General features: G+C 46.7%; 5 protein-coding genes across 8 annotated transcripts in view; 2 read left to right on the plus strand and 3 right to left on the minus strand.

Annotated features, from left to right (window-relative positions):
- Positions 1-3,962, plus strand: part of LOC119464511 (uncharacterized) — a 22,444-nt gene extending 18,482 nt beyond the window's left edge. Inside the window, exon 4 of the transcript XR_007463411.1 lies at positions 3,447-3,962. The gene's annotated coding sequence lies outside the window, so the exon portion shown is untranslated. The remainder of the gene's footprint in view (positions 1-3,446) is intronic.
- Positions 3,963-20,267: 16,305 nt separating this feature from the next.
- Positions 20,268-39,071, minus strand: LOC119464512 (zinc finger matrin-type protein 3). Its single transcript, XM_037725517.2, has 3 exons — positions 38,758-39,071; positions 27,034-27,294; positions 20,268-21,174 (listed from the first exon to the last, which is right to left on the minus strand). The coding sequence occupies exons 2-3, from the start codon at positions 27,292-27,294 to the stop codon at positions 20,728-20,730; spliced, it is 708 nt and encodes a 235-aa protein (XP_037581445.1). The 5' UTR covers positions 38,758-39,071; the 3' UTR covers positions 20,268-20,727.
- A 6,988-nt stretch (positions 39,072-46,059) lies between these two features.
- LOC119463968 (endothelin-converting enzyme 1) lies at positions 46,060-51,837 on the plus strand. The gene is made up of 2 exons (XM_037724792.2): positions 46,060-47,167; positions 50,160-51,837. Exons 1-2 carry the CDS (start codon positions 46,089-46,091, stop codon positions 51,604-51,606), a joined length of 2,526 nt encoding a protein of 841 aa, XP_037580720.1. The 5' UTR covers positions 46,060-46,088; the 3' UTR covers positions 51,607-51,837.
- Positions 51,838-51,938: 101 nt separating this feature from the next.
- Positions 51,939-103,736, minus strand: LOC119464514 (mucin-5AC-like). Of its 2 annotated transcripts, XR_007463604.1 has the most exons (4): positions 103,094-103,736; positions 62,251-62,509; positions 52,299-58,517; positions 51,939-52,237 (listed from the first exon to the last, which is right to left on the minus strand). XR_007463604.1 is itself a non-coding variant. In XM_037725518.2 (3 exons), the coding sequence occupies exons 2-3, from the start codon at positions 62,504-62,506 to the stop codon at positions 57,385-57,387; spliced, it is 1,389 nt and encodes a 462-aa protein (XP_037581446.1). In that variant the 5' UTR covers positions 62,507-62,509; positions 103,094-103,736; the 3' UTR covers positions 51,939-57,384. The 2 variants fall into 2 exon arrangements, 1 of the variants encoding a protein (XP_037581446.1); XM_037725518.2 differs by having other exon boundaries at positions 51,939-58,517.
- A 4,269-nt stretch (positions 103,737-108,005) lies between these two features.
- LOC119465047 (uncharacterized) lies at positions 108,006-123,231 on the minus strand. Of its 3 annotated transcripts, none has more exons than XM_049655882.1 (6): positions 123,003-123,231; positions 119,276-119,314; positions 117,240-117,335; positions 113,796-113,907; positions 112,133-112,175; positions 108,014-108,101 (listed from the first exon to the last, which is right to left on the minus strand). In XM_049655882.1, the coding sequence occupies exons 1-5, from the start codon at positions 123,082-123,084 to the stop codon at positions 112,166-112,168; spliced, it is 339 nt and encodes a 112-aa protein (XP_049511839.1). In that variant the 5' UTR covers positions 123,085-123,231; the 3' UTR covers positions 108,014-108,101; positions 112,133-112,165. The 3 variants fall into 3 exon arrangements, with proteins under 3 accessions (XP_037581805.1, XP_049511839.1, XP_049511838.1); XM_049655881.1 differs by having other exon boundaries at positions 117,240-117,452; positions 123,003-123,222; XM_037725877.2 differs by lacking the exon at positions 112,133-112,175 and having other exon boundaries at positions 108,006-108,101; positions 117,240-117,452; positions 123,003-123,218.
- Between the last annotated feature and the right edge of the window lie 20,948 nt (positions 123,232-144,179).

Here is a 144,179-nt window from a genome sequence, read left to right on the forward strand (position 1 = left end):
GCATAGAGGTCATGAATGAAATTGTAACTAGGCTGATCTCAGAAGCAGCAATTGAAGTGGAAGGTAAGGCATCAAGGCAACCAGTAGGTAAGAGAGAGAGAGGGATAAATGAGATGGGAAAGGCAGGGAGGTTAACCGGAAGGTAGATATCCAGTGTGCTACCCTGCACTGGGGAAGGGGTAAGGGGAGACAGAAAGATAAAGAAAAATGCACACACATTGCAAGCTCTCCGATGTAACAAAGGACCTAATAATGAAACGGCAAAACATGAAAGTGTCAAACTCGAGCGATCAGACAGAATTCACTCAACTGTCGAAACTGATCAACAAGAAGAAAGTAAGGGTTATCCGAAATTATAATGTGGAAAAGATTGAGGAAGCAGTAAAATATGGACGCAGCATGAAATCAGTGAGAACAAACTTGGCATAGGGTGAGGCAAAACGTACTCACTGAAAGATAAGCAGGGTAATATTATCAGCAATTTCGATAACATAGTAAAAGCAGCAGAAGAATTCTATACTGACCCGTACAGTCCCAGAGCAGCCAAGCTACTTTCACTAGAAGTAATGATGAACAGGATACAGGGGCACCTTCTATAAATAGTGATGAAGTTAGAAGGGCCTTGAAAGACATGACCAGGAGAAAAGCTGATGGAGAAGGTGGAATAACAGTCGACTTAATCAAAAATGGAGGAGATATCATGCTTGAAAAGCTTGCGGCCCTTTATACGCAATGCCTCACGACTTCAAGTGTACTAGAAAGCTAGAAGAACGCCAACATTATACTCATCCATAAGAAGGGAGACGTTAAAGAATTGAAGAATTATAGACCCATTAGCTTGCATTCAGTATTGTATAAAATATTCACCAAGATAATTTCCAATAAAATCAGGGCAACACTCGACTTCAGTCTACCAAAAGAACAGGCTGGCTTCAGGAAGGGATATTCTACGATGGATCATATCCATGTCATCAATCAGGTAATAGACAAATCTGCAGAGTACAATCAACCTCTCTATATGGCTTTCATAGATTATGAAAAAGCATTTGATTCGGTAGAGATACCAGCAGTCATAGAGGCATTGCATAATCAAGGAGTACAGGAGGCATACGTCAATATCTTGGCAAATATCTGCAAGGATTGCACAGCAACTTTGGTTCTGCACAAGAAAAGTAGAAAGATACCTATCAAGAAAAGGGTCAGGCAAAGAGACACAATCTCTCCAATGCTATTCACTGCATGCTTAGAAGAAGTATTCAAGCCCTTAGACTGGGAAGGCTTAGGAGTGAGGATGAACGGCGAATATATCAGCAACGATCAGTTTGCAGATGACATTGCCCTATTCAGCAACAATGGGAACAAATTACAGCAAATGATTGAGGGCCTTAACCCAGAAAGTGTAAGAGTGGGGTTGAAGATAAATATGCAGAAGACAAACATAATGTTCAATAGCCTGGCAAGAACCCGTCGTGGTTGCTCAGTGGCTATGGTGTTGGGCTGCCGAGCACGAGGTTGCGGGATTGAATCCCGGCCATGGCGGCCGCATTTCGATGGGGGCGAAATGCGAAAACACCTGTGTACTTAGATTTAGGTGCACGTTAAAGAACCCCAGGTGGTCCAAATTTCTGGAGTCCCCCACTATGGCGTGCCTCATAATCGGATTGTGGTTTTGGCATGTAAAACCCTATAATTTTAATAGCCTGGCAAGAGAACAAGAAGTCAGGATCGCCAGTCAGCCTCTATAGTCTGTAAAAGAGTGCCTTTATCTAGGTCAATTGCTCAGAGGGGACCCTGATCATGAGAAAGAAATTTAGAGAAGAATAAAATTGGGTTGCAGTGCATACGGCAGGCATTGCCAAATCTTGACTGGGAGCTTACCACTGTCGTTGAAAAGAAAAGTGTACAATCATTGCATTCTACCGGTGCTAACATATGGGGCAGAAACTTGGAGATTAAAAAGGAGCTCGAGAACAAGTTAAAGACCGCACAGAGTGATGGAACGAAAAATGTTAGGCCTAACATTAAGAGACGGGAAGAGAGCGGCATGGATCAGAGAACAAACAGGGATAGCCGATATTCTAGTTGACATTAGGTGGAAAAAATGAAGCTGGGCAGGACAGATAGCCGGCGGACTATTAGAGTTACATAATGAATACCAAGAGAAGGGAAGGGCGGTCGAGAACGGCAGAAAACAATGTGGGGCGATGAAGTTAGAAAATTTGCAGGCGCAAGTTGGAATCAGCTAGCGCATGACAGGGGTAATTGGAGATCACAGGGGGAGGCCTACGTCCTGCAGTAGACATAAATAAAGGCTGATGATGATGATGATGAAGCTCGCATCAAACGGCCGGCGTAGAAATAGTGACATGTGCCACCATACGATCTACTTCAATGTGGTCTTCATCGTGCTGCTCTCATCAGACACGTATACTCATGACCCACACACACTAGGTACTCGATTTACAAAAACACTTGGTCCACCTGGTATCGCTTTGCGGTCCCACAAGCAGTGCTGGATAGCCAAGTACCTGCAAAATGCTTTGCATAACATCAATTCCCACAGTGCGTAGGATCTGCGCAACTTTTTTGTTACTACTTATGGTTGAATTTTCAAGGGGATAAAAACCAATGTCCACGGGGACTATGAGACAGGGTCTGTGCATGCAAGCAAGTGTAACGAAATTCTGTGCCTTGCCTGTAGTTGTACAATGGTGGCATGAAGCAAGAGAAGGGCACTGAGCCCTTCAACGTGTGCTTTATGCGCTTCTTGAATGCATGTAAATTGCTCATCAATTTTCTACACTCCATGTCTTTCCATACTTTTCTAATCCCTTTTTCAAGTCCCAACCATGTTCACTGTTTACCATTCAAGCATCAACATAATGCTAGACAGAGCACATTAACATCAGCAATTGACAGAGGTTGCACGAGCGACCACAACTGACAACCAAGGTTCAACTCATATGGCCACTGATGTTCACACCGGCTGGCACGACCCGCCTGTCGTCAAACCGAAACGTCTCGCGATTGGTGCTGTCCACCTCTGCTCACACTGCCATCACCAAGCAAAATAAGTGTCAGAGTATGTACACGTTCTGCTCCTATGCCGCTGATTGCTTAAGCAGATTTGTGACTGCAGTCATGTTACTGAAAAACTGAGCAGTGCACAACTGACCAAAAACAGTTGCTTTTTGGCTAAAGTGACCATCTGCAACCGATCGCTTTGTAATCAACTTGGTCCCACGACCTCTGCGAGTCGCCAGTGCGAATGAGCACTTACAGCATGGCCCTCAGATCTTTATTTTTTTTTTCCCATACAACAATCACTTTAAAAAACAGAAAATTGTTGTGTATGCTATAGATGGACGATGCGCAGCACCTTCTATTACAGTCATATTTTCATACACTCTAGTAACGGGGGCACGAATTTGCTTCCACCCTGGCAGGATACGACACGGCCACACAATCCAATGCTACAACACCTGGATGGCATTGCATATGGAACTGGAACCAGCAACGTGCATTCACATGGACCACCGTCACTACTCACATTAACCCTAACTGCAGCGCCGCTAGTCGCAACACCATGGATGACGTCTGCAGTCGGCGAATGGAGAAACTTGAACCACCGGGACTCCCGAGGCAGGCTTTGAAGCTCATAGAGTTCCACCTCAGCAACTTCATGTTCGATGAACGCAAAAAGAAAAAAAAATGCCAGGGTGTCAGGCCAAAAGGAAAGCCGGTACATTAGAGACGGCTGTTGTAATGAAAAAGCTAGACAGTTTTCAGCCAGCAGTATTGATTTCATATCCACTGAGATGGAAATAGGCTGAAGGATGTTGGAGGCCAGTGGTGATGTGTATATGTATGTAGTTATGAACAGCCATTTGAAGCTTTCATTCTGCACTCCAAAATTAACAAAGTGTCTGCATTGTCTCTCTGCTTTGTTTTGTCATATACGCATGGCCGAAATGCTACTCAACATTCTGCATGCTTCTACCAAGGAAATCGCTATGACTATTCAGTCTTGTTGAAGCAGCTTGAATAGTGCCAGAAGCGAATTGAATACCTTTTGAATAGTTTTTTTAATAATGAGTAGCCGTTATCACAAGTAATATAAAACGATGTTCCCATCCCAGTATTCTTAAAGTTAGCAAGTTTCTGCATGGTATGTTACGAAGCGTTGTTTATTAAAAGCGCAAATGGAGCATTAGGAGCAAACAAGTAGTTTCTACACATGCACAGGGCTCTTCAAAGAGCGCAAATGAGCGCTGTACAGCCTGTAAAGTATGGCTTCAATTTTATGTTTACTTTGGCCCAGTTGGCATTTCGAAATATTTGAAAAGTATTCAAAAAATATTCGCATTTATGAATAGTGACTAAATGATAGGACACCATTCAATCTGTTATTCAAAAGGTTAGAATATTTGCACACTCCTAATTAAAGTGCACATATGAGAATGCAATAGGTGAGAACATACCCCTCTGGAAATTCTAGGCCTACTTGTCAATATGCTGTCAAGAAGGGCATGAGTTTCTTACAGACATAGGGAAGTCTAGCACTAATGTCTACAGGACCTGCAAGTACGGCAGTTCATTCAGCATGGGAATGATGGTCAGTGCATGAATTTGCCTGAACTTTGTCATCGTGGCTTCAAATGACTTGGCTACTTTGCAAACTGATCATGTTCAAAAACATATTGCATTACAAGTGCCCCGATTCACAACAATTATGCATGCTTACAGAGACTAACTTCCTTGCTTTGTTTAGAAAACTGCGAGTCCTTGTAATTTTAGAAAGAAGAAACATAACCATGCAAGAACGTTTGAAGCAACCAGCATGTAGATTAGACAAATCGTATACTAACCGCATAGAGAAGCCTTTCATTACGACTAACTTACATAATTCCCATGGCAGTTGACCGATCGCAGTGCCACAGTTCCCTCTAGTAATTTTTGCAGGAACTCTATGGCAATGGAGGAAGGCAAGAATAGGAGGGAGCTTTGCGTAACACGAAGCCAGTAAGTCAGCCCAACACATAATCATGTCGTGGTAATATTTAGTGTCTTCTACCACTGCGCTACCTGCGCTCAGAGCACGCTCTTCTAAAAAGACCACGGGCACTACAGCAACGTGCAGCTGCCGTACTTGCACCCTGCAATGATGAACATATACATTGACTTAAGTTGCAAGAACATATAGGGAGAAAATGTGCACAGAGCGGTTGGCAAGGCACTCGAACAAGTACAAATCGATTAAAACATACTGCGAACCAAGCACATTGGTTCACTGTGTTAAGTGATGTGTTCATTATGGGATGGATCTGCATGAAGAAGGAAACAAGCAAGTAAAAAATGATGTACAAGGAAAGTTGGGAGGGGGGAAAACAGTAACGCTGCCACATTTTAAATGCGATTGACTTCGCATTGTCACTAATTTTAGAAATGTCGCAGTTTTGCCCAAAAGGTGAAGCATGGATTGCCATAGCAAATTAGTAGACAACTATACGAAGTAAGAATAGTAGTTTTATCGGCTGTATAAACCTTGCAAAGATATGCATACTAACTAAAATAACAAGCACGGTGTCACGCGCGCATTAGCAAACATGAACGCATCTCACTCAATGACCGCGAAAACTCGCTGTCAAAACGCTGGAGTGAGTAAGCGTGGCAGCAGCATCGAGCGAACTTACCTTTGTCCCACCGCTCCCATCAACGGTAAGTAAGCCGCGAAAACAGCGCAGGATGGACTATGTCCCGCCGTAGATGGCTTTCAAGGTACAGTGGCCCGGTCAGGCGCACACGGTGCTGAACGTGCCCCCTCGCCCCCCTCCCTACTATACACTCTGCCACATGCGGTACCCTGACGCAGATGTGGTCGGTCAGAGTCGTCAGGGTGCATGTTAGGGCGGTGAAGTTCAAACATGGAAAGGGAAGGGTCGGGCGTCGTCAAAGTCAGCCGTTGAATAAGGTATTGTAAGGAGGCATCCCAGCATTGTTTTGCTCCGATATTGCGAAAAGCACTTAAAAACAGAGTGGCAACAGGCATGCCAGCTGCAGAAACGTCAGGTGGGTTGACAGGATGGCACGACAAGCAGTCCGCATCTTGATGTAACCAGCCGGTCTTGTATACAACTGAGTAGTTGGATTCTTGAAGGTGCAGAGCCAATCAGCCAAGGTGCCCAGAAGGATCTTTCGGGAAGAAAGCCAACACAGAGCGTGGTTGTCAGTGATGACTGTGAATTGCCAGCCATACAATTAGGGGCGGAATTTAGCCACTGTCCAAACGATAGCCAGACGCTCGCATTCAGTGATAGAATATTTGTGCTCAGTAAGGGGAAAGATGGCTGGCATGGGCAATAACACGTTCTTGCCCTCGTTGCTGGACCAGTATAGCTCCAATACTGTGGCCACTGGCATCGCTACGGGCTTCCGTTGGAGCTGACACATCAAAGTGAGCGAGAATGGGAGAGGAGGCAAGCAGCCGGATCAGCTGGGTGAAAGCACCAGCTTTCCCACGGCCCCAAATGAAGGCAGCGTCTTTCTTGAGGAGCTGAGTAAGAGGGCATGCAACGTCCGCAAAATTTCGGACAAACAACACAAGTAGGAGCAGTGACCCAAGAAGCTGCGAACGTCCTTGACACACATTGGCGTGGGAAAGTCATTCACTGCCCGTATTTTATCTTGATCAGGGCGTACACCAAAGAATCAACGAGATGTCCAAGCACAGAAATTTTACGACGACCGAAGTGGCATTTGGATGAATTGAGTTGCAGCCCCACCTGACGGAAAACAGATAGCGTTCAAGGTGTATCGCAAAACTCGGAGAAAAAAACAATCACATCGTCGAGGTAGCAGAGGCAGATGGACCCCTTGAAACTGTGTAGGAGGGCATCCATCATTCGTTCAAATGTGGCCGGGACATTACATAACCTGAAAGGCATCACTTTTGAACTGATAAAAGCCGTCAGGAGTAATAAAAGCCGTGTTTTCATGCTCCATGCCATCGACAGAAATTTGCCAGTACCCGGAGTGAAGGTCTATATAAAAAAATATTCTCCTCCAGGGAGGCAATCAAGGGCATCATCAATGCGGGGTAGCAAATAGACGTCCTTCGTTGTTACCTTGTTGAGGTGCCAATAATCCATGCAATATCACCCCTTCTTAACTTGTACATCAGGTGGGATGCCCATGGGCTGCAAGAAGGTTCAGTGATGTTACGAGAAAGCATCTTATCAACTTCGTGTTAGATGATGTCGCGCTCAGTAGGCGACACGCAGTAGGGTCGCCGATGGATCAGGCGCGCATCCTCTGTGTTAATTCGATACTTGAAAACAGATGTTTGTCCTGGAGGACAGTCTCCAAAGTCGAATATGTCCCAGTATGAGGCAAGGAGGCAACGTAGTTCATGGGCACGCTGGGGCAGAAGGTCGGGAGCAATCATTTTCATTACGGCAATCCAGTCTGAAGGGGCAAGAGGCAAAGCAAGCGCTGCACACTAGGAGCTGTCAGAAATTAAAGCCAAAATGTGGTAGTATCGGGCCGGCGTGATTGCGCAACTTGTGCACAAAGTCCAAAGCTCACAAGCGAAAAACAGGACGTGTTGTCCGTAATGGTAATGACGGTGTGAGGAAACGCGACGTTATGAGAGAGCAGGACATCCAGATTAGGGGATACGATGTAGTCACCGTCTGATATAGGCGGAAAGGGTGAAACACCTCTGTAGGCAACGGCAAGGTGAGGGAGGCGAATATGCTCCGTGAAACATAGCCGGATTGGAGCACTACCAGGAGGATTAATAGCAACAGGTAGAGCAAGTTGCACAACACCAGCAGAACAGTCTATCAAGGTGGAATGTGCTGAAAGAAAGTCAAGTCCGAGGATTAGGTCATGAGGGCAGTGTTCTAGAATGTAGAATAAAACAGAAGTATGATGTTCGGCGACTGTCACACGACCCGGACGCATGCCAATAACGGCTGGTGTTCCACCGTCGGTGACTCGGAGCACAGGCAACAGGTAAGAGTGAGGTCTTCCTTGAGACGACTGCAAAGCTTAGCCTTCATCACAGATATGTGCGCGCCATTGCCAATCAGAGCCGTAACAGGTACACTATCCACATTCACCTTGATGAGATTCCGATGTGTGGGCAGGGTCACAAGAGGATTTTGGCGTTGGGTCGGTATAGCAGCATCACCTCCAGGTGCTGCACCCGATAGTTTTCTGAAATCATGCACCTGAAGGAGCTAGGTGTCAGTGATTGACAAGATAGGGGCGATCGGGAGAAGTGGTGATGTGGTGAAGGAGAGCGGCTAGATCAGGTGGGTTGAGAAGTGTCGCCAGGAGTTACTGGTTACGTTTGCAGTGGGAAGTAAGAAACAGCATGATGCGGACGATGGAATGGGAGATAGGGCCAAGAGGTCGAATTCCATGAAGAGAGGCAGTGACATGAAATATGGCCGATACGGCCACAAGTGATGCATATAAGCCTGTCAACTGGAGTGTGCCATTCGGCCGGGTTGCGATACCACATAGGGGCATTCAGGAAGTTTCGGATGCATGTGATAGCAGTGGACGGAGTGTAGACAGGCCAATTAATTGAGCAGACGTTGGTCAAGCCAATGTTGGTCAATTCCTGGTGCACGACAGTCTGGGCCGCAATTTTGTAGTGATGCCTTATGACTTATTCCATACTAGTCTTATCATCCACCGCTCACGACCGGCTGATCCCGTTGATAATGCGAGCGGACCGTCGCTCTGACCACTGACAAAGCACAATAAGCACGAAAAGGCATTATTACCTGAAAGGCATTGCTACAAAATACCGGCCCTGGTCACCTAGCAATTGTCGGGGTCAAGGGTTGGGGTTGTGATAGGAAATGCGGCTTCGATTTCACGCCGGCTGATGTGTACGATGTCATAAGAGCGATAGGGCGTGGGCAGACTGCGGAGGTCTTCACAGGTGGATGTAGCAGCAGTGTTGGAAAGGCTGGGAAATGGGTGGGCAATGCAGCGGCTCTTGGCTTCTTGAAACCGCCGGCATTTGGTAATGATGGCTTGTACTATAGAAGTCTTAAACACAAGGAAGTGAAAGGCATCACCTGCTATGCCCTTAATGACATGCGCGACTTTATCAGCTACGGACATCCTCAGATCCACTTTGTGACACAGAGTGAGCATGTCTTGAATGTACGAGACAGGATTCAGTGCATGTCTGGACACGCGAAGCAAGGTCTTTTTGGGCGACGCACTGATGTCCGACAGGTTTGCCACACAAATTCATGAGCTTCTGTTTACAAATGTTACAGTTGGTAAGTTCCTCCTTGTGGGCCTCAAACCAGATGCATGCCGTTCCCTCGAGTTAGAATATCAAATTAGCTAGCATGATGGTCTGTCTGGTTCTAATGGTTGCTTGCGCTCACCCGCTCCTACAGTTGAAGCCAAGCTTCAACATCAGTGTTGTCAGTGCCGAAAAAGTTTCCTGGGTCATGCGGTTGTGCCAGAATGACGATTGGCATGGGGGGCCGATGTGCCCAAAGCATCCTTGCCTTCAGCTGGCATTGTAGATGCAGCCAAGAAGCACCCGCTGTGTAAAGCCGTCTTGTTCTTGAGCCCGCTACCTCCATCAAAAATGTTACGGGGCAAAAGAAGTAAGAAATACATTTTGTCATATGTAAGAGCCCGCCTGCGGCGCGAAAAGGAAGAGCACGAGAAGCACGGCGCAGTCCGAATGGCACGAGCCCTCAAGGCGTGTGACCCAAGCTATAATCAAGGAAAGAACGGTGCTGTCCCTGGATTATCGACGTGGCTCTGGGCCAGCAAGGTCACATCGTCAGCTACGCTCTGGTGACGGGAGACTTGGGGGTCCGGCTGAGTCCATGACGTTGGCCGTCCAAGGTGTGGCCGTCGACCTCGGCGAAGTTCGAGTGAGGCTCCTGGACTGGCTGCAGCCTCTCACGGCGGGACCGGGCACCCCAGAGAGGATCCCTCTTCTGCAGCCGACCTGCATGGTCGACAGTCCTCAGGATGCCACGTCGGCACTCGGAAGAAGTTGCGACACATCCTGACGTTAGGCCTATCCAGGTGTGCCTAGGCAATGCCATGCCACGCCACCGACGAAGTGCGAGATGCCGGCATCCAAGAGGAACAAGGCGACGGGACGACGGCAAGGCAACAACAATTGCAGTATTCACAAGAACACTGACTTCTTGGAAGAAGAGCCAACAAGCTTCAGACTGGGAAATACGTGCGACGACGAGCGCAGTAAGACGACTCTCCTTTGTAGCACCGCAGACGGCCAGGGTTGCCTGTCTTTTGAGGATTAGACGCCACAGACTAATGTAGGCGGAGAGTGGAAACACGTTTAGTGTTTGCTAAGTCTGTACAAGTGTTAGTATTTATTCACCGTGCTTTAGCGTGAGCGAGTTTTGCTTTTATCGGGTTATAATTAAAAATCTGTTTGCTGTGTCGCCATGCATCCTTCACCTTCATCTTTTATGACACCCGCACACCCCAAGGTCGGTGACACGCGACACATTTACGGAATATTTACAATAACTGTAGCGGCTGACAAGATGGTAATTAGCTCGCGAAGTTAAGAGCGTCGTTGTCTTCTTCAGAGTAATCTTAAAAAGTCTTCATCGGCCTGTCACAATATATGGAAACTAATTTATGCCCTACCAATGTGAACTACCCTGTTAGTTCCTCCAACCTCTTGGTCTGACTCCTCACCAAGCAAACAACTGTCACCATGAAAATATGGATAACGGTGTCGGCCAGCTTAACCGCCATGTGACGCCCCGGTAGCGTAGGACAGCTACCCGTTTTCAAGACGCACCAACAGTGTAGACAAGAGCGCGAGCCTCTATTTCGCGCCCGACGCCCAGACCACCAGCACACAACCTCGACACTACATATTACTAAAAAAAGAAGTGTTTAGTTGAACAGTAATCACAAATTACGCTTCTGCAACAGGCAGTCAGGCATCCTCATAGTGAGAGGGCACTTTTTAAGCCAGAAGAGACGCAAGAACAAAAGATGGGTGGCGATGCCACCTTTAGGGTTTCTACACAAACTTGCTCTAATTTCAGATTCTGACAGCATCTACTTGGGTGTATCTAATGCATCTACCTTGTCTTCTGTCCTCCTTTCTTTTCTCTAGTACTAATTGCCCTTTTCTCTCATATGAATAAATATATTGTCAAGGTGTTTATTGACAGGATTGAGAGGTCGAACTCGATGCGGCAGTCAGAACCCTGCGAGCAGTCAGAACAAGCCCCGTGCGTAAAAGCGCTGGTGATACGCCTGACTGACCGGCACTTCGTCGTATTTCATACACCGGAGATGCACCTGGCTAACCGGCACTTCTTCGTTACATTTGTCCCCCGAAGAAAAAGACGCCATCCTGGCGATCTAAACATACGGTAACATAGAGGGATCGTAGAAGGGCTTGAGCCAATCTACGTGAACAGTTTCGCGACTGCGACGGCGCTGATCAGAAGACAGTGACACAGGCTCGACGACATAATTCACGGTGGAAGTTTGTGCAATTACATGGTAAGGTCCATGATATTTTGGGAGCAGCTTAGAAGAAAGGCCGGGAGCTAAAGGTGGAACCCACAGCCAAACCAATGAATCGGAAGGGAAGCTTGGGGGGTCAGAGCCACCACGACGAAGCTTCCGTTGTGTCTGATCTGCGGTGGTAAGGCAACGGGCAAGTTGTCTGCATTCTTCAGCATGCTGCGCAGCTTGAGATACAGGAACACATTCCGATGAATCAGGCTGGTAGGGTAGCATGGTATCGATGGTGCAGGAAGGTTTGTAGAAATTAACGTGACGGCGGCGCATGAGCCGTGCCGTCGTTCCTACTCAGAAGGCGGTAAGCCGAGCAGAGGCTGCGACGACGAGCGTCTCAAGCTCCTGGAATAACACTGCGCATGCCGAGCTTGCGCTTCAAGCACGCACTGCGCTTCTTTGTTTTCTTCCTTGAGAGTCGGCGCCAAGGCGCCGGTTGGGAGCGCCGACTAAAGTGCCCCGCGTTGTAGCGTCGGTGGGCGCTTCAGGGCCCCCCACCCAGACGGAACGTCGGTGAAGGAAGTGACCGCGCAAGATACTGTCCATCATACGCTCGAGCGACGCGGGCGCATTACATAGGCCGAATGGCATGACATTAAATTCGTATAATCCGTCCGGTGTAACGAAGGCGGTTTTGGAGCGGTCAGCCTCTGCCATGGAGACTTGCCAATATCCAGACCGCAAGTCCAAAGAAGAAAAGAACTCGGCACCTTGCAAACAGTCAAGAGCATCGTCTATGCACGGTAGGGGATATACGTCTTTGCGCGTAATTTTGTTAAGACATCTGTAATCAACGCAGAAGCGAATAGAACCATCTTTCTTTTTCACGAGGACAATAGGCGATGCCCACGGGCTATGGGACGGCTGAATCATGCCACGTCGAAGCATATCGCTCACTTGTTCGTCGATGACGCGGCGTTCAGAAGCTGAGACACGGTAAGGACGCTGCCGGAGTGAGGCGTGCGAACCGGTGTCAATGCTGTGCGACACTGTGGTGGTGCGGCCGAGAGAATGTTGATGGCAGTCGAAGGAGGCGGTAAATTCGCGTAGCAGGCTGACAAGTTGTGCGCATTCTGTGGTTGTCAAATCACCGGAGATTGACGGATGGAAGCACTCCAACGGCCAGCGCAGCGAGGGATGTCGAATGTGCAGCGTGGGGAGCATCGAAGAGCATTGAAGAATCCACAATTTGAGCGTAACCGAGGCACTCTCCGCGATGCAAAGTAACCGGCAGGAAAAACACATTGCACACACACATCAAACCACGGCCAGCACTGATGGCGATGACGGCAAAGGGCAACAGAAGGGAACGACGACAGGCGAACAAGTCACATGGCTTGAATAAGACGGTTGCGTCATGTACAGATACGCAAGATACAGAGACGACAGCGGCGGACTGAGGAGGGATATCGGTAACTTTGGCCACAAGCATTTTTGTAGGCGTCACAGGATCTTGGTCCATGGCTGCAGTGGAAGGAAAAGACAACTCTACCTCGGCGCAGGCGCAGTCAATGATGGCATTGTTAGACGAAAGGAAATCCCAGCCTAGAATGACATCGTGGGAGCAGGACGGCAGGACAACGAACTCAATGACGTGAAGAGATTCCGCGATTACAACACGTGCAGTGCAGGCTCCCAAAGGTTCGACAGGCTGTGCGCTCACAGTACTCAAATACAGTCCGTAAACCGACGTCGTTACTTTCCCTATCCGCCGGCAAAGTCCTGCGCATAACACCGAGATTGCTACACCCGTATCGACCAGTGCGAATGTTGGAATCCCTTCGACGTATACCTCAATTACGTTGCAGGAGTGATTTCGAGGCCTTGGCTAAAGCGAAGGGGACGCAATTCTCGCCTTGGGAACTGCGACACTTAGTTTCCCTGAGGCAGAGGGCTTGGCCGGCGTCTCATCGGTGAGATGGAACGACGGCGTGGGGATGGCGAACGACGAGTAGTGTACGGAACAGGCGTTTCATCTGGCGGCGCAGGGGATTGTAGCTGTCGAGGGGCGTAACTGTTCATGGGTCGGCGGTAATCATAAGTAGGCTGCATAAGGCGTCGACAAAAGCGGGCAACGTGTCCCGGAATACCACAATGGTAGCAAATTGGGCGGTTGTCGGCTGTGCGCCAAGGATTTGGCTGGCGTGGTAGCTGTGGTGCAGGCGGCGAGAAGGGAATCGGGGGCGGTCGCGCAACAGCTTGGAGAGGTGGACGTGGAGCGAAGGGCGGCATTGCAGCGACGTCAGCGTATGTGAAGGGCGCCGCGACTGGAGGCGGTTGAATAGCAGCTGGCAGGCACTCAGCGACTTGCTCCTTGACGACGGTCTGTAACCCCTGTGTCAGTGGGGAGTATGGTTGCGCGTTCGTAAAGGGCACCAGGGAAAGCTGCCGAGCAACTTCTTCTCGCACGAACTCCTTTATCTGGTGCATTAGAGGCGACTCGTCAACACCTAGCATCAGACCTGAGACAGGGGCTAATTCTGAAGGCGGATGTCGTGTGACAACTCGCTGCCTTCGAAGTTCGTCGTAACTTTGACACAGCGCAATGACGACAGACCCTGTGGTCGGGTTCCGGGCGACCAACATCTGGAAGGCGTCGTCCTCAATTCCCTTGAGGATATGCCGGATCTTATCGACGTCTGGCATCGTTGCGTCGACTCTGTTGCACAGATTAACAACGTCTTCGATATAGCTGGTGAAATTCTCACCTGGTTGCTGGGCGCGTCCGCGCAGGCGTTGTTCGGCCTGAAGGATATGTACAGCAGGACGACCAAAGACTTCCATGAAGTTGGTCTTGAACGCCAACCATGTCGAGATGTCGGATTCGTGGTTACGATACCACAGATGTGCAATGTTGCTCAAGTAGAAAATTACGTTGTTGAGCTTTTCCCTATCCTCCCAGTGGTTGTGCCTGCTGACTCTATCGTACAAGGCGAGCCAGTCCTCGACGTCCTGATCACCGGTACCCGAAAAAATCGCAGGATCCCGCTGACGCTGCACGCCAGGACAGATGACAGTGCGGTGACTGCAGCTTGTTGGGCTGAATCGTCAGGCATGGTTCGAGAAGGCTGGGCTGGATCGTCCGGCATGGGCCGAGATAATTGAAGGGTTCGGCTTCGAAGTTCCAGCGTTGATGGAGTCGTACCCCGCACTCTCCACCAAATGTCAAGGTCTTTATTGACAGGATTGAGAGGTCGAACTCGGTGCGGCAGTCAGAACCCTGCGAGCAGTCAGGACAAGCCCCGTGCGTAAAAGCGCTGGTGATGCGCCTGACTGACAGGCACTTCTTCGTCGTATTTCATACACCGGAGATGCACCTGGCTAACCGGCACTTCTTCGTTACAATATAGCTTTTCTGTAATAATGTTCTCGCCGGAATAGATTTACTGTTGCTCTTTAGCCCTGAAATGCCCAACGTATCAATTCTGCGACGCAGAGTATAATACCTCAAACTTCTATTTAAGTGCGGGAAAGTTAGTGCACAGCCTGGAACAAATTTTAACTTGTGAATAGTGCAGTGCCAATGGCCCCAGAAGTGCGCCAGTCTCAGAAGCGCCGCCAGCGTCTCGGCAAAACGTATATAAGCGCGTGCCTTCTGGAATAAAGAGCACACCTTTGTTGGCTCCAGTGTGCATCTGCCTTGCTATATCATCTGGCAACGAGGATGGGACCGCATCTGTGAGCAGAGTCTGTCTGGCTACCATCGGCACCGAGCAAAGCGGGGCGTGCGGAGTAGAGGCTGAACATGTCAACGTTTCAAGAATTCAGTTCCTACGTCGAAGGCGGTGACAAAGACTTCAACTCGTATGTAATACGTTTGACCATTACTGGAAAGTAACGCAAATTGAAGACTGCAACTTGAAGAAATCCGCTTTCATCTCTGCCCTCGGGAAATGCCCGTACAAAACCCCGAAGGCCTTGTTGCCTGCTACACTGGAGGACAAGTCGTTCGAGGACGTGGTCAATGTCTTGAAGGAGTACTACGCACCGGGTAGCCAAGTAATTAGCTGAGAGGTTCAAGTTCAATCGCCGGCACCAGCTTGAAATGAAGTCCGTCTCAGCGTTTGTCATTAAACTAAGACACATGGCTGCTAAGTGCGTATTTGGGACTTTTCTCGACGACGTGCTACGTGACCATTTCGTTGTGGGGCTTGGAAACCCGGCCATTCAAGCGACGTAGCTCAAGAGGAAAAAGTTCCAACTTCGAAACGGCGTCCGACTTGGCGAAAGCAGCGGAACTCGCCGAAACAGAGTCGAAGAGCTTCCGAACATCCAATGGAGATCCGCAAATGGACGAAGCCACCCACGCTGTCAGTAAGAAAGGCTGCCCACAACCAAAACCCGGGTTAAGCACTCCACATGGTTTCTGTCTTGGCGAAAATTACTACAGATGCGGCGACAAGCACGACACAAATGATTGCAAATACAGTAAAATCTCGGTGATACAAATCTCGTGGGGTCACGTGAAATATTCATATCACCCAAAATTCGTATCATCACAACATCCACGAAATAAGAATTTATTTTTAGCATAAAAAATTCCTAATAGTGGAACCCAGTTGATCTATTCGTCGCTGCTGCATTTTCTGGGCTGCTACATCGTGTTTTTGCGGTACCGACCTAAATCCCATTAAGTTCCCCTTGATACATGCCAATCTGTAACATTCCTGCATCTTACGTTTCATTTGAATGTGGCAGTCATGTAAATTTAACAGGTGCAGACAGTTTATACGTTGCAACATGCGATCGGCCCATTTCAGATATGGCACGGCCGCCGTATCTTCAAAGCTATCTGTGACCTGCGCAGAGCGCTCTCGCACGGGCCTCATTATCAAAACTATCCGTGATTTTGACAAAGTGCGCTTAGTGCCGGTAGCTTTGTAGGTGCTGTGCTTTCGAAGTTTAGTTTGCGTTAAAGCGAGAGACAGTGCGAAAGTCAATTTGCTCGCCGCTGCTGTCGCACTTCCTTACTCCAGCGTTTTGACAGCTAGTTTCCGCGGTCATCGAGCGAGATGTGTTCGTGTTTACCTCGGCACGCGTGACACCGTGCTCGTTAATTCAGTTAGTAAGCGATTGTTTACAAGTTTATATGGCCGGTAAAACTATTATCCTTACTTCGTACAGCTGTCTACTAATTTGCTATCTGTGATGATGTGGATAGTGGCATGCGGCGGTGACAAGTGCTGATGGTGATTGCGAAGGAAGACGACGTGCCACGGACAAGGAAGCGGCGTGAGAGCAAACAGAGCGTGAGAGTGAACGGCACCCTCGAACGTCAGCTCGCAGAATGGCGGTTCAAGGCTAGGTGACCGGTGACCGGGTGTCCTGCTACAGTGCGGACCTGGTCGGAGATCCAGCTCGTGGCTGGGCTCTCCTGCGCACCAGTGGTCTGCTGTTACAGCAGCCGGGTGCAGTGCTTCATGCTGGGGACCGGGACGCCTGAGCTACCTGCCTGCTGAACGAGCCCGATGACTGGCGACCGGGTGTCCTGCTACCGTGCAGACTTGGTCAGAGATCCCGCTTGTGGCTAGCTCTCCTGTGCACCAGCGGCCTGCTGTAATAGCGGCCTGGTGCAGTGCTTCCTGCTGGGCACTGGGCGCCTGAGCTACCTGTCTGTCAACCGAGCCCGACGTTCTAGCTGCCGAGACGTTACCGGCCAGGCGTTACGGACCAGCTACAGGAGTGGCCTGGTGTTCTGCCAGCCTGTTGTTCCCCTGCTTCCACGTCGCGACAAGGTGCAGCGTGATGATGATGGCGTAAGACGTGGCCGTCGCAAGCAACACACCAGCTGTCTTCAAGTTTCAGACGATGCAGCGACACACTACACAACTGCCATGGTCACCGCAACGACGACACACACCGGCGAGTCGTGATGCGCGAGTGCTAGGCACATCTTTATATAGAAGGACAAACGACTTCGCGAACTCTAGTCCGTGTGTATGTAAAGCGTCTGTATCGTGTTAGCGTGTCTGTATAAAGTCTGTGTTTCGTGTAACAAGCTCCCATCTGCCGTGTCATTATTAAAGGATCCTGGGCCCAACGGAAACAGCGAGTTTGTTTCACATCACACTATCGCAATCGTTGCCTCACCTTTCAGAAGAAACTGCGACGTTTTTTTTTGTTTGTTTGTTTTTACCACGGTTCCTTGAAAAACGTATCATCGGGGTTCTACTAACCGTGTGCGTTTTCTTCTTGCCCAAATCATCAACGATCGCCTTCTGAAAGGCGTAAAAGCACACGTGATCTCACGAATGTTTGCGTACACCAAGTTTCCAATCAAGTCAAAATGCTGCGCCACGCCTGCCTATCACTTCATGGCATTAGCCAACACAACGGTGGCAGAGAATTCATCTCGACTTCGCATACTGCAAACCGCATTGGTTGCTTGTTCTTGTGGACACTTACTCGAGATGGGTAGAGGTAATCTGCATGTCTGTCACAACTGCAGCCAAAACGGTGGAAAAACTACGAACAATTTTCGTGGCTCTCGGCCTGCCAGAAGAAGTTGTCACCGACAACAGCCCGCAGTTTGTGTCATAAGAGTTGGCAGTTTTCCTCTCAACAAACGGAATCCGCCACAAGACGACACCACCTTTTCAATCGGTGCCCAATGGAGATGCTAAACGCCTTGTTCAGAAAGGAACCTGGAAAAACAGTTGAAGGATGAAGAACGAGTGGGAGTTTCCAAATCTATTCCACATCGTGTCAGGCCAGTTTCTTTTCCACTACACGAACACCCCTTGCGCAGCAACCGGGAAAACCCCAGCAGAATTGTTCCTATCATGGAGTCCAAGGACATGGCTCACCATGCTGCACCCTGAGCTTCACATCCGCCTAGAGATGAGTGACGGCAAGCCCAGCAGCCTGGTGCCTACTGGCGGGAGTTCAAAGAAGGTGACAAGGCATGGGTGAAGGGAACTAGACCAGGTGAACCGGCATAGACTACTGGTATCATCGTTAGACGACTCAGTGCAGTGACCTATGTTGTGAAGGTACAAAACCCGGCGCACTTCGTTCACGCAGATCATTTAGTAGAGGCAACATTTCCTGTTCCTGAGCAGCCGGTGATTCCCCATCCTGAGCCATTCCCTAGAACTCGGCAGACACTCTCCAACGCAATCGTACTCGCATGCATTGGCTCCATCTGTCGAAGAAAGACAGCAGGAGCCAGCAACGCCACAAGAAAAAGGCCCTACTTGTCACACGCCGAAGCGACCCCATCTCAATCTCCCGACCTCGGCCAACCAGGCGCTGACAACGCAGAATCACCGAGGCCCATCCCTCTCCGGAGAAGCACAAGAGAGCGTTGGCAGCCAGATCGTTGGAGTTATAAAAAAAAAGGAGAGGGGGGAAAAGAGTGCGATGTCAATGGCTGCAGAAGCGCACCACCATCTCGGAAATGCCGCCAGCGTTTCGGCAAAAGCTATACAAGCGCACACCTTCTGGCATAAAAGGCAGACCTTTGTTGGCTCCAGTGTGCATCTGCCTTGCTCTATCAAATAGTTTAGGAAAACCAATTACCAATAATCAAGAACTATACTTGAGTGTTTACTTAAGAAACATTTCATTGCTTCCTTTTCTACTACTCCTCACATCTAGAGATGAAGGTAAACATGCTGTTATAATTTCCTCGATGTGGAGCTGTGTTTGGGCTTTGTGCTGTATGGACAGCAGCACCAGCAAAGAGCCCTTTCCTTGCACAGTGGTTCTTGCAGTAAACATCAGTGATGTCATAAAAGACAGCGATATTTATTGAATCAGGTAAGGTTAACTCAATTTTCCTTTCATTTTTTAAAATTATATTTAAGCTTAGGATGCAGGGATATTTCTACAGTGTTGTGCAGCCTGTTTCACTAATCTGCCTGCCCAACCACAACATAAGCACAGTGTGCTTAGGTGTGGAAGTAAATGTGAACTGCCGTTGAGAATACACAGAACATCCCTCGTCTTTACCTTGTTTCCAAGCTAAGCTGTTTCGCACATTGGCATAAATATATGCAAATAGCAATTAAGATATCTCCAAAGACATTGTAGTAGATCCGTTGGAATGCATGTGCTGGAAGGATGTGGTTAACATTCACCAAATGCCTCAAAATGCCCAACTGTGCTAACCACATCAGTTTCCTTGCACTTGGTGGGCAGAACCACATATTACATGTCTCAGATATCCAAGTGCCTTGCAACATTGCCCTGTAACCATACAGGCACTGCCTGTGCTGCACTAGGATGCAATGAAGGAATGTGACACATGTGACACAGAACACATTTCTGATTAACATACTTCCTTGATTGGTAATTACTGTAGTTACAAAATGCTTGCCTAGAGAGTGGAAATGCAGTGGAGGACGGCAGAAAACTAAGTCATGTGATGAAAGTGAAAAATTTGCAGGCATTGGATGTAGTCATTGGACGTAAAACAGTAGTAATACGATATTGCTGGGAGAAGTCTTCATCCTGTAGTGGACATAAATAAACTAATGATGACGATGAATCCTTGCCTGCTTTACCCCTCCATCCCATAATAGTCTATGCTTCAGATAACAAATAATTGTGGACACCAGCTATAGCTATGCAGCACGGCACAGAGACCTGCTGTGCAGCAAAAACTTCAATGCCCATAGAAGGTGGCGTCAAGCTGCACCGGCCATTAACCACAATGCCAGCTGCACCCACCAGTGACAAGCGAACACCACAAGGACTTTTCAGCCACTCAGATGTATTTTACTGCAATACCAATGGCCATGATTACACACACACGCACACACAGAACAATCAGGATGTCACACAGAAGTTTTGTGATTTTGCCAGTCGTAACAAAGTGATGTTGCGTGCTTGCGCTTTGTGTCCTTACCACAGTTATCACCTTGCCCAAGTGAACATTATAAAGCCAATCCATTAAATTAATCACACACGGCTGCAGGTAATCCCCTAACGCAAGGATCACCTCACACAAGCTGAAATCGTGCACGCTAGGCTGAAAAAAAAAAATACAGTGAGTGCATTTAAGCTGAGGTGATGAGTGATTTTTATAGGTTTTCAGGTGCCAACATGTCACACTCATTAGGGGGCAATTTGGGTCATCAATCTGTCCAATTAGCAGCAATGCCCACACCGCCACCTGGACTAAACCAATCGTCGGTGCAGTGCGGAGAGGCTTCACTGGCCTCCGTACCCACCGTAGCCATCATTAGGCCCACCGTAATCATCATTAGGTCCTCCGTGCTCGTTATACTCATATGAGCCTCCGTACTCATCATACCCGCCGTTAGGACCTCCGGTAACTTCGCTTTCCTGGTGTTCTGTCTTCAGCTTTTTCAGCAACGGCTCCTCGCGTTCGCTCTTATACCCTTGCTGGGCCATAGCCCACTGCTTGTTTTTCCGGTGTGCGTCCGTCTCTAAGTGTAGCACCTTGTACTCGTTACTCTTGAAAAGCACAATGCCGCAGTATTCGCAGGAGAGGTCTTCGACTGTGGACTGCACTTGAGTTGGAGTGGCAAGTGATGACGTGGCCAGCGCAGAGCTTTCGAGTGGCTTTGCCGAGCACTCCTCAGTTGACTGCTGGATGGTGCCTTGACTTTTCAATGCCCGCTGGTGCCTTTTTCCCTGCAAGGCAGAAGTGCAAAATGTGAAGGTTGCTATTCAGTGATGCGGTTATGGCAAAGCATTAAGCGTTTCTTATCAAGGGCTTCAAAATAGTAACATATTTACATGGAGTACTATTTTGAAGAAACAAGCTTTCAATATCTAAGAGAGTACTGAATACTTTCCAGTTTCAAAATAGAAAGCAAGAACACAGCTAACGATGCAAACGTGGTGAAACCATTCCGCCTCCACGAAAGACAACAATATTCCCATAAACTAAGATCAACCTGCAACATGCCTGAGGAGGACATGTCCTTGATTAGAAGAGTGCAAACACATTATGAAAGAAAGCTGACTGCTCCACACATTAACTCAGAAACCGGTGCCCCTGCAAAGCACCAATGTTTCCTTAAAGTGTCGTTTGGAACGGTGGTTGCAGGAATGACTAAGTATATCTCGCTTTATTTGGACTAAGAATAAACAAATGAAGTGGCCTTGCAGAGATATTCTTTATTTATTTGTTTGTACATTTATTTATTTGTAATATGCCCAGGGCATACAGCATTATATATGAGGGCGAAACAGCGAGCACCTAAAGTCAAATGCATTTGAAGACCCTATTGAAGGGCATTTTTATGCTTATGCTTATGAAAACTAAAGGCAGCCACGCCTGACAGGGCCCTCTCATCTAGGACGACAGTTGCACACAAGCTATGGCAGCACACGAAATTTTAATCTGGTTCACTTGAACTAAATATACCCAATGAAGAAAAGACAAAACTACAAGCGTGCATACTCAAGAAGAAACAGGTTTATACACAATATGAACAGAAAAGAGCACTGCACATGTGCATCACTACATATAAAAAAAAAGAAACACTAAACACTAGAGTTTACTCAAATAAAGAGGATGGTTCTCCAAGAAACTTAGAGGTTAGAAATTAGGCAAGTAATCAATTTATTTCCCGCTTTCTATGAGTGGCAAGAGGTGGAAAATTAAACGAGCCCTGCAACACACCCTTGAAAGCTTGCTGCACGGCAGCAATAGCATCGTCATGATGCTACTGCATGATACTAATGCACCACCAAGGGTCGAAGCTTACATCGACTTTTCAAGTACTCAACCACCCGTTATAAAAACATCATTGTATTGCATTATAAGATGAAATAAAATGCTACTTGTCCAGTTCTACGTCATTTTTACAGAAAAAAAGAACTCATTGACATTACCCTTGACAACGACGTGGGCGGTCGAAAGGTTTCGTTTTCGCTCGAATGTACGCCGCCGCCCACGCTTTCGCATTTCCGTAGTTTCGTTATCACATAGCGCTACGCTGCTTTTGCTTGCTCGCCAAACTCGCACAAACTGCAAGTAGCAGAGAATTCCACTTCCATGTGATGTTGCGGGATGCTCAAACGGTCCAAGCCACTTGACCAGAAGCAACTGCAACGGCGAATCCACCGTTCTGTTTTGGCTCGGTTTGGTTTGTCTATGGCAGTGCGTTTGCATTTTATGCAAAAATCTGTACTGCCGTATGTCGGCTGCCATTTTACCCACCGACGGCAGCAAAAGGCAGTGATGGTGTATGCAATGTCACCCCTCCCCAGTTGGGCGGCGGTAGATTTGAATTGCGATAAAGGTTCTCAAAATTTTCTCATAAATTAAGTCTTTTCTTAACAAGTGTTACGAAGTTTCTGGAATGGCATTTAAACAGTCCACATCAACTTAGTATTTGGATTTAGTGTCCCTTTAACTGTACACAGTTGACGTATAGAACTATTCAAACACTATTAGAAAAATATTTGCATTTACCAATAGTAACCATTCAATTTGAAAGCCATTATTCAAAAGTTTCGAACATTCACATACCCCTACTTTCAACCCATAAACCTGAGCGTGAGTTAGATATAGGGACCTGTAAGAATAAGGCAAAGAGTACTAAATAAAGCAGCAGTGCATTTGGACATTTCTTTTGCTTCTTTATTTTGACCCAACAAATAATTTGATCAATTTGGTCAGTCCCATCAAGGTTGAATTAATCGAAGTCAACTGTAAAGCTCGGGATACATGGAGCGAACTTTCGCGGCAAAATTCGCCCGGCAGGAATAGACGCGGCGGCACGGCGCCGATGGTTCGCTGGCATCGCATACATGCAGCGGAAGAAAGGCGGATGCCGCTCCGCGCTCGCCGCATATCTGTCAGTGCTGCCAGACTCTACGAGTGCATTTTTTGAAAACAAAATAAATAGTAAATAAGCTTTTTATTGTATTATTTGGTGTTAATGGCTAAGCAACTTATCAAAAAGTTTTGTAGAGGCGCTTACAAACGATTTCCACACATTTCAGTGAGCTGTAAGGATTTTAGCGGGCTGGCTTTGCGTCGTCTGGCTACGTTGAGCGGTGGCACCGCAGAGCGAAGACATTGGAAAAGGTATTGTGGTTCTCCAACAGTGACAAGTTCACCTTTTTTGTGTAAAAACACATTGTGGTGATACATGTTTACCTCAGTTTCAGTTCCTGTTTTGAAGCCTCCTCCAACAACAAGCGTTTAGTACTGCAGCCGGAGAGGATAGAATATTAAAATTTGGGGTGAAATGGGCCTGTCAGCGGCTCTCGTTCTCGATCCCCCTGGCATTCCATGCGCCGTCTGGGCCCACACAGATGCAAAAAGCCAGAAGACCAGGCATGGTCGGCTTCTCACTATAATCTGCCATCCTTCTTTTCCCTCAAGGCATTCTAGCAGAAGGGACATTCGGCGGCTCCCAATGAGCTGCCGAAGCCGGAGGGAGATCGATCATCACGACGCCTGGTGAGCGTGCGAGCTGTATCTCGCCACTTCCAGTGGCGATTTTTCGGCGGGCAGAGTTTTTTCCATTAGACCGGGTCACCGGCAAGAGCCAAATTTTTGGACGCCGAGGGTTGAGCGTCCGCCGCAGGACAAATTTCGTCGCTTTGATGTCAGTTTTTCCGCTCCATGTATCCCAGCTTTAATGCCAAGATTCGCATGGGCACCCTGTGTGAATCCTTCTGCTTCATCCCAAAAGGAGATGTATCCAGTGTCACATTCGCCCTACCACTAAGGGAGTTTAATGGAGTTTTGGTAAAGGGAGTCTTGTGCTTACAGTGCTTTAGAAGTAACTGAAAAGTTCAGTTTTCCTTGCACTCTGCTATTACAGTCATACCACAACCACAGCAACAGTAAAAAATGAGCAGCCATGCCACCTCAAAAAAAATACGGGTAAGCACGACGTTGCCAGCCCTGCCATCCACATTACTATGTTTAGCGAGTGCACTTCACTTATATAGTACAGTTAAACCTTGATATAACGAACTCATATATAACAAAATTCTCAATATAACCAAGTATTTGGCTATATCGACTTCTTGTCCACAGAGCACCATGTATATACAGAGCACCTGAATATAACCACAGAGCACCTCAATATAACGAAGTGTGTTTATACACGATTTCAATATTACGAAATTTCACTGTCGCCGCGAAGGAATACCGAGACAATAAATAGAAACTCCCGCTGACACAGGTCAAATGGTTAACATATACAAGCAGCTGCTTACACATGCCCCTCACAAATCACGCACTGTATGCTTGGGTGCAAGTGAAAGCTTGCGAGGGCGAGCTGAGAGGAATGGTGGCTTTATGAGTGCCATCTTCCCGCATGAGCAAGGGGACTGCCTTCCAGCGCGTTTAGTACTGGAGGTCGCGTGATCTCGAGTTTCAGACACATTGAAGCGAGCAGCAGACAAAGCACTCACTCCGCGCCACCAGCGCTTTCCACGATAGTGTCGTGCCACTACGTGCAACACTATCAGCCGAGGGGATGGAGTGGATGAAAAGTGTAGTTAGATTCCCTTAATTCGTACCTGCCGATGTGAAAGTATCGTCAACAGGGCATGAAACCGTATCTTTACTCGCCGACTCTCAAATTTAACAAAATGAATGTTTTTCCCAAATTTTTTTTTTTTCGATTGGCTGATAATTCGAAAAATTTTGCAGCCCCTTCCGTGTCACAAAAAATCGATTGGCGACTGTACTTATTTGCATAAAAAGTAAAATTTCAATACAACAAAATTTCAATGAAGCAAACTGCTGATTTTACCAGCTTCGTTATATCGAGGTTTAACTGTAGTGAATTTTTTACAAAAAGTTTCTATATTTTCTTTCGTTGAAACAACATTACGTTTAATAGTTTCAGGGATAATTAGAGATGAAATTTCTGTGTACATACATAAACCGAACAGAGCCTAACGGGCACCGGGTGGCTTTTTTTAAGCTTTCTTAGCGGCTGTGTGACACAGTCACAACTCCCTTGAGGTTGAATTGTTTTAGTAACTCTCACACATCCTTATCTCAAAGGAGTTCATGGGTGCCCGTGTAACACTGGTAAAAAAAGATTACAGCACCTTTTAATTCAAAGACAAAAACAGTTTTCTCTAGAGTCTAATCTTTAATAGCCTACGTGAAGAAATAGATTAGTCTAACAAATTTTTTTATTTCCTCTATAGGCCTTGATTCTTGAAAATTAGTCATTGCAAGCAGGTTTCTCTTATCTGAAGTACCACCTTAACTTTACTGATACTCAGACCTTGAAAAAAAATTTAATTATATACTGGGGTTTTACATGCCATTATCAAGATGAGGCCCTGCATAGTGGGGGGACTCCGGATAAATTCTGAACCCCCTGGGGTTCTTTAACGTTACTGTGTTTCAGCCCATCAAAACGAAGCTGCCGCGGCCAGGATTGACCTCGCAAACCTCAAGCTGAGCAGTGTAACCTCATAGTTACTAAGCCACCGCGCAGTGGGTCTACTCAGACCCTGCAAATCTGTTTATCAAAAATCAGCCTCAATTGATGTGCCTGCGGTAAGCTAAGCAAACATCCCCTAACTGTTTAATTTAAACATGAAGTTCGCTTAACCGATTTTGCCTTAAGCCTAATGTCGTTCTTTTGTAAAGTGCTTCACTGACTCAATTTGAAAACGCAGGAGAAAATGTTAATTCTTAAAGAATGAATTCGTACTTCCCAAGTTCATTTTTATAAGCTTTTATGCTACACAAATTTTTCACTGGTCGATTCATTCGTTCGTTGGTTCTTGTGTCCCAAAGTAACACTGCAACAATGAGACACACTATAGTGGGGGCTTTAGATTAGTTTTGACCACTTGGGGTTCTGTGCACCTAAACCTAAGCACATGAGCGTTCTTGCATTTTGCCCAAATCGAGATGCCACCAGCATGGCCAGCACCTTTAGCTCAACAGCAGCACGCCATAGTCACTGAGCAACTGTGGTGGGTGCACAAATTTCTTCGTAGAAGCATTCATGCCATTTTATGAACTTCTAATTAAACAACATTCTGGGGTTTTACGTTCCCAAACCCCTATCCGAGTATGACAGGCCACAGCGGGAGCCTCCGGATTAATTTTGACTACCTCGGGTTCTTTAACCCCTTTATCCCAAATTCTGACCAGAACTGGCCAAATTATTTTTAAAGACTCTGCTTGCCAACATGTTTTACTTGCTCAGATGGAATAAATTCACTTCTGCTTGCGCTGTCCTATGGACTGAGCGCTGCCATCAACCAAAAGCATGACTAAGCACCGAGACGAAACTAAGCTCGTCCATGGCATTACTAGAAAATGCAAAGTACTGTTGGCGCTGCTGCTGAGCTCCTCCTTGGCTGTTATTACCAGAAATGTGTGGACGAACACAGCTCGTCCAAGGCACAGAAGGGGCTAACGTGCACCTAAGTGTAAATACAGCGTGTTTGCATTGTACCCCCATTGGAATGCAGCCGCCGCAGATGAGCTCAAAAACGTGTGCGACCTTTCAGCACCAGTAACGCAAGCTTCACATGACGCACCTTATTGTGGGCCATCAGGGCAGCTTCACAGTTCATCGAAACATTGCACAGCTTGCACACAAACGGCAGAGGATGCTTCAAAATGGAGCTTCCTTTGACGGCAGCCACTCCTTTGGAGTCCGAAGCCGGAGCCGACGCGTCGGTCTGATTCAGAGTCGCCATTTTCCTCTTGTGTTTGGCGCTTTGCATGTGATCCATGTAAGGCACAGGGCCGGTGAACTGCATGCAGCATTCCTTACAGGACAGTGGCATTGAAGGCATCTGCAAAGGTGGCACAAGTTGCAGAGACCTTTAAGCACACACTGACATTAGGGCTGGGGTTTAACTAAAAATTTCAACCCAAGTGATTGGAAACTTTTGTTTCATTTGTAGTAATAGATTAATCAGATTTGTAGATTCAGGCCTGCGAGGTATCAAAGGGGACAAAGAACTGTAATTTCTTTACCTGAACTTTACAACAATTATGAAGATACCATGCACCGTAGAAATCAATGTCATGCAAAGGATTTCACATGTTGCTGCCTATCCAGCATCATTTGGTGTTCTGCCAAAAGTTACTAGATGAACTAGCATGTTTATGTAAGCAAGCTATCTGTGTGCATGACGCGAGTGTGTGTGTGATCCCGGTAACAGCGATGTTGATGGCATGACGATTGACCTTCTGTACTCAAGCGAAGAAGCATCACAAGCTGCTTCGTTATTACCTAGGCCAATCTCGAAGGTGCTACCATGTCACACAGTGTCTACAAAGCGCCAACTGCTGCGTTAAAAGGACTGGAGAATGCGGGCCGATCTCGAAGGTGGTGCAGTCTAACAGCGTTTCAGAGTGCTAGCTGCAATGAGGGAAGATTGGGAGAAACTGGCAATCTCTTCCTTTCGTAACCAATATGTTAAAATTAAATTATATTCTGGGGTTTTACGTGCGAAAACCACGATTTGATTATGAGGCACTCCGTAGTGAGGGACCGCGGATTAACTTTAACCACCTTAAGTTCTTTAAAGGGGCCCTGAACCACCCCTCGGGCTTGGTGAAATAAACATAGTCCGCGGGTAGCATACACAGATGTGAACATCTCAGCGAAGTTTTGCTGTCGTACACGGTGTGTGGAGCCGGCAAGCAGAGCGCGAAGACACCTTTCTCTCAGATGCTCTCTTTTCAACAGAAGCCATGTTCCTCACTCTTTTCTGGACACTTTATTTCGTAATAAAGTAGATTCCCGTATGCGAATGCTATTGGTTGCTGCGGTTGGCTATGTAGCGTAGATAGCACGGCCGCCGCGGGATGCCGCCACGAGTCCACTGGGTAAGCACACTGCGGCTCACTCAGGATAATCGCGTTTGGCTTAAGTTTAGCACGTCGTAGGCACCAAAATCGGAAGTCGTGGCATCTACGTCAACATCCCAAATGAAATTTTAACTGCGTGCCACGGTGACATTGAGAAGGCGGAGCGTTGTGGCCCCGCCCCACTCGGCCGTAGCCTTTGCAGTGCAAGGCATTGAAGAAGGAATGGGAGCACAGTGGAGGCTGTGTCTGATTGCCAACTCCGCTTATGCTGAACAGATTGAAGTACTTTTTGCGGCAAAGTATTTCTGAAATAGCCTATTTTCACTTCAAATGCCTTGCTCCACTATGATAAAAAGTGGTTCAGCACCCCTTTAACACACACCGAATGAACGGTAAACAGGCATTTTTGCATTTAACGGCCAAGCTTCGATCCAACACCTTCAGGCTTAGAAGCGAAACACTACAGCCGCTACGCCACCACAGCAGCTAACATGATGCTATGCGACAGGGGCGTAGCCAGAAATTTTTTTCGGGGGGGGGGGGGCAATCAATTTCTGCTTGTGAAGAAATTAAGTAAAACGTAAAGAAAGCTTCTGCTTTCCTCTACGTCACGTGATCGATAATAAATATCGGTAGTTTAAGCAGACTCTATACATGTATATCAAAGACATGGGACCCCCCCTCGCGTGTGCGTGTGCTTGTGAAGAAATTAAGTAAAACAAAACGTAAGCTCAGTCATAGCCTCCTATATATTCTATGCCTGCCTGATTATCGGCGATCCCATTGATAGCGGCCATCGTCGGAACTGTGGCGGTGGCGCCACTTACGTAGGGTTGTCGCGTGCGAGCTTTTTACGTTTTTGGTGCTCATAGATGACAAAAAATACGTAAAAGTGAATAAAAATTGTGTAAATACATATATATCTTAGTGTTGTAATAATATAGCAATAAAAAGCGGTCATCGTCAAAACTTGTGATAGGGGCACCACTTACGTATGGGTCTAAGGTGCGCTTTTTTAAGTTTTTGAAAGTAAACTTCGCATTTTCGACGATATCGCTGCAAGGAAAAACTTAGAGAAAGCAGCGAAACATTCACAGCGACGTTTCCAATTCTGCGGCTTCCAAAAAAGAAATCGTCTGTTACCACCACAACCGCTGATTCTAACCTTTATTATGACAAGAGTGTGAACAACTTTCGTCGTCCACTACTGCTATCCATTGCTGCTATCATGGAGGTAAATTCCTTCCTCCATAGCTGCTATCATGTGGCAGTTGGGACATCCCCATGACGAGGTTTGCCGCTCCCTTCAATATGCTGACTCTTACCCTACGTAGGTGGCGCCACCATAGACGACGTCCTTTTCAGGCTAATCCGGCAGGCATAGATTATATAGGAGGCTATGGCTCAGTAAATACATTAAGTACGACAGGTACAGTGGGCGTTTGGAGCAACGGTCTCTCATCGCACCACTGAATGGACCAGTCTTCGAAAACGCATCATTGATACGACCCGTGCGATTGGAGAAGACATCATTAATTGTTAATTTCCGTTAAGCGTAGATGGCGTCGTCCTCGTTGGGGTGAGGTGCGTTTCACAAGTCAAGGACGGCTATACGCGTGAAAATGCACGTGTGACCAGGCTATACCTACTCCCATAGCAATAGCTTGTTCGCTGCGTCTTTCCACTAGAAAACTTATATATGCGCAAAAACGCGTAAGGCTTTTTTTTTTTCGAAGCTTTCGTCGGCCTGCTCCCTCATACGAGAGGGTTGCATTTCCTGCGGCAAGTGCATGGGCCGCTGTGTCTTTCGCTGTGTGCGAGCGTGCAGCCGTCATTTACCTTTACGTCAACAGATTCAGAATTGTACAGAATATTTCACCGCACAGCATAGATATGGCATGTGTACGCATTTTAGGTAGTGCGTGCAACTCATTTCTGCTTCACTTACGCCGGTGCAAACAGGAAGCGGCCTTGTAACTCACAGAATCTGGACTGATTGGTGTACTAGTGATGCAGGAATGAACTCCGGTCTTGTTCAGTGCATAGTGCACATAATCAATTTCTCAGGACGCGTGAACTCCGACGAGAACTGTCAGCGCCTGCAACAAGAGTTTACTTACGCTGTACTGCGCACAGCAGTAATTCATGCTTGTCGGCTGTCTGTTTCGTGCATTCTGTTGCGAGTCGGTGGAATTTCACTGCTGTCATCAACCCCTTCGTGTGTACATTGCTGGTTTGGGATTCCACAACAAAACAGCAACTACCAGCCTTCCGTAATTGCTGGTTTGGGATTCAACAACACAACAGTAATTACCAGCCTTCCGTAGGGGCGCAATCGCAAACAAGAGACGTTTCTCATGCAGACTAAGATCCTGCGCGAGCGCGGCCTAACCGGCACCTGAAGGGAAGCAGCGGAAATGTATACTGGAGATTTCGACCACCTGGGGTAAACGGGCCTCGAGCGTTTTCGCCATCATCTAAAATGCGGCTGCCGCATTTGTTGCTTCATTTGTTGCGCATTTGTTGCTTCAGAATGCAGCCGCCACATTCTCGCCCAAAACTTCACAGATAACAAACACCGTGACAGTTTTTTCCATATGCAGACATCATTCGCTGTAAATTACCAACCCAAACGGAAGCGCCCAGGAATGAAATTGTGATAGTAGCACCAGTTTCATGAATTACGTCAGCACGAAGCGACGAGAACAAAGGGTGGGTAAGTGGGCGGGGGGGGGGGGGGTTGCGGAAAAAAATTCGGGGGAGGGGGGGGTTGAACCCCCCCGGCTACGTGCGAAGTGATGCACGTGAAAGACAGTGGCAAGGTTGAGCATGTGCTCTCACACATACGTCGTTTTGTGCTCATGTTATGTGACATGATGCACACACTAGTCATCTTGAATAGCTAGTTGACATTAATACATGAGAAGTATGCACGCGACTGTGGCCTAATGGTTTGAGGGCAGAATTGTGCTATGAGACCGAGGTGCAATCCAACCTCTAGACGCATTTTTTGTTACGCCTAAGCAAGGCGAGACAACCTACTTACCGATAAGTGCCTGGGATGAGTCAAAGAATGCTTCGCACTAAAAGGATGTGCTATCTCAACTGACCATTAACGTCCCGTCAGTATAACGTTGGTTAAGTGGACATACCATGGATTGCAAAGTATTTTTTTGCATTTCTGCCATTGTGGTTCAGCAAAAGTTCTTGAAACTTGAAATGTAGTCCATTTTTACCAATAAAAGTTCAACCATGCCCGAACAGATGGCTTCAATATTCACAATGTCACAGTGGACTACAGAAATTTTAAACACCACCCGTTTTTCGTTCTTGAGTCTTTTTTGGTTTATCAAGCATTGTCTTTTGGTAAGGGTACTTACTTGGTATTGTGAAAGGGTTTTTACTAACACAGCTGAAATTATTTTTCTTTTTAGTGTATCTTTTTTTTAACAGTAGACTAGTTTGCTTGTAAGTCACGCCAGCCGCACTGCAGAGGTGCTCCATTTGGTGCTGAATTTTCCTTCCACTGGCTTGAGGTGCCACGTGCATGGTTGGCTTCTGCCCTGTAATACCTACGGGCACCATCTTAGTCACAAAATTGTAACTCCCCTGTCGTTCCCTTTCCTGTTGTTGAGCAAACAAAGCCGTGGCGTTGCCTGCCTTGCCTTATTTTGCTTTTGCAACCTCAGGCAATTATCCCAATTGAAAAAGTTAATCATGATTAAATCCTTAATCAATTATTTGGGAACAGAAGTTTATCAACTGCACAAGAATGTCAAATCGGGCGAGTTAGAGCTTATCCATGACAGCGGTGCGCAACAAGGAAACAGATGGCATTTCTTAACTGCTCGTAGCTTGTCTGTAATCTTCTTTTAACCGAACTGCACTGATATGCCACTGTGGTTCTTTTAGTTTTTGTTGTTGTTCCTTTTATGTGTCATGTTTCGATAGACAGCGTTTATCCCGCCGTTTTTTCTTTGTGCTTTCATTTTGCCGTACACTGCTATCATGGAGCAGATATAACCGAGGAAATGGGCTGATAGGCCTATTAAGTCACTTTGGTTTTGGCATGGAATGATGCAACAACAGATAAACATCACCAGACTCTAGTGACTAGTTATTTCCCTTAAATCAATTACTGCGAACAGCAATTATGAACCCCGATCTGGGTTATGTTTAGAGAAACCTATGTTATCTTCAGAAAAGCTCCTCAATAATCCAGGACCACACAGAATGGACTCAAGCGCCACAGGAAAAGTTCCTCGACAAGACTAAGAGGTTCGGCTGCAATGTGTCGAAGCACGCAATTTCCACATCAGCTAAATTTCATTGATGGAAAACAATTGGTTAAATAGAAAGGACAAAAAGCTAGCCCTGCTATCACACACCCCGAAGAGAGCAAATATAAGAAACTATAATGCAAGGTCAAAGAAGGGGTGAAAAATCGCACCAACTGACCCAATATTTTGTACATTAGAAGCATGCACATGCAGTGCACGTGGCATGCAGCAGCAAACGCATGGAAGGAGTTTCCATATGCCAATTCTGTACACATACTTCTCTAGGCCGATGTCAACCTTTGAAAAGGTATCTGCTGCTGACAGCTAAATTAAAGGCAAGACTTTTTCGTTATGTCTTTAGCAAGCAATAGAACCCTGCGCTTTTCCTCAACGGGGTTGATTTATTTAGCACTGGAGTAAAAGAATAGGTGAAGTTACCAGGCAGTCAGAATGTGGAATGTAGAGGGGAGAAGCAAGATGGGCGGATGGCCAGATGTAACATGATACTTTCTCTGCATGAGGTTCACAGAGGATGAGGAGGGTTGAGGAGGAGGATGAGGAGGGCTGCACAGATGGAGGAATCAGAAGGTGCACTCAACCAGCGTGAAATCTTTCATGAGGTGATGGCACTTTCTTTCCATCCTTCTTGTAACAGAAACTTTTGGCAAAATTTAGCAATGTGGAAAACACAACAGCCCACCCAAGAGGCCGCCCAGAAAACTGCGCCGCGGTAGCTCAAATAGCAAGAGCATCGCACATGTATTGCGAAGACCTGTATGTATCCCACCTGCGGTCAGTTGTTTTTCTGTCCACTTTCATTTTCATTTCTGCATAATTTCTACATTTCAATTAAATAAACAAGTAATTTCCCCTATGCTTCCCTTGTCGTCACTGTCTGTTGGCATTATGTGTTCCCTTTCTTCTCGCTAAGCATAAGTGCAGTTAAGATGTAGTTATCACACTGGTGAGCAGCTTTCTCTCTCATTTCGTTTCCACTAGCCCGCTGAAAGCTTACACAGGGGAGGGGGCAATGCGGCAAGGCTCCACCCAAAAGTTGAGCGTCTTACCAGCAAGATAGGACAACACCTTCTACACATGATAGGGTACCTCTATGACCTCCTTGCACACCGCTCCGAGAACATTTAGGGTACCGTAGCCCCCCCCCCCCCCTGGGACAGCTGTGGCATCTACGCTACGCAGAGTGTCACATGTAAGAGGCGCCGGTGGCACGAAAAAGAAGAGGAGCACGCGATGACCAGTGTTCGGAACGGCACGAGCGCGCGAGGCGCGTGAGCCGAGGCATAATCAGGTATCTGCCGCCTTTCTTGTTGCTCTCGGAGTCTAAATGAGTCATCGTATCTGGCGTCGTAAACAAAACGTGATCGTCTCTTACGGATCTTCGTCTTGAAGTTCTTGTCGCACCCGTGTCGGGCTCGTCCGAAGCGTTGAGAGTGCCGTAGGTGCCGACGCCTCGCGTTGTCTCCTTCGTCGGCGGTGAGCTAGCTCGTCGGCTCGTCGGCGATGAGCTCGTCAGCGATGGCGCTCGGTGTTGCTTAGGCCCACCTGGATAGGCCTAGCGTCGGGATGCGTCGCTACCTCTTCGTGAGTGCCGACGTGGCGTCCCGTGGAGAATCGAACGTGCCGGTCTGCCGCGGAAGGGGGATCCTCTCTGGGGTGCCCGGTCCTGCCATGAGAGGCTGCAGCCAGTCCAGGAGCCTCACTCGAACTTGCCGAGGTCGACGGCCACACCTTGGACGGCCAACGTCACAGTCTCCCGTCGCCAGAGCGTAGCTGGAGATGCGACCTTCCTGGCCCGGAGCCACGTCGATAATCAACGGACAGCGCCGTTCATCCCTCGATTATGCCTCGGCTCACGCGCCTCGCGCGCTCGTGCCGTTCCGAACACCGGGCATCGCGTGCTCCTCTTCTTTTTCGTGCCACCGGCGGCCTCTTACATGTGACACAGAGAGCCACTGCTAACTCGAAGGCCATGCAGCTGTGCACAACTGTATTCTATAGACCGGCAATGCAAGAATTACATGCTCTTTCTGTCTTTTAGAGCTCATAGACACATATTTTTCAGTTATTTCCCTAAAGATAAGTAATATCACTATTACTGGGAATGTTCACGCAATCACGAAATCAGCCAATAGCTGTTGGCGGGCTTCGCTGCTTGCGATGCCGACATCGCGAAGGTGAAAGCAGGCTATTTTTCCCCGTTTCTGACATGAGATTGTTAATTCCCTGCTCCATGCAGCACAATATTTGGCTCACATGTTCACAGGAGTCTTTTCTACAGAACAAAACGTATCCTTACTATTTTGTTCTTTTTGGGGTTTTAAGTGCCAAAAACCAGTTCTGATTATGAGGCACGCCGTAGCGGAGGGATCTGGATTAATTTTGGCCACCTGGGGTTCTTTAACGTGCACTACAACGCAAGCACATGGGCGTTTTTGCATTTCGCCTCCATCGAAATGCAGTCGCCACGGCCTGGATTTGATCCCGATTCTTACTATTTAAAGAGGTGTTTTAGGACCTCTGTAACTATATTATACCAAGTCTAGACATTCCTCAGTGCTAGCCTGCAGAGCCTTATATACCTCTTCGTCATTTTGGCTGGACATTGTCACATTAAGCCTGTACTACCTCAAGTTTATCCATCTTGTTTAGCTTTAGTGCAATGACTCCTACCCTCCCATTAAAGGGACACTAAAGGCAATCATATCCTTTAATTATCTCAATCCAGAAATTTAATCTCAATTTTTGGCACCACGTTTCGTGGGTTCTACACTTGTGTCCTGAAACAGGTGGATTAAAGTAAGCCTGCTCGTACCTCCCGCACTTCTGTCAATGTGAGGTGAACAGCCAAAGTTCTGGCAAGCTTTATTACAGTACATGCTACTAGAGCCATGGGAGCGCCTTTCACTTGCCTTGGATTGAATCCATTAACTTAGCTAGCTTGTTTCGCTGAAAATGGAGACGTACGAGGGAATGCCTGTGTGTAAAGTACTCAGCCCATGGATTTTATCTCGAGTGAGGTCTCTTCTAAGTGTGGACAGGAGACCTCAACCTAGGAGGCATGTCAACGTTTCTGTATGCCAAGGACACCAACTCAAGAACTGTTTCATTCTAGCACGTATAAATAATGCCCCTGTGTGTGCGTCCCTCCAAGTTGAGGCTCATCGCAATTTCGAATTCACCTCACAGCACGTAGTCGAAGCGTCCACTAGAGCCTGCATCATACACCACAGAAAACAGCTCTGACAGCAGCTGTAGCCAAGTTTCGCTTACAGCTGTTCATCAGCCTGCTCAGGCTAAAATTTGCTTACTTTGTATTTGCATTTTGAAGCATCGCAGAAACAAATAGAGCATAAGTAAGCTTTTTATTAAATTGCAATAAAACGCAATTGTACTGTATGTTGGTGTCATCAACAAAAGTAAGACAGTGTTGAATTGTGGCTCACAGCATTTCCATGCCAGTGCCCACAGAGTCAGTAGCTGCCTCCTCTTTTCACATGTTATCAAAGGGACTGGCAACCAATTTTCATGGTACCCATATTTTTTTTTTTTTTTTTTGCAATGGAAAGCTTACCGGTCAGAGTGTCTAATCATGAAGTGGTAACGCGGAACACGCCATGGAACATTTCTTATCAGAATTTTTCAGTCTGCAGTCAGGATGTAATGGTTCACTGGGAGCATGCTGAAAACGGTGATAGGCGAGTGCGATAGTGATTATACGCCGGCATTAGTGGTAGGAAGACGACAAGTGTGGCCGTAGGTGGAAGTATTATTTTGTTTATCAAGTCGATGTTTGTGCGATTCATGTTTTCCGAAGTGTTAAAGTGTTTCTGCGATAATAGCTACGTGTTTTCATGGTTTCCTGCCCCAACTGCTTTTGTATTAACCACTTAAAGCGAAACCAATCAGATCGAAAACGAAACGACGCTTTTACACGCGGCAAAAGGAAAAAACTAGGAAGGAGCATTACATCACGCAGCCAGCCTTGGCAAGCGAACGCTCTGTGATGCCAGCCCTTTGCTTAGTGTCGGCCCAACACGTGACCTCTTGCGTCGAGATCACGGAGCAAGAATTGAGATTTTCTGAGACGTTTGGTGCCCGTAGACTAAGTAATGCGCGCTTGTTCAGGAGAATTTCGGCGCCCTGCCGCAGCGATGCATGGAGAGCGGAAGCCCTAAAATTTACCGCGCGTGCTGACGGGACTATCACGTGTCAGGTCGACACGCTTGGCTTCAATCGCAGTGCACAATGCTCCGTCCTAACTTTTTTTCTTTCCTCGCATGCTTTACACGTGATACGCGGTTCAGTGTGTTGCCATAGCCACGCATGCGCTTTTGATTTCCAACTGTCTAATAACATACAAACCACAATTTTAAGCAATCATTATCCTGTACTTAACAGCAGACTTATGTACAGTAATATCAACAGCGTTGCTGGAACAACAGCATTGCTGAATTATATCACTATAAACCATGGTCGTTTCCTTTCCATCATCATCTCACAACACATTCTGGCCAGTTATCACTCCCTTTAAAGAATTGGAGCTCTAGACTCCAGTGAAGTGCTGCATTGCAGACTTTGAAAAGGGACAACTGAATTTTTTTTTTTTCTGTCTCTTTAATACCAAAGAGGTAATGTTGCCTGCTACATTCAAACGAATTCGGAATGTCACCCAGAATTCCCTCCTGTCAGGAGGGCCACTGTAGTATAAGACATGACTCATAACAGGCACTATATGTGGATGCCTCCCTCTTAACTTCACTAAAACCTGTAACATTAAGGCAATGATTGATAGTTCCTCAAAGAGTCTTGCTAGGCAAGCGTTACGTTACAGCATTACATTGTATATTGCCAGGTTTGGTTTCCAGTAGCAAGCCTGCTCTGATCCAGGGTTTTTGGCATCCTGTGTTATGCAGCATGTCCAACCACTGCCTTGGTCAAATGTTCTGCAGCCACTGGTAGATGATGCCAGAGGGTTGATTGTAATATTCAGGTTAAAGCCACATGAATACAAAATTAAGTTTTAAAGGCACAGCAGCGGCCTTTTCTGCCAGTTGGTTGGCACATGTTGAACCATCAAGAGTCAAAGAAAGGACAATTAGAGGCAGAATCATAGGCACATACCCTATATGATAATCTTAACCAGTTCCCTGCAACACCGCGACTAAAGATATCCCGTTCGCATGCTTCACATCGTTACATCTGATCAAATATTGTCAACTGAAATGTGGAAGCGTGATGCACTGTGGTTAAGAGGAAGACATTGTTCGCCTGGCACGAATTTGAATTTGGATGCCATTTTATTCTCAAGAAGTGTTCTCATTTACACTGGGAAATTATTGCGGAGATAACGTGTACCTGAATATTTATCAATAATACCAGTTAGGAAAAAGCACTCGCCGATGTTGATTCGCTCGGTGGTAAATGGCGAGCACGGGCATTCCAATTTCGGCAATACACACAGTCTAAGGACAACTCATGTATTAAATTTTTGCTTCATTTTCTTTAATCATTTTATCGAAACTAACGAATGTCCATGGACACCACCGCACTACGATTAATGCAAGAATGCAGCGAGTAAACGCGTTAACATGGGTCGTGCATGCTCAGCGGGCAACGAAAAATTCGGAGGCTGCTCAAGCTTCGCCTAACGCGATAGCATTCAAAGATTCCCCGCTGCTTACGAGGTTTCTCTCGCTCTCTCTCTCTCTTTACAATTCTGACACTATCACGTCTGTAGGTTGTGTTTAAGTTGTACTTTACGATTTTTCAGCCGAATTTTACTTTGAGAAATACAATTTTTGTTCACTAACGCCTTGCGCCGCGCGAATTAAGGGCCTGCCCGGTCGGGGTGGTTCGGGATGATGTGGTTATGAATATTTGCGCCAACGAAGCCGGCGAGCCCACGCCGACACAGACACCGGAATTCCTGCGACACGGGGCCCTTAACGGTATCGCGTTATGCAGGGATGAGCGTTGCGAGGCATGGGGCTTCCTTGAGAGCTTATTCACACAGCGAAGAGTTCGAACTCGCGAGCTCGTATCGGATAGTGAAGACAGCTTGCTCCAACCGAAATAGCAATGACCAAAAAAAGAAAAAAAAAACATGCTTGCGAAATTTCATGCAAGGTTAATACTCACCGTGCAGCTTTCAAGAATGTCAGAAAAATTGCGTTTTCTAACGCGCACACGGTAGGCTCTGCTCAGGCTCTTCCTGGAGAATGGCCCCGCCGGTACTGTTTACTCCGACGGCCACAGCTCTGACAGCCCGGACTCTGGAGTCGTTGAACCGCTGCAACACGCTGCAGTCGACCACGTCGGTGCTTTGCGAATTAAAACTGTTACGGAACAAAGTAATTACGAAACGATTAGCCGCTACGGCCGCGACATACAATACACGGCGAGCCGTGAGCCTCTCGGCGCTGAGCCGGCTGAGGAGGCGCTGGCTGTGGCCACGACGCTGTGGCTGCGTCCACAAACCTGCGACTAAAGTAGCTAGCGCAATCTCTCGGCGATCCACGCATTTAAGACTCTGCTTAACTATTGCCTCCGAGATAAAGCTACGTAGCGCACCGGGTGGCCGGCACCGGGTGCACCTAGAGTGTGCGCACCATACCGGTAGGCCTCTTCGATTATCCGCCCCTGAAAGTCCCAACAGCGCTGCTACAGTGCTTCTAGTACACTGTAGCGCTGCTCCGAGACGCTGAATGCGCAACGCTGATGGCAGGCAGTCCGGGGCTGGTCCGGGGCTGTCAGCACCACGACCTACTCAAATCAGCACTACGCATAGAGTTTCATATTTTTTATTTAGAAACTCTAAATAAAAAATATGAAACTCTATGGCACTACGGATATTCGAAGATGCCCAGTTAGAGCGGCAAGTCTGGCCCAACGGCTAGCTTAGACGTCTATGAGGTGTTTCCGCCTGTTGAAATCGCTACCGCCGCATTCAACCAGCGAAAGCATAGCCTTTAGGATCTACATTTTAAATCCAGAGGGCGTCATCATCTGGTACGTGCATTTGAACATCAACCATTTCGGAGGTCATGCTCTGACTGCCTGCACTCCCACTAGATAGAAAACTCCCAGCTTCAGCCTACGACTAAAAAATCGAGTGTAGTGCCTGGCAGAGGTTATGACGTCATGTGATGCACTTGCATGGAGAAAGGATGTTCCACATCCGCCGCCTAGGTTTGTGAGTGGTGGCGCTGGCTAACACTTCCAGGGTTCTAGTTTTAAGACATAAATACCACAGAAAGTGGATGGGAAAACGGCGCCGCGGTAGCTCAATGGTGAGAGATATTTTCCTTCCTCCATGTGCACTTGGTTCATTGAGCTGTAGCCAATCAGAGCATAATGCTCATCGTCTGCTACGAAAAGCGCCCTACTTCGCACTTACTGGCTGCGCTTATGCCCTTGCCTAAAACTAAACGCCAATGTAGGAGTTTCCTTTCATCAACACATCTAGACAAACTGTAGTGAAATACATCGCGAATGCGCGGTGCACGAAGACAGGTGCACACCTGTCAATGCGTATAAAACAGCGCGGAGTCTGAAACAGCCCGCACCATCCGTCTTCATCATCTTGGAAGATTAGCTCGCCTTTCTCGGTGACACTTGATCACGCCAGCACTTCGTTACCGTCCTTGCAGCGAATATTCACTATCAACGCCGACAGTCCCAGACAAAATGGCGCCACGCGTTTGCAACGCCAGCCTGCTCGTTTATCGTCTGCTGCCTACGCTCAACGAAACCAGAGTGCAGAAAGTGTAGTTTTCATGCTACACTACAGCCATAAAAATGTCTTCGTGTAGGTAGGCGGAGCTACACTTTTCTACGCCCAGTAAAAAAAAATGGCGACTTCCTATGCTAGCTACTCGTGTAGCCAGTGTGGGTATAAGAAATAGCCCTTGTAGGCCACTTATATGACACACAAATACCGGTAACTCTTACAGTGTTATTTAAAAATATCCTAGGCCACTTTATTTAAATGGTTTTTGTTGCTCAAGCAACCCCCTGCGGCTGGAGCACACCGGTAGGGAACCTACATGCAACGCTGTTTTAGGGTGGTGACAGCCTTTGTAAGGGTACGTGCCGCCGCCAGCTAAATTGGCGGGTTAAATGTGGGGACCAAAATGGCGGAAGAGCAGCCGACAGACCACGTTTCCACAACTCTTGGTGACGTGAAACTAATTAACTTCTTTTAATAAACTTTTACCTCAGCAGCCTGAGACATATAGCGTGTCTGAGCGCAGTACACGGCACGTCTACGTTTTAAACAGGCTAGTAAGCACATTCTTTATTACAGCACACTTCGAAAAACACCCTTTATATAATTACGTGTAAGTGGAAGGCAACGAAAATGCTTAATGCTGTTCACATTCTTGGCCTGAGATGATACTACCTCGCGCGAGCACGCCATTGTGCCTTATAACTTGTTGCTTTATGTGTCGCACGACATGCAAAAGAAAAATAAGTTTGATGTGTTAAAATAAAAGGTAAAGGCAACTAGTATATTAAAGATGTACGCAGGTTTTGTGTGCGCATTGGTGCAAAACTAAATTAAAGAAATTTAATGGATCGCGTGCCAACGTGGGTATACATCAGAGCGTGACAAAAAGCAGAAAGACTGGAGACCAAAATGGCTACCCACCAAATTTGGCGGTAAATCGCGGTCAAAATTTTGGTGTTGTTACCACCCTGAAACAGCGTTGCATGTAGGTGCCCTACACACCGGTCTAGTGCAGCGTCATCTGTTGCTGCAGCGGAGCCGTATTCAGCACATTAGTATGGCCTCCGAGGTTAATCAGTCCCGCGTGTACAGCGCGTGCCACTCAATCTCGGAGGACATATTAGCCTGTTATCCTTGAGCGCAGCCTATAGTTTCGGCCGCCGGAGCTCGTTCCAAAGTGTTGCAAACTAGGGAGCCTACATGCAAAGCAGCGTTGCATGTAGGCTCTCTATTGCAAACAATGAGGTTTAAACCTCCTTGGTTGCAAACATTTGTTGGGTGGGGTTAAACCACTTCGGCTTTTTGCTTGCGTGAAAACTGATAAAAGCAGCTCAACAACCTATTTCTCAAAACCAGCGTTTACAGTTCCGGCCGACGGAGCTCGGTCGAGAGCGTTGCAGACATTTAATGGGGAGGCAGTTCAGGTAGAGTGCACTAGAACTATTCTAGTACACTCTAGTTCAGGTGGTTAATCAAAGTGTAAACGTGAAAATTCCGATGGAACATGATATTAAGATACCAGAGGAATATTTGCTGTGGTGCAACATGCATGTAACGAGTGCTTGCCAATTAGTTTTTTTTCCCTAATTTTTTAGCTGCACCAAATTTTTTTAAATCTGAGGCAGGTAGCACAACTTTAACCAGTGATCTAAATTTCTCGATGAGACTGTCATTAGTACTCATTACTTCTACGAGAAATAAAAATGCTAAATTCAATAATTAAAGGGATACTAAAGGGAAACATTATTTCTTCTGTATCAGTAGATCACCCTTCCACGATACCGAAACACCACTCTTACCGCAAGAAGCCGCTTGGTAAGCCAGAAAGAAACGAAAAACAGAGAGGCGAGTGGCGACGCCACCTTGAAGTTCCCGCACAAGCTCACCGTGACGTCATGGATTTTGACAGCGTCTTCTAGGTCCCAGTTAATTTTTTAGCGGTAAAAATTGACTACATTGTGTTCTAAAGGAGCCCAAGGCTGAATGTGGCAAGTTTCGCGAACTTTTACTGAGCCAACGTGGCCCAAATACGAAAAATTACTGTAGAAGTCGTGACGTCACACTGAAGTGACGACGTCGGGGTTACCGCGCGAAATTAAAAAAAAATTAACTTTGAGCTTCATTTTCTCTTCTAATAATTGACCTACTGCAGTGTAATTAACGAGAGCAGAGTTTTCGAAGAATACTTTATCGGTCTAAGTTGATTTATTGTTTTGCTTTAGTGTCCCTTTAACGTAACTACGCTGATTAACTTTTGAATTAATTACTTCAGGGCACATATCTCAATCTACGAATTGCAGCTCTGAGTACGCATGTCACATCGACTTAGGACGAATTCTGAGGATGGCACCGGTTTCGAGATATGCGCCGTCAAACTTGCGCTAAAAATGCACAGTCTGTTGTTCCACTTTTTAGGAAAACGCCGTTTTGTGCATTGAAGCACAAACGTAACAGGAACGCCAATGCAGTTCGTCGGAAACTTTGAAAATGAATATCTCGAAACTGAAGTATAGTCCTGAGAGTTCGTCCTAAGTGGATATGCCTTGCATACTTGCTAGCTACAATTCGTAGATTGAAATGTCTGCCATAAAGTAATTAATTAAAATGTTAATAAGCGTAATAATGTTATTTCTCATTAGGCATTTTGATTTTTCGTAGAAGAAATGGCCGCTTTATCGAGTAATTTAGATCAGGGATTAGAATCGTGCTATCTGCCACAGGCAGCTATTTTTTTTTTTTTTTAACTTTGGTGCAGCTATACAAAACGCCCCTGTATAACTTCTACAACTTGATTTTAACACGTTCAAACTTGCTTTGTCGCTGCTCATGGTAACCTACCTAATTTTTGAATTTGTTGACTGAAACTTCCGGCATTAGCACGAGGACTGAACTACCACTGAAATCGAGATTGGGACGGCGCCTTGTTGACCAGAAGTACGTTGGACGCCGGTGATGAGGCATACAATGATTTAATGTGAAACGAGTTGAGACTGTCAGCTGCCAGTATGCGGAAAGGCAGTGACCAGTGCTTAATCATTGTTATGCTACGCGTTAAACTCAGGTCAGTGATTGACATATTTGTATTGCTTCAGAACAGTAGCGCACCCAGGATCTCTACCGGAGGGGGGGGGGGGGGGGGGATTTTGTGTGTGGGGCAGAGAGAGCAAAGCAGAGAAGTCCCCCAGTTCGTTTCTTTTTCTATTATCTTTGCGTTGTCCCAGTCTATTTCATGACGAGTCGCTTCTGCGTGTTCGGCCAGAGCATTTGAAGTTACGTGCTTCTTTATTACATCAAACATGTGCTGCTTGAGTCTTTGCTTAAAATTGCCTGTCTCGCCGACGTAACTTCGATCGCCGTCTGCGCATGGGATGCTGTCGACAACACCTGGGAATTTTTTCTTTTGGTAGCTTGTCTTTTATGTTTACAAGGGAGTGCCTCAACTTTTTTGTAGGAACATGCGCTACTTGTACACTGTAGGGGCATAGAGCACGCGCCAAGTGCTTGCTGATCCCGGGGACATACGGTATAGGAGCACGCTTCTTAGGACGCGTGCTATCGGTGCGTGCTGGAAGTGTTAGCTGAGGTTCCACGGAGCGCACAAACGAGTCAGGGTAGCCGCATTTAGAGAGTTCCCGATGCACGTGCTGTATGTCGGCAGACACGTCTTGTGCGTGTCTGCCGCAGATTTTGCGAAAGTGTTCACCCGCATCTGCAATGAAGGGACCCTAGCGCGATCTCGATGGCCTTGTGTAGGAAAGTGTTCACCCGCATCGGTGCGGGTGAACACTTTCCTACACAAGGCCATCGAGTTCGCGCTAGGGTCCCTTCATTGCACCTCAACACAACACCTATCCCTCGGCGCACACAACACCCTCGTCTAACTTCTCGAGGCACAGTGGGTCAGCCAACAGCAGCGGCTGCTGTTGAATCCCGCCGGCCGCCACCTCATAGGCAGGCAGGCAGACAGGCCCCGTCCCTGTAACTCCCTACAAGGAATTGCACAGCGTAGCATCCCCACACACATTTCAAATTGCTGGCTGTTCTTCCCATACCCAAGCGCATGCACACGGAGCGCGACGAAGGACGCCGTTGCGCATGAGTCAGGCTCCTCACATTTCTATTGGGCGCTCAACAAGAGAAAACAGAGTATTACACTGACGCTGCTCCATCCCTTCGCGGCCACTCGGCGGTGGTGGTCGATGACTCCCACCTACTCATGAGCGCGACCTCCCTCTCCTCTCCCACATCGACGGAAGGGGGAGATCCTTGCCACCGCCTTGACAATTAAGCAGGTATGCTCGCTCCCACCCCGCACGTACTTTGCCGTCGTCGATTCGCAGCAGGCATGCAGGCCATACCTGAGCGGCACAGGCATAGCCTTACAGCACACAACAGGTCCTCAACACAAACTCCTCTTCCACACAGACACTGGATACACCACGTCCGCCTAGTCTGGACGCCTGGTCATGCCTCATTGCCGGGCAATGAACGCGCTCACGCGGCTCGCGAACTCGCGCTCCGAGCTGGCCCGCCCAGTGAGGCGACCACAAGAGACGATGACACTCCCCCAATGACATACCGACACATTACACAACACTATGCCACAAACACAAACAAGCATACACAATGAGGGTCATTGACCAAACCCTTCGGCCTCTTGTTATATTTTTGACAGCTAACACTGAGTTATTCCTACTCCTCATTGCGCCCTGTTCTAGCTTCCCGGCATTTTCGTTTTCGAAATTTTAAAGCGAAGAGCTTTCTTTGGCTCTTTCACGCCTTTTCAAGGTGGTCGGACTTTTACCGTGGCGCCGATGCAAAGGCCGCGTGTTCTCGCGCAGTAGAGTTGCAGTGCGCGTTCATCAACACGTGCTGTCGCGGGAGTGGTTTGAGGCGCCTGAAGGTTTAAAACAGAGAGAGAGAGAGAGAGAGAGTGGTTGCACAGAGGGAAGAGGCGCTATTTCTGCTTCCCAACAGATAGCATGGCTCGGCGCCTCTAAGGTTGAGGACAAAGGGAGAGAATGGAATTGCCGAGGCGAAGCTCTCCTCTTCTCCCGCCACCCTCTCTCCCTGTGGCAGTGGTTGCAGGAGAGGAGGACGACAGTCATCCACGCCTGCGCTTGTGCCGCTGAAAATAACACATACTATTACGAATCGGCTTATATGTATAGCCACGTATACATTCTCGCTCAGATGTGATGGTTAGCGGCCCTGTTCTCCTCAGAAATACGCAGTTAAGCAACAAACGTTACCTAATCTGCAAAACGCATACGCCTTGAAGCGCATCATTCGTTTAACGAAGCGAATAGCTTTCAAGAAGCCTTCGGATATTCCCTTACATTGCCAATCATCGTCAATAGTTTATGCACAATTATTTTTATTGCAGTAATTGGTAGTCTAACGTTTCCCCCTACCACCCCGTTATTGGGCAACGTTATACATACAACGTTGTTCTTGGTCTGTTCTCCTGTAACGGGTACGTGCCAGAGTTGAGAATCATAACCACCAGTCTTCCTTTTCGTCGCAGTTAAGGCAGTCCTTTTGGTCACGTGCGGGCCTTTGATTCCTCTATTTCTTTAATCACCTGTTTACACTCATTTTGCTTCAAACAAGCTTAGCAATTAAGCTGCTTTCCGGGGATTTTCGCTCAGTTTTCTGTCGCTTCGCGGAGCGTTCGCATCTCCGCCATGACCATCGTCATCGCCGCGAACGCCGGACGGCGGGCGGCGGCGGCGGCAAGATGGTGGTCGACAGGCCGGCTAATACAATCTCGTTCGTCAAGCGGCCGCGGAGCGACAGTGCCTTCAAGACGACCGACGACAGCAATGTCGTCTACGTCAACCTGCGCTCGGTGCTCATCTTCATGGGCGGCATCACGGTCATCATCGTATTGAGCGTGGCGCTCTTCAACGTCGCGGTGTCACGATTCGCGACGCCCGGAAGCATGGAGGTCGACTCCCCGGCGCACGTCCCGCTCCGCGACCCGATGGCGTTGCCACACGTGGCGCCGGTTTCCTTCGCCGCGCCGCCGTCCCGCGCTCCCGCGGCCACTCACCGCAAGAAGGGCTCCTCGAAGCGTGGCGGCGTCGGCGTCGCCGAGAGGCCCAAGAAACGCAAGAAGCGGCGGCACAGCCGGCGACGTAGCCCGCACGCGAGCGGCAAGAAGGAAGGCGACCCCTCGGAGGCGGAGCTCGGTGTCATGCGGGCTCGGCAGGACGCCCCGGACTCGACGTTCGTCAACAACTACGACTCGTGGAGGGAGATCGCCGACGAAGGCAACGGGGAGCGACGCCGACGAAGCGAGTGCGGCAGGCCTCAGTGTCGGTGGCTGAGCCGGTACCTGACGTCCAAGCTGGACTGGACCATCAAGCCTTGCCACGACTTCTACTCGCACGTCTGTTCGGCCAAGTGGTTCACGCCGTCGCCGCAGCAACAGGCGGCAGCGGCCGCGGAGAGCGAACGAGGGGACCAGCAGGACTCCCTGGACTTTCGGACGCAGGCGGTGGCCCGCCTGATGAACGAGGTGGCCGCCTACCTCAAGAAGAAGGTGTCCACCATGCCGTGGGAGCGCAACGCGGCGGCGTTTTTCACGGACTGCCTGAAGCCCAAGACGCCGCGCACGCTGAGTAGCATCAGGCCTCGATTTCCAATCTGGCCCCTGGAGAAGATCACGTCGGTCAGCACGCTGCCCAAGCTGGTGGCGTACGTGGCAAGGTTCTTTCGGGCGACGCCGCTGCTGAAGACGTACGTCGGGGATTTGCGTTCTACGCTAAGGAACGACACGCTCTACGTGGACTCGCCTGTTCTGCCTCTGGCGAGGTAACCTGAAAATTTTCAGAAGTTACAAGTAGACGTTTATTATCCCAATACTTTTAGCACTCTATATCGATTTCTTGTTCATGAATGACGCATACAGATGAGATTGTGCGATCGAGTGTGTTGAAGCTGTTCGTATCTTCGGGATAGAAGCTCGCCGGCAGAGCTCCTCTCGTGGGTTAATTTTATTCTCTGCATGTAGCAAAAGATGCAGCAAGGGTACAGCTATTTGGCGTCAGGATCGAAGGTAGTGATCGGGTCTGCACCGAGCTTCCCCAGCTGTGCACTCAACTGAATGCACAGTCATAGATAAAGTTAATAACAATCTTAGTTTAGTCCATCTATAACAAATATGATTCTGCTGCGCTGACTGTCACAAGCTCCATCCTTTACTTGCATCCTATTATTGCTATTCTGGCATCACCAGGTTCGTAATCAAAGGAGCATCAAAGGGAGATATATTATGTTGGTTTATTATGTGTCTAGAATACCAAATGAGTCATTTCTAGTTTGAGTGCAAGCCAGAACGAAAATGGGGGGAAATCTGAAATAAACGGGTGACGACGCGATCACAACATTTTCCCACTATAGACCTTCGTTGGGACGCTGCGGTCACCTCAAAGTGGCAACAGGAGTGGGGCTGCCAAGTAAACAACAAGCTGCAAATAGTAAAACCCATACTACAGGAGTGGAAGACATCATATCACCAGGAACGTTTCATGGAAGTTATTCTATGTCGCGTTCGCATCGGACACACACATCTCACACACAACTTTTTATTGAAAAATGAACAAGCGGTTTGTGATCAATGCCAAGAATCTCTAACTGTGAATCACATTTTAATAACATGTCCGGCGTTGGAGGAAAAAGACAGAAATATTTTTATGAACTTTACAAAACACTAACACCACTTCATCCTTCCCTGATCCTAGCTGAAAACGCACTTGTATCTTTAGACAATGTTTTGAAGTTTTTAGATGAAACAGGGTTCTTAAACAAACTTTAAAGTAAATTTTTGTTGCTTGAAGCACTTTCATCAAATTATATTTTTTCATCCTGTGCATGGCGCATCATAGCCTTAGTTGCTTTTGCGCCACAAAAACCTTACATAACTAGCTATAGACTTTTTAAAGCATCTGTACTTGGCTAGCTAGGTTTTGTCATTAAACACATTATATTAAAAAATAAGCAGAGAACTACAGGCCAAGTAGACTTAAATGCCATTTAATGCGGGAGATCACACCGACACAATCGGCGGCGTGATCCCAGGGCGAAATTTTTAAAAGTTGCCCGCCAATAATCGGCGTCTTTTTTTTTTTTTACCGCCAAACAATTGCCAATTGAGTTTTGAACTTACACTGCACCAGTCGAAACTGATTGAGTGCTTCTATTAAGTGTTCCTTCAGTACTATCGCATGTCCCTAGTACTGAAGCATGTCACGCAACACATGTGCCTAGGCAATGATCATGCATGATGATATACAGTGAGCTACAATGAGGACCAACCACGTGGGGGCATTTTGTAGGTAGGCAGCGATAACGTTAGCGATAATGTCACTTTCGGAAAGAAGCTGTCGAACCGAAGATCTATCAATCTCCTTCTGCTTTCTGGGGTTTTACATGCCAAAACCAGTTCTGATTATGAGGCACGCCGTAGTGGAGGGCTCCGGATTAATTTTGACGACCTGGGGTTCTTTAACGTGCACTAAAACGCAAGCACAGGGGCGTTTTTGCATTTTGCCTCCATCGAAATGCGGCCGCCGCGGCCGGGATTCGATCCCGCGATCTCGTGCTCAGCAGCGCAACGCCTTATCTGACTGAGCCACCGCGGCGGGTGATCACACATTGCGGGGTTGCGCCGTGTAAACGTTGCGACATTTAAGCCCTCAAATGCTTCTGGAAGTTGAGAATGCGGATTTGTTTTTCTAGCATTTGCAAGGACTTGGCTGATTTCATCATTCGTTTTACTCTCTTGTGCAGGCCTACAAAGTACGCCTGACTCTAGATCAGTGCTAATAAGGTTTTTAGGTTGTACTTAAGGTTATAAGGTTTTAGGTTTTTCTTTGCCTGTTCCTTCGACTTTCCCACTGCTGCTGTCTGCAGTTGTGCTGCCTGCCGAACAGCTCCTGCCGAATACGTGGGTCATACTGAAAGTAATGTCGTCATCACGCCGTCGTCATTGTATCATTGTCATCTCTGCAGGCTCCTGGCTGGAGTCTTCTTGTCGTAGTCATTTTATCGTAGCGATTCCACTGTCGTCACCCCATTGTCGACAAGCTATCTTCGTCATTCCGTCGTCATCATTGCGTCATCGAGTCTTTACAACATCGCCATACCACTGTGGTCATGCCATACCATTGCAATCATTTTAGCATCGTCATCCTTTCAGCTCCATAATTCCCTTCGTCACACCGTGGTCGTCATACCACCGGCATCATTCCAGCATCGACATCACGTTGTTGGTCAGGCCGTCGTCATCACAACGTCGTCGTCATGCGTGGCATGTGCATGGTAGAGCGCAACGAGTTTATGTTGAGCCAGGCGGCTCCCACCGAAAATGCGTCCAACTGGGGCGCGTGGTCTCTACTTGCAAACATCAATGCAAACACCACTTCGCCTAAACCGATTCTCACAGCGCCATGGGATCTGCAGATTTATCTTTTTCGAATGTTTCTAAACCCCTTCACACATGATCATAGCTGTCGCTTACCGCAGCTTCGTGTGTTGGACACTAGTGGCTCGTTAACTGTTGCACGCCCGACGCCTTAAAGATACCGAGGATGAGGTCAATTAAAGAACCCCAGGTGGTCAAAATTAATCCGGAGTCCTCCACTACGGCGTGCCTCATAATCAGATCGTGGTTTTGGCACTCAGGGCCCCATAATTTATTTTTTGTTTACCATCTCTCTCTTTACGGCACATGGTTCAAACTATCTCAGCCCAATACTTTGAAACGTCATATATACCTTTACACTATACTGCGCGCATGCTGCAGATTCCAGTACCTCCACCCGACGGCCAAGGAAGAAGACTACAGAAAGGTGCTGCGAGCGGCACTTCAAGGCCGACGAGCTGGCGGCTTACCGCAAGCTATAGTAAAGCTTGAACTCGCACTGGCCCGCATCGTCTCGCGAGATTTCGTTACCCTCGCCGACCGCGCCGTGGAGACGGAAAACCTTCTCACCGGCGACAAATTCTGGGACCCACTCGTGATGGCTCTGGTCGGCAATCGGCGCGAGATCCGAGTCCTGGACCACAAGTACCTCATGAACCTCATGTCCGTGCTGCGAAACGCGACGTCGGCACTCGACGTGGCCAATCTGATAATCTACTCGACTCTGACCCAGATTGCGCCGCTCATCCAGAACATGTCGTTCCTGACGCCCCTCGGTCTGGAGCAGACGGTGACTGGCGTTCCCATGCAGGTCCAGGGCTGCCTAAGCCTCACCGAAAAGGCTTACCGACACGGGATGCGGATCCTAGCGCTCAAGGCTCTGGGAGTCACGGAGTGGTCTCCGGAGAAGCCCAAGGCTCGAGTGATAGAGAACATGATCGCAGACCTAAAGAAGGGCCTCAAGAAGTACGTTCGCTTCTGGTTCACCGAGACCGACAGTCGCCGAGACGCTTTGAAGCGGCTCAGGACTCTGAAGGTAGATCTGCTCGGGGCCACGCCTCACGACGAGCTCACGTACGCCAGGAGCGAGAAGTATTTCAACAAGCCACGACAAGTGGCGAGCCTTCTAGAAGAGGTGCCCGGTCGCGACCCCGGTTACGGGGGCGACTTCTTCCCGGGGTCGGTGTTCTCGACCGAGCCCGAGTACGTAGCCGAGACCCACACGCTCTACTTACCGCCGGCTATGTTCGGACTCATCAACAAGATGCAAGAGTTCGATGACCCGCTGCTTATTGTGCCGCTGATCGGCGCGCCCATTCTGAAGGCAATGCTCGCCGTCATCGACGGCCGGGGCACGCAGACGTTCATTCGCGACTCCACGGTCAGCACGCACTGGTGGTCGCCGACCGATGACTCCAAGCTGGTGAAGATCAGGTCCTGCTACCGAGACCTGTACGCCCTCTCGCTGAAGGACATGCTCATTAACAGCAACCAGCAGGCCTTCTTCGAAGAGTTCATCGCTCAGGGTGCGTTGCTCGACCCGCTGCACAGGTTCTACAAGGAGAAAGTGTCGAAGTACCACTCCGACGGGCTTCGTATAGAACCGGAGTTCACGGCCGACATGCTCTTCTACATCGTGTACACGATGGGAATGTGCGAACCACGGGGAGCCGAACGGTACAAGGTCAAGCACAGGATGGGCATACCTGCCCGCATCCTGGTGAATGCGCACCTAGGTAGCAGCGAGCGCTTCAGACGCGCATTTAAGTGCAAGCACAGTGACGAGATGATGCCGCTGCATTCATGTTCATACTGGGATGAGCACTGAACGCTGCCAGTGATGACCACCTTCATACGGGACTCTCTCCGAGCTCATGTCACGTGTACATCAAGTGTGTTCAACATGCCGGGTCCCCGCCCCCAACCCATCCATTTTTTTTTTGCTCGAACCCTAGCTTTTACAAAGAAGGGCGCAATCATGCGAAGCTCTGAATAAAAGCGCGGTGATTTCATGGATGCCATCTAAAGAAATATGCATGTTATTTGTCCAATGACGTTAACTCACCTTTTGGCCATATTGAATATACCAGCGAAGTATTGTGTCATGACACAACCTTACGATAAGACTGGAAGAGTAAGAGGGAATGACGTTGCAAGCACGTTTTCAATTTTTAATTTATCAACAAGCTGCATAAAGACATTCCATCACAGCAAATTACTGCATAGCAGAATCACCGCCATTCACCACTCTTGACAATGATTGCAATTCACCAACAACTCAAAATATCAATAAAATGTCCGCGGATATTTAACCTGGCAACAACAAAGACTTCTTATTTTACTCACTCATGTACAAAAAAAAAAAAAACAGCGAACTCAGTTTGTATACGTCGCAAAACAGTGTGACCACAAAATCACGAGTCAATACGCAGAGTTCCATGACGTTTCATAGAATACTACTGTGCATTAAGGGAAAAAAGGCGACATACATTTTCTGTATGCTTCGTCCAACACGCACACAAAAAAAAACTGATCAGGAAAGCTTTAGTCCACAAGTCGAGCAACAACATGACACAAACATAACCACAAATGGTTTGCCTCGAGCCACAAAAGCTGCAGAGTTGTAAATGTACCCAACTCTGGATAGAAAAAAAAATTAAGTATGAAGCATTTGTTTGACCTTTTGTTATTCTACGTCCCACTAATATCGTGCTGCACAGTGCAAGCCATAGTTCGTCCCAACCAATGAGTGGCCGAATCCGCATAACTCTTTGCACTAAACAAATGTTCCTTAATTGGCCCATGCCCAAGAGGTGATAAATCGCTACTGTTGGCAGTATAATTAGCAGAAGTGTGTAAGAACAAAAGTGGTCCAGTAAGTACGTACTAGTCTTAGGCCATTTCGCAATGAATGAGTATAACGCGACCAAATTTTATTTAATTGCTGTAGCGGTAATATGCCAAATTTTCATTAATCGTTTTGATAATTCTAATGCACTTAAACTTTTTTACTTGACTGAGAACCCAGTATTTGTCACTTATTGGAATATTTTAACAATATGAAAGCGCAGAAAAGGTCCAAAGAACATTCCAGTAAGAGATTTGGGTGACAGCGTGGCCTGGGAAGTGTTCAATACCAAGCTTGTTAAATTCTGTCTTACAATATTTTGTTCTTTACGACCATTCACAATGTTGCAGTCCTCCATCGGGACATCAAGCGAGTGTTTCTCAGCTTTGATGGGCTTTTATTTATATACACTTTTTTTTGTGGCTTAACTCGGTATGTTTTGGTAACAGCCTCAAGGGCGGAAGCATACGCACATGGAATGTATTGTAAAAAAAAAAGCAGGCGACAGACAAATGGCGCTTCGTTTGCCGCTCTTGTTTTTCTTCACTATACATCGCATGTGCGTGTGTTTGCACCCTTCAGATTGTCATTAAGGTATATCAACTTGCCCAGCAAGAAGTTCTGCTTTGTAGGTTTGGGGCTGCCCCGTGCATACGAACAAGCCCTTGCGCGCTCGACATCTGGTTGGTTGATTCAAGATCTAGTTTCCACAAGTGTGCGCGGTTCCGGCACACTTTCATACCAAGAAGATATCCAACATTCTCAGCAAACCTGCATTTGACAGTTCACAGACGTCCTGTAATGTACATGCGAAGAAATTAACGGATGTGGGTGCTGTCTCAACTATAGGCGTATGCCGATTGGCGGTTCCTGCGATTAGCATTCGGTAACCCTGCCATATCTTGCATGCAGTGTTTTAGCCAAGAAACAAGAACAGACAAACAAAAGTTCATTCTTGATCAAACTAGGTTCTCTCGTCGATGTTTGCTTGGCCTGCAAAGTGAATGACGACCACAGAATTAAAGTAGCCTTTCAAAGAAACAGAAGCGATGTGGATCGCCAGAGAAAGGAACAAGTATTCCTTTGTTTTTCCCTGCATATACCAACGCGACGTAATCGGTAAGCATCATGCCGCTGTATAATACCATGGAGGCCACGAAGGCACAACACTGACGCGGCATGCGAAAGCTAGGACTTGCAAATACGAAAGTTGGACCCTATCATGACTCTTAATTTGTATGCTTGGGCGAGAAGAGGAAGACTTGCGACAATGTGTTCTTACGCTGTGGAGGGCATACACAGACGAGGTCTAATGATAATGACATGCTCGTGCTTACAAGGCACTTCTGCCTCGATCTTTCACTCGCATCGCAAACAATGCTGCAAAGCATCGCAGAGAGAGAGAGCACATATGGTTCCAGAGTGAAAAGAAAATGGATGTTGGGTGATGGAAGAATTTAATGCTGCGCATGGTATACCATCGAATTCACCTCAGTAAGCCGCACATAGAGCTTAGGATTGCGTCAGCAATTGAAAAAAACAGCCCCTTCAAAGTTTAGCGCATGCCTTCGCAACCCGCTCGTGGCGTCACCGTCTTGGTAAGGTTCAAGAGCCTGAATCAAAATTGCTCGCGATAGGTTAACTGAACGAACCTCTCGAATCAGCTGACAGCGCCGAGAGAAACCGGTGGGTTTCGGCAGCTGCAATTCCCAAAGCACGGACAATAAAGCCAGCTCATTGTCTTGGTTGGTCCTCTACTGCTGGCTGACAAACTTTGTTTCCGTGTACTATTTGGTGCCGCGTAGCCAACCTGTCACACTGTTATTGTATATCGATCCAACTTCACGCGTTATTCCAAAATCCACACCATAGCTACCGCAACGCCTACATTTTCATGTACGTGGCTGCAAAAAAAAGCTTTATGCGGTTGGCAGCGAAGCCGTTCAACTCATCAACATCGTTCACCTTACACAGTGTTGACCAGGGCTAACTGCTGTGGTGCCATCTACTAGGCGAAAATCGATACACTTCCCCACCTCGTTGACGTCTCTCTAGGCCTAGCAGCATCGAAACCTAGCATTGATCTCAATATTAATGACAAAACATCGACTTATACTTTGTGCTCGGCGAGAGATGAGAATAAGCGATGGTTGAGATAACCATTTATTCCTTGTTTTTAAGACGGAGAGCGAGTAGAACTGGTGAACGGGGATCAAAGTGGGCAGCGTGCATGGGCACGTCCATGTTGTTACGCAATCACTGTAACTGGTGCGCAAGTTGTCCCGATAAATTTACCGGCCCCCGGTAAACTTCACGCACGGGAAGTAATGGCACCCGGTATCGGTAACCGCAAGACGGAACGCTATGCTAAAACTCTAACATAGAGCATGCCAGGTCGTACTCCATTCCCAGCAGTGTCTGCTTCACGCATCATCCACACATGAGTAGCTCGTTAGCTGAGCCATCAAAACAAACTATCACAATGAAAAAAAAAGAAAGAAATGGAAGAACTAGATTAATATTGCGCCACGTTCAAATATGACCGTTAACCAATATCTCACTGGGCGATTCGAAAGCGCCGAGTCACAATTTCCACGAGACCCTACAATGGACGCTACTCAGACGCCACCCTTTTTTTTAAACCCACGAGACATGGAGACACCTGTAAAACCTAAAAAAAAATAAAAAGAAATGGAACACTGCCATTTAATTTCTTGCAAACGCAGCCTTTACCGACCTATCGACCATTTTCGTATGACGCATTTCCCATTTATGCAATGATCTTGACGGCCTGCTATTCTGTGTGACCTGATATGTTCGTATTATTAGAAGTGGAGGATATGTGGGATAAGAGCTCTATTTTTTTATCGTCACGGTGCAAGTTTGATAAAGGTCCACTTAATAAATATCGCTACACATGATTACTATTGTCTCTGCTGGAAATAAGTGTCGATTTCCTACGACAGAGAAGAACCCCACTCCTATTGTACTTCTGTGCATCTATTTGATTAGCTTCATCTTTCTTGATCACGACGTGCTGTTTGCGAATGGCTGAGGTTGGATATATGACATCAGAGCTTCCAGAAAACAACATTTTCGTCGGCACGTTTCATTTATAAACCATATACACATTCTGTTTTTTTATTTCTGGAAATATTGAGCTCAATAAGGAGTTTTCGGCAAATCGGTCAGACTGACAATTTTATATGTATATAAGAAAGCAGCACAAGCAGTAAGCTGTAGTTCTCAATACTGAGTACTTTGAAAAGTCAAGGCCAGCACATGAAGGCGCACATGCTGTTTCTATATCGTTATCAAGAGCTGACACAGCCCAGCACTAAAGCAATTGTTAGCACATCTTACATCATAGAAATGGCACACTCCCGATTTCACTCACCATAGTTTGCGTTCGCTCTATCTATCTATGCAATTGCACCTGCTACCTGATCTTCTCTGAAGTGAAGAAACACTACTTTATCGACGCCTGGGAGTTGCATTCACCCAACGCATACACATTCTTGATAGAAATGAACGACATCGCCTTTCACCATACCTATGGTTGCAAAGAAACTCTACAACATCTTCTGTGCCACTACATGTCCCTCAAAGCTAAAAGGCTTGCCATACACACCTCTCTATACCAGTTAGACCGGAAGACCTTTCGTACTGACGAAGATATGGGGACCACGTGTTTTCACACATCAAAGTTACAGAATGCCACAACAGCGCTGCTGCGATTCCTGAAGACAACCGGACTGAGAGGACCATCTGTCACACAGTGCTGAGAATTCCCATAAGTCTGCAACTCAAGCGCACATTAACTCTAAACTTCCCCCCCCTTTTCTTAATCTTTCCCCTTCCCCCAATGCAGGGTAGCCAACTCGGCTCAGTGCTATTGAACTTTCCTGTCTTTCATTTATCCTGTTCGCTTTGTCTATAAGCAACAACTGCCCATCATGTCTTACATGACTTAAGCAAAATCAGTCTGAGTAGAGAATGTGAGTTGGATCAGCTTCGCCAGCAAGCTGTCTGTGATGTGAAGTTTTGATTTCGATGAGGACGAACGCACGCGAGAAATAGCAAGCACTAAGTTTCGGAAACAATCAACACACAGGAACAAAAACAATCCTCTCACTGTGGCATAAGGTCAGCAACGCCGTATCGAACAAATCTGCTACCCAAGAGTTCATGTCTGTACAAAATTTGATCGAGAGCCTAGCTGATGGTCGCCACGTGCAACAACAACAACAACAATAAAACGTTTTGGTGAAAACCACCAAAAGCCCCCAGAAGCGCAGGCTTTTATGGATTTAAGTAAAAGGGGGAATCGTACGTAAAACCACGTAATTGTCTTGACTATTCATTGATATCTTTCACAAAAATATAAATCTGCACATTTGCGCTGCTAACAGGGCGCATCTTAAATAAGGTGTGAATGGTAATGTGTTGACAGAGCCTTCACGGCATCCGTCAACCAGTTTTTATAAAATAAGGTGGCAAGTTGCTTTGGATAGTGGAACAGCGAAACTATGCTTTTGTTGTATACCTTTATCTGCGTGTCAAAAAGAGGCAAGAAAAACACCTTCGCATTGCACCAGAGAGCTAATGTTTCTGAGGGCTTCTAGCGATCATCCACGTCGACGACACTTTCTTTTCACATGGACATTTAGCATGTGGGCGACCATCAGCCTAGCGCTTGCAGTAAGCACCAGAAACTTTGTTCGTGGTGCGCTAAAGTTCCAACTACACGCCCGCGACTCACGTCACGTGGTACATGCCGTCGACGAGGAAGTCCATCTTGGAATAGTGCCTCCTCTGCCACACATCGAGAATCCTCCGGCCAATAAGGCCCATCACAACAAAGATAAGGAGCAGGCCAAGGCACAGGCCTATCACTAGGCTGATCGATGGCGATGCCTTGGGCATCAGGTCGACGTTCAATGTCGTCGGGGCGAAGATCTGTATGGGTCCTCTGATGTCGCTGGACTTGCCCACATCGGTCGCTTTCTCTGTCACGTTCGGGCTCTGGGTAGTGACGCTGGATGCGTTCGTTGACGGGTTCGAGGCTTTCATGGGAGCCGACAGCCGGGACCACCATGAGTCACCGTCGAACATCTTCGTGGGAAGGATTTTCTTCATGGAAGCCTCCAGGGCAGACGACACCGTCGTAGTGGTACTGGTCGTCCCTTCAGTCGACGAAGACACTTCCGGTATATCGGAAAATGGAGGCGGAGACATATCGTCGTTTGTAGGCGTGGTAGATGACGATCTGTAGAATGATTCAGTCGTTGATGACGTACCCGACGGCGACAGTGACGTGCTAGAAACGTGATTGGCGCTATTTGTAGACGAGGCTGCCTCTTCGTGGAGTTCGGAGTGAGTCCTAGACTCGGCCACATGGTTTAACAGGTCTAATATGCCACTAAGACCTAGAGGTTGGTGCATCGTAGACATCGAAGTCGAAGCATTCAAACCGGATGCTGTAGTGACACTATCCGTCGTCACGACGGGGCTGTTTGCGTCACTATCTTCGGTGTTGAGCTTTGGAGCGGACGTGGCAGTCGTCGTCGACTTATCCCCGCTGGCTACCGTAGTGACGTTCGCTGTCGTCACTTCCGCTACGAACGGTAATGTCGTATCAGGAGTCGGTGACGTTGACGACGAAATCGGCGTGGCATTAGTGGAGGAGATATTTCCTGTGTGTACCTCAATGTTGTTGTACTTGGGCCAGCCGGCAACGACCCGCCTCAGGAAGGCAGTCGCCGTTCGGTCCAGGCTAAGAAGCCTGGCTGACTTCTTGAAGATGCACTTTTCTGGTGGGTTGCAGTTGAACAAGGCACAAAGTACGGTGCCTTTGTCTTGTACCTTGACAGTGGCAACGCTGCAATCATCTGCAAAAAAAGTTGAGAAAAAAGGCGATGTCATACGTACACTGAAGATGATTATGTATATATATATATATATATATATATATATATATATAGTTTTTAAAGAAAAGGGTATACGACATATGTTGTCTTTTGCACAATATATTTCTGACGTTTGGGCTGGCCCATCAGCCGAAACATCAGAAATAGATTGTGCAAAAGACAACGTAGTATGTCGACGCCTTTCCTCTGACATTGTACCTCCGGGGCCAGCGTGATTCCTACACTGCACTATATATACAGGGTGTTCCAACTATCATGAAGCAAGATTTTAAAGTATGCAAATGCCACGTAGCTGGACAGAACCAAGGTAGTGTTGTTTGCCGTCGCTTGGAGATACTCAGATAATTTTTTGCATAATTAGTTTAATTAATCAACTTCTTAAATATTATAATTGGATGAAAAGTGTCAATGAGAATATTGTAGAGCAACATGAAAAACTCCCGATACAGCTTTCTGTAGCTCAATACGTGCTACATAAAAGTGTTTTTCCGAGCGTGAAGAAGACCGCGAATACATGCAAAGTGCCTCGGCTGGCCAGCCGCGGCGGCCGTATCGGTGAGGGCGAAATGCAAAAACGCCCGCGTACCGTGCATTGGGTGCACGTTAAAGAACACCAGGTGGTCGAAATTAATCCGGAGCCCTTGACTACAGCATGCCTCATAATGAAATCGTGGTATTGGCACGTAAACCTCAGAATTGAAAAAAAAAGTTGTCGCAGTTTCACCCGAAAGGCGATGCATCAATTGCGATAGCAAATTAGTAGAGAGCTATACGGAATAAGCATAGTAGTTTTATCAGCTGTATAAACTTGGACATGCAGCAACACCGGCAACACGCAGAACTGTTGTCAACGCCGTCAGCGTTTTGCCTGCGTTCGCGTCAAACGCGCGCGGCGCGTTGGTGACTGTTGCCGGTGCCTCTGGGGCGGCTCGGAGGTTTTCGACGAGATCAGAACGGGACACTCGTCGAGCAGCGTCGGAAATCTTTACCACATGTCGCCTCACAACGTTTTTTTAATAAATAGGCATTTGGTGCCGCAGCTAAGCGTGCCTCTCCCCTCACCCCCCCCCCCCCCCCCCGCATACGGCCTTTCGCGCGTCGGAAGAAGTCGCGTTTGCTCTATATATATGGTGATTGTAAAGGAGAAAAGAGAAGCTTAATTCTGCAACCCTTCATGGAGCACGGCGCAGAACGCGCGTTTGCTCTCCGCCGTGAGTTCGCTCCCCGTGAAAGCGCGCGTCCCTCGCGCCCTTTCACTCGCACATACAGCATACGGCGCGCGGCGACGATTTCATCGCCATTGACGTCATACGGAACCTCACGGCGACGGCGACGACGGCAGAAATCCGCTTTGGAGGGTCCATATAATTCCTATCGCAATAAAATTGGAGGACGCTTAAGCTTCGCCTTTAAGAGTAGAACGCGATAGCGTTATGGGGACCCGTTCGCATCGCAACGCGCAGCTGTAGGTCTGGTAGAAATGCTGGAAAAGGGGTTTGTCTTAAAGTTTCCTCGTAGCAGAATTAGGCTTTCTCGTACATTCAAATCGCAATCCGACGCCGATTGGTAAACAATCCGACGGCGAATCCGACGCCGAATGGTAAAGTCGTACTTTATTATTTTCCTGACGGATTTCACTGTAAGAAATTCAATTTTTTTTCGCCAAAACCTTGAGGGCCTGCGCGATCGGGGTTGGGGATTTTCTCCGCCACCCGCATCGCACGCCGGTTGCCGACGCCGGATTTTCTGCGACACGGGGCCCTTAACGCTGTCGCGTTAAAATCGAGAAAAAAAAAAAATAACACCAGCCCTTCTCCTGTCGAGAAAACGGGGGTAAGCGAAGCTTGTCGTGTGTACCTGGCCGTTTCTTCTTCCGTTTCCGTTTCTTTCCGTTTTCTACTACTTTTCCTCCCCTTTCGTACTACTTGTCCTTCCCTTCTACTTTTCCTTCCCTTTTGTGCAATTTTTCCTTCCGTTACGTTGTACGATTCTCTGCTCATCGCTGTTGTCGCATGCGTTCGATATCTCGAGTTTGCTCGGCGGCGTGGTTAGTAGCATTCGCCCGCCATTGCCGCTAGCGATTCTTCGAAATTAAATTGCTTCAAAATTAAATATGTCCGTCGAACCCCAGTCACACGGGCACTTTCAAAGTCCTTTGAATCAAAGATCCTTAACTTCAAGGGAGGACGCGCGCTGTCACACGGGCGTACCAAAGGAGGCCTTGTTGAAGGGAGCTTTGAACCAAAGGAGTCCGCGTTTGTCCTTTGAAATCTCAAAGGAATACTTTTGAGCCCAGAGGGCGTCCGACAGAAGAAAACAAAATTCTTTATAAAAACGAAAGTTCAATTTTTGCCTGTTAAAACAAGTTTCACTACATTATAGAAGTTTATAAGCACTAAACACCTTCGTGACACCCGCAGTCTCAATGATGAATGCGCCGGTACAACAGCGCCGGCACGGATTGTCACAATCAGCAACACCGACGCAAAATGGGTCTTGGAAGGTTTACAGTAGCGCGATTAAAAGACACGGCGCTAACTTCCAACAGTGTTTGTTATCGAAGTTCAGTTCGTACTTTTAATCGCACTGCCGTTAACCCTCCAAGATGCGTTACCAACAAGCCCACATTGCAACCCTCGTGAGCAAAATGGGTGCCATGTGCGATTTGGTGATCGGCTGCTACGCATCGAAGTGTCCTCGTGTGTGTGTGTGTGTGTGTGTGTGTGTGTGTGTGTGTGTGTGTGTGTGTGTGTGTGTGTGTGTGTGTGTGTGTGTGTGTGTGTGTGTGTGTGTGTGTGTGTGTGTGTGTGTGTGTGTGTGTGTGTGTGTGTGTGTGTGTGTGTGTGTGTGTGTGTGTGTGTGTGTGTGTGTGTGTGTGTGTGTGTGTGTGTGTGCGTGTGCGCGTGCGCGTGCGCGTGCGCGTGTGTGTGTGTGTGTGTGTGTGTGCGTGTGCGTGTGTTTCGTGACTTTTGCGTTTTAGAGTCTTCAAAATTAAATCTGTCCGTCAAGTAAGACAATGAATGGCTCATATACTCCCTTAAGCAATGGCTCATACCCCCGTAAACATGGCCTCCCCATTACGAGGACAGAAGAGAAGTGAAATTCTACGCTGGAATGATGAGCTGCAACGCATCCAGCTGTGGAAGAAGAAGAAGACGACGACGCCGACGACTAACGCGGGAGCAGTGGCACGAGCGCGTGCTGAGCACAAGCACGAGCGCAAGCCCAGGGGCGCCAACGAGCCGAGCCAGCTGTGGAAGACGGCGACGCTCGAGTCAATGCTGATGATGATAGTTTTCTGAACACATGCGACGGACAGACGCTTTTTCGTTTCGCCTAGCCATATAAAGCTGCGCTTTAAAAAAAAATCAAATAGCTCAGAAATGTACGCATGCCAGTAAAAAGTAACGTGCGCTTGGGCAGTTCGTACTTGCGAAAGCAACAGTAACGAGAAGACGATACATGTATATTTTAAATAAAGAGGTATACACGGTGAAGGCACGGAGAAGCCCGTATAATTTTGCTAGGGCTGTACGTATGCATTCGGCGCTGCCGAAAACATTGACCCCGCGATTCATTGTCCTCCACCTGGAAAATACTGAGCTTTGTCCCTGCTGAGCCTAAGCCGTACGCTTTACAGAAATGCGCATACGAGTGATCCCCCCTTCCTTTCCCGTTCTTTCTGTATACATACCTCTCTTGCAGCAACGGTCCACGCACTCCTGCAGCTTCCCGGACCTGGTCGGCTCGATAAGGCTGACGTTGGCGCCGGAAGCCTTCGAGGCGGTCTCGTCTAGCGCCTGGCCCGTCTGCCACACGCCCGGTGGATCGCACTGGCTCTCCGCGCTCATGGCCCGAGCCACGGGCCAGGAATGCGTCAGCAGCAACACCGTCGCGGCCACCAGGACGAGACGTTGCACAGAGCTCGGCGACGCGGCTTCGTGCTCCATGGTCTGGAAACGCGAGGAGAGACAAACGACAACGTTTCATTTTGTCTCGATTGCCGTCAAACACTAAGGCGGCCAGAGACAGGAAAGCTGGACAGGACAGACCATGAATTCAAGCAGTTGTTGCAACAAGACCAATGTTCACAGAAAAGTCGCGAAAGCGTGGCTCTGGCTGGCGCCGACGTTTCGACAAGGGAATGTGTACGGCAAAAGCCCTGGCGTTGTTAAGCCGACAAAGACAACTACCCTTGGCCAAACGTTGGTTCCTGTAGCGGACAGCCGAAATTAACGAACAGGAAATGGAGGAGGCAACAGGGCACTTACCTGTCGTGTCGCCATGGTAACACGACACAACTGTATACGCTACAATCACCAACGTTTTAACAAATCGACTTGTCTTCCACCGGGCAACAGCCAAAATTTACGAACAGGACACGAAGATGTGCAAGTGTCGTGTTGCCTCCCTCGTGTCTCTTTTGTAAACTTAGGCTGTATGGCACAGTAATGATTCACCAGCTCAGGAGAAACCGCAGTTGAAAACTGAGCTAGTGTGTGAGATATATCCCTTGTTCGACCACTGTTGATCAACCAGTTCTTGCTGCAATGCATGCTTCACTTCATTAAGTACAGTACTACTGAAAATAATGAGAAAAAGATGTGATAGCGTTATGGCGTCCTATCATATTCATGGACATCTATGATTATTCATGAACATCTACGTGAACGTTCTTCCCCTTCTATGGTCATCCGTGAAACATTACTACCTTAATCTACTGATGCTATCTCCGTCTCGTGTCCTCCATGGCGCGATACTTCAAGTAGAGATGCTCGATGTCGCCGGTGTCAGTAGAACTGCCGCGTTTGCGTTAACTTGCTGCTTCAGCGAGGTCTCTTTCTTCTACCCCATTTGGCTGCGATTATGGGGGTCTCTGGTGGGGTAAGGTTTCTAAGGGGCGTTGATGTGGAGGTATGGCGTAAGCATTTCTCTGCGCTAGATTGTGGTAATGATTCGAAACTTATTCACGCAGTACAGCTATTCCATATTCAATAATAACACCATTTTTCTTCCTCCCCACATTTCACCCCATCCGGCATTCAACCACGTCTCCCCTGTATAGGCGCTGACCTTGGCAGTTGCCGTGTTTTTTTTTTTCCTTTCGTGCTGTTTTGGTCATCACAAGTGGCGCCGTGCCCTTGACGTGACAGCACGTGGCAGGGTCTGCGGACGCTGCATCTCTCTTTTCCGACATCACGTCGTTTGCTTCGCACTGGGAATGTTCTGCTTATATGTTGGCCCTATAGAATAAAGTGCCAGTTGGAAATACGTAGCTTGTGTCCTGTGGCCATCTATTATCTCGCCCGCGTATTTCCCCCGCCACTACAACGTTTAGACTCCAACCAGAGCCAATTACAGTCCGAGTTTTCAGTCTTACAAACATACAGTAGGGATGCGCGAGCGGTAATTTTCCAGACTGCATCGAATGGAATATCGAATAATTTTGGAATAATTCTCGAATAATAGACTTCCGTTTTCGCCATTATTATAAAACGATCTTCACAACGTTAGCAAGTTTCCATCATTACATTGTACGCTATGAAGCATTCTTTATTAGAAGCCCAAATGGAGTATTATGAACAAATGGGCCGTTTATTCGAACACTCAGTATTGAATGGTGAGTGCGAATTGTAACAGTTCTGCCGAAAAAATATCTGGCTCCCTGAGCGACGTAGTGCGCTGCCGACTACTTCTCGTGTTTTATGTCTACCAAGCCCGCCACCATAATATTGCACTTCTGAAACGTAATTTTGCTCCAATTGTATGCTTGATCGCGCAACGATGGCGATTCCAAATATCCGAAATCTATTCAACAATTATTCATACTTGCAAATAGTGACCATTCTATTTGAAGACAAAAATCAAAGGCCAAGCTTCGATTCTTTATTCAAAAATATCGAATATTCGCACACTGCTGATCACACCTATATTATACGTTCCCAACAGCTGTCTTCTGTTATTTTACTCAGAGAGCAATTAAAAGTTCGAAAAATGAATTCGGCCTTTCCGCTGCGCCGTCGTCGTCATCGTGAAAACGTCATCGTTATCTTCAAGCCGTCGTCGTTATCGTGTCGTAGTCACGCAGGTCGCATCCTCAGTTTCGCCTTAGCGCCTTTGGCGTGGGGCTGCTAAGCAGCAGGTCGCGGGATCGAATCCCGGCTGCGGTGGCCGCATTTCTATGGGGGCGACATGCAAAAACACCTGTGTCCAGTGCATTGGGGGCACGTTAAAGATCCCCGGGTGGTCAAAATTAATCCGGAGTCCCCCCACTACGGCGTACCTCATAATCAAATCGCGGCTTTTGCCGCGATTTCCCTAGAATTCCTAGAATACCCTAGAATTCTATTCAATTTAAGAACGAGACTTCGGCCATCTACGTTAGTGGGGATGGAACACACGCAACTATAGCAATGTGCCGGGCGTCCTACAGCCACTGCGCTATCGCGCATCTTTCTCTTCAAGTTTTTTTTTTTCATTAGTACATGAAAAATAAATCTAAGAATATACTACAGAGAAAACATCGCTACACACTCACTCATAACCTAGGTAAACACATATGCGTCCAACGAGGCCGGAAGTTCCTTCGCAGCATACATACTTCATGCATAAACTGCAGTTTCACGAAAAAGAAGAAGGGGGGGGAGGGGGGGGGACGATCTAGCACATCACAAACTGTGTCCCTTGCGGGGACCATAGATTAGTTTCACAGGCTGCAATCATGCTAAATTTTAGGGGGACATACTCGAACGAACGTTTAAAAAGTACACACATCAAGCCCTACTCAGATACCGTTCATAAGTACTGGCGGTCTTCCCCGTAACATGTTGCTTTTCTTGCTTCATAACCTGTTAGAATTATATCCTGGGGTTTTGCATGCCAGAACCCCGATATGATTATGAGGCACGCCGTAGTGAAGGACTCCGGATTAAATTTGACCACCTGGGGTTCTTTAACGTGGCACACCATAGCACGGTATATACACGGGCGTTTTCGCATTTCGCCCTCATCGAAATGCGGCCGTCGTGGCCGGGATTTGATCCCGCGACCTCCGGCATAGCAATGATGTAAACTAGAGCAGTTATAGTAACTAGAGCAGCAATGATAACATGTTCTGGGGCTGGCTGTTTGATACCTGACGAAGCCATTGCGGCGCAAATAAAAACGAACACAAAGATCATAAGAACGAAGACCACGGACGCTACACTCGGATTTATTAGCCCCCCCCCCTCCCCCTCCTCCCCCTCCCTTAGATGAAAAGAAAAAAAGCACACTAAAAAGGGCGCGTCTGCACAGGTTCGTTACGGCAAAGAAAAGGAATAAAAAAAGTTGTCGCAGTTTCACCCGAAAGGCGAAGCATCAATTGCGATAGCAACTTAGTAGAGAGCTATACGGAGTAAGGATAGTAGTTTTATCCACTGTACAAACTTGGACATGCATCAGCACCGGCAACACACAGCACTGTTGTCGACGCCGTCGGCGTTTTGCCCGCGTTCGCACAAAATGCGTGCGGCGTTGGTGACTGTTGCCGGAGCCTCTGGTATAAATAGGCACTTGGTGCCGCAGCTAAACGTCGCCTCCCTTCCCTGCCCCCTCCCCCCCCCCCCCCCCGCGGCCTTTCGTGCGTCTGAAGAAGGCGCTGAGCCGTGCTCCCTCAAGGGCTGCAGAAGATAGCGCCAACCTTTCCCTTTCCCTCAAGAACCACTTATCATCATCATCAGAAGAAGGCGCGTTTGCTCTACATATATGGTGATTGTAAAGGAGGAAAGAGACGCCTACTTCTGCAGCCCTTAAGGGAGCACGGCACAGAACGCGCGTTTGTTCTCCGCCGTGCGTTCACTCCCCGTGAAAGCGCGCGTCCCTCGCGCCCTTTCACTCGCACATACAGCGTTCGGCGGCGCGCGGCGACGATTTCATCTCCATTGACGTCATACGGAACCTCACGGCGACGGCGACGGCAACGGCGACGCCGATGGCAGAAATCTGCTTTGGGGTGTCCATATAATTGCCATCGCAATAAAAAATCGTTATCTCGTTTCCAAACAGACAAACACAAGGATCACTGACGCAGACCGTGTCTGTTCTCTTGATATGGAAGGCTTCCAAAGGTTCACGTGTGGTATAGTTTACTTGCTTCTGCCCAGAATCTCAATCTCACGAAACCGAGGTTCAGTCTTGCAAGCCATATGCAATGTGCGGTCAGGTGCTCATTGCCTCTGTTCTTAATTGAAAGTTCGTGCTCTCGTGCTCGGTCATTAACGCTCCACCCAGTTTGGTCTATATAGACCCTTCTGCCGCACGACAGTGGAACGATGTAAACCACTCCGGTTGCGCATCTCACACATATGGCCTGGCGTGCTTCTTCCGACATTCACGCTTTCCGTTTTAGCATAAAACGCGGGTGCATGGGCCAGTCTCTATACCCGCCGTGACAGCTACGGCGTTGCGCTGCTGAGCTCGAGGTCCCGGGTTCGGCCGCGGCCGCGGCGCCAGCATTCCGATGGAGGCGGTATGTAAAGAAACGCTTGTGGCATGCATTGGGTGGCCGCTAAAGAATACCAGGTGATCAAAATTAACACGGAGTCCCCCCCACTACGGCGTGCCTTCCAATCAGATCATGGTTTTCGCACGTAAAACGCTAAAATTTTCATCCAATCTCTAGAGATCGAAAATGTGTGATAGAGATGCCGAAACTTTTCTGCGCTATCTGCGAGCCTACATGCATGCAACGCTGTTAAATGGCGTTGCATGTACGCTCCCTACTGTGCTAGGGTTTTGTGCGCCACGCAGACTATGAGTGTGGTGGTGTCAGTGTGCAAAGTATTAATTTCGTGGGCACGGTAGGCAACAGTGTCTAAGCGCTAGAAGACGACGCTGTGCGCATCGCAAAGCAGTAGTTCTGGAGAAGGTGGAAATGTCCACCGCGATAGGCCTGCACCTGTCGCAGTGAACAAGTTCGAGGCAGGGGCAACAGCTGAGGTTTGTCGATTTATTTTTTTAAAAGCAAGGTTATCTATGCCTCTTCCCCCTCATCTTGCGGCTGCTGTCTTGCCGAATAGATATAGCTTGGGCCACTGTGTACGTACCGCTGGGTATGTTCCCCAATGCGCTTGGGTCCTTCGGTATACGTACCGCTGGGTGTGCGTGTACCCATTCATGCCCAATACCCCGGAATGGGTATATGTGACACAAGGAGTACAGAAGCCTTTAATCTATTTACATATATATGTCGCACGTGTCTGTAACCACATCTCTCGATCATTCGTTAAGGACTCTCCTCAGCGCATGCGCACTAATAATAAATCTAGTCAACATTATTTTCTAGACAAGCATCAAACGTGGTCTTCGTGCTTGCGCCGAAGAGCTAACAGCTACATGCAACGAGGTCGCAGTGAGCGTGTAACCTCGCTAACTAATCAAACAGGCTTCGAGTCATTTAGATTCCAGCATTGCGTTGGATCTGCGATTTTTTTCATTTTCTGGCTGGCCTTTTCCTTCTTCATCTTATTAACACGACAGTCGTTTTCATCGAGGGTCCGGTCGTAACGTTTCTGTAGAGCCATTAGGCGCAGCAGATTCCCGCGAAGATCCGCGCCACTTCTGTAAATAAAAACCCGTAACTTGCAGTCTATTTTCTTTTCCTTTAGCGAAATAATAATCACAAAGACTCTCCCAGTAAGTCAGCACGCAACCGAGAATGTTTCACGTCTCATTTCGCATCGCGGTTTGAGTCATTACCGAAGGCCGACAAGATATCGTCTTGCTCCCCGCATGTCGCCCTGCGCCCTTGCTTGTCCTTTTGCAAGACACTAGCCATTACGGCCCCGCGATCGAGATGGCGCAAAGTGTTCGTAGCGCCGAGTACAACACGTCCGAGAAATGTCCCACTGAATGCTGAACGCCAGACGCATGGACAGCCGTTCATCGGCTCGTAAGGTGCAAACGACCGCATCGATTTGCTGCTGACGAGGGCTAACGCAATAAGATAGCGTTTCGCTACAGAAACGGACATGAACCAAGAAGGAAACGGATAGAAGAAAGACGTATACGCGATATTAAATACTAGCTACAACGCAGGGTATAATAATGGTTAACAAATAAATATTACAACTATATATAACTATATATATGTTAGCTGCTTCCCGTGTTTCTTATAGCTTAAACTGATCGTTTCTTTTGGGGCACACCGACGGCGCTACACTGGCTCACGTAACACTGCGTTTAGGACATTATATCTCGAGCAGGTTGTAACAGCGATAAGCAGGTTTCATTATCAGTAGTGAAGCCGGACTAAACTGTAGTGGGTATACTATCCAAAATTACTTCTAGCGCTACCAGAGGGCTGTGATCGACCAGTGGAAAATGTCATTAGTGATTACAGAGAGAGAGAGAGAGAGAGACGCGATATCGCCATCACTTACATTCAAGCTTCATCTGCACATATCGGAAGGTAACGCGTCAATCTTGAAAATCACTATATTATTAGAATAACATTGCGGTGATACCGCCCCAAACATCAGCCCTCAAGGGTGATCGAGATAAAGTGCAGCAAATGGACCGGGGTAACGGCTCCATTAAAGGCACTTTTCCCTCGCTAGGCGAAGTTCCCCGTGTGCCCAAAATCGTACGGTGACACATTAAGTGTGATATAACGGGAGCGGACTTCTCGAAACAAGAAGAAACGTTATGTAGGCAGACACACGAGAGTATAAGGGGCGAGGAGGAGGGTGGGGGGATCAGCTTTTTCCTTGCTTCTTTAATGCCAGTATCCGACCCGTACTCGCTCTCTGTATAAGTGGACATACTCTGGCTTTTCGCCAGTGCTCCATATCTTTCCAGCGCTTAGAAATTCTTTCCACGTCATCTCTGCTCACGCCCTTGTACAACCGCATAACAAAAGAATGCGGAGAAGCCTATACACGGCGGGTCGCGATGCGAACTCTGGCCACGATAATGCAATAAAATGTACCCACTCCCCACCCTCCCTTTCCTTGCCGTCTCCCACCGCCGGAAGGCAGGTGATTCCTTAGGGAATCACGGCCAAAGGCTTCCCCGCCCGAAGCGCTCAAAAGGCTGCGTACGGTGCGCAGTAAAAATGGAGCGACCGTACCTAGCTATAGCGTTATCTGAACTCAGAGTTTCCTACAATCTTACATAAAGGAAAATCTGGCGAAACCGTCTATAGGAGTGTTTAATAACGGGGGGTGTGGGCGAGCGAAGCGCGTCTCGAATGAGGCTTGGCTTAAAACACAGTCATTCCCCACGCAAATAATGCTGTCTTTTCAAGCGAAGTTTGACAAGTGCTGGCGGCGGTGGCGGTGCCATGCTAAAACCCTGTCGAAAACCTGTCGGAAACTCGCGTCTCGTACACCAAAATTGGCACGGAAGGACGCGAATGCATGACTAACATGACTGATATGTCATGAGATCGATAACATCACATGCTCGTCAGTTACGTCACAATTAACGATAATAAAACCACGTGTGGCACATACCCGCATGATATGAGCCAGGGACAAGAAAGAAAGAAAGAAAGAAAGAAAGAAAGAAAGAAAGAAAGAAAGAAAGAAAGAAAGAAAGAAAGAAAGAAAGAAAGAAAGAAAGAAAGAAAGAAAGAAAACCCGGCTGCTCCCAGAGTATACAGCAGCAGTTCCGGCCTGCGCCGGCGCCGGATCACGTCAAATCAAAGCAAGAGGAAGTCATAACAGCGTGCACGCACGATGGATAACGCAAAAGAAACGATCGGACAATTTACAAACGAGGAAAGTGCACCGTGCGAGAAATTGTGGACAAAAGACTGATGCTGACGATGCCAATCCTAATCGTCCCATAAGCCACTGCCACACTTCTCAGAGCGCGAAATGCTGTCCATCATTGCTGACACTTAAATACGTCATTAGTACACTGCGCTTGCGCAATAGCAAAGCGGCCACGCTTACAGTGAGATGAGACTCGGTAAGCCACAAAAGACGGAACGAAGGCTGGGCGGCGAAGCCTCCTTCACGCGCCAGCTTGCCCGCGACATCATGGAATATCGGACATGCCTTGCTACGTCCTAGTTGACTGTTTATCGGTAGCAAGTACAGTACAGTATTGCATTATGGCATTACCCATCTCCTTCGTTCCTCTTAATCAGCGCTTAACCGGAACTAGTTTGGGAGCTGTGTGTAAACATAAACATGCTCTATTAAAAGCCTCTTATTTATCACTCCCTTCTTTGTTTTCTTTTTTTTTTCCAGATCGATCAACTAGCCCTTACCAAGAGGTTATTGACGTCATCTCCGTCGCATAACCGAGGAAGAGAAGGAACACGTGATAATAAGACGGATATTTATCTGAGGTCCGAGAACCTGCGCTAATCCTGACAAGGCTACCAGCTAAGCCGATCGATCCAGGGTTCCGGCGCTCGTCTTGCCTAGCTGTCCCAGTGATGACATCTCCGGCATTGCGGTGATAATGATAACGGACAGTGCTCTGCCCCGTGTGCCCAAATACGACAATCTGGGTGGACGCAGTGTGGCACCGTGAAAGCGTCTGCTCAGCACTTTCTCGCTGAGTCCCGGGGAAATGACCAGCGGCGAGAGATCATTCGCAGTAGTCCGAACGCGTTAGACATAGTCGCCCTTCCTCTGTGAAGAGATTGCAAGGACCCTCGTCGTATAGCCCAACGAACAGAGACTAGCTCTCAAGGCTCTGTGGGATTTTCTCGTTGACAGTGACCCGATTAATTCCACGTGACCAATTCTCTATATTCCTATTCATTAGTGTGCTGTTTGTGTAGCCGTGTAATATGTCTTTCTTCTCTATTTTCTACGCGGGTCATGGGCTTGCTTTGCTAGAGTCTTATTTCGTTGTAGACTAGTTTTGATGGCGTTTGCTTATTTCAGTGCCTCTTTTCCTTGTCGTTCTTCTTAGCTAAGATTTTGGTACGCAGCCCGGTCCTTTCTGTGGCCAAACCACCCACATTTTGCAGCTAATCAAGAAGAAGGTTACCCACTAAATCCTCGTCCGTGCGAAATGATCGGGACAGGATAAGTCGTTTCGTTATAAGCGGTATTTCGTTAAAAAGCACAGATGTTCTAAAAATGGTTATAACAACGCGGGAAGTGCATTATAGGCAGTTCGCGCGCTCGTAAAAAAAAAGTAGTACATAGCAATAAGGCTACACTCGATAGGAACACGACAGGATAGCAGCGGCATTCTGGTGAGGCCCGTCAGGCAGCTGCCTAATTTAGCACTCGGTCATGATCACGTGATGCAGCTAAAGTCACAAGAAACTGCCACCACGTGGCGAAGTATAGCCTTCGCGGCTCTCTCTGCCTGCCTGTTTGACACGAAAAAAAAAAAAACAAAAAAATAAAGTGTAACCGCGTAGCCGCACTGAGCTGTATGGTGCGAAGTTCTCGCTCGGCACTTCGCACTAAGCGGAATATGGTGCCTGCACTCCAATTCGATCAATTCAGTACTTAAATGCACGGACTTCACTCGGGACGTCGCCGAGCTTCGAATAAAGCGTTATTTCGAATATAGCGGTTTGGGCATAACGACGGTTTACCGAATACCTGCATGGCATTCAAAGGAAACCAAAGATTCAACCTAGGTGGTGGTGGTAAAAACTTTAATTCGTCTACAGAAAATTATTTATGCGATTACATGTGCGAAGTCTTGATGGCTTCGTGAGGTGGCCGTTAGACCGTGTCTTACGGCGACTTCTAAAGCCCAGGTCACGGCCTGCAGTTGAACCGCAGGTTCCGAGCTGGTCACCGCAGCCTCCCACTGCTCTCGGTTGGATAGCTGCCATTCGGCTCTAGGTTTGAGCTCAGGGCATTCATGCAAGATGTGTGCTAAATCGGCTTAGTCGGCCTCGCATAGCGTACATTCGGGGGAGTGTATCCCTGGGTAGACTATGGATAGTTTGTACGGGTTGGGGAAGGTGTGTGTTTGGAGTTGCCTCCACGTTGCCTGCTGGTTTTTGGTTAAGGATTTGTCAGGGGGTGGGTATTCGAGTCTTTCGTTTTTATAGTATTGCGTAATTTCGTGGTAGGTTATCATGCGCTCTTTTGCTCCTCGCAGGATCGGTTGGCTCACTGCCCGGTTGACGAGTCCTCGGGCGAAATTGTGAGCCGCTTCGTTCCCGGGATGGGACGAGTGCGCAGGGATCCAGATGATTCTGATCTGGCGGGGCGTGAAATGTGTTTTCTTCAGGATTTGTAGCGCCGGTTCGTGGATTCTGCCTTTGGCAAAATTACGCACTGCCGTCTTGGAGTCACAGAAAATTATTTTGGCTGCGGTATTTGTGATAGCTATTGCTATCGCGGCTTCTTCCGCTTCTTCCGCGTGCCTTCCGAAAACGGTGAGCGCGGTGATTGGTTTGAGGTCGTTTCCTACCACCCCTGCGGAGAAAGCGTCGCGTTCTCCGAGTTCGGCTACGTCTACGTAGACCGCCTCCTCGTGGTTTGCGTAGTGTTTCTGGAGTGCTTTGGCCCGGGCCTGTCTCCGTTTGCTGTGATACTCCGGGTGCATGTTCTTTGGGATTGGGTCGACCCTGAGGCGACTGAAGATGTCTCTGGGTATGTGCTCGACGTTTGTTTGAGTGCTCTCGTACGGGATGTTTTGTTTCCTTAGGATGTGTCTTCCCGCAGGTGTCTTGGTTAATCTTTCGTATTGGGCTGTTCTGTGTGCTCCAACTAGTTCGTCGAACGTGTTGTGGATGCCCATTTTCAGGAGTCTCTCGGTGGATGTGTATCTCGGCAGGTGGAGCGCCGCCTTGTAGGTTTGTCTTATGAGGCAGTTTACCTTTTCCTTCTCCGCTTTATACAGGTTGAGATATGGGAGGGAGTACACGAAACGGCTGAGCACGAAAGCCTGGATTAGACGCCTTACACGAAACGGCTGAGCACGAAAGCCTGGATTAGACGCCTAAGATCCGCTTCCTTCATACCAAAGTGTTTGTTGGCGATGCGCCGGATCAAACGGTTGGTTTGGTTCACGCATGCCGTAAGTTTGTTGATAGTCACTTAGGGAAGTTGTGAAAGCTTCTCCCGCGCCAAAACAGTCAAAAAAAGAGAACGTACTTCGAAACCCCTGATGTCACACTGACATGCAGGGGCTAGTGTTTCCGCGCCAAATTCGAGGAACGAAAGTTCAGCCTTATCTTTCTCCAATCTGTCCAGCCAAATGACTGATAATAGTATTCTGAAAGACTACTTTACCAGTATAAACTAATTTATTCAGTCTAAACTAATTTATTGGCTGGCCCTTTCGTGCAACTCGACGTTTCTCTTTATTCCCCACCCGAAGTTACCGAAACGTCTCACTCCACTTGGCTTACGCAATGCGGTCCCTCTGGCGCAATTGAGAACAGTTCGCGGCGACGCAAGGACTCAAACGCCAGATAATGAGAGAGAAAATACGTTAAGAGTGACGCTGATAAGAAGACGAAACTGAGACAGGCTGCGTGAACAGAAAACGAAATCCGGATACACGCCGAGAAGTTAAGAAAGAAAGGAAGGCGCGAGTTTCGCGAGGTTCGCAAAGAAAAAAAAAGTGTGCACGCTCGTAGAGTGGGACACACCCTGTTCCGTGGGAGAAAGAGTAAAACACGAAAGGCTTCGCAAATGGCGAGCCGGTGCAGAATTGAAGACTAGCGCGGGAATGCGAAATTTCGCATCGGGCGACTCAGCTCTGAAAGCGCTCGCTTCGCGAAAGGGCAACGGAAATCGAACGTCAAATTTGCGTAGAATGAAGATCCAATGCGGTCTCCGCGGTCACGAAATCGTTAAAGGAGGGACCCTTGACGGCGCGATTCCCTGCTTTTCTTTTCTTCTTTGTGTCACTTTTGTTTTCTTCTTCTAAACATTCTAGCTCTCGGAAGACCTAGAGCGGGACCAGACGCCACTTGATAAATTCTGCGACGACTGCCTCAGATTGCTACATAGAAGGGATTCGAGATTTAAAGAAAAAAAAAAACGATAACTTCAGCTGACCAACTTCTACAGCAGCAGCAGAGACATTAGAATATGCGCGATAATCGCCACTACAATTGCAATCAACAAATTTCACCAACTTTTACATTCTACATTACACCCAACTCTGCACTACACCAACTCTACACGCCGTGGAACAGTATATCCAATTACCATTTTTGCCAGATTTTACTCGACTGGAAGACGCTTTTCTATGTCGCCCGCGAGTAGTATGCTTTTCTTTTACGAACCCCTACTCATTCCTAATTGAAAATGCGCGCAGCTCCAGCTGTAACACATGCACGTGGCATAGGAAAAACTTTGGAACACCTCCTTGGTGACTGCATGCCCATCATTACGAAGATGAGAGGCTTGCCACTTGGGACAGCTTTAGTGCAATTAGATGACAGACCTCTCACAGAACATCCCAGGACGGTTGCGAAGCCAGAACAACGCTGCTGCGCTTCTAGAAATCCATCAGTTTCTAACACCTCTTGTGACTGGACTGAACAATGAGCCCTTTATTGCGTGTGTTGTGCGTGCATATTTTGAACTTTTCTCATTTTACTTACCTTAATTGTAGCCTCTTTTCTCCCTATCCCACGTGCTATACTGACAACCGTGCTCAGTCCTGGTTATCCTAGCTACCTGCCTTTTTCTTGTCCCTTCTCTCCATCTCTCTCATGAACTTTTTAACAATTACTTGTAATAGTAGAATTGAAGTCAGCCCGTATTCAAATCAAACTACTGACAGAAACTTTGCGCCTAGCACCAGTATTGAGATAAACTGTGTGAGAATGTGCCGATAAATGTGCTGCTGTTCGAGTTAGCATTTTCCCGCACAGATTTTTTTCCTTCGTTTTTTGAGAAAGCCCACTATAAATGTAGCTCTTTGAAGCACGTGAGTTTAATAGCGCCATTTTGACAAGCGATCGCCTTGTGAAGCTGTGAATGAAGAGCTGAAGTGAACTGGAGTCGTGAGCTTCTTTTGGATATTGCTACATGTATTTTTTTTAATGCCTGTTGCGCAATTTGCGCAATTTTCTCTTCCTGCAAGTTCTTAAACACCTCGATGTTTTGTGTGTTCACATTAGAGCTTGTGGTGCCGGTTTTTTCAATATCCAGTTTGCCACTGCACCATATTAAACAGACCCCGACATTTGTTATGCCGTAGGCCTCAGCTATATATACGGCGCTATCGAGATCGCAGTCTTATTTTCTTTTTCTTTTTTGCTTTTGTGAGATGAAAAGAAACAGAGGAGTTGTTGTCGCAGTTTGGTGGCAACGGCTACCACTTTTCGATTGATTGATAATGCAGGATAAAATATAAAGTAAATAACGAACACTTTCATTAGGTAACGCTTAACAAATAATAATAAATGAAAGACTTCTAACCCACTAAGAGTGAAAGTCTCTTTCGAGAAGTTCTCATTTGCAGCGAAGTCCGTGTACACATGTTAAAATGCACGAACGATGATATTCGTGCACAATTACACACGACGCAGTGGAGTCAATAATCGTCACAAATACCGGCGTCTTCAAAGAAGCGTTGAAGTGCTTTCATCTTCAACGTGCACAAAGAGCACGGTACAAGAGTGTTTTTGAGTGCGACCGCCGCGACGTCGAATCAAACTCCGCTACCATTGGCTCAGGAGCACAACGTCATAGCCACTGCCCAAACGCAGCGGGTAGTACCATCAGCTTTTCCTAAACGCGTTCGCCGCATAGCGCAAACAGAGGCTAAATCGTATCATTTGCAGCCTCAGTAGCACATCATCATAATCATCATCCTCATCATAATCACCATCATCATCACCATCATCGCAGTGTTCATTGCGACAGCCATAACCATCGTTATCATCAACAATAAGCAGTGGCACTGCGCTGTTCCAAGTGCGTCGCTTTGCCTTAACACACACAACCGCGCCGTCGATATGGGCGCGAACGTACACTCCCCACATTTGGCGCTGCCCAACAACTGTCCGTCATATCTACTAATGCCCGGCAACAGAATGATGGCCTACCGTTCGCGGAACCCTGCCTCCAGGAGAAAAAACAAAAAGCAACATACAATATGAGCAATGTGCCGAAGTTAGGGCACTCACGTTTTGTCTTTTTCTTTTCTTTTTCCTCCAGTCTTTCCTATTTTGACACCATTCTGCAATAACCTTCAGTCTCGCTTCTGTCCGCCCCGCAGTTTCCCGTTATTCCCCGTTATGTCCGCCACCATCGAAACTGCCGACACTTCTTTGGCTGCTCTTTCGCGCTGCACTCGCTGTTTCTGATTCGTTCAACGCGCCCTCTCCGAACGGCGTTGGGGTCATCGCCGCGTCGCCAGTTGTGTGCAGTACGACGGAGATGAAGCTGTGCGGCAGAGCCAGCTGTTACGGATCTGTCTTGTCGTAAGATATAGCGACTTTCACTTATCCACTGTCGCTCGATATTTATTTCGCGGCATCTCCCTTGAATGAACAGGTGCGCTATGCAGCAATCTCGTAAAGCCCGACCAGAAACTGCAGTGTGTTTCTCTTCTCTGTGTCCCGTCAAAATGTTGAGCAATAAAAAGCCTGTTATGGAGAGATGCCATGTAGTTGAAGACTCCGGAATTCTTTTTACAATCTGAAGTTTGTTAACAGGCACCCAATGCTTGGTGTACGACTTGTGTCTCTCTCTTTTGCCCCTGCAGTGTGCCTCATGGGTATGCTGCCACCGAGGACACCTTATCATAATCGGAGGACGGGTCGTGTCTTGTCGCAGCCTTCGGATTTCTTGCCTGTCCATATTGTTTTTTTTTTCTTACGATAATCTTTGAGACAAATTACTCCTTAACCTATTCTGTCACTGACGTACCGGTACGTTGGCGCGTGCGCGTCAAAAGGAAATCATGTAGGAGACAGGAAACGAAGATGGGAATGTGAGGACCATATACCAAAGGTGCATTTGCCACCATCCCTGTCATACTTTTTCCTTTTACATAAGCAGAAATAAACCGTTGTGTTGGTTTTATAATATCCGAGAGAAGAAAAGGCGACAATGAAAGCGTCAAGCACGTGTTTCCTTTCCTCTTTCTTTGTGTTGTGGCTACGTTCTTTCAGCTCGCATGCTTCGATCCTCTCATTCATGTCTTCTCAATGGCGTACCTTGCTCTCGTCTCCCTTTCGTTTTCCTTTTCTGTGAAGGCGACAGAGCTTTTATCAATGTACATCTCTCGTCGTGGCTTGTTGGAAGGCAAGTAGGTTTTTTCATCATAGTGAGCGTCTGTATAAAGACGTGAAAGAACGAAGGATTGGTTGGGGGAAAAAAAACGCTACACACACGGACACAGAGTGCTTCTTATCATGGGATCCACGTCCCGAGATGCACGTCACTGGAGACATCGTCTCGAGGGTAGCGCTTAAGTTTGCTACTGAGCAGAAACTTTCGAACTTGAGCGATGGTAGCTAAAATGTCAAGGCGCGCTACTGAGCGTCTGAGCTATAGCTGCGCCGCCAACCGCAAAAGTTTACGGGACGCAGGGTCTGCCAAGAAGCTGAATTCTTGCGAAGCGTGGTTGCATAGCATCAAATTAAATGTTCCAGCATGTCATCCGCCACCTACACAGTGATCGATTAAATTAAAGGTGTCTAGCCTTAGCAGTGCAGTAATTTACATTTGCAGGGAAAACCGCATCCCGTAAACTTTTGCGGTTGACTGCACCTCTGACGGCGCAGGCATGACGTCGCGGCGCGGGCAACACAGCGGGCAACTCACGCTTAAAAATATTTCTTCGCCGCTCGTATCGGCAGCCAATTGAGGGTGGATTTTTGGTGATGAGTAAAGGAGTGCGTAGCACGGAGGCTTCTGATGCTGCCCTCGGGCGGCCCGAAACGTCCTGCTCGGGAGAGGGGAAGGCTTGTTGCGGCCTTCAAATTTGAAGCATTGCAATCACGGCTTTTACCCTGAATTACCACAACCCGACGGAAACCGGCGTGCGAGGTACACAGATACTTACGTACGCACTAAGCCTTCGCGGCATTCGTATCTCACGTGCCGCGGGCGTTTGCACGTGTCCGAGCACCGCGCAGAGTTCTTAAGTTCATGAATCGCACACCACGACCACGAAAGCTTTCAGAACATAGGGAGGAGGATGAAGAGAAGGAAGAGGGAAAGAAAAAGGAGAAGGGAGACGGGTAGGAGGAGCAGAAGGAAGTGACTCATATTAAGAGGAAGCTTTAGCTCGGGAGCTCCTCTCTAAGTAAACGGAAACGGAGAAATCGTTTTTCTCGGCAACCACTGCATCGATTTCGATGAGGTTTGTTGCACTGAAAAGAAAAAAAAAAGCTGAAATTTAGTGAGTGTAGGAAGTGGATTTTCAATTTATGCCATCAATACTTTAGAAATATTCTTAAAAATGGCGAATCTTCAGAAATTTAGGCATCAGGTTTGAAAGTCTGTAGCACACAGTTCTCTAAATTGCACGCAATAATACATCTAAAGCGGACAAATTTGATGTATTATACACAGCTAGGAAATATATACCGCTCATTTGTGAGTAGGCCTATTTGCAAACTCTTCTTAAGACACTGTAACAAATTCGCGTAAGCTGTAAATACACATATCAAATTTGTCCACTTGAGACGCTATATGACCGATGCAGTCTACAGTACATTGCGATATCTGGTGTTGGTGCATATTTACGGATTTGTAAACTTGAGCGCGCTCTCAGCGTTGTTTCTTTTTTTTAACTTACCGATTTTCATAAATGTTCCGCAAAAATTAGAGATACTAAATAAAAACTCTGCGTCCTGTATAGTCGCTAGATTTTAACGTTATCTCTCAAATGCAACAAATTTCATTCAAATCGGTCCAGTGGCCATCTGATGAAAGCATCACTGCGTTTTACATGAATTTGAATGGGGAAGTCGGATTTGGCCCTGAGCTGAAGCTTTAAAATAAGAAGAAGAAGAAGAAGAAGAAGAAGAAGAAGAAGAAAAACGGCAGCTATAACGGTGCGATGTAGTTTATGTGTTAGACGTTTTGGCTTCCAAGCCTTGCTTCGTTGACCGCACCCCTATAATCAGCGCTGTTTTTTTTTTTTTTTTTTTTTTCATTGTGGGAGCACAGAGTTTCGGTTTAGAGTCAGTTTCCGTTTCACCTCCGGCGTCTGCCAACCACGAGCGACCCTGTTGAGCCATAGTTATGCATGATACGTAACGGGGAAGTCAAACAGGACAGGTCAATACGCTGACTATCTACTTGTTCAGCGTTATCTATATACTGCTTTGAACAATAGGTAGTGTCAAAAACAAGCTCATCTGTTCGTACAAATACCAGCGGTTACTGTTCACCGTGTTCTCTTTTGTTTTTGTTTTGTTTTTAGACGGGACAAAGCGACATGCAGCTCTTTGTATCTCGCTCTGTACCGTCTAAATTTACATTGAAAAATCATCTTCCACAACACTCGTAACCAACTAGCTCATCCTATTTGCCTTATCGTAATAGTGAAAAATAAATCCAAGACATCCGAAGTCCTTCGCGCAGGGAGCAACGCCTACGCTTAACTGTTGATTAGCTTACTTTTCATAACTACTTGAACAATGACTAAATCGAGTCATTCAAGAATACACGTTTGCATGGCAAAAGCAATCGCGAGAAGCTTGCTTAATTATCGCAGTGTCCCGATTTAAAAGCAACTTCGAACGACTTCCCTATAAAAACACCCTGTATATAGACCAAAAATATAGACCTACGTAAATTCCGTATTCACGAGGGTCGTCGCGTTTCGTGGGAGCGCCCATTTACTCGCCCCTCCGACACACGCCCAGACTACCACCAAAAAACTGGTGCACAATATTGTCGGGACGTAGCGAATAGGTCAGCGGTGAAGAGGCTTGCATTTTTAACGCGCGACAATGAACGACCGACGTGACAGGCATCCGGCTTGAGGCCTGCGCCGACAGCGAAGGACAACCAAGGAGGCAGGCACACCGCAGTGTGTGTATAAAGGTTTGAAAAAAAGAAAGAGGGAGAGAAGCAAAGAGAGAGAGAGAGAAGAGAGAGAAAGAAAGGGTAAGCAAAAGAGAGAGTGAGTGGCAGGCACACAGCAGTGTGTGTATAAAGGTCTGAAAAAAAAGGAAAGAGAGAAGAGAGAGAGAGAGAGAAGTTAGAGAGAGGGTAAGCAGGCGAGAGAAAGACAGAAGGTTGGCGGCAAAATGGCGAGAGGAAAATCGCCGAGGAAAGGGTAAAAGGTTACGGCCAGTGGGGTGGCTTATAACCTAATTTCTACCCGCCGTGTTACGCGAGCGCGGACCACTTCGGCAGGATCGATATTTTGGAAGTGAAAACAGGAAAACGAGACAAGGTCGGCAGGTGGACGCATACGAGCAGGGCCAGCTAACGGCCGCGCCGCCTCGCCATGCACGACGCCGAGGAGCGAATAGTACATGTGCTGACACATGCAATGGCGTCGGTGAATTTAAAGCATTGCTCTGACGGCCGTAGCGGGATGGGGGGGTGAGATAATTACCTCATGCTACTGCTTTCCGTCTAGATACTAGCGAAAATATCGGCATGCATTCGCATAATTCTGCGCCTCCAACAATTCCGATGATTTCCATAGCCGCATTGTGAAAAAAAAAACAAAAACAAAAAAAACAAAAAACATGCGAAAGTACGATGACGAGTACAAAACATTTCCATCAAGGAAACGTTATTATTTATACTCTTTTATGCACGCTTATTATTAGTAGCAGTCAGCCTCAAGAATCGGTGCAGAGTAGGCTTATCAAGGCCGATTACGGGGGCGAATCAGAAAGTATTTGCCCCTATTTTTGATTACCCAAAATAAGGTACATAAAGGTAATTACAAATATACGTACTATTCTACGTACCTTACACTATTTTTCCCACATAGTCCACACACCGGTTCAGACATGTGTCCCATCGCAGACCTCAATTTGACATGCCCCTGTGGTATAGAATTCATCCGGCTGACTGAGGAACCACCACTCATTGTCAAGCAAGCCTTCACTGCCTTCTGCGAACTCACAACACCCCCACCTCACACTTATCAAGGCGAGACAACCATCCCCACATGTGGGCTGCATTTCCCTGTGGATTTCGACGGGCGTATCGTCTCGTGCTCCATAGAAAACGAATCACACTCCATTGCTCGTGCGCCGGGCACGTGTGAAGCACAACCGCCATCTTCAATAACTGACAGCAGCGCCGTGCCGGGGTGCTACCGGCAGATAAGGCCGGGCAGGTCCAAGAAAGGTCCGCCGCTGGCAATGGATATGTTGACTTCGCATTTACAGCCGTAACTTGGCTAAAAAATATAGGGGCAAAGACTTTTTGATTCGCCCTCGTACTCATAGGAGATCGTGATCGTGAGACGGAAACTTACAGAATAAAAATGGGTTGGAGCGCATACGGTAGGCATTGTCAAATCCTGACTGGGAGATTACCACTGTCGTTGAAAAGAAAAGTGTACAATCATTGCATTCTACCGGTGCTAACATATGGGGCAGAAACTTGGAGGTTAACAAAGAAGCTCGAGAACAAGTTAAGGACCGCGCAAAGAGCGATGGAACGAAAAATGTCAATCCCAACGTTAAGAGACGGGAAGAGAACGGTGTGGATCAGAGAACAAACCGGGATATCAGATATTCTAGCTGGCATTAAGAGAAAAAAAAATGTTGCAGTGACTTAGCTCGGCTATGCCAGGATATACGTAGCGTTAGCAAAGGTTCAGCTGATTATTCTTAGCTTTCCTGGTTGTCTAGATTGTCAAGGATTAGCTTGATTGTCATGCTTACTGCTGCTCCAATGACACACACAAACGCCAGTCAGAAGCGCAGCGGCTCCAGCGCAGTGTCAGACGGCGACTGCACAGCGAGCGCGCGCCGGCGCCAGTGCGTCTACCACGGCTACGACGTCACTCCTCTGGAATGCGCAGACCGGCGGCGGTGAGTCGCGCGCGGCGGCGGCGGAGTGCGCGAGAGGTGCCGGCTCCGGTGGCTCCGGTGCGCAAGCCGTGTGACATCACTGATCCTTGCGCATGCGCAGCACGGCTCTTGATGTGCCGCGCGAAAAGGGCTTGGCTAGGCCAGTGTAGCTAACGCTACAAAATGGAGCTGTAACCAGGCAAACAGCCCGTCTACTTCACGTCGAGGCGACGGAACGCATGCAAATACGACGCGACGGTTTATAATGGCGCTGTGTTGCGCAGTTCGTGATACCTGTGATAGCTTCTAGATATATATATAAAGAGGATCGCGTTGGATTTTAGATATCCTGCTTTAAGTTTCCGCCTCCATTTCATTTTGTTATTGCTTCCCTTGGAAAATTCCTTTTCGTGCAATAAATGTCCTCAGTTGGTTAACATTTTGTCTTGTCTTTAACGTGCGATAGAAAGTTACATTTAGCGTTTGCAATGGTTCGTGTCATCTTGTATGAAGCCTCTTGTGTTTATGTGTTTAAACACACTAGAAAAAAAAAGCAAACACCTCAGTGGTCTGAGCGACGCTCCGCCTACTTTCTCGAAGCACGACGGGCCGGTCGTGAACGGTGAATGATAAACAAGAAATACAATCGGGCGAGAGTAATCTTTAGATTTTGTTGTTTAATTTTTATTTTTATGGCATACAGTTTGGTTTTACTGCGGGTCGAACAAGAGCTGGCCCAGTAATGATGCCTTCGACGCACTATAGCATTGCGGCCTTTGTGCCGTAGTTGCAGCTTTTCACAGCCCACCTCTATAGCTGAAAACCTTCCTTACGTGGATCCATTAAGTCCGGTGGCGCCTGCGCGGTTTATTTTGAGTGACTCATTCTCTACAGCCGCCGCAGAGGTTAAGCGCATTTGGGCGTTCTGCTTCGAAGGACTGCAGATCGCGGTTTCTATTTTAGGTAGAAGCGGCCGCATTCCGATGTTGGAGGAAAGCGAAAATGACCGCACAGCAGGATTTAGCTGCACGTTAAATAACATCACGGGGGGCTAAACTAATCCGCAGTCATCCGCCACGGCCTACTTTAAATTCGAAAAAAAAGTTTTTAAATAAAGATATGCGTCATAACCCCATATGGGAATACTGGGTATGTTAGTTATGGGGTATTTAAGCTTTTTGGGTATAGGGCGGTGGAATGCTTTGGAAAACAAATTCTTCATCATCATCATCATCATATTATTATTATTATTATTATTATTATTATTATTATTATTATTATTATTACTGTTAGTATTATTATTATTATTAGAAGTCGTTCCAAGTGTATATGTCCTGCAAACCCACCGGCTACAATTCGTAAACTTGAATATGTGGCATAAAGTAATTAAAAAAAGTAATCCGTGATCTATTTATAAGTACTGCGATCTTAAACAAGATTTTAGCAGCGTGGTACACGAGTAAGTTCACAAAACAAAATAAATACAAGAAATTGGGATCTGCACTCAAAAGATTCTTCACACAAGCACTTCAAACACACACACACACAAAAAAAAACGTTACTTCAGTGATTTTCAAATCACAGTCAGAAAGTGCTATCACAAACGATCTCAGCAAGCGCAAAATGCTTTTTTTTATTAAAGATATGTCTCTAAAAGTGATAATGAGTCCTGAGTTACAGTATTATCGACCAGCTCATTCCAATCTACTACGGTTCTAGAAAAAAAGGAATACTTGAAGCAGTTGACACGTGTTGTAAATGGAATTACAGCTAGTGAGTGTCTGTGTCTGGTAGGGTAACCTGTTGCATAGGTGAGAATGTGAGAAGTGTTGATGTTGTAGTGACCATTTATTAGTTGGAAAGATAATTTTAAACGACATACACGATTTCTATCACTTACAGAAGGCAAGCCGCTCCGAGATAAAAGGTTAGTAATCAAAGTACGCCCATACGTATTGTAGACGAATTGAACTGATTTTTTTTTTGCAAGTTTTCTAGCTTTCCAATATCGCTTTCAGTGAACGGGTCCCATATGACTACATATTTGCTTGTTATTTAGTCAATTATGCATTTCCATTTCTCGCACGACTGATGTTCGCCGCTTCGACTGATCCAGCTCAAGGACTAGAATTATACGCTAGCAGCTTGTTCGTTTGGACTGGTTGGTACACCTTGTCAATTAAAAAAAAAAGTTCTGTATTATGTAAAAAAGAGCAGGCCGTACAGATTCCCTAGGCATGTATTACTATTGCACTTGGATACTGGTTCGCAACAAGTGGCATGTGGCCTTTTGAGCCCCTCCGGCCATCCGAACCGAGATATCAATACATTTATATATATACAGTCGAAGCCGGATATATCGAATCTGGAGGGGATGCCAAAAACGTGCGATATATAGGTAATTCGATAAATAAAATAAAAATTGCACACAAATAATTTTCGAGGAGATTTTACTGCGGTTCGTTATACACAATAATTCGTTATATGCGGGTTCGGTATATCCGGGTTTGACTGTATATCGTAGTGGAGGGAGGAAGAAAAGGGGGAGTAAGGAAGTCGACCAGACGCGCGCAGGGGAAAGGGGGCTAAGCAATGAAAAGAATGAAAGGAGGAACATCGCTTAGGGTGCGTTCATCCGGAGCTTCACATCAAACAAAGCAAGCACCAAACGATGCCCATGAGCCGAATACCTACTGGGACGCCAATGAAGGGCTCTTATACCCTCCCCGACATCTCAGGTAATTACCGAAGAAACCGTGTCTTCCGTTGTGCAGTGCGGAAGGCTTAGGCCGACTTATATTCATTCTTTCTGCTTCATAAATTATCCCGTCCTCCATAAAAAAGCAAAACAAAAAACTCCATAATTGTGCGTGTGATATCGAATCTGCATGAAGGGGACCACAAAAAAGTTCGATATATAGGTCATTCGATATATAAAATCAAAATTTTTATACAAACATTTTCAAGGGGATTTTAGTGCTGTTCGTTATACACAATGTGGATTCGATATATCCGGGACGCCATAACCACGCGTGTGACACTGCAACAGTTGCCTCTCGACAGAAATCGCGCCCGTCCGCACTTGACTCCCACACGCACATGGACGTGTCAGGTTTAGCTCCTCGAGGTCATTTCAGCAACGAGCAGGAAAACAAAAAACAAAAAAGACAAACCGGACGCTTTGCAAGAGGTGACGGCGACAAGAAGAGCACTTGCCAGGGCTCTCACTCTCCCCATTTCCTCGTAGCCCGACGACCAACCACAGCAGCGGCGCAATCTGATTAGGGTCTGTCTGGCTGTTTGCCCGAAGCCGTCGCTGTCCTATCGTCTCGTCATTTCGTTTGCTAACACTTGTGCGCGCCCGGGGACAAGAAGGGGGGAGGAGTTGAGGGGGGGAAGCTAATGGTTCGGGCGCCGCGGAACAACCATCGCTCAATGGCCTTTGCACCACGTGTACAATGAAATAATTCCTGCTAAAACAAGCGACGATGGATCGAGTACCCCGCTGTGGCTGTCGGGGGTGGGTGTTAAAGGGGAAGGGGGGGGGGGAGGAGAGGTGGCATCTCGACAGTAGCGGAATCTATTACGTTTCTAAGACCGAACTGAGGCTCCCGAGTGGCTCGGGGTGGAGTCAACACCAGCTGTGGCCCCATGCTGCGCTGGGCGGGTTGCTCGTAATGAATGGTATACAGGAATGAACAGACTCCGTCGTCACTGAATGCATTGTTTTTTTTTTTTGTTTTGTTTTTTCATTAGTTCAAACCTGCGCATTGTGTGTGCTTGTTTTATTCATGAATAACTTCTGCAACTTCGGACACGAAGCGTTTCCATATAGCGGCGACCGAAATTCGTCGGAAGCGAATCGATACCGTAATTACTAAAACTATAGGTCACCCGCGAATGTAGGTCGATCCTACGCGATAACGTAAGACGACAGAACATGTTGGGGAAAAAAAAACCGGGCTGTAAATAAAGGAACGCAAGAAAACACCCGGACGAAAAACGTTGCTGTTAGGGAGCCCTAGGCAGAAGTCACAGAACATAAAGTTCAAACGTGCCTTGAAAACCAGTTCTGTTCAATTTACGCTTCGTATTCTGCATTTCCTTGAGCGCGGAAACATGAACAAATATGTTTACATATCTGTAACCACGTACTTATTACGAATTAGTGAGTTATTAGTTAGCAGAAGTTTTAGAAAATCACCTGTGTAATGTAGCGGAATTCTACTCTTTGGACTGGACTACTCTCATAGGCGAACATTATTTGCACGAGAAATCGAAATGCATAATCAACTAATTACCGTCGACTAATTAAACTGTCACTTAATTTATTTTCAATAAATAATTTACGGCGCGCATTACAATTTGCGAATTGTAGTCGGTGCGTTCAATAGATGAATTGAACGGATGACACCAGTTTTGAGATACGCGTTCCAAAAATGTGCTACGTCATACACTGGTGTCCCAGCTATCGTTGAGCTTCAATGCATAACAAGCGGTTTTCCCCAATTAGTTTCCAGTAGATATGTCGTGAGAACTCACTGGCTTCAATTGATCAATTGCAATATATGCCCTAATGAAATTAGTTACAGTTTTTAGTAAAATTTTGTTAATTAGTCGATGGTTCATTCTGATTAATTGTGCAATTAGTGTCCTCATCTTCGGGGAGTCTAGCTCATTAAGTAGATTGAATCGTACTATATGCCAAAGGCACTTTCTTTTTAAGTTCTGCTACAGCACAAGAAGAAAGACAAAACATTCATATATACAATTCGGCTTTCACAACTTTTAGCTTTGTAGAGCTGACTACACCGACCTGCTATCCCAACCGAAGGAAGCGCTCGTTGACCAAAATTCAGCACATTCCCAGTAAATTACACTTACGGCCTGCGAAACGATGAGCTAGTGCTGAAAGTCAAAATCCGCACGATGCTTACCACCGCACAAACGCAACGATTTTCTCTCTCACTGCGCGCAAAGGAAGAGAAGGGAAGAGGAGGTCATGGCGATGCGACCGGTATAGGCCAGTAGGAATCTGGACAAATGGTCGCGCGCAAGCAAGGCAGATTGAAAGGTCCAGCGACCCAGCCCGCCGTTCGATCTGCCGGCCGCTTCCGAGACAATCAATAGTTATACTTCTAATGACCTGCAATGAGGTCATTCAGTGAATAGCGTTTTCACAGAGGGTCAAGCAAGCGCTGTCGCGCTCGCGAAAAATCCACTCGACATACAGTGCGCAGTCGGCGTCAAAGTTTTACGGACCACGGGATGTGAAAAAAAAAAAAAAAAAAAAAAGACATTGAATTTCCGGGCAGTCTGCGAGCGTAAGCAGTAAAACCGTGCCACACAATGTTGTTGCTGTATACTATAGTAAAGTAAAGGAAATTCAACTACCAGGCTTGAGTGATATTATTACATTTTTTGGGGTGTTGTAGTAGGTCGCGCTGAAGAACGCGAGCGGCATACAACGTATGAATTTATTGTTAAGGCCGTGCCATGCACCGTACGTCCATCGTGATGAAAACTCCGAATAACAAAGACCGGTGCACGTTCAAATAACGCAGCCACTTCGATTCGCAAAGCCATCGTTCCTTGCGGTCTATACGACTTGAGTGGAGCAGGACCTAACACGGCGAACACGGCAAAGCAGCTGTCAACGCCCACAACTATAGACCCCACCCGTATATAGGCGACCTTCGGTCGCGATCGCCATCGCCTTCTCAGGTGACCTCATTTCGCTTCCTTTCCGGTAAAAGAAAAATGCCGGAACCGGTACTTCTTACCGCGCGTTCGGACGGAACACGCGTTACCATCTGAATATGAATCACTTTCTTCATCACAATTTTTATATGCAGACTACCGCCATGTAGCTTCTGCAGTTACTTCAGGTACGGGTGCGATTACCAGAAGCAGAGCTTTACTACTCACTTAGCTGTTATACTGTGACAACAGTTAAGAAGCTCGAAGATCGGTTTCACTGTGTCCGTAAACTTCCTGTCCGTTACGACGACGGCCGTTGTCGTAATCATTCATTCATTCATTCGTCAGAATACAAAGATGTTGTGAAAGGAGACCACATATGAAAAACCGTTACTCAATGGGTTGAAGGTACGTTGGTCCCCCGTTTTTGGCAATGGCGGCGAGAAACCTAGAATACATCAGCAACTGTTCGCATACATATCAAAAGTGAGCTAAAGCAAAAGAAAACATTGAGCGTACATTGAACTTTGTACAACTAACATACGCCGATCAGCAATGAGTCGCACTAGGAACAGCACGAGTGGAGCCCGGGACGAAGTCCATATATAATGGACTGGTATTTTGCTTGTTTCTACGGAACAATTTCGGTATCCAGATGGCGTATACGTCATCACGCCCTGAATCACTGGATCTCTCTGTTCCTGCAGTTGCTGCGGCTGCAACGTCAGCAAATCTTTTTCTGTGTCACGACGCCACTGTAATGTCGATGACGCCAGGTCTGGTATTTCGAGACGAACGTTACTTTCAAATTAATATATATTTAACGTCCAAAACATAGCATCTATGACGTGTTTCAGGCTCAGCAATCGCTTCAGGCGCATGCAATCAGCCAAAGCATGGCTTTTGAGATCAGTTTCTGCTACCCACAGACAACCGTCACAGGAGCGTGGATTTGGCCACCACCTATAGGTGTTTCCCAACCTTCAAACTATAGCTGTCATCCTATTGCGGTTTCTATAGCTTCGAAATTAATGTGTCATTGCGCGCTTAATATTTCTTTTAGTGTCCATTAGATGCCATAGGCGATTTCTGAATCCACGTCGCAGCCTCCAACTAGCCAAAACAGATCTCTAAGGCAACGCTTTTGCGGGCTGCATGCGCCGGAGGTGACTGCGGAGCCAGTAACACGTCATGGCCGCCATGTTTCAGGCACTGCCCAATTACTTTTCTGAATGGTGTTCTTTTCGCTCTCTGTCTTACCAGGAGCGACTGACATATTACCACCCTTATTATGAAGTCAGGGGTCTGGTAAAAAGAAGAAGAAAAAAACTGCAGCTAGCAACTCCGCACGAACCAGTGACCATCGAGGTACGTGGAAAGCAGCAATACCACGCTGATATTGCCCTGCCCCTGGACGAGCAATTAATTACTCTTAGCGTGTTCCCGTCGACAGCGTCCGGCGATTGCAGCGCGACATCGTTACCACGGCAGCGGACAAACGTCTCCAATCAGTTTCGACTCTTTGGACGAAAGACAAAGACAGAGAAGGGCTGCGATTGGACGTGTAATACCGGTGCCACGGAACTAATGAGGACATAGCAACGCTGAAGATTTCAATATGGCTCGGTCTAACACTTCTATAGAGATAAGTCTCTTTACGCCTTGCCACGGTATTTATTAGGTCGACTATACGCAAAATTAAGGTCTGGTGATCGCTGAGCTATTAATATTCTTGCATAAATCTCGCCCGCTATCGTTGTAAATGGGTATTCACGGTGTTTTGCTGATGGATATGGCGTGCATGGCATTGAATAAGCATTGCAATGAAATGCTTGCGCGCCTCAACTGAAATGTCCGGTCTTACTTGGTGGTAAAAAAATTACCCCCCCCCCCCCCCCCCCCCCCACCCCTGATCTCTACAGCGGCTTTAGGAGCCCAATGTAAACTTTGGGGCGTCCAATCCGATCAGTCCACACAGTGTTGAGCTGTTTGTTTTTTCCTTTGTTCGATCAGGGTGGCAGTACAAATAAATGAGGCGGCGAAGGAAAATGAAAGAAAAGACGTGTCGTTTCTTTGAGGGCAGAGTGGGTATTCCTTTTTTTTTTTCTTCTTTTAAAGGCGGTGCACATATACTGTTGACTTTTTAAGCTATGAGCCACGCGTATTTCTTTGCTGCTGCGATATCTTGACTGTATCGAAACATGGGCTTACGCGCTACGTTGTGCGTTCTTTCCATGGAACAAATTATTTACGTTTCTGCTATCCCGTATGCTGTAGTGGCTTCGGGAGAAAGTAGGGATGCGAATATGTAAATTTCGAAAAAACGCAACCACGCGTAGCCATAATGACATTTAAGCAATTCTTGGACTTAATATCGTAGCAACATCAATGAAGCATTGATAAATGTTTCTGCTAGCGAAAAGAGCACGAACAGTGCCAATATATATCTTCTTGCTTCGGTTTCACTTGGCCCACTTTGGAAAACCTTGCGGGTGGTACGCTCGGCCGAGCGAATTTTCGAGAAAGCGCCGCTAAATTGGAGGCTCCTTGCGTAGCAGCAGATTAAGGCCACAAAAAAAAAAAAGAAAAGGAAGAAACGCAGCTTTTCTACCACAAACAAGGAACTGAAATAAGGACCCGCATTATGAAAGGGGGCGAGCAGGATTTAAGCATAAGCCATCGGACTAGGACGCGCGGCCGTGTTCATATAGCAGGCCTGAACGCGTGTGCGAGTTTAAAATGAAGAAAGGGGCCAATTCAGCTCCCGCATAGAGCGCGGCGAAAAAGCGATAAATTACGAGCACGCTGAAAGCCTTCTGACTGCAACGCGAAAACATGTTGATGCATCAGGCCGATAAATCACTCAAATTCTCTTTTGCTTACAATTCCCAGATTATGGGATGTACGTCGTTCGGCAAACGATGAAAATAGGCTTACAAAGCGTCCACGCTGTACGTTCCTCGCGACATAAGTGTCTTGCGTAACACGCGAAATGTGAAAGCCTTTCGTTGCACTATAGAACGTACGAGTGTTTCGTGGATAAATCGAAAGAAAGTCGTAGAGGTAATGTAGTTATATAATGGGTACAGCAACGATTTTTCTTTTTTTGTGCTGATGTTGCAGGTTTGGTACAGCAAAATACGGAAGAAAAAAAAAAAAAAACGCCAACCTTATTCTGTCTCACCATATCTGCATAAAGGATGCGTAATGTCATCGGCTCAGTGGCTATGCCATTTCTGCCGCGGGGCACAAGGTCGCGGGATCGATTTCTGGCCCCGCAGGCCGCATTCCTATGTGGGCGGAGTGCAAAAAACAGTCGTGTACCCTGCTTTGGGTGCACCTTAAAAAAATTTCACGTGGTCAAAATCAATCCGGAGTCGTGCAGTGCGGCGTACCTGACAGCCCGTGAGCAGTTATAGGAGGTTAAAGCCCATTAAAAATACTGAAATACAAACGTAATGCCATTCTATAGTTCGTCATAACTGCAGTGCCATTCGCTGACGAAAGCTGTGTACACGAGTTCGATAAGAACTCTACTAATAAGCTAACAATGGTTCGATAAGAACATCATCAGAGGTACAAAGCTTCGGCTAAAGGCTTCGATCTTCAAATTTCACGGGCACGGATTCCGAGAACGAATGTACAGTGACAATATGCTGGATTTGTATTTTTTTTAAATCCTGGCCTAGGTATCGTGAAACAATAATTATGACGTATTCTAAGCTTCTTGTCACAATATAATGAACCCACGTTCTATACACACGCTACTCAGGTGTCACACCCAGATGAATAGTGCGGCTGTTTACCGGTTCGACGGTATTAAATCACTCGGTGCAATGCGGCGTTGTTTAATCACCGGCCATTGTCTGTCTCTTTTTAATCACGAGCTGCTGTTTGCTATATTTTGGCAATGCGGAAGCTCCATGGGAGTTCCAGAAACGAGCGTAAGGCTGCAATTGATCTGGCGAGACGGAAGACCAATTCAGGTCAGTGCACCTTGGCATAGTCTTAAAAAAAAAAAGAAAAAAAAAGTCGTCTGGCGCCAATAAAAACACCGTCTTTTTTTTCTCTCTCTCTCACCGCGTGTGGCCACCGAAGCCCGAAGCTGAATATTTTGGGACCTTTATCGTATGTTATTATTTTTGTGTGTAGCATTGCCGCCAAACTACAACACGAGAAGGGTTATTTTTTTCTTTCTGTCTTTCAAGGTCGACATGAAAGGTTTTCGTTGTTTCCTTTTGCCTTCGTTTTTGTATTTTTGTTTCTTTTTTAACCATAATTTTGGAACACGTGGATTTTGATAGATAGCGAAACTTACCACTTTGTCACAGGCCATAAGAATACTCTGCACTAGTCTTAGGATAGAAGTGGGAATGTAGTCCAAACCACAAACTGCCATACTTATGCCAGTCAGTACTTACATACATTCTCTGACGTTTTTGTCGTCTGAGCTCCATTTATTTACTTATATTAATTTTTTAAGAGGATAGTCTTTCTTGGGCTACCTAAACGCGAAAAACTGTCACTCGATTCAACCGCCCGGCCAAAACCAAGCTAGCACTGGTGGCACGGGGTCATACATGTCAACATTATACAGCGCAAAGGAAACCTCAGGCCTATTTGAGGCAAAATATATGTACATAACCGTGATCCGCAGCGGTCATTCAATTAAGAATGCACATTGGATTGGTTTTTACGTTAGTAAATGAAAAATCAACGCGTCAGAAATGGTGCCGAAGAGACGATACGCGTTAAAAACAAGCCGACTGAAGCCGCGGCCCTGTAGCCGGCTTTAAGCCAACAGTAACAAAAGGTCCCAACTGATGGCGCGAGAGCAGGGCGAACTCGGGAAATTTGAATTGAATTCAGCAAAACCTCCCTTGCATCCTTCATGGGAGGAGTGAGAGGGGAGGGGAAGAGCGTGAGGGGTGGGAGGGGGGAGAAGAGATGATGTTACGTATCAGTGGCGGCAAAAACTATTGTCTTTCGACGTCATTTGCAGCGAAGCAAGCAGATGTGCGGCCAATCTTTTTGCTGGTGTATATTTCCTTGCCTTCTTCGTGTCAATTATTAAAACACCCCATCGGAAATCGCAAGTCTTGCGTACAACCGGGGCTCTCTCTTCGGCTTTTCTTATAATAACTCTCTCTCTCCCTCTCACAGTCGAAATTAATAAACAGAAAACGACAATATGGAAAATGTGGCTGTAAATAGACAGCTACATCAAAGTAACAGTTCAGATTAGAAACAATGATCTAACCAAGAATAAAGACCAAGAAAGTCACAAACACAATCACAAACACAAGCTCAAACATAGACGCAATCACGCGTAAACAGCTACACTGCAAAGATAACACCAATTTACGTTCGCACGATAGCACAAACTAAGTATACGAACCGTAGGAATGAGCACCCGAAAATTGTTTGTGACAGTACTGAATTCGTCGTGTGGTCAACTCCTCAGCTTCGCCAACTTTTGAAAGCTTCGGAGACTACGGGTGCGATATAGAGCGTCTCGATGTCCTAGCATCGTACACGTGTGTCACGTTGGCGCAACGCTATCAGCAGTGCAGCTGTCACAATCTTTTTCAGCGTTTAACGCAAATGCTTAAAAGAATTGCCGCGCGCACAAACAAACAAAACATAGGTTGTACAATATCGCCCTCGCCAGTTTATCAGTTTGTTTGTTTGTTTGTTTGTTTTTCTTTGTTTTCTGGTTGAAAGCGAAATGTTTGTCCGTGTAATGTATGTGTGAAAGTGTCGGCGGACGCTGGAAGGCTGTCTTCGGTTTCTAAGTCGGACTACGCGGAACATGATGTAATTTATTTTGCAGTCCGTTTTTTTTTTTTTTTTTTTTGGAAATCACTGCCCCGCGTTTGGTAGCGACGTGCTACGTAGTTGTACGAATGCATTACACTTGTCAGCATGGTTCGTTCATCCAACAACATAACGCTGTGGAGAAGCTGGCGACATGCGGCACTTGTTTTTAACATATCTAGTTCATAATTAATTAATGAACAAATCAACAAAATTGGTACAGAGAGCGGTACTGAGCAATTTATGAGCACATGCCCAAGTCATATCTGCGACTTATGGGTCCTTCATCTCGTAAATGTAGCTCAAAACCACGCTGTACGTGAAGCTGTATTACAGCCACTCATATCGTAGTAATTAAGTTTACATTCACTTTAACTGTGAACTCTGAAGCGACGCTTGTATCTGGCCGACAGGGACACCAGGCTTCAAGCATACACTTTTTTCGTGCGTCCCTCCCTGGAATATGTATCAGTCATTTGGCATCCCTACCAGATCACCCTTACCAATCTACTCGAAGCCGCCCAGAATAAAGCTGCGCGATTCATCATGTCATCCTACTCCCGATTTCAAAGCGTTTCATCTTTGAAGCAAACACTAAACATGCCGCCACTCGCAATGCGCAGAAAATTCGCCAGATTATGCTTTTTTCACACACTGTATCACAGCAACACATCATTTGCCCGGTCACACATTTTACCGCCACCTCATACTTCACATCGCATCTATCATGCCTATAAAGTTAACCCTATCTTCGCCCGGACGGAAAAGTACAAGAATTCGCCGTTAACCTTATCAATAAAAGAATGGAATGAGTTACGCTCCAGAATTGCCACGATAACACAGTCTTTATTTCATTCCTAGCACTTTAAGTAACATTTTTCTCCCCCAGAGCACTTATTCGCTTTCGCTATTTTGTTCTTGCTTCGTTGAGTGTGAATTTTGTAAGAATATTTACCTTGTTAATATGTTTCACGACTTGCTGTACCCCAAAGTGCTGTATTTACCACCTGCGATGCTTCTTCATTTGTAAAAATTGTGTTCTGCTTTATGTCCCCCCCCCCCCCCCCCCTATGTAATGCCCCTGTGGGCCCTTAGGGTATCTAAATAAATAAATAAAAAAAAAAACTGGCAAGAAACGACTAATCCTAGGCTCTCGGCAGAGCTATAACTTGGTATAATCATCATCATCATCAGCCTATATTTATGTCCACTGCAGGACGAAGGCCTCTCCCTGTGATCTCCAATTACCCCTGTGTTGCGCTAGATGATTCCAACTTGAGCCTGCAAATTTCCTAACTTAATCCCCTCACTTAGTTTTCTGCCGTCCTCGACTGCGCTTCCCTTCTCTTGGTATCCATTCTGTAACTCTAATGGTCCACCGGTTATCCACCCTACGCATTACATGGACTGCCCAACTCCATTTCTTCCGCTTAATGTCAACCAGAATATCGGCTATCCCCGTTTGTTCTCTGATCCACACCGCTCTCTTCCTGTCTCTTAACGTTACTCCTAAGATTTTTCGTTCCATCGCTCTTTGTGCGGTCCTTAACTTGTTCTCGAGCTTCTTTGTTAACCTCCAAGTTTCTGCCCCATATGTTAGCACCGGTAGAATGCAATGATTGTACACTTTTCTTTTCAACAACAGTGGTAAGCTCCCAGTCAGGATTTGGCAATGCCTGCCGTATGCACTCCAACCCAACTTTCTTCTCTGTAAATTTCTCAAGATCAGGGTCCCCTGTGAGTAATTGAGCTAGATAAATGTACTCCTTTACAGACTCTAGAGGGTGGCTGGCGATCCTGAATTCTTGTTCTCTTGCCAGGCTATTAAACATTACCTTTGTTTTCGGCATAATAATCTTCAACCACACTCTTACACTTTCTCGGTTAAGGTCCCCAATCATTTGCTATAATTCGTCCCCATTGTTGCTGAGTAGGACAATGTCATCTGCAAACCGAAGGTTGCTGAGGTATTCGCCGTTGATCCTCACTCCTAAGCCTTCCCAGTCTAAGAGCTTGAATACTTCTGCTAAGCATGCAGTGAATAGCATTGGAGAGATTGTGTCTCCTTGCCTGACCCCTTTCTTGATAGGTAACTTTCTACTTTTGTTGTGGAGAACCAAGGTAGCTGTGGAATCCTTGTAGATGTTTGCTAAGATATTCACGTATGCGCCCTGTACTCCTTGATTACGCAATGCCTATATGGCTGCTGGTATCTCTACTGAATCAAATGATTTTTCATAATCTATGAAAGCCAAAAGAGAAGTTGATTGTCTCCGCAGATTTCTCTATTACCTGATTGATGACATGGCTATGATCCATCGTAGAATATCCCTTCCTGAAGCCAGCTTGTTCTCTTTGTTGGCTGAAGTGTTGCCCTGATTCTATTGGAAATTATCTTGGTGAATTACTTGGTATGTCTAATCATAAATCGACACAGATAAGCGAGAACTAAGCGAAATGCTCTTGCCTCATTACCTTGTGAAATAAGTGGATTTATCAGCGTTTCCAACCTTTACAAAACAACAGGCTCGAGAGATTACAAGCTGATTACCACCATACCGTCGTTTGTCACGATGCCAAATCAAAGTCTGCAGAACACCCGTTGCTACCCGCACGTCGTACCGTTGGAGGTGAAATGAGCAAAATTTCCGTCTTTCGATCGAACGCTTCGGGTCAAGTTTTACTGGATCGATGTCTATCCGCTGTGTAGCATCATATTATACAGGGTGTTCAAAATTAAGCTTTACGGAATTTTAAAAAAAATCGCCTGGGGCAGGTAGCATAATTCTTATCGTTGAGCTAGGTCAATCGAAGAGGTGGACATTAGTAGAACGAGCAATTGAAACACATATTCAACTACTTAACAAAAATTCACTAATTACCTTCTTAGTTAATTACTTCACGACACATATTGCAATTTACGAATTGTAGCCGGTGAGCTTGTGAGGCGCGTCCACTTGGAATGAATTTCCAGAATGACACCAGTTTGGAGATATGCGCCATCAATCTCGCCATAAAAATGCGCTGTTGTTCCACTTACTTTTTTACCAGAATGCCGTTTTATACATTGAAGCACAAAAGTAACTGGAACGCCCATGTATTTCGTCTCACAGGTTGGGAAATATCTCGAAACTGGTGTCATCCTGGAAATTCATTTCAAGTGGATTCGTCTCGCAAACTCACCGGTATACAATTCGTAAATTGCGATGTGTCGTCAAGCAATTAACTAAGAAGTTCGTTAATCAATTGCTGTTAATTAGTTGAGTATGTGTTTCGATTTCTCGTGCTACTAATGTCCGCCTCTTCGAATAACTCAGCTCAACGATAAGAACTATGCTATATGCCACAGGCGACTTTTTAAAAATTCCGTAGAGCCTTAATTCTGAACACCCGGTATACTACTACAGCATTCAGTTTCAAATTACATAACAACAGCTAACAATACTGACCCGACAGTACACATCCTTGAAAGTCTGGGCCAGGGACGTTCGTTATCATTAGAGACCGGATTTTAGGCAAATGCTTTTTTTGTTCCTTGCGCTCCTATCACCCCACTTTGATATATGAGCTTGAATTAGAGGTTAAGAAGGGCTTTTATAGTGTTTTTATAGTGCCTATAAATGCCTATTTTGGCGTTTGTGCCTAAATGCCTATAAATGCCTATAAACGCCTATTTTCAATATCGGCGCCTATATGAACATTATTTAGCCTCAATTTTCGCTTTCGAGTGCAGTTAGAGATCGTATTCATGTTACCGGGCAACATTGATTGTTCGGAACTCTACGGGGTTCAACCTAGTCCTTTAGTTCAACCAACTCCCGGAAAACAACTGCTAGCAGCATTGAAATGGGACGTGCCGGCCAGCATACGCCGCCGCGCTGACATTGCGCGAGCGGTTGGCGAATGAGAAACCGCGGAGAGCCCTCAGGGGAAAGGAGAGTGAAGAGCAAAAGAAGAAAGAAAAATGTGATGTGCACGCGGCTTTTGTTTTGCTTGTAATTTACTTTTTTAAGGTGTTCACCACCGTCGGGCGTTCCTTCTCAACGTACGAGATCATTCTCAGTGACAAGAGGCACAATTTTGAATCCAAAAATCTGGAGAAGGTGGTAGTTTGCTATTGTTTCCACAATCTTGAAAGTCATTCTTAGACTACGTTCCGCGTGCTCTCCAAATATATTTCTTCAAAGATGTGCACTTCAAATGCGTGGAAGTCTATTTGGCAGTGTTGGGATGTCTGGCCTGTACTAATCGGATAATGTCATTGTACATGAGAAAATTGCAAAGAGTTGTACCTAACAGTCCTCATGTAAGAACATGTTAATTTCTACATAAATCGTAGTCTCTCTTGCATTTGTTATTTGTCTGTTTTTGTTGTGTCTTAATTTAATTGCGTCAGGCAGACATAAAGTATCGGTGTTTTAATCAGTATTCCCAGCTTTGAAGTATTCTTTTTCATGCCTGTTTCACTATATGCGACGCTCGAGTACAGTGGCCATTGAACATGAATATGAGCAGTGTGCTTATTGAATGAAGCCAATTGATCGTCATTAGTCCAGCAGTTTTATGGGACAATTGCACGGCTATGTTCAACTGTTGGAGCCTTCGTGCCACCATATAGACAATAACATTTCTTGTTTTCCTATCCTAGATATAGGCTGCGCACGTCTTCGTTTGAAATTATTTGCATTTATGTAAAAATTTATTGTGCATATATTTACGACGTTGGAGGCCTAAAACATTGTTTTGCCTGCCTATTATTGGCGCCTAAAATGCGCTTTTTTGTTGCCTAAAGATCCGGCCTCTAGTTATCATTGATCACCAGTACTCTGTGACATAGCGGACAAGCATATAGAGGCAAGCAAGTTAGCGTATTAGTATCCTGATAATCTTTCTTTCTTCCTACAACTTCCTGCTCTCGTCTCTCCTGCTCTCGTCTCTCAGATTTGCTTAAAACGTCGTCTAATTTACATATTAACTTATCTAATTACTACATCGAGTCATTTGTGCCTTTGTGGTAAAAGCGATCCAGATGAAATCGTTTAAACATCTCAGCTTAGCTATTTTTAAGAAATTTCGAACATACTTCGTGAAACGCCCATTATACCTCCTTAGTTTGATCTTGTCCCACCGTGGTTGCTTAATGGCTATGGTGTTGGGCTGCTAAGCACAAGGTCGCCGGATCGGAACCCGGCCACGGCGGCCGCATTTCGATGGGGGCGAAATGCAGGAAACACCCATGTACTTAGATTAAGGTGCACAATAAAGAATCCCAGTTGGCCAAGTTATTCCCGAGTCTCCCACTACGGTGTGCCTAATAATCAAATTGTGGTTTTGGCACGGAAAACCCCATAATTATCTCCCTCTCTCTCTCTTTAAATTTGATCCTTTTGCACGTGATTAGTTTGCGCGCTTCAAACTGAAAGCACGGCCGGCCCCCTCGGCGTAGAACGGGCAGCATTTCGACAGCATTTCGTGAAAACGTCCGGTGTAGCATGTCACGCGCTCTTCCAAACGGGACAAAGCCGATGCTCTCTATAAGTGAGCCAGTCGATAAACGACGTCATCGATTTCACCTGGACATTGGAGTCGGTGCTCCACACAAACACACACACACCAGCATAGACATACGGCTACGAAAGAAGCAGAAGCGTACACGTCGGCGGCCGGGCCGCCAAGACCTATCTTTAGTACGACGCGAACAAACGCAAGCACTCGAACTTTCCACTCCCAACGGTCATCGTTGCCTCAACGCGCTGCAATCCCGCGGGCTTCCCCGCAGCTTCAGAGGAATGCTTTTTCCGCTCCGGAATTCGCGCAACAGAGTTAAAGGTTTATGACGGCACACGCTGACTTGCACCCGCAATGCCACTGTAAATAAACACGGTGTCAGAGCAGCAGCAGCAGCAGCGCTGGAGCGGCAGGGCGGTCAAGGGTGCAATGAATCGGAACGCCCCGCTGAAGCGTTGGTGGTGATGATGTTGAAGCAGGCGGGGTTAGCCTGGCATACACAGCCGGCAATTGTTGAGCCTGATCCTCCTTTGAGTAGAGATCAGGGGTGTGTCACCAGGTGTCGATTAAGCCCCGTGAAGCGTTCGTCTCGTCACAGACGGCAAAAAGATCGTTTTCGAAAGTTGTTTTTCGCGGCGAGATTTGAGTCACGCTGTACTGTTGTAGCAACGAGGGAAACAAACGATTTTCGACTGTCTTGGGCCCCTTATATAGTGTGTTCTGAGTGAGATCTCCGAGGTCGCTCAATGAGAAAGAGCTTGATGGTGGCTTTTTTTTTAAAGTACTCTTTGGAAGCTCCCACAAAACTGGACTTTTCTTCTCCAGTACAGACTGAGGAGTGTCGCTATCTCCCACATCCTAATGCATCGGCCATTTCAGTATCTATACCGATGATGCAGAGATTGCGATAGTGATGATGATGGAATTTTGGAAACCTTTACAAACGCACGTAAGTAATGATGTCAGTCGGGCTATCTGGTTGCTGGACTCTTAATTCCCATTGCCAGCGCATAATTATGCGCTGGCAAAGGGAATTAGGACACAATTAGACAACAGAGCGTGTGCTAACAGCCACGCGGTCCGCTGTTCGCGTTTATATAGGACCAACTGGCCCAACCAAAACACTGATTTTATCGTCATGATTTCTTAACTCGCTCTGTTAAGTCGTTTCAATTCACCCATCATATCCGCGTTCCAAAAACGTGCAGAATTATTGTATTACAGGCGGATCCCATATGTTCGGTTAACTTAAAACCGCATCTTTTGTTTTAGTCTCTGCTTAAGGCATTCATCCACGCCGAACACGTCGGCTAACCTTTGAACCTTGTTCGAAGATTGCGAAGTCCAACATTTCGACTGTCAGGAGCTCATGAAAAGGTCGTCTATGAAACATTACTCCGCCAATGCACCCCCGTACAGATGGTAAAACTACAGCCACTGCAGTAAAACAGCGAAGCTGAAACGTGTGGCCCCGGTGTTTATCACTGGGTTAATTGTTGTCATTCCACAGCAACTATTTGGGAATAATGTTAAAAGTTAGGCTGACATTTTTTTTTTTCGTGTTCTTAAGAAACGGTCTACACAGAAAAAAAAAAAAGGATGTGCGTGTCTAATTCTATGGTATTCAAGACGTCCTTTCGAGGAAAAATGTACTTGAGTGTCTAATTTCGTCGCACAAAGCGCATTTAGAAAATAAAGAATAAGTGTTTGATTGCTTCGTAAAAACTGTCCTTGGAAAAAAAGTAACTTCAGTTCCTAAAAAAAAAAAAATGTTCCGTAAAATGCCTTTATTGAAAGAATTCCTTGGAAAAAAGTAACAAGACTTTTTATTTTTAAAATGTATGGGCAAGTGTTACTACATTGTAAACGTAAATAGGATGTCACTGAAGTTTATATGAAGTTGGTAGAAATTTTAAAGAAAGCTGATAGACATTTTCGTAACCGTGGCATCGTACATCATGCGTAAGTGAAATGAACTGGGAAGAAAAGCAACTCCCGAAAACAGGGACCTTCAAACAGACTCACAACAAAAGGACATCAAGTGCGTGAGTTTTAGAAAACAGGATGTTTTCCTGCAAAGAAACGTTCGTGCCCTTCCATGACGTTGTCTTCAACGCGGCATATCGCTTCGACAGTTGCTTTGCAAACGCCGTTGTTGCAACGCGCCGAAACAATGGCAACTGTCACGAGGTTGCTGCGATATAACAGCTAAACGTTCGAAAACTTCGAAAACAAACCACACTTCATCGAAACAAGGACATGCCATGCAAAGCCTGCAAAATTAAAATAAAGAGGGTGCTGATGTTTCGTTTAACACTTCACAGCAGTGGGGCAAAACGAAGTGCTCGTAATAGAATTTGAGGACTTACTTCTCGCAACCAGTACTAAGTACAAGGCTTCTGCTAAACGGATACGACTTCATTATTGTCCGGCCTTAATAACGCAATTAAGACATGCGCCCTAATTCTAAAGTTCATTAGTTAGGTTTGTGAAAGTTAACATCGCACTGCGGTTGGTCGTACGAGCGGTGTCCACCTCATCGAGTAATCAAGCAGGCTTTGTGAAAGAACTGCGCTATCTGGTACAGATCTTTTATACGTGTGTGTGTGTGTGTGTGTGTGTGTGTGTGTGTGTGTGTGTGTGTGTGTGTGTGTGTGTGTGTGTGTGTGTGTGTGTGTGTGTGTGTGTGTGTGTGTGTGTGTGTGTGTGTGTGTGCGTGTGCGTGTGTGTGTGCGTGTGTGTGCCGTGCGTGCGTGCGTGCGCGTTAGCACTCGGAGACGGTAAAATGACACGTTTGCCGAGTGCGCGATTGCGCACATGCGTGCGACTTGCTGCGGCATTTCAAGCTTCTCAGGAATCGTTTTAGGCTCAGACCACTGAAAATGCCCGATGTGGTTCTCTCAATCGAAAAAAAAAAAAAGTTCTAAAGTACCCGAATACTGTGCAGTGCACTCTGCAAGCGAAACGCAGGATCGCGAACGCTTCCATAGCTACTACGAGTGCAGTCGCACGCGACGTCGAAATAAGCAAACATTCCAAAGCTAGAGTACCTAGCCAATAAAGCAGCAATTATCGCAAGGTACGCCGCGCCGCAAGTCGCTAGAAATCACGCAGCGATCTGTGAAACAATGCCTAGCTATTATTAGTGTAAAATTGAACTATTCATATAACTTTGCCGCGCAAATGTAGCAATGTAACTAGTCAGAAGACGCGATTTAGTTGCTCTGAATGGACACCTCTGCAATTTACTGTGTTGCACCGTGTCGCGAGTTTCGTGATGGGTACATACGTCGACGACAAGTCAAAAAATCGTTTGACGGGACCTTTTTTTCCTAGCAAGCAGTCGTCATAATTAACACAGCCAAATTTGTGACTCAGTCGTTTTTAACCCTGCAGAAGCGAATGAAAGATCCCTTCCGTAAACACCGATCCAGCTTGCAGACGCGTCTAGAGGTCGCGCTACGCGTCACAAGTGCCCTTATCACTCAAAGAGCTCAATCTTTCGTGTACCACCCACCTTCAACTTTCGTGTATCGTACAAAAGGCAATATAAGCAACTCCGATCACGCGCTGCGCACGATCAATGGCAGTCGAAAGAACAATTAAAGTACACTGCGCTCACCTTTTGGTTTGCACTCCTCGACGTCGAAACAACAACGGAAGAGCGGCCGTGGCTCGCTACACTAGCGAGGCAACCACCGTCGACGCAAGCCGCCGCCGTGTCCCGCTGGCACAACCAGTTTTCGCGAGCCGGAGGGCAAGGGGTGTGGGGGGAGAAAAAGTTGATCCGGCGAAAGGAGGTTTTGGTTTACGCCGAAGTGCACGGTGCGTTGATCTTTTCGCCCAAACACACTCCCAGTGGCTTCGAGGAGCCGGCGACACGGGCACTTCTCGGCGGGCCACAGCTCATCACACGTTCGAACGCACGGTACAACAAAGCAGACGACAGAAGAAGCGGGAGGGAGGGAGGGCGACAAAACTTATCGCCGCCTCCGTGCTTTGCAAGAGAGCGGCGGGAATTTTGCCAGCCGTGCCACGCGCTCGCGAACTCGCCAGCGATGAAGTGTCGTCCCGTAGCGGTAATCCTGCAATTGGGTCGTTCGACGCGCGCGCGGCCACTGCTGCGGCAAGGATACGTGATCGCCTTACAACACGACAGCAACGGGGCGCGGGGGCGCTTCTCTTGCTTTTGCGGCACCACGAGAAAAGTCCCAGGCGCAGTGTAATACGTGCGGTAGAGACGGCGGCGGAAAACCACGGACCGCTCAGTCGACACGGCCCTTCCTCTTTCTCTCTCCCTCTTTTTTAACCCTCACGCTCTTATTATCCGCCTCCTTCGGTGTTTCAAATCCTCGCCGACTCGCCTGCCCTTTCCCCAGCACCGCTGCTGTGCCGGCATTCGGAGCGGCGCTTCATTCCCTCGCTTGCCTCTCTTTCGTACTCCTTAATTATTATTTTTTTTTATTTTTTGCGTTTCCGGACAGCATGTCCGGTTTGGAGAAAATATAAATAAAATTAGAATGACGGGAACTGGTGGCGCCACCTGCCAGCCATAGAGAGAAAACATAACTGCCGCTAAATGGCCTCCAAGATTACCGAGAATTTTGTCGTTTCAGAGGCCTAAGAGACTGCCGTTCGTTTGACAATCTCCGAGTCTACGAGACCTTCTCGTAGCCTTTGAGATTGCCCGTTTTGCTAGATTGGAAATTGTGGCTTCCAAGACCAACAACCGGTGACCGACAACCATGGCCCCATGAAACGGTCTCGAAAGAAAAACGGGGGGGATCTTTAGGAAAATCTCGCTGGATGTGTCATTCAGGTATTTATATGACGCTTATTAGTGGCGCATAAGCAGAGGTCGGAGATATCTCAACACTTTTCACAATGTGATGTTTGCGGGCAGCGACTGGCAGCATTGCCTCAGCGATATTTACACAAACCGCGCTAAAAGAAGTCTGACAGCGAAAGTGCACGTACACGCCTTAAATGAATTGACTGGTAATTCTGACAAAAGGAATATGAAATGCGTCTCATGAACGTAGAAGCAATCTTTGAAATTATATAGAGGCTCACGCCTTTCAGCATAAAAGAAATTCTCAGCCCTTCCACTACTATGAAGATGGAAGCCAGCGAAGCTTTGACTATGGTGGGTCTGCTGTAGTGAATATTGCTATAGTGAATTTATGCATTATGATTATTCACTATATTGAGCGTCTTGGGCATGTTCGCCAAAGAGCAAGGACACCGGCGTCTTGTTTTCGCCCAGCGCGATGGCCAGGTAGTGCGTTTGCTGCGCCAAGTCCGCCCCATCGTTATGTACTAACGTATGAGTGACAGCGTTCATAGCCGCGGCACACTGCATGGTAGCGTCAGGATCCTGTGCGATCTCTCCCGCTCCTGCTCTCGGCGGCTCATACCAACATATCCGACGCGGGTATGAGCCACACGTGATGCCTTTCTTCCTTCCTTTCTTTCTTTCTTTCTTTCTTTCTTCCTTTCTTTCTATCTTTCTTTCTTTCTTTCTTTCTTTCTTTCTTTCTTTCTTTCTTCCTTCCTTCTTTCTTTCTCGTCCCTGGCTCATACCCGCATATCCAATGCGAGTATGCGCCACACGTGATTTTATTACCGTTAATCGTGACGTAACTGACGAACATGTGATGTTATGAGCGTGTAATGCTGATAGGTCAAAACATAAATATGGCATGACCTATCAATCATGTTAGTCATCCGTTTTGATACCTGTGCTAAGGCACAACTGGCGGGAAACCGCCACGCACATGGAGCCAAACCGTAGTACCACGCACAGGGAGCCGAAATGCTGATGATAGTTTTTTTTCTACACGCGGACACAATCCTGGGAGAACTAGCCCTTAATAGTTTCGCTGTAAAAACATCCCATATGATACATTGTACCCTTAGGCGATCCTTCATAATATTAGTAGTAATAGTAGCCGTAATAGTAGTAGTAGTAGTAGTAGTAGTAGTAGTAGTAGTAGTAGTAGTAGTAGTAGTAGTAGTAGTAGCAGCAGCAGCAGCAGCAGCAGAAGCAATCAAATATGCAAATAACTCATATAAATATTATGCCCTTAGGAGCCCTTTCATATTAAAAGTAGTAGCAGTAGTACTAGTGGTAGTAGCAGTAGTAGTACAGCCATACATTTGTAACCCACAGTAAACGTAGTAAACATAACTCCACCAACATGTCCAAGAAGTAGTTCTTTAAGCCATATTAAACATTACGCATTTAGTAAAGCCTACGTACCTAGTATTAGTAGTAGTAGTAGTAGTAGTAGTAGTAGTAGTAGTAGTAGTAGTAGTAGTAGTAGGAATTATAAGGATGGCGAACAGTTATTATCGTTATTGGGACCCTAGCGCTTAGCTGACGCGGTCAAGGAAGAACGAAAAGACCGCACCTTTGGATTAGTTGGTTTGTCCGGTCACGTATTTGGGCTACGCTAAGCACTAACAAGTCATCCCCAGTATTTCTGTGGAGCTTATTGATTATTGATCGATTATTAATTAGGTATTGATTGACTATCGATTGGCTATCGCAAGGTATCGGCCACTTATTTGGGGGACCAAGTCATCCCCAGCATTTTCCGGAATTTATTGATCATTGATCAGTTATCGATTAGCTATTGATTTACTAACCATTGGCTATCGCAAGATATTGGCCACGTATTTGGGCTAGTCTAAGCTCTACCAAGTCATCCCCAGAATTTCCCGGAAATTATTTATTATTGAGCGATCATCGGTTAGCTATTGATTGGATATCGATCGGCTATCGCAAGGCGACGCGAGGCGCAGATGTGCGCAGTGACGTCATCGCTAGCGCGGCGGCGGAAGAGCTAGGCGAAGCGAGGCGCAGCATTGCGCAGTGACGTCACCGCGAGGCGAGTTTTTTTCGAACGTTACGCGGGGAAACGAAATGCTTAAACAGCTCCGCTGTTGACAAACACGTGATGAGGCGCTTGCGGGACTGCTATTGCGTTGCGCTCAAGCGCGCTCAAGCGCGGTCGCAGCCCGACTGTGGCCACGCGGAAGTGACAGGGCGTTACGCCGGTTGTGGGCATCTGGGCCTCCGGCTCATGTCGCATAACGGCGCAAATGCATCCTACTACCCGAGCGCTGCCGAAGCGATAAAGCGTCGAAGACTGCGAAAGAGAAGGAAACAGCTCTTTATTCTGTTTCAAGGAAGGAAAGGGTCAAGCGAATGACAACGATGGAAGGCGATGAGTGCTACAATCATTTGCACGTTGGATAAAAATGACAAGTTTCTACGTCGGGTGAGCTCATCCAAATGAGATACAGAGAGTAAATCTTCGCAGTCGGACTTCATGCTCTCGCTTTATGTAGTAAAAAGCATATTAGGCATGTTTTAAAATGTATTCCACGGGCATTGTGGCATCGATGTAGAGAAAGGCTACACTGTTTTATACTAGACGCACATTCCTGGAAGCATTAAGAGGAAGCTTTAGGTCGGGTGCTCGTATCTAAATACATGCATGTAAAATGAGAATTCGTTTATCTCCGCAACCACAGCATCAAATTTGACGAGGTTTGTTGTATTTAAAAGGAAAAGTTAGAATCCAGTGACTGTTGGTTTCCAATTTTTGATTTAGGTCGTCAATGTTTTATTAAAAATAGGCAAAAATCGCACATTTTCAGAAAACGAAACTATCAAGTTTACAACTCTGTAACTCAGCAATGAAAAATGATATCACAATTCTGTGAATTGCATCTAATAGTACATCTAAAGAGGACACAATTGATATATTACGCATGAATTACAACAAAAAACAGTAATATGGAAATGCAGCTTTTGCAGAGCATTGTACACAACGTAACGAATTCACGTAATATATAAATTGACATTGAATTTGTCCGCTTTTAATGATTTAATGGGTGCCGTTTACAGAATCGCGATAGCTCTTCTTGATCCAGAGCTATTAATTTGTAAACTTCGTGCTTCTCTTGTTTTCTAACTTTCTAATTTTTGAGAATTATTTTTAAAAATCAGGCACTAAATCGAAATTCCGCTTCCAACAGTCACTAGAATGTAACTTTCTGCAACAAATTTCATTAAATCTATCTATCTATCTATCTATCTATCTATCTATCTATCTATCTATCTATCTATCTATCTATCTATCTATCTATCTATCTATCTATCTATCTATCTATCTATCTATCTATCTATCTATCTATCTATCTATCTATCTATCTATCTATCTATCTATCTATCTATCTATCTATCTATCTATCTATCTATCTATCTATCTATCTGCATACATTTATTTTTTTAGTTTGTTTGTTTGTTTTATGTCGTATAATTAAGCGAACACAACCCAGAAAAATTTTTCTAAAGGCCACGAGAGCGGTATACTTGCGAGAAAAGACCAGCAGCAGTGTTTCCAGTTACACACCGCTGCTCGAAGTCGACAAAACAGCTGCCGCACGCGGGCGCATACTCTGCTCATCTGTCGGCTACTTGACGGACAGGTGCCTGTACACGTCTCAGTGAACACGACGCCTGCAAGCATGGAGGGCCTTTAATATTTTTCTTACGAGCCTTAACGTCCGGGAGTTGTTGAATGCGGGCCTCCAGGCTATGCTGCCGCTGTCATCGTCTAGAAAAAGGAAAGATGTGGCAAAATAAAACAAGTAACTAACGGTATGCCAACAGCAAGATGCGAATTAATACTTCTACAGAGACCGGCATTTTTTTCCCCGATAGTAACAGGGGGAAAACAAAAACATTTCGCGCTTATCGCTGCTGAGTTCTTGCTCAAATTTCGCAGTAAGACCGCATTTCATGGTTCGGATCTTTTAAAATAAAATTTGGCACTGCTATACTTGCCTGGTTTCTGGTTTGCCAAGAAAGAATACGCAATTTCGCTTTCGTATGCACCCTCGTGATGCGCGCGTGCCCCTCTTACCCAGCGAGCTGAGGAGGACACTAATCTCGAAGGCCGTGCTTTACCGTATGGCAGAGGCAACCTGCGGACATAATAGCCGCCATGTTTTGGGCATCACTTGCGGCTTAGAGGCTTAGACGAAGGCAACTGGCTAAGAAGTGGCTAGTACATTTAAAACAAATATGAATAAATGAAGAAACGGAAGCATATAGTAGATTTGTCACGTTGCGTTGCACGCATGTTTCTTTTCTCCGTGGTTGCAAGGATACGCGAGTCCATGTGCTCGCGCCAGTGTCCTTTACGCCAATGGCACAGGAATGAAATGTACAAATTAATTATGATTTCATTAACGGCTTCACGAAATCTTCCTTTCCCATAGATTCCAACATGTGCATTAGGTCTGCATACTTCTTCTCCCTTAAAAACAAGGAAGTAACATTGCGAAGTGTTACATTGAATGATCTGGACCATAACATGCGATCTTGGCGTGAAATTCGAGCAAGAATGGAGGAGTCGTAAACGCAAAATATTTTTAGTATTTTAACAGAAAAACGCGGGTATAATTACCATTATTTCTGCATTATCATAATTATAACATTTTTTCATCATCGCATATTATTTGCTTTAACATATGCAGCAACATCACAGAAAGCTTCGTTTAACACCTATTGCCCCATAAGCGTGGGATTTGCCGAATATTTTTCTTCTTTACGTGCCAAAACCAGTTCTGATTATGAGGCACGCCGTAGTGGAGGGCTCCAGATTAATTTTGACCGCCTGGGGTTCTTTAACGTGCACTACAACGCAAGCACACGGGCGTTCTTGCATTTCGCCTCCATCGAAATGCGGCCGCCGCGGCCGGGATTCGATCCCGCGACCTCATGCTCAGCAGCGCAACGTTGCCGAATCTTTAGCAACCAATCTGTGACAATGTGCGGGACTGGGCCAGTTGGTAAGCCATTATAAAAACATCGCAACAGCGGACGGAGGACAGAAAAGAGCAATGAACGAACACAAGCGCTCACTTCCAACTGAGGGTTTATTAAAAAGACAGCCAATCTCTAACGCCTATAGCTTGCTACAGGATTGCAGCACTTGCTTTTTCCAAGACATGTCGGCGCCAAAATATGGATCAAGTTAGTGCGTAGCGAGTGGGGCTTTTGATTAGAGGTATAGATTATTTTATGGAAGCACTTAGGTGCCGCCATCTTGGGCTGTTAACGCTGCTTTTTTTCTGTCTTTAACAACGAAGCGTACGTTACTACTGTCGATTCACAAGCACGAACATAGTTGTATAAATGTGTTCAGTGCTTCATGACCACGTTAAGTCACTTTACTTTTCATGAAACTTAGAAATTGTTTGTGTAACAGCCCAAGATGGCGGCGCCCATGAATTGTATATAAAATTGTCTTGAAGCGCAGTCGAGGACAGCAGAAAACTAGGTGGGGTGATGAAGTAGGGAAATTTGCAGGCGCAAGTTGGAATCAGCTAGCGCAAGGCAGGGGTAATTGGAGATCGCAGGGAGAGGCCTTCGCGCTGCAGTGGACATAAATATAGGCTGACGATGATGATGATACACGACACACACTAACAAATCAGCCGCATGTGTCATTTATAGAAACAGCAAGTGAACAGGAATAACTGATATAAATTACTGATATCGAAAAAGAACACGTTAGTCGTGATGTGGTATTAATGACTAGGGTGATCGACTTCAGCGCTCAGTAGGTTAAGATGTAGGTATTACCGTCAACGACTGCAAAAAAAAGTAAAATACGAGGGGGGAGTGGGGGGATTCTGTCTGTTATTTTGATACTGATGTAGATGGACATCCGCTTGTTCACCACGGTAGCTAAGTGATCCCTGATAGAAGGTTTTCCGTACAAACTAGGATACAATAATACTTGAAGACACAGGCACAAGCGCAAACTTCCAACGGAAATTTATTGATTTACAGGATGAATTTTATCCAGATGACATGACGAACAACCGGATGTCGAAAAGAAAGAGATTTTAACTAACAAGTGAACTGTAACTGACCCAGATGACAAAAAACACAAATTCACCCACAAGATGGGCCGAGAGAAGCCATTTATGGCCGTCGACCTTGCGATAGTTAATTTAACTATTTTTGTGTCAACCCTATCGATGCAGCACTCACACATTAGATTCTCAGGCGATTAATTTCTGCAGCGTCAATTATTTGTCTCGTCGTCTGTTTTTTGGTGTTTGGCGATCACCAAGCAACCTTCAAAACAGGTTGACAATCGCAACCTGGGTAATGAATTCGTAAGTGTCCTTGCACTGTCCTATGAACGCTGCAATCGGGCTCGCGAAGCCTATCATTTAGGCACCCTCCTGTCTGGCCACACGACAGGGACATCGCATAGAAAACATTCTCCGCAAATGCCACATGTGGGCCCGAATTCACCAAGCTCTTCGTCCCTAAGGACTCTATGCCATTAGCTGCTAGCGTTCGCTAATAATGTCCCACATGAGGAAAGGCTGTAATTTGCTCTTACGAACAATCCTAACTAAATATGGCCCACGCCTTTCTGTCCTTATTAAATGCGAAACATTTCTTGGTGAACATTTGGCACTTTGAGAATATCTATCTATCTATCTATCTATCTATCTATCTATCTATCTATCTATCTATCTATCTATCTATCTATCTATCTATCTATCTATCTATCTATCTATCTATCTATCTATCTATCTATCTATCTATCTATCTATCTATCTATCTATCTATCTATCTATCTATCTATCTATCTATCTATCTATCCGCCTACGTCGGGGCTCTCATGGTCGTTAACTTTGTATGCACCAAAATTGGCATAGTATGACGAGAGTGTGGACGAACATAAATTATAGGTCATCACATGAATGTCCTGACATGCGTGTCATGTAGGTTATGAAACAGCCGCCTACGTCTCGGCGGTCTCATGATCGTTTCGTTAACATGGTAGGTGCCAAAATTGGCATAGTGTGATAAGAGTGTATGACGAACATAAATGATAGATCATCACATGCTTGTCATGCAGGTCACGAAACAGCCGCCCACGTCTAGGTGCTCTCGTGGTCGTTTTGTTAACTTGCTATAGGCTCCCCGCACACGTCTTCGTGTAACATCGATTCCCACAGGTTATGGCAACTGCTGGCCTTCTTTTTGTCTTTTTTGCGCAATACCGAGCCCTTTCACCGACGTTCTTTCGTACCTTACAAAGCTTATGAGGCCTTAGTAGCTATGGCGTTGAGCTGCTAAGCACGAGGGTGCGGGATCAGATTCCAGCCGCAGCGGTCGCATGTCACGTGATGAGTGAAAATATAACGTCACCCGTGTACCACGCATTGGCTGCACTTAAAGAACTCCAGGTGGCCAAAATTATTTCGCAGTCCGCCACTACAACGTGCCTCACACTAATATCGTGGCTCTTGGCACGTAAGGCCCCATAATTAAATTGTTTAAAACTATTTCCTAAACCGCTGAAAAAGAAACGAAGTAAAAAAAACACCTTCAATCCTGTGCGCTCGGCGATCTTTTTCACGTCGGCTATTTCCGACATTTTCCGCAATAACTTTGAGGACCTGAAATAAAAATTTTGCCTCCCAAAGTCCGTAGATTTCAGCTTTCTCTCTTAAATACAGAACATTTCATTCAAATCGGTTCAACTCGCACTAGACAACGCGAGAATTTCAGCGTTTCACATGTAATTTGAATAGGGACATTGGAGTTTACCCGGAAGCAAATCTTCCTCTTCAACATGCTGCTTCACGATGGCCTGCGTATAACAAAAATTCGTGCACTTTTAAGCATGTAATACTTTTAGCTTCCGTTGTCGGCGACCTTCAAGTGACCTTGAGCCAAAAGCCAGAGCCGTTATCCGGGCACTCAAACGAGAAGAAAACGAGATCATCCGGGCAACCAGTCAAAAGTTAACAAATGCGGTCTCTGGCCCCCAAACCATTGTACGGGACCACAATACATACGCTAGTTACTGCTCAAACAAGTTACAAAAAATATTGCTTCCGAGTTCTTCCTAATGTTTGTTCACAATATCACTGAAGCTGTAACTTATGGCACGCATAAGTTTTATTTGTCATTTCCAATAGCGACGTTCAAAAGGCAGATAAAGGGCACCATATAATTGATTGTCATCTTTTGGCGCTGAGACAGGGTTGCCTGTGCTTTTTTCAACGCCAGCGGTCTTTGAGTTCCGCGGCGTGGGGTTTGCGCCGCATCCTTCGAGAGATGGCGCCACGCTACGTGACCAGGCCGGCAGCGTCCGGCTCGCCGCGGCTGGTTGTGTGGTGTGCCCTTGCGAACATTCACTATACCCATTTTAAGATTGTGGCTAGTATCATCTCCAACCAATCTGCACTGCCGGTGGCCATTTCATGCTTACATATACTCTTGATTACGGGAGAATCAGCATTTTTTCCCGCTCCTATGCAGGGTAGCAAACCCGAAACACACGTCTGATTAACCCTCCTGCCTTTCCTATATGACTGTCTCTCTCCTCTATGTAGCCTGGTGAACCGCGCCTCAAAGAACCTCAAATGCTCAAGATTGATACGGAGTCTTTCACTACGGCGTCTTTCGTAGCCTCCGTGGCGCTTTTGGAAAACCACTTTATTCAATCAATATTTAATTAAGATGACGCTTCACCTGGCGGCTAACTTTCCTTATTCAAATACGTGTAAAACGCACCGATTGACAAACGCTGATCCGACTTGAATAAAATTTGTTTCAATTAAGAAAAAGTGGCTGAATTATATCGATTGCAGGAAGTAGAAGTTTGAGTTAGGGCATCAAATTTTCTTAAGAATTCCCAAAAGACGCTAAGTTGAAAAGAAACTTAAGCGCGAAGTTTGCAAATTTGTAACTGTGCACCAAGGACAGCTATCACATTTATGCAACCTGAATCGGTTTAAGCATCTAAAGCAGAAAATGTGACGTGTGAGTTTGCCGTTTACGTGAAATTGTTAAAATGCTTGGGATAAGTGTAGCTTACAGAAATATATTATTGCCAAAAGAGAAGAGTTGTAAATTCAAATCCTCAGTTACTTGAAATTTTGCGATTTCCAATCCTTTTTTTTTTTTGTGAGTTGACATTGAAATTGCCTCGCCTTGCGAAATCCCCAAAAATCGTGCAACTTTCATCTTGAAATTGTGAGAATTTGAACGCCAACCGTAAATAAAAATCTACTCCCCATTGTCGGCAGATTTTTAAGTTCTTTTAAATACAACAGACTTAATGAATATCAGTGCAGTGGTTGCCGAGAAAAACGATTTCTCTGTTCATGGGTACTTAAAATAGGACCTCATGAGGTAAATGTTCCTTTTAAGAGTGTCACGAAGTGTATGCAACAGCGCCATATGCAAATCAGGATTCGTATACCTGGTAAGGGCGTAGCACTTGCAGGCTTGTCCGTGGCAGGTGCCGCCATATCCCGTGTGCTGAACGCAGAACTGCTCGCACCTGGGGTTACCCGACAGGCAAGGCACTTCTCCTGCAGGTTCGTTCGAAGAGTACGTGCTACGCTGATGTTCTGGCAAGGATCCATGCATCACGAGGAAAGTATTTCGAACAGAAATCGACACTGGCTAGCAAGGGCAATGGAAAAGTGCGCGCTAATGGTTTCAGCAAACATTTAGAAGGAGAGTTGCATTTGTTGGTGGTATATTGTAGCATATATACCGTACGTTATACACTCGCACTGTACAACATGCAGGCGCAAGTTGGATTCAGCTACCGCAGAACAGGGGTAATTGGAGATCGCAGGGAGAGGCCTTCGTCCTGCTTTGGACATAAAAATAGGCTGATGACGATGATGATGATGATGATTGTGCAACATAAAAAGACAACTGCCCTCCTAATATCAGTATTTTATTGATTTGTACCTTCGCTTCGTGCGTCGTGTGGTGATGTTTCTGAAAATGTTTTTGTTCCCACTGTTGCTTTGACTATTACGTTGTAATGTCGTGGGTGTATTACCTGTAAAAACTCACTATCCTGAAAAAAGAAACGGCATACGTATACAGATGCATAGGAGTATATGAGCATGAGTTGCATTGGTTCCTGATTACGTCACAGTGAGAATCGCGTGATCGTATCGACATGATACGAAGGGGGATCCTGCTGCAGCGTAACCCTGCAGTTGACATAAATTAGGCTGTTGATGATGATCATGAATACTGATCAGGCATTTCTCTAAGAACGACCAGCGCCGTACACGGCTGTCACTCTTCTATCCTTCCTGACCAAAGTAGAAACAACAGCGTATTTTCTTCGAATAGGCAACACCAGCTATTATTGCATTACTAAAATATTTCTTATAACTTATTACGCGGGAAACACATGCGCATCAAAAACCATCCGATCTTTCGGACGACGCGCCGGACACACAGCTACTCCGACTGCTGACGTCATTTCCTGACGCCTCCTTGAAAGCGACTGTCACATGCCGAGTGGTCTTACAAGACGTTATATATATATATATATATATATATATATATATATATATATATATATATATATATATATATATATATATAGTAGTAACTGGATTTTTCAATGGGCCAAGCGTATTTAGGAAAATCAGAAGCACAACTTCGCGGTTATCTTAGGTTTATTATTTACCCAACAGTTTCGGCCGGTGGACCGACCTTTTTCAATATATATATATATATATATATATATATATATATATATATATATATATATATATATATAATGTTTGAGCCGCATTCGGTTAAACGTCGCCTGCACGAACTGCAGACTGCAAATGACGCGTTAGCCACTGTACAATGCGTGTGATGACTTAACGCGGATGTTTTATGCATCTTCGTATGCAATGCGGCCTCAAGGGCGACTGTAAAACCATGCTTAAAATTTCTCTGGCACGTCCTTAGAGTGCCAGACTTTGTCAAAAGTACACGGACTACGAAAGGGGATGTCAACAAATCATCATCGTCGTCATTATCGAGTTGCAGTGGACAGCTCAGTGCAGGGAATTAACGCTCCAGAATGCGGGGCTTAGCATTCCTCATAGAAACTGGCTTGTACCAGGCACTTCGACGAGTCGTTACTGTGTGTGCTTGTGTACGTTGGGTGCGTGTGCATGCACGAATGCCGTGATTTTAAAAGCCACACTCGTCATCTAACATGTTACGCGTATGACCAAGCCAAGCCTCTTCAAAGAGCACCCGCTAAAGAGTTTCTCTTTCAATGTTTAACCTTATAACGGGAGTCTATCTTTAGGCGCACCGGCTGCTGCAACGAAGACACAGCGCGCGCGCCCTCGGTGTGCTCGCCTCTCACGATCGCCTCGTTTTGCAGTGACAGTCAACGATATACGAATGACTGGATATTCCGTGAACCGGTGTACATATCCTGAGTATATCATCCTTGTATCGTGACCAAGTGCATCGCTCCATATCCTACAACGTCATGAAAACTTGAATGCGGTTGTCAGTATGTGAAAAGTGCGGAGAATCATCATACTCATAATTCCGAAATCATTCGGTGATTCCACGAACCGCAGCGAGGTCCGTGGGCGCGTGTGTGGGAGGGAGCCTGTCCGAGCATTATTTCATTGAGTCTAAGTGAATTTGGCGGGCTCTTGTTTTCGGGTGGGATTGAGTCCGATTGACTAGACTGGGGAAAACCAGCACAAAAGAGAAGGCACGCAATGAGAGTAAAGAAAAGGACAACGACGCCATTTTGACGATGGAAAGACGACAACGAAATGATGATGGCTGCGGGAAGACGGCGGCGTGATGGCGGTGGTTTGATGACGACAAAATGACAGCGCTGTGATGGCGACAGAGTGAAGACGGCAGGGTCGATGACGACGACATGACAAGGGAGGAATACTCGGAACGGAATGTAGGCAATAAAATGACGACGGCGTTATGAAGATGACGGCGTGTTTGGGCTGGAGATCGTGCAAGTCTGCGCTTACGTATGTACATCAGCTGCCGCCCCGGGTGGCCTCGGTTCACACCATATCTAATGCCCGTTTGCACATTGTTCGCTACCGGCCCATTGTGCAAGAATGTGCCTTCATATAAATACACATATACATAAATATACCTGCCGAGACACCGCATGACCCAGCAGCAGACAGCAACAGCAGCAGCCACGCCGAATCCGAAAAGTTAAGCAAAGAAGTCTTTACTTTAAAATATTTGCTCTTCCAGAAGAACAAAAGATCGATACATCGACAAATCCAACGAGAAAAACGGCACCATAAACGATACCAATTCATCGCTCAATTTGTATCAGTACTGCAGTAATTCAGCAAGTTGGGCAAGTTGATTGCCGTCCAAAATGATATTCATCATCATCCTATTTTCAAGTCCACTGAAAGACGAAGGCCTCTTCCGGCGACCTCAAATTACTCCTGTCCAGCTGTATAGCCAGTGAGGTTATACTATAGTCGAGGTGCAACCAAATTAGGAAGGCCCACCAAGCTTCAACAAAGACACTCCCTCACCAGAACAGGGACGTCCTTCCTGGTGCAGTATTCGGCCACTACTTCCCTCATGACTCTTGCAAAATTAAAGCAGAGAGCGCAAAATGGCAACGAGGACAAGACAGAATGGACGACCGCTCGTCCTGTCATATATATCTTGTGCTCATTCCCTCTTTGCACTTTGTATACTTTCATTATGGTCTATCAGTGGGCCTCTTCGATTATCCGTCTCTGACAGTCCCGGACCGTCCGAGAAGCTGCACACGCAACACTCATTGGTTTAAAGCACTGCTTCGGGCAGTCCGTGGCTGTCAGGGACGGATAATCGAAGAGACCCAGTATGTCTCAAGCAAAACTTTTCTCACTCATTTCCTCGCTCATGCGGCTTCCAAAACCAGGCTGCGGTCCCATCTGTGGTCCCATCTGTGGTGGCACCTGTGGTCCCAACTGCGGAGGGTATCCTGGGAACATGGTGGACGGAGTGCACACGCACTGGTAGCCCCGACAGCGTCCTCCGGCGCCGTAGTACCGCGAGCAGCTCGCCTGGCACTCCGCGTAGTTGCCGTACCAGCACGGGTCTGCACCACGCGCTCCCGGGCATTGTGCCCCAGTAAGTCATCACTGCCTCGGACCGGATCACCAGAGACCCCATGTGCGTGTATGCGCTCAAAATATGTGCGTTGAATGTAAGACGTACATGTTGTTTTAAACTACTAAAGAGGTACAGTGGATTCTCGTTGATGCGTTTCTGCATGATACCTTTTTTTTCGGGATAATACGTTTTTTTTGTTATTTTCTCAGCCAAGGTCTTTCAGAAGCAATGTATTTCGGATAATACGGTTTTCGGATGATACGTTTTATTTTCCGGTTCCTGTGAAGATCGTATCAACAAGATTCCACTGTATACATAAGAATAAGCTGTATGCCTACGCAAATAGGATAGTCATTGATATCCCGCCAGAAGCAATTTACTACGGCCCGGATCCCCAGAAGCCCGCCCTCAATGCGTGTATATGCGCTCAAAATATGTGCGTTGAAAGTAAGCCAGATATATTGTTTTTTTTAAATACTAAAGAGGCATACATAAGAACAAGCTGTATACATACGCAAAGAGGATATTCACTGCTGTCCCGCCAGAAGAAATTTACCAAGATTGCCAAGAACGAAGACCAGTTATGAAAAAACAAATGATGTGTACCAGATAATGCGATTAATGAGTAAACAGGAATGCAACTTATACTTTGGCGTTACTCTAAAAGCCAGGCTAACAAATTTTGTTTGGATGATTTATTATTTATGAACACTAGACAATATTACTCAGAATTTATATTGAAGATATGCTATTCTTATTATACCCATAGGCGTAGGTGCACTGCAGACGTTTTCTTATTTGCTATACTCTATAAAAAGTGTATTATTAGCTGCATTGTACGTGTCAAACATCACTACGGGTGGCAGATGCCTTTGTAAGGCGAATAAAGCGCCTTTTGCTTCTGTTCTGTTTCTCGTGTATATAAGCAAGATAGAAATAATCATTACAACTATTACTATTATATAGCTGTGTTTTGTTTGTTTGATTGTTTCTATGTCTTAGTTTGAGCAGATTTCTTCTTTTTTTTTTCTTCAGATCGCATGAAGCATACAGCGCAATTCGTCATGTTCAAGTGGATTATCCGAACATATACATTATACTAGCTTGCACGGAAAATCTCATTGTCCAGTTGTAAAGCTACAAAGAAAATTACAAATGATCTGTTTTAATTGTTCACTCTAGCGCGTTGTAATTGCGAAATTGAAGCCGGGCAATATTTTAGTATTGTCGGCTTATAGCCGAAATCTTAAGACTCGCACAACTTTCGAGACATATGTCCCAAAAATCTGCTAAAATGTACATTGAAGTACTAATCAAGAACGTCTCGAATGACTAAAGGAACTCTTTTCGGAAACTGGTAAGTAGAACGGCAGTGCATTTTATAGCAAATATTAAGGGCGGATATCTCGAAAGTGGTTAAAGTATTGCGATTTCTCCTAAGCAATTATTAATTCACTACTAGCTTGACTTCTGTTTCCCAGTTGCACTATGCCCCCAAGTGAACCATAAAAGGTATTTTAAATAATTTCAATGACATATCTGTACATTGTGATTTCTCATGCAGCTAATTTCCGCCTTATGAACATATCTGCCTGTAAAGGCAGAACAGCGCTGTAACAGGCATTTCTTTTTAACCTGCTCGAACTAAAAATATTGATAATAACCCAGGTGACATACACTTTTCTCCTATTCTTTTCTCTGTTGTATGCACTTTCTTTGTTTTGATCGCACGCGCACTTCGTATCACACAGGCACACGCCTTCTCGAAATAGCATATTGTCGCGTCAATATTAATAAATCGTGACTCACCTGATGCCCCTGCGTTCTGTCCTCGGACTACAGTGACAGCTGCGCAGTAAAGGTGGTAGAGAAACAGAGTTAATTTATGCGTTATGGTGTTGCAGTCACCGTGATCATCATCAGTTTATATTTCTGTCCACTGCAGGACGAAGGCCTCTCGCGGTGAACTCCAATTATCCCTTTCTCGTGCAAGCTGGCACCATATTGTGCCTGACAAATTTCCTAATTTCATCACAACGGCTAGTTCTGTGCTGCCCTCGATTGCGCTTACATTTCCTCTGCACCCATTCTGTAACCCTAATGGACTGCCGGTTATGTACTCTATACGGGTGATTGAGTTGTACGGTATTTTTAGAAATCGCCTGTTGCAGATAACGTAATCCGGGCCCTTTAGCGGGATTATTCAGGGAGGCGGAAATTAATTTTACGAAAAACTGAAGCGCGTATTCAACTAATTAACAAAAAGTAACTAACTAGCATCTTAATTATGTTGCGATACATATGGTAATTAACCAATTTTAGCCTGTGAGATTGCAAGGCATATCCACTTTAATAAATTTCCAGATGACGTACACCAGTTTAGAGATAGGCGCGTCAAACTCGCCGTAGAAAAAGCCCTGTTGTTCCACTTATTATGATTATATTTAAAAATTAAAACGCTATTTTATGCATTGAAGCACAAAAACTGGAGCGCCCACGTATTTCATTCCACACTTTGGGAAATATCTCGAAACTGGATCAGAGAGCAAACGGGGATAGGCGATATTCTAATTGGCATTAAGAGAAAGAAATGGAGCTGTGCAGTAGGATGTATAACCAGTGGACCATTAGAGTTATTGAATGGATACAAAGAGAAGGCAAGCGCAGTCGAGGACGGCAGAAAACTAGGTGGGGTGATGAAGTTGGGAAACCTGCAGCAACTAGCGCAAGAAATAGGTAATTGGAGATCGCAGGGAGAGGCCTTTGCCCTGAAGTGGACATAAATATAGGCTGATGATGATTATCTCGAAACTGGTGTAATCCTGGAAATTGACTTCAACTGGGTACGTTTTGAAACTCACCGGCTACAATTCGTAAATTGCAATGTGCACCATCAAGTAATTATGTAAGAAGTTAATTAATGACATTTTGCTAATTAGTTAATATGCGTTTCGATTTGTCATGCTAGTAATGTCCGTCTCTTCGAATTATCCCGCTCAAGGACAAGAATTATCCTATCTGCCACAGGCGATATGTAAGAATTCCGTAAAACTTAAATGTGATCGCCCTGGCCTGCCCAACTCCATCTCTTCATCTTATCGGCAACTACAATATCTACACCCCTATTTGCTCTCTGATCCACACCGCTGTCTTCCTATCTCGTAGTTTTTCGGTAAAGATTGGTAAACCTCTAAGAAAAGTTACAGAAGCACTTAAGTCTCCTTAGGTGCACTGAATGCGAAAACATTATGGGCGTGTCGACTATATCGACGTCCGTACTATTTCGACTTCCACGTCACGTGACATTGTCACATCACGTCACCACTTGGTCATGTGACCTTGCAAATTCAGGTTCTTACTTGGTCACGTGATTATGTCACATGATGTGATCACTTGGTCATGTGCTCGGATGGGCAAAGTCAATTTTGGGGGTGGGCCACCCAAATTTTGGGGGTGGGCCAAGTCGATTGTAGAAGTGTGCCAGGTCGGTATAGCACGTGGTCAACCCAATTTTCGAATTGGGCAAAGTAAATTTTTTGGGCGGGGGCCAGGTCGTTTTTCATTGACATTAAAACGTGACGTCATCACTTGGTCACGGGGGTTCTGGTACCATCGGATGTTAACGCCGGACGCCAGATTTTCCGTTTCAGGGGGCATATAATGTTATCGCATTAGTAAACACATCACGCTGCATGAGGCCTTTTGCTAAAGTAGAGCCGCGCTGGAAACTTCGAGGGGTTCAGAGATTACGAACCAAGAAAGAATGATTGACAGTTATCGGATGCCCCTCGTAATATATCAAACATACAAAACGCACAAAAGTCATGCACTGTCAGATATGACTGACTCTCACCACACACCGGGGTAACTCAGCGTCTATGGCCTTCTCCAGCTGGGCACAATGTGACGGATTCGAATCCCGACCATTTCGATTTAAATAGATTGTAAAAAATGCAGATACACTATTATTTGTGTGCAGTTAAATAACTGCAGTTGCTGGCAATCTATTGGGACTTCTCCACAATGCCGAATTTAATAAGCAGACTGTCATTTTGGAGCGTTAGACCTTCCTTCCAGCGTAAAGTAGAGGAGGCGAAGCATAGAAGAAATTACCTGTTTCTTTTAGCTGGAAGGTGTTTAAGTATGAACGATGTGTCAATTTGCGATCAGCTTCATTTCTTTAATAAGGGTCAAGATAATTACAGATCCTAACTTCCGTGCACCCAAAATAGTGTATTATGTGATACTGGTGGTTGAAATGACGTTCCTCGTCTGACATTATCGAAAGTCGAGCCGGATATGATTCCCAAGGCTAAAAAAATTCAATTCTGAGATTTCTTGTGCCAGAATCACAATAGAATTGTGAGGCACGCCATAGTGTAGAAGTCCCGATTAATTCTGACCACCTGGGTTTCTTAGACGCGCACCTAAAAACACGAACGTTTTTCGCATTTTGCGCCCATTGAAATGCGGTCGCCGCGGCCCAGATCGACACCACGACGTCTAGCTTAGCACGCAACCCAATAGCCTAATATTAAATAACCGCGGCGGGTATCACTCCAAAGGCTAGATCTATTAAACACATATACATGGATTCCAATGAAATTGATAGACCACCGTGTTCATTATGCAGAGGCCATGGGTTCGGCGCCCATCAGCGGTACATTGTCTTATCTTTCATTTTCTTTATTCTATATTAAGGATACGAAGATTATCGCAAGTTTACCCCAATTCATATTAGCTCCTAGGTTTAAATTAAAAAAGCAGTTCATTTCCCTTATGTTTTTTTCCTCGACTTCATAGACCTGTATTAAAGTATACGACTGCGCCATGAACACCTCCGATATAGCGGGCGATTCAGAAAGTAATGGCTCCAACCCCACTATTTAGTCAATAGTTCTGCAAATATTTCAAACTATTTATCATTAATGTACAGATGTTTAAGTTATAGAATGTAACTTGCCTCACCTTCCTATCTCGTTCCAGAGTAATCGAGCAATCCATGGCATCCAGTGGGGACGTCCGGTAGAAACAACGGGCTGTAATTGAATTTCTGACTGCGAAAGGTTGTGCGCCCATCAACATTCATCGCCGTTTGACTGCAGTTTACGGGGATGCCTGTGTTGACGTCAGCATTGTGCTGAGGTGGGTAAGGACAGTGAAAGACCAAAATTCAGCCGCATCAAATCTCCACATGGAGCCACAACCTTCCGCAGTCCGAAATTCAATTACGGCCAGCTGTTTCAACCGGACGTCACCACTGGATGCCATGGATTGATTACTCGATTACTCTGGAACGAAAGAGATAGGAAGGTGAGGCAAGTGACATTCTATAGCTTAAACATCAGTGCATTAATTATAAAGATTCCAAAATGTTTGCAATAGTGTTGGCAAAGTACTGGCTTGGAGGCTTTACTTTCTGAATCGCCTACCAAATCTCTAATGACGCGCCTTTCGGTTCGACAACTAGCTCCTTTTTTTCTTTCTTCCTTTCTTTTTATGCCGAATATTTCAGTTAGACGCCGTCGACTCTCACCGAGTCCCGTGAGCAGCACGAGAGCAGGAAGTCTTCCCAGCACCGGAACCCGCCGCCGTGGCCACCTCATCTCCTTCGCCATTGTGCGCCGGACGCGGATGACAGGCGAGCGGTTTCCGGCTGTCCAGCTGTCCCGCTGTCCTCCGGTTCCTTCCGTCACGATCCGCTCACACCCGCGTCCGTGCCTAGTAGCGGCGACCCGTAAATTTCTGGCCGCCTTTCTGCAATTTGCAAGCACGCGTAAGGTCTAACAGTCACGGCCAATCCACCGTAACGCGCTGATTGTGTGCCTGTCTGCATCCTGCATGTGTGTATCGAGTGAATGAGCGGGGTGTGAGGTGAGACTGACGGGGGGAGGGGGTAATGGGAGGAGAGGAAGGGGGAGTGTTGTCATAAGTTGTGTGTTTGCGTACGGGAGCGGCGACGATGCGAGAGGCATTTCCATTCGGTGGATGGACACTAAGAAAGGAAACCTTGTTGCGGAGGACTACGTCGAGATCAGTACCTCCGGGGCGTGAGTCGCCCACCTGAACACCCTGAGCTCGTTTGCATGTCAAAGCGGTTCGTGTCGCCGTGGTCTATCCGCTATGTTGCGGTGTGGCGAAGTTGCACGTGTAGCCCTGCGAAGGCGAGGACGTAGAGACCTGCATGCAAGCCTCTCGAGACAGCTCGGCTGCGGCGTTACGCTTGGCGTCAGGGAAACCAAGCCGCCCGTCGGTGAGAGTGTTCGCGATCGCTCAAAGGACGCCGTAAATTCTCAGTAGGAACCAGCAGCTTTCGCGACGGACCAGAAACCGTCGGTTTTCCGAGAGAAGCTCCAAGTGCTTTAAAGGCGACGGACAAGGAAAAGCGAGTTCTTGCAACCACTTGAAGTTTTAAGAACCGTGCTGTTGCCTTCAGGTAGAAGTATGTAAGCTCTATAGCTACTGGCCTCTCATCTTTTTCTTTTTTTTCTTTTCCTTCTTTCTGTGAGTATAGCCAGCAACAAATTTCAGCCGAGGATGTGTAGTGTGTAGCCCAGAAGGACGTCAGCGATGCGAAGTGCATATAGAATGTTCGCTAAAGTGAGTGAATACAAAATGCTGCAAGACAAACAAGTGGGAACGTCCGTGACAGTCAATCAGACCTTCCAGCCGCCACTTTTTTCGGACGGCACGGGGACACGAACTTCACTATAGTCAACACTATATATATGTCTCCACGTTCAATGAACTTTTTTTTTACTGCACTTCGTGACGATAACTGAAAGTTTTCCCGGCATAGCAGCTGGGGTACAGCAGACATAACATTGTGGATGACCCAGCCTCAGCTGGACGAGTCTCATTCACGTACGCTTGAGATGCACGAATGATCATTTTTCAGTAGAATGACTATATATACTCACGCACCTGGACTCGACAGTGACGCGAATATGCAACGAGCAGCTTTCCCGTTAAACATTTGGTCTCGCTAAACATTCTTATGCTTGGCATGGACTCTAATTCGCATTGGCTTCTTGGATAATATTTTCAGTGTTTTCCTTGATTCTGCGGGCGGCGGTACGTGAGCTTTAACGCCATGCAGTTGTACTCTTTGAGAGACATCTATTGTGATATAAATGCTGAGAGATCGGCCTCAATCAAAGTTCTGACCTGCTACTCAGCATTGGGGAAGAGAGACAGGGGTAAAAGGAGAGAGGTCTCGATGATTATGATGGAGAGGGGAGTGAGTGAACTTGAACAGCAAAGTCTCTTCAACGTCTCCAATTTAAACCACTATCGAGCAATAAGTCGGCGAGAGCCTTTAAAACAGCACGCCGACAAGAATACAGCCAGCCAAGGTCCCAATAGAACCTTTTCAGACCAAGGTTCATTGGTAAACTCGAACAAATGTTGTACCAATGATTATCCTTGCGGGGCATATCGCGGACAGGTGCACAAGGTGTGTTCTGTAGCCTAGGGTATACCTCGCACTCCTCGCAGTGAGAATTCGCATGTTATGACTATTCCGGTAGCCAGCCTGCACGGTGTGAGAAAAACGGCGCAAGAGACGTGAACAAAGAACTAGAAGACGACGACGCCAGTGACGGCTCGCAGTTAAAGATTTTAGTGGGGAAATAACAGGTATAAGCAAAAAAAAATTGCAGCAGAACTCATCTCACAATGACTGTCGACGGTAATGCGAACAGCATTCGAGCAGTGTAGCGATCGTACGTATTCCTGAAGTCACGTTTATTTTACACGCGTAGTGATAATACTGAGACTTTCGTAGCTTTAGCTATATGCCACGTACTCCAATATCGTCCCACCTTGCTATGGCAGTCGCTTGCAAAGGTCGCTCGTGAGCACGGCGACATCACTACGACGGTATGACACCTGCACAGTGACAATGGAATGGCGAAGAAGGAATGATATTGATGGAACTTGACGACAATCTGATGTCAATTCTTAATATATGCGATGGCATAGCGATAAGATATTGACGACTACGACATGTGGACAATGAGATCACGAACGACGGTATCCCGACAACACCAGACGAAGAAGCTGGAATGACGGCGATAGCATAACCACGGTGACATGACGACAATGGTTTGACAACGGATGCACAATCACGATTGAGCGGCGACAGCGTGACTCAGATAGAACGACGAACAAGGAATGACGTTGATGGATTGACGAAGGTGGTATGACGATCGACGACGGGATGATGACAAAGAAATGACGTCACTGAAGTGATGACGATGATGAAACGACAGCGCGATGACGATGGCTTGAATGCAACGGTATGACGGCTACTGTGCGACGACGATAGCTCACGACGATGGCATGACGAGAGTCGGATGACAAAGCTGGAATCACGACGATGCAGTTACCACTAGAGCACTGCACGGGCCTGATTTTTCGGCCCGAGCCCGACCCGGGCCCGCTTTACGAGGCCCGAGCCCAGCCCGGGCCCGTAATACAAAAGCCCGGGCCCGGCCCGGGCACGGGCGTTCATTACTAAGCTTAGCTAGGGCCTGCGTGTGCATGACCAGGCCTGACCTGTAAGAAAAAAAAAGTTTTTTTTTTTTTTTACTTACAGATTGTACCGTATCTGTCAGCCTCACCTTCTCGAGGTTTAATCAGCTGCAGTATATAAGCAATAAAAGACCGAAATCTTTGTTTCTCCCAAGGGAGCATCTGTAATCCGGCCCGTTGTCTGTGCTGCTATTTTTCCGCTGGTGCGCATGCACTGACCTTGATTTGTACGATATGGTTCTATGATGTCATTTAGCATGCAAATATACAGGGTGTTTCATTTTAGCTGAACGAAATTTTTAAATATTGCCTGTGGCAGAATGCACAATTATAATCCTTGATCTAAACTACTCGATGAGGCGGCCTTTACTTCCACGAGAAATCAAAACGCCTAATTGAAGAATTAACATAATTACACTAATTACTTTTTAATTAATTATTTTACGGCACATATTTCAATCTACCAATTGCAGCCGCTGAGTTCGCAAGGCATATCCACTTGGAACGAATTCTCAGGACCGAACCAGTTTCGAGAAATTAATTTTCAAAGTTTCTGACGAAATGCACGGGCGTTCCAGTTAACTTTTTGAGGAAAACGCTGTTTTATGCATTGAAGCACAAATATAACTGGCCTTAGCGCTATAATAATGCAATAGTATCTGGTAATAGTGCAATCGCACTATTATCAGATACTATGATACTATTACTAGATAACATGGAAATGATACTATTACTAGATAGCAGATACTAGATACTATTACTAGATAACATGAAAATGGTTTGAGGAGCGGTTCTTTGTATAATTTATTTTTCCTTACGCGGAAACAATGTTTGTTTTTGTGGAAAAGAAAAAAATTAGGCGCAGCTTGCACTGGCGGCGCCATGCTAAAGAGACAGCGGAGCTGATGGGCACCTAGCTAGTCCTGGCTTGTGGGCTAGGCTAAGCACTACCAAGTCATCCCCAGCATTTTCCGAAATTTATTGATTATTGATCGATTATTGATTAGCTATTGATTGGCTATCAATTGCCTATCTATAACAGACTAAGTTTAAGTAGGCGCCACCATTCTTAGCTAGACTTATGCAGGCTCAGCTTCGCTAGTTCACAGGTGCATGTGCCATTGCGCTTGGACCCTTTCTGCACTGCTGTCAGGATCGGCCCACATTTTTGGATTCAGCAGACAAATTACGCCCGGCTGAAACAGCTCCGCTGTTAAAGATGAGCACTTCATCTGTTTGCACTTTTTTTTATAAGATATACAATCATCTTGCACGTGTCACTTCAGCTTGGCACAGAATGCATTGAACCATGCAATGCATAACGGTCGCGTGTGCTCGAAGGCTTACTTAGGCCCTTCAATGAGCGGGCCCGAGTCTGGCCCGGGCCCGTGGCTTCAAGCCCGAGTCCGGCCCGGGCCCGCGGCCTCAAGCCCGAGCCCGCCGACAAACGCTTCGGACGGGCCCGTGCAGTGCTCTAGTTACCACGATGGCATCACGACCAGGAGCACATACTTATAGTGGCCCAAGCAAGTAGACAACTTGGGCCACTGGCTCAGCATAAGGGATAGATAGATAGATAGATAGATAGATAGATAGATAGATAGATAGATAGATAGATAGATAGATAGATAGATAGGCTCAAAATGTCTGAAGTAGGCAAAGAATGCTATTAGTACTAAAAAGGTGCAACAATATACATAAATAATGTAATTAAAGTAAGCTAGCGTGAAGTGGGGGTAGACACAAACATGAAACAGAAAAATACTGGCTCTTCTTTGGGTTTGCGTCTGTCCATCACTTTGCGTTAAGTTATCCATAGCTAGAAAGGAAGACTAACAAGCTCAATGGTCAGTTCCTTCTAAATATGAAAACATCTAAACATCACAGAGAACCACACACGAAGTACGTTCAGAAAAGAGTCGCGTCGAGTTCTTTCTCCGCGTCTTTCGCACTGTCCCCCCCCCTCCCCCTTTTTTTTTTTTCATACCATGAATGCACACAAACCAGCCTATCCAATCTTGATGTATCCAGGAGGGCATCAGACAGGGCTAGCTGGTGTTCCATTTTTCGCGCTGTTTCGCACTGCTTAACGTGACTTGATGTATCCAGTCTGCTCATGCAGAAGCATCCTGCCGCCCAACGTGAACGGTGTTTCCTCCAGGTCAGTGTGCTGCGCGACCGAATTCGCAACCTTAAATGGAGATCACAATTCTAATTTACAACGTCACGATCCGTCAAGTCCACTCACAGTTTCGGCGACCCGTCAGAGCGTGCATTTGATGAAGGAAGAGCTGCTGCTATACGCACAACGTCTACAGCAATGAGGTGGTTAACGAAAAGACGTGACTCACGGCGTACCGCAGTCGTACCGTCGCTGCCACTGGCGCTAACTTCCTGCGTCGCAGAGTCTGGCAGCCGCGTCTGGAACTGCTTTCCCCAATGCCATCAGACCTGCCTCTTACACTTTTAGTATCTCCATTCAATTGCAACGAAATGAGTTTTTCTATTTAGCATGTCTCCAGACCAAGAGCGCAGAAACAAAGAGGTTTTACCCACAGCACGTTTTGAAGCCGCCACTCTTCCAGACAACAGACACTGTCCCTGCCTCCTACAAAAAAAAAAAAAAAAAAGGTTTGCTATAATTATACAGAAAACCACGGAAACAGTTGCTCTTTTACCGCGGCTTTCTTACGTACAAAGCGGGTCTTGCCAAGAGGCTCGGTGTGATGGACGGCGGACGTGATTCGCCTGCTTCAGCTTCTAGCTTTAGGTTCCGTCCGAAAAGAGAAGCAGCCTGTAGCACTCCTCTAAGACCGCGTGGTCAGGGGAATAGAAAAAGAGAGACGAAGAACACTCTAGTATGAAAAGAGAAGAAGAAGAAGAAGAAGAAGAAGAAGAAATAGACATTTGGAAAGCGCGAATAACCAAAAATACGAAACCGTTATATGACGAGACCGCTTACGTCGGACCATGTAGCTAGCCGAAGTAAGATGGCGGACACAGAGTTCAGGCCAACGCACGCTGCCCTTTTCATGTCTGCATACAAGCGCCGCGGAGGTAGGTGGACAGCACGCGTAACTTGCCTATTGAGACACACACGAAGTAGTCCGGAAAGCAGTCGATCTTACGGTGAACAAATCAGTTCCACGGGTATTAACGGTTTTATGAAATCAAGTTCGTTGAAAGCCTCAAGCAATGGCACGTAGGGGTCGCATGCAGGCGGGAATAACTTGGAGATGTACAACAGGGCTGCTGAGATATCACTGTGGTTAGGTTAGATATCACTGCTCTCGGCCACAGACATGCATGCACTCTCCAGCGGCATCAAGGTCGGGCCTTAACCGCATTGCACGGAAGTTCACAACACGAACACGCGTGTTCTCCTTTCGCGTGTCCCAGCACGGTATACTGGGAACGGGCAGCAGTTAAAAGCAAGAACGTTCTAAAGTGCGGCGGCAGTTAAGAAATAAGAAAAAAAAAAGAGGGGGAAGCAAGAAAAAAAGATTAGCAGAGAAAGAGGAATTCACGGAGAGAAAGAGCAATTCAAGGATCACGACAGAGTGAAGTGAAAGCACGTCGCGCTTGTGTTTGTGTCCTGTGCCGCGCGTTTTTCGTTCAAGAGTTGGCGGCCGCTTTTTAGAGCACCTTGTCGTTTTCAACGTCGTGACAGCAGCACGAGAATGACGGAGTGATTAGTCGCACTCGCGGAAGCAGAGGATAAACATCTTACTTTTTCTGTTTTTTTTTTTTCGTTCGCTATCTCCCATTTTTTTTTCTTCCTGCATCTGGCAAAAGAGACACCGAGACCCCACCGAATAGACGGGATCTCGCAGATGCTTACGGCGATTCACGGAAATAAATAAATGACGTGGTATTTTTTTTTCTATCAAGTATGCGGCCCGGCCCGTCTTTTCCTTGGGTTTGCTGCATTTGGTGATTAGATTATTTAAAATGCGCTCACTCGTTTCCCTGGTATGCAGGGCACGGAAACATCTGCCGTTGTGCTCCTTGGATATGGTGTTCTACTTAACTGTAATCTACATGAGAGCGCCGACACTTTTCAAAGCATGTGCAGGCCCTGTTATAAAAAAAAATTAAATAAAGAAAGAAAAGAAAAGGTAAAAGAAAAGGTGTAGACCAGGGCTAGAGCGTTTGAGATAGACGAGGGGAGGTGAAAAGTGGTGAAGTAAAAAAAAAAATATTGAAGAACCAAATCCAAGAATGCGTTTAATTTAATTAAGCCCCTGGGGTTTTACGTGCCCAAACCACGATATGATTATGATTGTGAGTAGCAGGGGCTCTTTAGCGTGCACCCAACGCACGGTACACCAGCGATGGGTGCACGCCCGTGTTGGATGCATTTCACCCCCATCGAAACGCGGCCTCCGTAGCCAGGATTTGATCCGCGCCCCCGGATTTATCAGCGCAACGACAAAGCCACTACGTCACCACGGCGGGTAAATGCACTTAGCATACCATAGGAAGCGGTTATTTGTAGCACATGTTGCACTATATGTGATATCGGTGGCGCTCCCCCTACCACTATGCCTTACCTTACACGTATACGCGGGAGCCAACCGGTACTTCGAGCGCACTTCCTCGAGGACCAGTTCGGAACCCTGTGCAGCGTCTGCAACCGCCTCTGGAAGCGCAGGGTCTCGAACGATAGCGTCTTCGTCTTCGACCAGAGGTGCACTGTCTCAACGACAGCGTCGCCAAAAGCAAGCTGTCAGAAGAGAAGGATGCGAGAATGCTCACTTTATCACCGCGCCACGGTGCTGTACCACACGATACCACCGGTACCGAAGGTATCTTGTTGTGCTAACCATGATTTCCTGAGCTTCTAACTGTTTTCTTCGGTCGATCCCGAAAATGGTGCAGCCTAACCCAGCAGTAGAAACGCCCGTGTCGTTCTTGCTACTTTGTTAGACTGCACTATTTTCGAGATCGGCCCACAAAAAAAAGGCTAGAAACATGATGATTCTTGTCTGGCCTTAAAGACCAGACAAGAATCATCCCTCTGACATTGTCTCTTCCCTCGTCAAGGTATAACTTGTTCGGGCCAACAAACCACACGCGGAGATCCGCCATCGCTTTGTAGAGCGCAGGCCCGTTTTTGCAGCGAGCGTCGGCGTCCCTCGTAACCGAGTGAACGAGCACAGCGACGGTGAAAAAGCGAACGCGGAGCGCAGCGGGGGATGAAAGACGGCGATAGAGAAGAGAGGCGCGAGGAGGAAAGTGGGAGAGGAGGGTACGGCGAAAACGTGAGAAGAGAGCGTAGTGCCGCGCAAGACGGATTCAGCGGCGACGATGGCTACGAGATGGCGCCAGAATAGCGCGCGTCGTAATAATCGGTGAATTTTATTTGTCTTTCTTTCTTAATTCTCGCGGTTTCATCACCGTTGCGGATCCCTCCTCAAGTATGTGGCCACCTTCACTGCTAGATGTGCTGGCTGCGACCAGACAACGGCTATCCAGCTGTACCAGTCATCTGTACTCTCAGGCACAATGTATGCGTTACCAGTCCTGAACCTAGTTTGATGGCCCGACTGGAACGAGATCCTCGCGTCACCCTTCGACTAATAATTGGATTACCTCGTGAGGCGCAATCGGTTCCATTACTCACTGAAGCGCATCAATTAACCCTGAGGCTGCAAGCAGACCAGAGAGCTCCATATATATTGAGCGTCTGCACCACGCATCGAATCGCTCCTTGATCGTCTGATTCACCACCTGTTTTCTCGCATGGGAAAAATGTCGGCGTTATTTATGAACATTGCTGACATTTCCGCACATGCTGCTTCAGTTACGCATTTGCCTCCGAAAGATATCACCGAACACGTATTCGCCATTTACCTCACAATCCCTGCAACTCGTCTCGGAGATACGAGAAATGCACCACCATACGATCGCAAAAGGACACGACGTCGTGTTTCAGTGGCTGCCGAGTCATTGCGGTATCACCGGCAACGACATCGCCGACGAAGCTGCTAGGAAAGCACACGAAGGAGCAAATATTGTTTCTGTACCTTTATCGAGGACTGACGCAGCCCAACACCTAAGCAAGCTAGCGCAAACTATGACATTGGAGAAGTGGCATACAACTGAATTCGCCCAACATTGGTTGCATTCTCTCGACCCATCTATGCAGCTGCGGCTATTGCCTGGATTTCCGCGAAATGAGGAAACAATGCTGTGCCGCTTACGCTTGGGTGTTGCTTTCACCAATGCTTACACGTGTTTGATTGGAATGGCTGATAGCGCCGAGTGTAATGCCTGCGGTGTCGATGAGACTATAGAACACCTACTATGTTACTGTCCATCTTTTCAAAACGAAAGACATGACCTCTGCAACGTTCTCAATAGGCTAGATAGAAGACCGTTCACTTTGAGCAAGATCTTGGGACCATGGCCTCGAATATCACAGCTGCAAAAGGCCACAAAAGCGCTGCTGCGATTTCTAAAAACTACAGGACTGAGTGACCGTCTATGACCCGGACTGATTGATAATCAGTGATTGAACAGAGATCTGTTGCTACGTCGGCGATATCAAGAGTGGACTTTCTATTCTTCTCTTAATCTCTCTCTCCCCTTTTTCCTTCCCCCAGTGTAGGGTAGCCAACCGGGCTCAGTCCTGGTTAACCTCCCTGCCTTTCATTAAATCATTTTCTCTCTCTCTCTCTCTCTCTCTCTGATATGCCACTTTCGGCAATATTCTAATTGGCTCAGTCACACAAGTTCGAAAGATTTCCAGATTATCTTCAAGTATTCACAGATGCATCTGTACACAGCGACGGTCAAGGCGCCTCTGCAGCTTTTCGCTGCCCTTCGAACCAAGAACGACGCGTATTTTGTATATACCCCGTACAGCCTCGTCAACAACTGCGGAGCTAGCAGCAGTTGATGTTGCACTGAAATACGTGCAAGAGGAGTTAACCGCATCGAAGATTGCCACCTTTAGGGACTCCCGCGCTGTACTGAGCAGATTACAACGCAGTCAGATTGAATGTCCAGTTATGCGCTCCGTTACTGACTCTGGAAACAAAATTTCGTCACGTGGTGTATCTCTCGTTGCCCAATGGATATCTTCCCACGTAGAGATCACCGGAAATGGAGAGGCTGATGGGCTGGCTTCAGCTTGCGCTCATAACGACTGTGCCTGCCCTGAAATTTTGTGCATTCTTGATGACGCTCGTCTGCTGATTCGTCGCCACCTACTCAAGCAGCATCCAGACCAGCGCGTCGCAAATGGAACGTTCCCGCACCGGGTTCGCGGTCGAGGCTTGCCTCGTCGCGCTAGAGCGCAACTACTCAAGCTAAGGGTTGGCTGTGTGAACGTGTGCGAACGTTTATACAGACAAAGACGTGTGGTCAGTCCATCGTTTACGTCTTGCGGTTGCTGCGAGATACTTCAGCACCTGATATTGGAGTGTCCCGCTTTCAGTGCGCAGCGCGTGTCGCTAGTGTGGGACTATCATCTCCTTGGCCTGCGGTGTACGACACTCGACGAATTTTTGTACCCCAGCGGTTGTGCATCTCGACGCGATCAGGCTCATCGCGCTCTCCTTACTTTTCTCGAATTAACGAACTTAGATTCGCGTTTCTAACCCAGAGATTATTTCTTCTATTTACCATTGTTTAGTAGCGTGACCTGCAGTGACCGGCCCTACTGTGTGTGACTTGTACTGAGTGTTCTACTTTATTCTTTGAGATTTGTCATCTCGCTCTTTGTTTACTCTTTCCTCTCCTCCTTCTTATCTTCCATTTCTATGTTTCTGTCTCGTCCTTTCTGAAGAGTAGGCAGGCGTTGTGCCCCTTCCCGTGGCAGTTGCCAGCCTGCTCCTTGCTTTCCCTGTCCTTTCAAATGTATATATCTTTTCAAACCAAATAATAATAAACCGCGCAAAGGACACAACGTGCAATATCCACGTACCTTTATCGTCAGATGAGTGGGACTCGAAATACTAGCGCAAGTCGTAATCGATTGCCAAGTTATATGCTCACAATCTACACGGAACCTCGTTCGCCGAAAGCGACCTGAGTGAAAATGTGATGCGGAGATTGTTCTTAGTGGCAGGGAGTGTGTCACATGAACAATGGTTCATATACATGCACCTCAATTTGGCGCCATTGTCATCATTGCTTAAGCTGAGTGCTTTCGACGTGTCGTAAGGATACATAAAAGCTCTGAACAATGGCAGCATTAGCGAGTTGTACCCTTTTGTTTCTGAAGCCCGTTGGTTGTACAGGCAAAAAAAAAAAAAGAAGCGCGAATGACGTCACTAAAGATGATAACTATGCCCATTTAACAAGGTAGCCTGCTTGGCTTCTTAATAAGGTAACTTTCTGATATGCGGTGGTATACTAGATGCTTTTTTTGTGCGTTGGAGGCTGTACATAACTTGAAAAAAAAATTGCGTAGGGCCAATAGAACAATTGCAATCATTGAACTGGATTTCTCGAAGGAGCGGAAACACTTGCAAATTAAGTCGAAATGCATAACTGACTGATAACAAAGTTTCACTAAATAATTTTGTGACTAATTTACGAAACTTGTAATTTTCAAATTATATTTGGTGAGCTTGCGACGCATATTCGCTTGGAACGAATTCTGAGCATGGAAACGGCTTCGATATAATCGCCGTCAAGCTTACCGCAAAAATGCACTATTGATGCACTCTCTTTTAACGAATGCAGCCAAGTTCCACGGATCGAAGTCTGTCGAAACAGCGGAGCTGTGGTCATTCTGTTTCTGCGATTGTCGCATATGTTTCTTTTTTCCGCTGTGGTAGTCTTCGTTTTAGACCGAAGGGACGACCACATCTACGCTGTTTCGACAAATCGCGTCCCATCCCCGCAAAGCGCTAAGAACGCCGTCGCCCGTGGAAGCCGACGCGTCCCATCCCCCGCAACCCACTAGGAACGCCGTCGCCTGTGGACGCCAACGGGTCCCATCCCCCGCAAGTAGCGCCGTTCGGGCCCGCCAAGCGGCCGGGAATGCACAGCTTCGCTCACCAGCAAGAATTAGTAAATTACAATAAACAGCAAAGTAATCAGTTAAAACGAAATCATTGAAATTTTAGTTCTTGACCGAATATCCATTTCAACTTCTCGTGCAAGTACTATTCGCCTCGTCGCGTAAATCAGATCAAGGCCTAAAATTTTGCTATCTGAGACAGGCAATCCTTAAAGATTATGCAAAGTCTAGAAGAAAAAATTAGCAGCCCTTCCCCTGTCGAGTAAAGGAGGGTAAGCGAAGCGTGTCGTGTGTTTCGTTGGTGTTACTCCAAACGAATTGCACTGACGGGTACCACGTGGTACTCGAACCACAACCGGTCACATGCACTGCAGCTGGCTCCAAAGTTACGGTTGAGAAAATCGCGTTGAAACCTGGCCGTCGCACCGGGGAAGTTGGCGCTAGCGTTACAGTGTACAGTGTACGCTGTACTAGCGTTAACGAGGCGTGCACCACCATTCTCTAGTTCCTGGAGGGCTAGACGACGCTGACGTTTGGCCTCAACATCGTGCTCCCTCAACTCGGGGTCCGCGGGTCTTCGCTGACCTTTCGCCTGGGCTTCGGAAGCCTTCACACTAGAATCGGCACGTCGAAGACGAGCCCTTTCCCGAGCGCGTTCATTCTGGACGGATTTCCATGAAATTTCTTGAAAATTAAATCTGTGCGTTACATAAGACAATGAATGGCTCACGCTCCCTTAAGAAGTGGCTCATATCCCCGTAAATGCGGCCTCCCCATTACGACGACAGAAGAGAAGTGAAATTCGACAGTGGTATGATGAGCGGCAACGCAGCCAGCTGTGGAAGGAGACGACGACGAAGGTGGGAGCAGTGGCACGAGCGCGTTCCGAACACGATCGCGTGGCGACCACCTGTGCAGCTTTGAGAGCAGCTGGTTCTTTTTAGCGTTACATCGCCGGCGCAGGCTAGCGTATGCAAGCTTCGCTTGAAAAAAAATTGTCGCAGTTTCACCCGAAAGGCGAAGCCTCAATTGCGATAGAAAATTAGTACAGAGCTATACGGAGTAAGGATAGTAGTTTTATCAGCTGTATAAACTTGGACATGCAGCAGCATCAGCAACGCGCAGAACTGTTGTCGACGCCGTCGGCATTTTGCCCGCGTTCGCACCGAACGTGCGCGGCGTTTTTATTTAAATACGCATTTGGTGTCGCAGCTAAACGTCGCCTCCCCTCCCTCCCTTCCGTCCTCCCACAGCTCTTCGCGCGACGGAAAAAGTCGCGTTTGCTCTCTATATATGGAAAGGAGGAAAGAGACGCTTAATTCTGCAGCCCTTCAGGGAGCCCTGGGCAGAACGCGCGTTTGATGATGATGATGATGATGATAAGTGGTTCTTGAGGGAAAGGGAAAGGTTGGCGCTATCATACGTGCGTTCGCTCACCGTGAAAGCGCGCGTCCCTCTTGCCCTTTCACTCACACATACAGCGTCCGGAGCGCGGCGACGATTTCATCGCCGTTGACGTCATACGGAACCTGACGGCTACGGCGACGACGACGCCGAAGGCAGAAATCAGCTTTGGAGTGTCCATATAATTGCTATTGCAATAAAATGTTCGCAGACATATGTCAATCTGAGTGACTGACACAGCAAAGACAGCGAAGCAGTATTGACCCTTTTCGCGGCGATCCTGTGGGCGCTGCCATGTTTGATCACGTGGTGACGCGTCCATTGCTTGCCTCAACTGCCTCCGTTGCCTCCTTGTTTACAATGGAAGTGTATGACGCTGGCGCGGCTTAAAAAAACCTCTGTTTTCGGAGATATCGTAGACGGTGACTAGGTGGACGACACGAAGCTTTGATCACAGCTTCAGAGAACATGCAAAAGCGCTTTCGGAGCTGATTAAGCTATGTTTAAACGGCGCAAGCAGCGTATATGGTACTTGTTCGAAAAGCGGGGCTAAATATGCATTCCAAGCTTTCCGATTACGAATTCAGTCAGAATTAATGTGTTTTGCTCTTTGTTCTTTATTCGGCAAATATTTTGAAGCAGTGGCTTGTCAGTTTCTGACTCAGTGAAGTTCCTCGGTTGCGGCCACTATCTGATTATTTTCTGCCTAATCACTCGCGGGTGTGCTCAGTTCCGATAGATTTGTTCTTGCTGCGCACAAGGCATAAAATGTAGCTGTTTTGTACATTGTAATACCTTGTAGCAGATATATATTTTACAGCTAGTAACTCGCTTACTCTTGTGGATTGTCACGAAACATTCAGCTTCGACCATTCGTGCGCCATAGGTGTAGTCCGTCATTTATTGTGCGTATACACTGCGCATATATTCAAGTGTGCGCCTATTCACTTATTCTTGATACGTCGACGATAGAGTGGGTGTAAGTTTTCTTGACATTTGGGACAGATGCGTATAAATAACGTGCGCGAAACTTAATATTGCCATTGTCATTGTTTAGCCAGTGGTACTCACTCTTGCCGACGTTCAGAGGATGAATCCCTTTCTTTGGAGGTTAGCGATACAATGCTGGCGGATGAGCAAATTTCTGTATCCTCAAGGAAAGCCGTACATCACGAAGTGCCGGTAACACGTTCGGACAGTTGCAGCAGCGGTCCGCGGACTTGGCCACACATATTCATTCTATTCCTTAGCATGCCAGTCACTATTTTTGCAGCTAACGTCTCCAATCCACATGATTCAATCTAGCATGACTGGAGCACAGTGTGTTAGCGAAAACTCAGTTGCATTTCCGACAGCTGATCGCACAGAAGCAAGGTAGACGCGGTAATGGTTTCGTATTCGCGCGAGGTCGCTGAGGAGAGGTATGGCGCGCCGCCGGGAGCGCCATCTCGTTTCTCTAAAACAAACTGCGCTGCGAAAAGGGTCAATAAGCGAGTTCTCGCATACTACCTCGGAAGTAGAGAACTGCACGGGCCGATTTTTGCGGCCCGGGCCCGGCCCGGGCCCGTTTTCACATTGGGCGGCCCGCCCGAGCCCGATGAAAACTTTTATGGCGAGACCCGGGCCCGGCCCGGGCCCGAAATAATCTACGTTACCCGCCCGGCCCGGCCCGCCACCCCTTTACCTTAAGCCCGAGCCCGGCCCGAGCCCGACTCGAAACCGGCCCGAACCCAGCCCGAAACCGAAAAATACATGTTTTTCAGAGTTGAGAAGCCCGAGAATAACTCGCAGAAAGCCCGAGCCCGGCCCGGGCCCGCGTCAAAAAACCCGAGCCCGGCCCGGGCCCGGGTCAAAAAGCACACGCCGTGCCCGAGCCCGGCCCGAGCCCGTGAAAAAACTCCTCTACCCGGCCCGGCCCGGCCCGTGGGCCGGGCCGGGCCCGGGCTTTCGGGTAAGCCCGAGCCCGTGCAATGCTCTACTCGGAAGTACTAGGACTCTGTTTGCTGGCTGTTCTGATAGCGATGATTCAACACCCACGCTCTGGTGATACGGCCGCTTTACGGCTCCATGCAGGCTATACTGCTGGACCACACCATCAGCTTTCGCCGCCGCAGCCGTGCAACTAGCTGGGCAGGTATTTTGTAGCGATGCCTTTCCGGTGACGGTGACAAGAACCTTTATTGGTCCTGAGAAACTTTCCGGTGCTAATGCCTTTTCGCGCTTATCGCGCTTTGTCAATGGTCAGAGCGACGGTCCGCTCGCGTTATCAACGGTATCAGTCGGCCGTGAGCGGTGGATTATAAGGATCGTATAGAATAAGTCATAAGGCATCGCTACAAAATACTTGCCCTGACCTCCAACGTGGAACCGGTAAAACGCGATGTGAGAGACAAAAATGACTGATTAATGGCAAAAAAAAAAACGCAGTGCAAGAAGTTGTCTATTATATACCCAAGGTAGCTTTTATGTTACAATAATTGACAGTTGCGTTTCAAAGCAAGAAATTCGGGACACCGACGCAAGTTACATTACTGGCTGCTCCTTGATAGACATTTTATGCCGAGCATGGCCGCCGCAGGCCGTCAACGAACGAAAGCGGCCTTGGGATCTATTTGAACACCATCACCGTAAACAAGAACAACCGGTATAACACGCGTGGTTCTTCAATAAATATATGTTGGAAGTAAGTGCTATGTGTTCCAACCCTCTCTACCTTCATGTTTTTGTGAGAGGTTCAAAATATGAGTGAGATGCACGTGTTTCATTTTTCCAGATGAAGCGACGTGCTTCTCTCTACTGATTAAGTTCTGACAATGTATACCAGTGCCTTAGAAAATACGCTTTCAAGATAAATGATTCTGGTGGAAGTTCTGGTGGAAGTTAATTGATTGGAGACGTATTATGAAAACAGTACATGCCGACGAGGAAAATAAAAACAAGTGTGTTCTTTTTCGTTCTGTAAACAAAGCTACGTCTACCGGGTGCCTTCCGCCCTATATAGTTCACATGGGCTCTCCCGTGTGTCCGAATTTTGCCGGCAAGCTGTCTGGCCGACGCCCCGCATCGCGCGCTGAATTACTTCAGAAAATAAAGTTCCATTGTATGTCCCATGAGGTACCGAGTGGTAGCAAAAATCAATGTGACGTCATCAGCGTCTTGTACGACGTCAGTAGTAACACAGAAGATAGTAAATGGTATAACAGCGTTAGTTAGTAGTACTCGTGCATACTATGGCTTTCATATATTATGAAAAGGCATTTGACTCAGTAAAGATACCAACAGTCATAGAGGCATTGCGTATAATCGAGGAGTACAGGAGGCATACGTATATATTGTGAGCAAAATATTAATCCTTCATCTTCTTCACCTGTACATAATCATCATCACTGTGCGCGTCGTCTTCGTTCAGGTGCGTGGCTCAGCCAAATAAAGGCGACGAGACAACAGCTGTGCTGCTGCCTTACAAAGTGGTGGAAGTGCTGGGTATTGGCTCGGAAAGGACACCAGATCCCTCTCGTAAGCATCGTAGCCGCGGCGTTCGTCCTGCTGGTGCTTTCTACAAAACCACGAGATGTGGCCTCGAATGCCACAATAATAACAGATTGGGCGGGAGGAGCGCCAGGGGGCGTAAAATGCAGGTACAGGTGCACGTGGTGTAAAGGCTGCGATGTCGTTCTGAGGAACCGGAAGGGCACGCTGAGCGACGGAAGGTTGCATGGCAGCAACTTGGGCGTACGTGAGTGGCGGATTTGGTGGTGTCGGAGGGTCAGGGCGTACAGCGGAAACCAAGGAAGACAGCTCGTCCTTGATGATGTCTCGTAGCCCAGTGGACGTAGAGTGAGCTGGAGGAGCAGCAGAGCACGACAGGCCTTGTGCTTGAAGCTCTTCGCGGATCAGAGCCCGAATCAACGTGCGCAAATCGGCATCCGAAGAAGGTCGCGTGTCACAGACGTCAGGCTGTAACCGCATGGCTTGTAGGGTATCCAGATGCTGGCAGGTCGCGATGACGTCGTCTACGGTGGTGGGGTTTTTAACTGCTAGTGCGTTAAACGCAACGTGTCCAATGCCTTTTAAAATGTGTCGAACGCGATCGGTCTCGCTCATTGCCGCGTCGACGCGGCGGCAAAGGGAAAGGACGTCTTCAATGTACGAAGTGTACGTCTCCCCTGGTTGTTGCATGCGCGCATCGAGCTGCCGCTTTGAAACTTCAGAACGGATGGATGGCGTTCCGAAAATCTTCCGGACTTGGTGCTGGAAGGTGGTCCAATCGGGCAAGGCCCTCTCGTGGTTAAAGAACCACGTCTTCGCGACATGGGACAGGTAGAAGGCGACGTGGCGAAGTTTCTGAGTGTCGTCCCAGTGGTTGTACTCACTCACCCGGTCATAGTTCTACAATATCTCGGCAAATATTTACAAGAACTCCACAGCTACCTTGGTTCTCCACAAGAAGAGTAGAAAGTTACCTATCAAGAAAGGGGTCAGGCCAGGAGACGCAATCTCTCCAATGCTATTCACTGCATGCTTAGAAGAAGTATTCAAGCTTTTAATTAGACTGGGAAGGCTTAGGAGTGAGGACTAACCGCGAATGGCTCAGTAACCTTCAGTGTGCAGATGACATTGTCCTATTCAGCAACAATGGAGACGAATTACAACAAATGATTGAGGACCTTAACCGAGAAAGTGTAAGAGAGGGGTTGAAGATTAATATGCAGCAGAGAAACAATGTTCAATAGCCTAGCAAGGAAACAAGAATTCAGGATCGCCAGTTAGCCTCTAGAGTCTGTAAAGGAGTACGTTTATCTAGGTCAATTACTCACAGGGGACCCTGATTATGAGAAAGAAATTTACAGAAGAATAAAATTGGGTTGGAGTGCATACGGTAGGCATTGTCAAATACTGACTGGGAGCTTACCACTGTCGTTGAAAAGAAAAGTGTACAATCATTGCATTCTGCCAGTGCTAACATATGGGGCAGAAACTTGGAGGTTAACAAAGAAGCTCGAGAACAAGTTAAGGACCGCACAACGAGCGATGGAATGAAAAATGTTAAGCTTAACGTTAAGAGACAGGAAGACAGCGGTGTGGATCAGAGAGCAAACAGGGATAGCCGATATTCTATAGCTGACATTAAGCGGAAGAAATGGAGCTGGGCAGGCCATGTAATGCGTAGGGTGGATAACCAGTGGACCATTAGGGTTACAGAATGGATACGAAGAGAAGGGAAGCGCAGTCGAGGACGGCAGAAAACTAGGTGGGGGGATGAAGTCAGAAAATTTGCAGGCGCAAGTTGGGGGAATCGGCTAGCGCAAGACAGGGGTAATTGGAGATCCTGCAGTGTACATAAATATAGGCTGATGCTGATGATGATGGGTAATTATTGTTAATTAAAGGTAATTAAAGTGAAATCGAGTGAAGTAAAGCGAATTAAAGTTATTACAACCTATAGTAAGGTGACTTAAGGTGGAGTAAAGTGAATTAAGGTGAAGTGAAGTTAATGAAGGTGAATTAAAGTGGATTAGGCTGGGTTAAGGTTGGTACAAATTAGAACAAGGTGGATTAAGGTTGATTAAGGTAGAGTGGTGAAGGACACGTGACAATGTATAATGTCACGTACCATAGACGTAACCTAGGATAATTAGAGAAGTCAATGCTTTCGCATTCAAACCCCTTAAGGATACTAAACTGACTGTGATTCTTTTCGTTTTTCAGTTCTCCCGAGTCGGCGAGGTGCCCTTGCACAGGCACCACTCGAGACTTGAGAGTGCGCATATTTTTTTAACGCGTCGTGTGGGTACGCTTGATCGTGGCATATTCGCGGCCACTCTTACCAGGTCGCATTATCGAGTAATCCACGTTGACGGCCCTTATGAACGAGTTATTTTACACTTCTTTATTTTGTAAAACTTCATGCCCGCGTGCCAGGTAAACAATGCTTAGAAAATACTGCGAAAGACTAAGGAGCACGAAAGCTAGTAAAACGTGTTTGCTAGGAGCTTGTAAACAGTGCGGGGCCTATCCATCAAATAAACACATCTTGTGGGAGTGCCCTGCAAACACCATCTTCAAAAAGACAACACTTTCCAAATTACCACACAACCAGCGTCCTGGCAGCTGGGAGGAGTGGACCACTCCACCACGAAGGTTTGAAAAACTACGATGGCCGCTTCTGCTGTAGCACGTCAAGAACGTTCTGGGCCAGGAGGCATGAGCCTACCGGGAGGCCCGGACTTGGGCTTTAGTTCCTTCGGGGCTAATAAATGTTATTTCTCTCTCTCTCTCTCTCTCTCTCTCGGAGCTCCGCAAGTTACCTGGATTGGGATGTACGTTAGTGGTGGCGCACCGTATGGTACACGGATATATCTCCGATTGTAGTCACCTGAGTGATATACTTTAATAAAGTTCAACGCTAGACATATAATAACACGTTGCACGTATGTTAAGTATCGACAATGTTTAGACTTGACTTAATTGCGTCCAATTTCGATCGCGGGCGGAGCTCTGGCAGCGCCCCTATAGGCCCGTCGCCGTTTGATATCGCGGCTAAATCGAAGCTCAAAGCTTAGTAACGACACGCTAAGTAATTTTCCAATTACAGAAACTTGTTCAGACTTCTCAGGAAAGCGCAGAAACGTGTCACTCGTCGTCAACAGCAAGTTCGCTTTGTATCTTCCAGCGCGATCCCACATACCGGCATGGCGTCGGCCGATAGACGGTGCTCTGATCGCAAGATGGCGGCGCCCTCGATAAAGCGATCTATACACATATAAGATACCAGTATACAAGCCCCTATTTCGCTACACTCGGCGCGTATTGCCGACGTTGGCACATAACACCTAACGTGCAACATCTTAGGTGCTACACCTAATAATAAACCGGCTGGCCATAAGGCTCTTTTGTTTTAGAAGGTACGGGTACGCTTTAGATGGTCATGAGCCGGCAAGGTATTTGCAGGCATTTTAACGCCTCTTCGTCATTGTTTCATTACACACAATTGATTTGCGCTCACTGGCACTATTTTCTAGATGATACTACACTATATAAGCCAGTTTGTTGCGGCTGAGAATGTCTTTATGCAAGCAATTAAAGTCGAAGTGAGTCCTTTCTCGAAGATGGCCGCATTGTGCTTATTCCGAAGCTTCCCGTGTTTGTACTGAACAATAGATGCATATCACGCTTCTTAATGTTGATTGCGAGATCTTTGCGGCCATCATCGTTCAGCACTAGGGGGCCCTATTGAGTTTGTCATCACCAGGCTTCCTCGGTACCTGGAAGAGAGATACAAAACCTGTATTTGATTACTCGTGACATAATAGCTTACATACTGTCGCGGTCTACACGTGGTCTTCTAGTTTCGTTAGACCAAGGGAAGGTATTTGACCAACTCGAGCACGCGTACGTAATCAGCGTACATTTCAGACTCCCCCCCCAATACTAGCATTTCCGCGATTTTTTATTGAATTACTCATCAATTCCTACGCTGTCATACACAGTACCTTGCTTCTTGATGGCTGGCCCCCTTTCCCTTAATCGTGGGGTTCGCCAGGGATGTCCTTTATCCCCTTTATTATTCTTCTTCGGTCTTGAACTTTTTTTGAATGTTTTAGAAAGAGATCCATGTGTGTGGAGTCTTCCACTGCCTAGGGGCGACGCTGTGAAAGTGACAGCCTTCGCCGACGGTATTATGTTGTCCTTTGCGCTCGACTAGTGCTCTTTCTCTCTCTTTCCGTATTTCTTCTTATTTTCATACCTTTATCTCCTTCACCCTGTGCAGGGTAGCAAACCGGACATGCGTGCGCT

Source organism: Dermacentor silvarum, chromosome 9, assembly GCF_013339745.2.
Source record: "Dermacentor silvarum isolate Dsil-2018 chromosome 9, BIME_Dsil_1.4, whole genome shotgun sequence".
Taxonomy (NCBI): domain Eukaryota; kingdom Metazoa; phylum Arthropoda; class Arachnida; order Ixodida; family Ixodidae; genus Dermacentor; species Dermacentor silvarum.

Coding starts and splice junctions, on each gene's coding strand:
- LOC119465047 (XM_049655881.1), bottom strand. CDS start 123,084: ATGGCGAAGGAGATGAGGTGGCCACGGCGGCGGGTTCCGGTGCTGGGA. Junction 119,315..123,002: donor CGTGCTGCTCACGGGACTCG/GTGAGAGTCGAC, acceptor TTTACTGCGCAG/CTGTCACTGTAGTCCGAGGA. Junction 117,453..119,275: donor ACAGAACGCAGGGGCATCAG/GTGAGTCACGAT, acceptor CGCGTGGTGCAG/ACCCGTGCTGGTACGGCAAC.
- LOC119464514 (XM_037725518.2), bottom strand. CDS start 62,506: ATGGAGCACGAAGCCGCGTCGCCGAGCTCTGTGCAACGTCTCGTCCTG. Junction 58,518..62,250: donor GGACCGTTGCTGCAAGAGAG/GTATGTATACAG, acceptor CTTTTTTTGCAG/ATGATTGCAGCGTTGCCACT.
- LOC119464512 (XM_037725517.2), bottom strand. CDS start 27,294: ATGCCTTCAATGCCACTGTCCTGTAAGGAATGCTGCATGCAGTTCACC. Junction 21,175..27,033: donor CCCTGATGGCCCACAATAAG/GTGCGTCATGTG, acceptor TCTGCCTTGCAG/GGAAAAAGGCACCAGCGGGC.
- LOC119463968 (XM_037724792.2), top strand. CDS start 46,089: ATGGTGGTCGACAGGCCGGCTAATACAATCTCGTTCGTCAAGCGGCCG. Junction 47,168..50,159: donor CCTGTTCTGCCTCTGGCGAG/GTAACCTGAAAA, acceptor CGCATGCTGCAG/ATTCCAGTACCTCCACCCGA.